The 144,179-nt window shown below is 42.1% G+C and overlaps 2 protein-coding genes and 1 long non-coding RNA gene across 4 annotated transcripts; 1 reads left to right on the top strand and 2 right to left on the bottom strand.

Moving 5' to 3' along the window:
• Positions 1-19,658: 19,658 nt before the first annotated feature.
• On the bottom strand, positions 19,659-89,412 carry LOC309961553. 2 transcript variants are annotated; one of them, XR_014326193.1, is made up of 4 exons: positions 88,540-89,412; positions 88,155-88,210; positions 53,932-54,020; positions 19,659-19,771 (listed from the first exon to the last, which is right to left on the bottom strand). It is a non-coding gene; the product is annotated as an uncharacterized lncRNA (long non-coding RNA). The 2 variants fall into 2 exon arrangements; XR_014326194.1 differs by having other exon boundaries at positions 88,529-89,412.
• Positions 89,413-89,828: 416 nt separating this feature from the next.
• On the bottom strand, positions 89,829-107,319 carry QDPR (quinoid dihydropteridine reductase). Its single transcript, XM_082838229.1, has 7 exons — positions 107,122-107,319; positions 104,787-104,879; positions 100,981-101,077; positions 98,672-98,812; positions 94,541-94,649; positions 93,435-93,518; positions 89,829-90,929 (listed from the first exon to the last, which is right to left on the bottom strand). The coding sequence occupies exons 1-7, from the start codon at positions 107,218-107,220 to the stop codon at positions 90,824-90,826; spliced, it is 729 nt and encodes a 242-aa protein (XP_082694355.1). The 5' UTR covers positions 107,221-107,319; the 3' UTR covers positions 89,829-90,823.
• Positions 107,320-109,313: 1,994 nt separating this feature from the next.
• CLRN2 (clarin 2) lies at positions 109,314-120,719 on the top strand (the record flags this gene model as incomplete). Its single annotated transcript, XM_082837888.1, has 3 exons — positions 109,314-109,566; positions 117,766-117,945; positions 120,454-120,719. The coding sequence occupies 3 exons, from the start codon at positions 109,314-109,316 to the stop codon at positions 120,717-120,719; spliced, it is 699 nt and encodes a 232-aa protein (XP_082694014.1).
• Between the last annotated feature and the right edge of the window lie 23,460 nt (positions 120,720-144,179).

A 144,179-nucleotide genomic window follows, 5' to 3' on the forward strand; every position in this document is an offset into this window, starting at 1 on the left:
GATGAACTGTGAAGATGTACACGACGTGAAACATCAGTCACACACACAAAAAATCCTGTATGATTCTGTTTTTATGAATTATCTAGATTAGTCAAATTCATGGAAACAGAAAGTAGAATAGTGGTTGACAGAGCTGGGGGTGAGGGAAAATGGGGAGTTGCTGTTTTACGGGTATCTACTTTTCAGTTTTGCAAGATGAAAACATTCTGGAGATCGGCTGCACAACAATGTGAATATACTTAACACTACTGAACTTAAAAATGGTTACGATGGTAAATTGTATATTGTGGGTACTTTACTACAAATAACAAACATTTTTAACTAATTACCAAAAAAACCCCACATTTATTATCTGACAGCTTTCATGGGTCAGGGGTCCAAGCTCAGCTTAGCTGTCTTCTGCTCAGGGTCTCACGGGGCTGCAACCAAGGCATCAGGGCTGCATTTTCATCTGGAGTTTCAACTGGGGAAGAATCCACTTCCAAGTTCATCCAAGTTGTTGACAGTTCCCACTTCCTTGAAGCTATATGACCGAGAGCCCTGTTTTCTCACTATCTGTCAGCTGGGGGCTGCTCTCAGCTCCCAGAGGCTGCCTGTAGTTTTTTGCCACAGGGGCCCACTGTCTCAGTCTGTCTGGGCTGCTATAACAAACTACCATAGTCTGGGTGGCTTAAACAGTAAACACTTATTTCTCACAGTTCTGCAGGCTAGGAAGTCCAACTTTCAGGCACCAGCAGAATCGATGTCCGGTGAGAGCCCACTTCCTGGTAATAGATGACCATCTTCTCATGTTCTCACTAGGTCCTCACATGACAGAAAGAGAAGGGAGCTCTCTAGGGTCTCTTCTATACGGTCAGTAAACCCATTCATGGTCCACCCTCATGACCCAGCCACCTCCCAGTGGCCCCACCTCCAAATACCAACACTTTGGGGGTTAAGTTTCAACATATGAATTTAGGTGGTAGGGGGACACAAACATCCAGTCTACAGCACCATCTCCATAGGACCTCTGCTAACACGGCAGTTTACTTCTTCAAAGCTGGCGAGGGTAGCTTCTCTCTTCAGCCTGCGAAGACAGAGCCTTATATAACATAACCTGGGCAAGGAAATGTCATCTCGTTACCTTTGCCATCTTCTATTGGCCAGAAGCAATTTACAGGCTCCTCCTACATTCAAACAGAGGGAGAGACAAGGTTGTGACTCACTAGGAGTCACCTTATGTGTGTCTGCCACAACTGCTGACCCCGTTAGTTATACATGAGAAAACTGAAGCTTAGCAAGTTTATGTGACAAACCCAAGGTCACCCATTCAGCAACAGGCTGACCAGAGACCTCTAGCTGTGGACTTCTGGATGCAACTTCCAGGCTCCATGCAGTCCCCACATGTAGGAGCCAACAGGCACTCACTGGGAAGACGGAGGCAGCCCATCTCCTTTTACTGGTGGCAGCAAAGACATCCACACATTAAGAAATAGGTCTCAAGTCTCAGCAGGAAATCAGCTGGAGTGTGTGGCTTCTGTGTTTCTTTTCATTACTCCCAAGTTCAATGTCAACCATCAGGATTTTAGGAGCCTATTCTGAAGTCCAATCAATAATCTTGTTTGTAAAAATACTTTGAAAAATGTAAATCACATTTTGTCCCCAAAGAAAAAGATTATCACTTTAAAAATGACTGCACGTTTAGCCAATTCTTTAAAAGGAAACTGTACCCTGACTTGTTAAAAATCACATCTCTTAGAAGTGAGATTTATATCATATCAGAGAATCTTAGAACACAACTAGAATACATAGTGCTAACTACTGGCTCAGCTTCAAGGAAAAAAGCTTCCAGCAAAGTAAATGGAGGTGAGGTCATACACAAAATAAAATTAACAAGGGAAGATGAAAACAAATTAGTGAGGTCAGCTTAGAATTTAGTTTTTATTTACACCCAACACTCATTTTGTAACCTTATGTAAAGGTTTCTACCTTCTGAACCTGCCTGAGATCACCTCCCGGGATTCTCCTCTGCTGGACAAGATTTAGGTGCCTTTCCTTGTCATTGTGATAATACGCAGTGATAGGAAAAGGAAATCTATCCCTCAAACTTGTGAAACTAAGAAATTACTTATATTGCAATTTTTCATATTTATCCCACCTAGTAATGATTGTAGGTTATTGGAGAGTCATGATTACCAGCTAACTTAAAAGAGATTGGTATTCTTCCAAATGCATGCTTTCTGATAGAATGTCTAAAAAACAGGAATGAAGGAAGGAGTGGACTGATGGCCCCTTCCCTAGTAAAAATGAAGAGATCAAATAACATCATGGAGAAAAATGTCACCAAGGAAAACCATGTGCCTTTGTTTCTAAATTAATTACAAGATCCTTACCTTTCAAGTTCATTTCCTATTCATACTTATTGAAACATGCTACTGCGAATGAAAGTTCATTTTGAAATCAATATTAATATATGTTTTCATCTTTCTTGGAAAGTATCAAGGAATGTGATTGCTGGATTATATGGTAAGTATATATTTACCTTTTTAAGAAACTGCTAAAGGTGCTGTTTTCACCTTGTTTTCTAAAGGTGCTGTACCATTTCACATTTTACCAGCAATGGCTGAGACTTCCAGTCGTTCTGCATACTTACCAACACTTGGTATTGTCAGCCTTTTGAATTTTAGTCATTTTAGTCAGTGTGGTTTTAATTTGGACTTCCTGATTAGTAATGATTTGAGCATATTTTCATAGGCCATTTGTATATCTCTCTTTGTAAAGGGTCTGCTCAAATATTTTGCTTAGTTTTCTAAAGTGGGTTGTTTAGCTTTTATTATTGGTTTGTAATATTTCTTTATATATTCTTGATATGGAGTTTTTGTTTTAATACATGAAAAAGATAATTAATAAAGGCTTAGATGGTACAAGGGAAAAAAATCAAACTCAAGTAGCAAATAGCCCCAAGATACATATGATTTAAACCTTACAGTTTCTTCAGCTATAAAGACCAGTGGTGGGAGCAGGTCCTGGGCTGGTGTCCCTTCCTATGTGGGTATCTCCACCATCGATATTGGAAAGCAAGCTACTTTCTTTACTGTTTCCATTTAGACGCAACTTCAGCATGCCTTCATCTCCTGTTAGCCTTCATCTCCCGCCATGGTAAGAAGAGAGAATTCTAGCCCGCCCGCTCATCATCACCCCAACAAGCTACCGGAGGGGCACACCTGTGATGAGCACAGGAGCTGTCACTGATCATCAGAAGGAATTATGGACTGGTGTTAGGTGGGAGGATTTCAGGCAACTTACTTAACCACTCTGTTGCTCCGTTTTCCCATCTGAAAGATGGGATGATAGTAGTACTCGCCTTATGGTTTGCTGTGAATATTAAATAGCTCAATTTATTCAAAGCACTTGAAACAGTGTTTGGTGCTATGTAAGCATTTATTGTCACAATTCTTTCTTTTTGAACTACGTGAAAGAGGCTAAATGCATGTTGATTGACCAACTGACAATATAGGTGACAGAGTAAATCATCAAAGAACTAAGATCTTCATGATCTGATACCTATTTCCATTGTCCAACCTTACTTCCCATCTCCCCACCCCCTTCTCAAGCCTGTGCTCCATCCTTGCTAAGCCTCTTCAAGTTTCATAAACTCTCCATCTTCTCCGTACCTTTGACCTTTGCACCTGCTGTGCCCCTGCTTGGAACACTGACACCCACATTCCACCCCCCACCCCCCCACAGTATGGCTCTCCTCACTACTTCCAAGAAGCCTTCCTTGACCCAAGTCTCAAATAGATGACCCTCTCTGTGCTCCCATGCACCCCTGGACCACTACATGACATCACTTCACGTTCTGTACTGTGATGATATATTTGTTTGCCTCTCCCACTGTCGAGTGAGATCCTTGAAAAGGATCATGTTCACTGGGCCATGTTCACTGGCTTCCCTCTACTTGGCACAGGACTTGGCATACAGTAGGTGGGTGTTCAGTATACACAGGCTTTTGTTGAATGAATGAACAAATGAATAAATGAAATGCCTAACAACACATGCTATAAGATTCACTACTATGGGCTACATTGGAAAACCTAATAAAAAAAATCTTACAATCCAATTAGGAAGATGAATCCTAAGTAGATGAAAAGTTAAATAATTTTAAAAGATTCAGATACATAGGTAATTACAAATAAAAATTAAACCCTCTTGTACATGTCACTGACCATGATATCAGGGTGGCAAGCTAACTCCAAATAGCACTGGAAATGCTACAAAGTCTTCTATGCAGGTCCAGAAATCAAGACTCATATTTCATTGATGATAAGAGAACACATTTTCTCAAATTTTAACATCTCAAACTTATGATGCATCCTGTAAATAATGAGACATCATAGTTTAAGCAGAAACCTTTCTCTTTCTTAGTGGTACATAAAACAGTGGTGCATCTTACAATCCTTGGTGTTTGATGACATCCATGATGAAATAAGAGGAAAGGGTCAAGGAAATCTAATTATTGTATATGCATTTTTTCCTTAGAGGAAACATCAGAGAATTTAAGAGCTGGATGGTGTGAGGACTTTGCTAATCTCTCCTGTAGCAAGTAATTAAAAATAAATGGCTGCAGGGATCCTGGAAGGTCACTCCTGCCCCTCAATGCCCAAGGTGAATATCTGATGCAGTTTGAGTGTAGAGAGCGTATCTTGGCAGCCGATGAGGATAAAAACCTAAGAGATGAAGGGGTGTGGGCTGCATTAACTACAGCTAAACAGTCAGTATAATACTTCACTATCATTTTTATGATCTTCTAAATGCAGATATTCTTGCACCTCTTCCACCCTGTTTTATGAATTTTATGAAAGATAAAAAATAATTCAGCTATCTTGCAAAGCCCTTTATAACTAACTCCTTCCTCTGCCCAATGATCATTCCTATGTGCAGAATATTTTGAAAGATGAAACACGATTTATTTGTTCCATTAAAGACGCCTCCTTACTAAATGAGAGCGTTCCTTAAAATGACATGGTTCCAGCAAGAATCACACAATCACTTCTAGTGACCCAGAAGCTGAAGATGTGTAATACTCATCAGTATACTGCAACGTCCCACTTGGCAAGTATAATGTTTAATTTATTTGATTTCTTAACTGATTTCACACTTACTAGGATTTTCACAGGGTAGTCACACTAATTTTTTAAAATAATCTTCCTGTAATACCGTGGCAGATAGTGAAAAATAGATTTTTGCCAGAAACTGCTTTTTTAAAAATTGCAAAATAGGGATTTTGCAGTTAACTTATCCCATCTCTCTTCTCTGTCAGTCTCACACACACACACACACACACACACACACACACACACACACACACAGAGCAAAGCAATGCTCTCCTGTCAAGCTAAATCCATCTTATTTTGATATTTAAACATATCACGTGATTTGTATCTTTAATCAACACAGCCAATTTGGCTAATGCACATGGGGTGATTGGGTGTCTGTGTGCTAATAACAGTGGCTGGGTGCTAATGCTAGGAAAGGCTAAATGCCCGGAGAACAGACTTGGATTAACTGTGAGCATTTGCCTCTTGGCTTTCCTAGAACTGTTTGGTTTCACCTCCATTTAACCTTGACATTCATAAACAGAATCTAAAGGTTTGACAAATAGGGACCCAACTTAAACACAAAACAATGCCAAAAATCCTACACGTATTCCCCAAGAGGGGGGGAATGCAAAGCTGAATCAGACCATCTTCTTTTAACACCTTGCACTTTGACCTCATCCAGTAAAGATGGTTCAAGAGTCAAGTAGTCTGTTATTAAAAAGACTTTTGTGTGGGTAAAAGAAAAAAAATGTGTATTTGAGGAGTACTTAATTACCCATGAAAATATTCAAGGACCTCTGGCCTTGAAGAAATGATAGCGTCACTTTTACCAAGTGTCGTAAGGAACACTATCTAGTGTAATTCTGAGTGAATATAGAATTCTCTTTTCAAATAAGCTGGGAATTCTTGAATATAGTGCAGGCCCACCCTCCTCTGAGTTTCACTTTACGGATCTCCATCTTAAGGGCTCAAAAAACTCTTGCAGCAAAGACACCTATTTAAATTTGGTTAACCCATTGTTAACCTAAATGTATTTGACCACAGAACCTTTTCTTTGAGCAAGAACATTTTGGGAATGTTAGCTAAATGAAAAGAAATCCAGGAAAAAGATCAGGAGACCTAAAGCCCAAGGTTAGCTTTCCTTTTAGTTCACTGTACAGCTTGGAGCAAGTCCTTTTGTTTAATTCATGCTTTGAGAAAATAAAAGTGTTGGGCTCGATAAGTTCTGAAGTCTCTCCCAACTCATAAATGAAATGATCTGAGAAAAGCTGATGGAAATGAAGGTGAGAGGCTGAAGAAAATATTAGACATCACCTAAAGGACTGGGATAAATGAGGTGAGAACAATGACCAAGTAGGTAAAAGGGCATGAAGACCTGGGCAATTCATTCCCAAGAAAGTCTTACTAAGCAACCCAGGAGCAGATCTGGGTCCTTGTCAAGAGAAATTCAGTTCAGACCCAGGAAGACAAGATGCTGAAAACGCAAACAGACAAAACAAAGACAGAAACAAAAACTGCGTCAGGAGGGTGGATGGAGAGTCAGCCATATGTGAGATGAAAGGAGGTCCACGAAATAGCTCGAGGTGAGGGGTTCATGAGTGAAACTGAGAACAGAAACTTGGCAAAACTACCCTTTTATACGGTGGGCAACCTTCTGGGTTGCTGGACAGGAGTAGGCTGGACAGAAGAATCTGTGATAGACCAGTCAAAATTAAAATTATAGGCCACCTTTTCAGCAATATTTGGTTGGCTCATTGAACCTTTTAATAAATTTTGAATGAAATTTGTCTTACACTCAGCAAACAAAAAGGAAAAGAATGTGGTTGAATAAGATCAAAGTTTTCCAACCTAGAATCCCTGGGCTGCTAAGGCTTGCGAAGGTCGTAAAGGGTCGCCAAGTAGCCTTTCTGCTAAAAGAAGTAGGACTGCTGTCACTGCTTTTTCAGGATGCTGAGCAAGAGGCCACTGCCTGGGGTTGGAGTCCTCAGGGACACAGCTAGGGCAGGGGGCCAGCATGGGTTAGGGGAAAGCAAAAATGCAAATGCATGACCAGAAAAACACTGGGAGAATAAGAGCTCAACCTGAACAGCCAAGACTAAGCAACGGTCAGCAGAACGCTGACGCTCTTGGCTTATGCACCATCGTTAAAAAGAATTTTGAGGGGACTTCCCTGGAGGTCCAGTGGTTAAGACTTCGCCTTCCAATGCTGGGGGTTCAACCCCTGGTCAAGGAACTAAATTCCCACATGCCTCTTGGCCAAAAAAACAAAACAAAACAGAAACAATATTGTAACAAATTCAATAAAAACTAAAAAAATGGTCCACATAAAAAAAAAGAATCTTGAGCACAATGTATACCTGCACTGTATGCAAATTACATAGGTATAAAACTGTACTAATAAGTTATATGCATGACAAAATACACACAAAAAAGCAGAAAATTTAAACCAGTGAGAAAAAATAAAGAAGTATAAAGCTTCTAATACCGCATAACTCCTAGAGTGAAAGCACTCCACTTTGGGAGACCATTGACAAAGACAAGATGAGAGCAAAAGAAGATGAAAAACAAGCGAGAGGGGAACCAGACAAAGAGATGGCTGCAGACATGTTGGGAGCTCACTGCTTGCAGCTGTACAGCATGGAGGCATCAGGCTGCTTCAAAGAATTAGGAGGAAAGATAACAGGAACCTGAAAGCCCTTTTTGGAAATTCACGACTATAATGTAAATATGGCTGTACCTGTGATAAGGCCACCAGAACTGAAAAACCACAATAATTTTTTAAATTTCAGCTAGAATTATATCAGCTCAATGTAGTCATATCTACCTCCTAACAGATGGTATTGCATTTGTTTATGCCTTGACTTTACAAGTGGGGTAAGATATTATCTTTCATCTAATAAGAACCCTGCAAGACAGAACTTTTTTTTTTTTTTTTTTTTTTGCAGTACGCAGGCCTTTCACTGTCGTGGCCTCTCCCGTTGTGGAGCAAAGGCTCCGGACGCGCAGGCTCAGCGGCCATGTCTCACGAGCCCAGCCACTCCGCGGCATGTGGGATCTTCCCGGACCGGGGCACGAACCCGTGTCCCCTGCATCAGCAGGTGGACTCTCAACCACTGTGCCACCAGGGAAGCCCAAGACAGAACTTTTTTAATGGAAAAATATATATGGAAGTTCTCAGATGTAAAAATATTAAGAATTACAGGACTAGAGTATCTCTAACTCTGTGATGTGAGGTCATCAACGTGGCCACTTTCCTTCACCAAAACTATTCTTCAAACTGAAAAACCTTCTCGACCAGTGCCATCCAACAGAACTTTCTGCGATAAGGAAAAACCTGTATCTGTGCTGTCCGCTACGGTAGCCCCTAGCTCCATGTGACAATCGGGCATTTGAAATGTGACTAGAGAAACTGAATTTTACGTTTTATTTCATCTTAATAATTTAATTTTAAACAGTCACATGTGGCTAATGGCTACTGTATGGGATAGTGCAGCCCTAGAATAAAATCTCAAACAAATGTATAACAATCAGTTATTAGAAGGAATAAACACAGTTTATGAAGATTTGGGCAGACTTGCTAAAATCCCACAGTCTAATTTGTCAAGTAGATTGAATTCAACAAACCACAAAATCAAAGGATGTTGTTTAATAGGCTTTAAGTATAAGATATTAGACTGTAACCAAAACAAAGAAAACCCACAGATACAAGAGGGTCAATGACCTGAAAAAAAAAAAAAAAAGAGAATAAATCCCCACAGGGACCACAATGGGCTGCAAATGGAATGAGCCTGAAGCACGTCTAGAGTGAAGATGATCAGGGCTGAGCTGAGAGATAAGGATACAAAAGTGCCAGCGAGGAATCCCTCCTCTAGACTTGGCTTTTGCATTTTTGGCCTCCACCTCTGAAGAGGGATGAGAAAGAACTGGAGAAGGTCCAAGGAAGAACAAAATGATTCAACTGTTGGATCACAGATTCACAATGGGGAAATACTGGATGCACTGTGGCTTTTTAATCCAGAGAAATAGAATTTGAGGGTAACAATATCTGCCTTCAGGTACCAGAAAAGTCACAATAAGTGGCATCTGCCAGATGGTCCCCATGCACACAGAGGAGAAAATTACACTTAATATACAGCACGGATGATATTCCATTTAGCCAGAAGGAAGACTTATCTATTCATAGGTAATGGTTTAACAGGGAAGCAGTTTCATTTAATCCAAGAGATGTTGAGCAACAGAGCCTGCGGGGACTGAGCCTAAAATATAAATAAGACAGTCCCTGAGCTCAGGACCTTCACCTGGGAGAGCCGTAGGAGCCCTATGCACTGCCTCACACCCAACCACCCAACACTGGGACACATTTGTAAGCAAGAGGAAGAGGGCTGTTGACGATTCCACACTCACGCCTCCCTCCCCTCTCTACAAAGAGAGTTGTACAGGCACACCTTGCTTAATGCACTTGGCTTTATTGCACTTTGCAGATACATTTCTTTTACAGATTGACGGTTTGTGGCAACCCTGCATGGAGCAAGTCTATAGGCACCATTATTCCAACAGCATTTGCTCAATCCATGTCTCTGTGTCACATTTTGGTAATTCTCACAATATTTCAAAGTTTTTCAATTACTAACCTATTTGTTATGGTGATCTGCGATCAGTGATCTTTGTTGCTACTATTGCAATTGTTTTGGGGCACCATGAACCATGCCCATATAAGATGGTGAACTTAATTGAGAAATGTTTTATGTGTTCTGACTGCTCCACCAACTGGCTGTCCACCCCCCCTTGCCTCCCTCTCCTCAGGTCTCCCTATTCCCTGGGACACAACAATATTAAAATTAGGCCAATTAATAACCCTACAATGACCTCTAAGTGTTTAAGTGAAAGGAAGAGTCACACATCTCTCACTTTAAATAAAAAGCTAGAATGATTAAGCTGAGTGAGGAAGGTATGTAAAAAGCCAGGACAGGCCAAAAGCTAGACCTCTTGTGCCAAACAGTTAGCCAAGCTGTGAAAGCAAAGGAAAAGTTTTGGGTTTTTTTTTTAATTTGTGGCCATGCCCTGTGGCACGTGGGATCTTAGTTCCCAGACGAGGGATTAAACCCGTGCCCCCTGCAGTGGAAGTGCAGGGTCTTAACCACTGGACCTCCAGGGAAGTCCTGCAAAGGAAAAGTTCTTAAAGAAACTTAAAAGTGCTACTCCAGTGAACACACAAATGGTAAGGATGTGACGGCCTTATTGCTGATATGGAGAAAGTTTTAGCGGTCTGGATAGAAGATCAAACCAGCCACAACATTCCCTTTAGCCAAAGCCTAATCCAGATCAAGGCTTTAATTCTCTTCAGTTCTATGAGGGCTGAGAGAGGTGAGGGAGCTTCAGAAGAAAACTCTGAAGCTAGCAGAGGTTGGTTGATGAGGTTTAAGGAAAGAAGCCATCTTCATAACATAAAAGTGCAAGGTGAAGCAGCAAGTGCAGATGTAGAAGCTGCAGCAAGTTATCCAAAAGCTCTAGTAAGATAATCAATGAAGGTGGCTACAATTAACAACAGATTTTCGATGTAGACAAACAGCCTCATATTGGAAGATGCCATCGAGGACTTCCATAACTAGAGAGAAGAAGTCAGTGCCTGGCTTCAAAACTTCAAAGGACAAGCTGACTCTTTTGTTAGGGGCTCATGCAGCTGGTGACTTTACATTAAAGCCAATACTCATTTACCATTCCAAAAATCCTAGCGCCTTTAAGAATTATGCTAAATTTACCCTGCCTGTGCTCTATAAATGGAACAACAAAGCCTAGATGACAGCATATCTGTTTACAACGTGGTTTACTGAATATTTTAGCCCACCTTTGAGAACTACTGCCTAGAAAAAAAGATTCCTTTCAAAACATGACTGCTCATTGACAATGCACCTGGTCACCCAAGAGCTCTGATGGAGATGTATAATAAGATTCATGTTGTTTTCATGCCTGCCAACACAACATCCACTCTGCAACCCATGGATCAAGAAGTCATTTCCACTTTCAAGTCATTATTTAAGAAATACTTTTCGTAAGGTTATAGCTGCCTTAAATAGTGATTCCTCTGATGGATCTGGGCAAAGTCAATTTAAAACATTGTGGAAAGGATTCACCATTCTAGATGCCATTAGGAATATTCATGATTCATAGGAAGAGGTCAAAATATCAACATTAACAGGGATTTGGAAGAAGTTGATTCCAACCCTTATGGATGACTTTGACGGTTTCAAGACTTCCGCGGAGGAAGTAACAGCAGATGTGGTAGAAACAGCAAGAGAACTAGAATTAGAAGGGACTGAATTACTTGAATCTCATGATAAAACTTTAACAGAGGAGAAGTTGCTTCTCACGGATGAGCAAAGAAAGTGGTTTCTTGAGATGAAATCTACACTTGGTGAAGACACTGTGAAGATCATTGAAGTGACAACAACAGGTTTACAACAAATATCACATAAACAGCTGATAAAGCAATGGCAAGTTTTGAGAGAATTGACTGCAATTTTTAAAGAAGTTCTCCTGTGGTTAAATGCTATCAAAAACTATTGCACGCTACAGAGAAATCATTCATGAAGGAAGAGTCAGTCAATGCAGCAAACTTCACTGTTGTCTTATATGACGGAACTGCCACGGCCACCCCAGCCTTCAACCACCACCCTCATCAGTCAGCAGCCGTCAACACTGAGGCAAGACGCTCCACCAGCTAAATAATTACAACTTGCTCAAGGCCCAGATGATGCAAAACATTTTTAGCAATAGAGTACTTTTTAATTAAAATATGTTCATTATTTTTAGATGTAATGCTATTGCACACTTTATAGACTGCAGTATAGTATAAACACAACTTTTCTATGCTCTAGGAAAGCAAAGAATTCATGTGACTTGCTTTATTGCCATATTTGCTTTATTGTAGTGACCTGGATCTGAACCCATAACATCTCTGAGGTATGTCTGTACTCCACTGGGAGGAAACAAAGCATTAATAAAAGAGAAACTGGAAACGCCTAACACCATGTGCTCAGGTAAATGCTGGACTGGTATATATGGAAAGGCTCAAAGTTCAAAGAAGCCAGTGGGTCTCTTGTCCTGAATCTAGGATGGCAGGGTCTGTGGGGCTGAGCATCCCTAACTTATCCTCTCATGCGCAGAGAGCAAGGCAGAACCAAAAGAGGAAGCAAGCTCTGTCTAGGTGAGCTTGGTACCTGGAAATGGGATGTATGAGGGATCCTGCTGTTGATGAGTCCTGACCAGGGGTGCACACATGGTGGCTAATGTAATTAACCAGGGCTAACCCAGGAAAACTAGATATAGGGTCACCTCCCTTTAAGGTACTGTACTCTTATTAGTTAAACATTCACTTTGCCTAATCAAGGCTCAGGCTTTACCCAATCACATAGCATCTTCTCTCTTGAGGAGAATGAGTGAAGGTTCCTGCCGCAACTATTGCAATTACATCACAGATATATTTAAGCACTAATGAGAAATCAGAGAAGGGAGTATAATGAAGGGCAACTGCATATTATGCAACATTGAATTAATCTGAAACTATGTGATATAAAAATATTAATAAAGTCCCAATTTATGCACAAAATTATGCAATTATCAAACCATTGTTTAACTCATCAGGAATTGTTTATTTTCAATGTTATTAGGCCAAGGGACTTGTAGAGTGTTTACACTACTAGTACTTGAGCTGGTGAACAGAAATGCCCACCATCAGAAATACTTTGTCAGATCTGTGAGAAAATTAATCTTAAATTATGTTTCTTTGATTTATGTAAAAATTTATATAAGTTATTCAAAAATCTATCCCTCATGTACATCATCACTTCTGTGTATGAGAGCAGAGGAAAGACATTTCAGGAAGAGATAAAAATTATTTGCAAATACATAGAGGCAAGAAAAAATTAAAGGAAGGAAAGCAGAAAGGAAGGAAGAGGGTTTGGAATATCCAAGAAACATTGGGAAGTGGGGGAGGGGAAAATGAGGCTGAAAAAAATTAGTTGTAAACCAGTGATTCCCAAAAGCCAGTCCTTATTTAAGTATCAGGCCATGGTGGAGTTTTCATCGATTCACAGTAACATAAGAAAAACAAGGACAGTATTTTCTATAAAGCTAAATATATAAAGCGTTCAATATTTTCAAATTATCCTTTATTATGAGATTATATCTTCCTTAATTTGTTGGCATTAAAATATCTTGTTATGAAATGTTGGCAACAGGAGATGACTGATGACAGGTAGGGTTAGGTATTTTTTTTAATCTCCTTATTTAACAAAATAAAATTTGACAACCCTGTATAGGTCCACAATTTATTTTTCAGAAATATTACTGCTCCATAAAATGCAAGAGACACGGAACCACAGTCATACAGTAAGAAATTTAGATAGTTGAACAAGGTATCAGATTAAGCACATTGAGAATAATTCTAGATATTGATTTTTCAATATGTTTAAATGTACATCAATAATTAAGAGGAACTACTAGAAGAATATATAGAGCATGCAAGTGTTCCAAAAAAAAGAAAAAATATGACAAAAAAGTATTATAAATTCAACAAAAGGAAGAAAGAAAAAGGAAACTAAAAAAACAAAATAAGATTGCAAGCATAAGTCCAAATGTATCATTAATCACAACAAATATATCTGGGTTATATTCACCATATGGAAATTCCCAGACTGGTCATGAAAACCAAACCAAACCAAACAAACAAATAAAAACTGTCTGTATGCTTTCTGTAGGAATCACATTAAAATAAGACCTTGGAAATTTAAAAATAAAGTGATGGAGAAAGATAAATCAGGCAAATGCTAGCTACTATTCTTCAATCTGAACACCTCAAAAGAAAATAGTGCCACAATATTAATTTCAGGTGAAATAAAATTCAAAGGGGTGAACATTAAATGAGACAAAAAAATTTTATGTTGATAAAAAATTAAAATCTACCAAATAACTACAACAGCACTTAACAAAATGGTTTCAATATATATAAGGCAAAAATTGTTAAAAAAGCAAGCACAAACAGACTAAACCATAATAGTGGGATGGAATAGACATTCCTTAGAAAATGATTGTTTTCTATACAGAAGTAGAGATTAGGATTTCACAATTAACAAGTTTAATCAAATAGCTATGTAAAGAAGTTTTACACAACAGAGAAAAAATACAGTTTTAAGCACTCGTGAAACATTTAGAAATAAAGGTGGCACAAAATAGCTCAGTAAGTTCCAAAAATAGAGATTATTCCACAATTCTTTTTCTTTTTCTTTATCAGTTATCTATTTTATACATATCAGTGTATATATGTCAATCCCAATCTCCCAGTTCATCCCACCACCACCACCCACCCCCGGCTTTCCCCCTTGGTGTCCATACATTTGTTCTCTACATCTATGTCTCTATTTCTGCCTTGCAAACCGGTTCATCTGTACCATTTTTCTAGATTACACATATATGTGTTAATATACGATATTTGTTTTTCTCTTTCTGACTTACTTCACTCTGTATGACAGTCTCTAGGTCCTTCCACGTCTCTACAAATGACCCAATTTCATTCCTTTTCATGGCTGAGTAATATTCCATTGTATATATGTACCACATCTTCTTTATCCAGTCGTCTGTCGATGGGCATTTAGGTTGCTTGCATGACCTGGCTATTGTAAATAGTGCTGCAATGAACATTGGGGTGCATGTGTCTTTTTGAATTACCGTTTCCCAGTAGTGGGATTGCTGGGTCATAAGGTAATTCCATTTTTAGTTTTTTAAGGACACAATTCATTTTCATTAGAAATTTACAACAAAAGGTAATGAGCAGCATCCAATCCCCAAAATAACTACTTAGAAATTTTAAAGAGCTCTTTTAAATACTTCCAAGTAAAAGCAAAAATCAAAACCAAAATTATAGATTCTTTCAACATTAACACCAATGACATACAGCAAAATCATTGAGATGCAGTCTCAGTGGTATTTAGAAGTCTTTGATGTGTTTCTTGGGTTAAATTATATAAGTATTCAAGTCAAGAAATTAGAAAATGAAAAATAAATATAGAGAAAGGGGAAGAAAGGAATAATACATAAAATATAAATTAATCAAATGTAAAAGAAACTGTAAGTACAGAATGAATTTTAAAAATATTCTTGATCAATAAAACGAAAATTGGTCCTTTGGACGGAGAAATAGCAGCAACAATAATAAAACTCGCAATCCTTTGGCATGTTTCATTATGAAGAATAAAAGAAGGCAAAAACAAACTCTTAGGAAAGAGAAGACAGGCATAGCTACAGATACAGAAGGGATTAAAAAACATATAGTAGTTTCTGGAGCCAGAATACCTGGGTTTGAATCCCAGTTCCACCACTTGCTGGGCAAGTTAATAAATCTCTCTTCTGGGCCTCAATTTTCATACCTGTAAAATGGTTATAATAATAGTACCAACCTCGGGGAAGATTAAATGCCATATATAAAAATGCTTAACACTATTCCTGGCTCCAGAGTAGGCAATGTATAAAGGTTAGCTATTATTATAATAGTATAATTTCAACTTTCATCTAGATGAAATGTATGGTTCTCTAAAAATATATAAATGAGCAAATTTGACTCATGAACTTAGAAACTGAATAGGTTAATAATTAAGAAAGAAATGAGAAATACAAAAATTTAGGACTAATCAGGCATCAGGCCTGTTTTATAAGAAAAGTTCTAAACCTTATATCGACTGTTTCAGAGCATGGAAAAATATGAGAAGTTTTTCAATTTTTTTCTATTGGGCTACCATAATCCTAGTACTAAAACCAGATAAAAAAAGAAAATACAGCACAGACATCATACAAACACACACGTACCCCTCTGGCCAAAATTTAATTACAAACATAAACAGAAAGTTCCAAATACAGGCATACCTTGTTTTATTGCACTTCACTTTATTGCACTCCAAAGATATTGCATTTTTTTTTTACAAATTGAAAGTCTGTGGCAAGCCTGCACCGAGCAGGTCCAGCAGCGCCATTTTTCCAACAGCATCTGCTCACTTTATGTCTCTGTATCAATCACATTTTGGTAATCCTCAAAATATTTCAAACTTTTTCATTATTATCATATTTGTTATGGTGATCTCTGATCAGTGAGTGATCTTTGATGTTACTATTGCAAAAAGATTATGATTTGCTGAAGGCTCAGATGGTGGTTAGCATTCTTAGCAATAAAGTATTGCACACTTAATAGATTACAGTATAATGTAAACATAACTTTTATATGTACTGGGAAACCAAAAAAATCGGGTGACTCATTTTATTTCAATATATGCTTTTTGCGGTGGTCTGGAACTGAACCTACAATATCTCTGAGGTATGCCTGCAAAATGTGAGCAAACCGAATCTGGCACGTATTGTTTAGATATTAGGGGAAATGGTAGGAATGGGTCAACATTAGGAAAAACACGTTAATGAAATTTGCTGTCATAACAGATTAGGAAAAAATATATATATACATAATTAGGTATTATAAAAAGAAATATTGTATATAATTATATGTATATAATTACATATATAGTATACATACATATATTATATTTCTTTTTCATAATCTGTATGTATACAATCAGTAATCCTCCCTTATCCATAGGGGATATGTTCTAAAACCCCCAGTGGTTGCCTGAAACTACATATGGTACCAAACACTATGTATAATACTATGTTTTTTTCCCATACATACTTACCAATGATAAAGTCCAATTTATTAATTAGGCACAATAAGAGATTAATAATAATAACTAATAATAATAAAATAGAACAATTATAGCAATATACTACAATAAAAGTTATGTGAATGTGGTCTCTCTCTACCTCAAAATACCTTATTGTACAAATTTAATGACTTTTCTATCTTAACTAGGCACTTATAACACACTGGCTGTAACTTTTATAATTTGATGTGTGACAGAAGAATTAGCATGAAATTTTTTTCCTTCTTCACAATTTCATGGATAGAAGATTCGTTCTTACTCGATATCTCAACATAAAATATTTTTTCTTTTTTTCTTTTTTACTAAGTTGAGAACTTTCCCCTTTTCATTTAAGGGAAGCACTTTACAGCTTTTCTTTGGCATATCCAGATAGCCAGCATCACTACTCTTGAGATCAGGGGCCATTATTAAGGAAAATAAGAGTTACTCGAACACAAGCACTGTGATATCCAGTCAATCTGATAACCAGTACATCTACCAAGTGACTAACAGGCGGGATTGAGGAGGACAGTGTGAGATTTCATCACACTATTCAGAACGGCCTGCAATTCAAACTTTATGAATTGTTTATTTCTGGAATTTTCCACTTACTGTTATCAGACCGTGGCCGACCATTGATAACTGAACCTCAGGAAGGAAAACCATGGATAAGGAGGGACTACTGTATTTCCTAACACATTAGATGTATAAATTCTGAAAAAGTATTTTATAAAATTCAATACTCAGCTTAATTAAAGACAAATAGACAAACAAAATCTTGCTAATAAAGGGTATCTACCAACAGAAAATATCACACTTAATGGTGAAACACTAGAATAATGCCCACTCATCAGGAACAATGCAGGGAAATCAACTATCTTCACTATTATTCAATATTATGCTAAAGGAACTGGTAATCTCAATAATAGAAGACAAAAAGAGAGATAAATTTTTTTAGAAAGAAAGGGACAAAGCATTTCACTTTGTAGATAATATAACCTACCTAGAAACTCAAAGAAAATCCATTTTCCAAACTACTAGAATAAGAGGATTTGGTGACATGACCAGACAAAAGATCAACATGTAAAATTTGACAGCTGTCTAAACACCACTGCTAACTTACCAAGACTCACAAAGGATACCTTTTCACTTAGGGTCCAGTTGCAGATGATGAAAATTTCTCTAGCTGGTTCTTTAAAAGCAAGGAATTTATTTCCAGGTTTATAAAATTATTAGAAAGCCTGGAGAAACAGGCCTCACCTAGGCTGAACTTCCAGGAATCATAATCCTCTATTAGGACTGAGAAAACTGCCACAAAGGCAGGAAACCACCTGATCGGAAAGCTGCCGACGATGGATCAGTTGGCTTCTGTCACCATCAGAAAAGAGGTTTTCAGAGTCAGAAAGTTGCTGACACCAGAAACAGAGGGTAATGAATTAAAGGAAAAAATAACCAGCTGTAAAAGAATATATATAGTATAATTCTGTTTATCTTTTAAAGAATTAAATATCACATCTGAAGTGGCTGGATCATAGGGTAGAATACAATAAATGGTAGCTAGCTATTTTTGAACTTTGCAAAACTGTCTGGAATGGTATTTTGTAGATTTTGGAAGCTACTGAAGGTTTTTCCACCAGGAAAGTAGTCTGATTGGATTTATGTTTTAGAAAGATTGCTCCAGCATCCAAGGGGAAGTTGAGTGATAACAACAGCTAGCATTTATTGAGTGCTTACTGTATCCTAGGCATTGTTCCAAGGGCATGATACATCTTATTTCATTTAATGTTCACAACCATCCGATAAAGTTATTACTACTATTTTCCTCATTTAGCAGATGAGGCACTTCAGGCAAGGGAGGCTAAACAGTTTGCTCAGAGAGTCAGTGTCAGTTACTGGTGAAACAGGATTCGAATCCAAGCAGTCGGACCTCAGACCCCACAAATTGACACTGATGCCTTTGAATTGAAAGGGAATGGAGACAGGGACCCCTAACTCTATACCAGTTAGGGGACTATCAAATTAATATTAGTCTGTGACAGATGATGATACAGACATAGTACAATGAGGTCTGATAAATATTTTGGTACAAGATAAAAAACGGAGTTTTAGATAGAGGGAGGAGGAACGAAGATGTGAATAGGAAGTGAAAGATTCAAGAATGTTTGGGGTTTCTGGAATAGATAATTGAGGGGAAATTTGCATCATAAGCCTGGACGAGGGATGGATGATGAACATCAGGTTTGGGTTCAGACATGCTGACAAATTCTAGACGGAGATGCCTTTGTCAAGCAGTGGCTATAGTAGTTAGGAGGTGGGAGACGGATGCAGTGAATTTCAAGTACAGGCCCTTCTCTCTCTAGCTGTGTGACCTGGGGCACTTTAATCCCTGTGAGTCCTAGTTTCCTCATCTGTAGAATAAGGATACAAAAACCTTCCTGCCAGATTTTTGTGTGACTCTCAAGTGAAAGAATGAACAGAGAAATACATTGTTGGCTATTAAATGCGCACGCACACACACACACACAATGGGATTTAACAAGCCCTCACTGCTTTAGTAAAAGAATTCAGCCTTGTGTAGATAAAGCATGTCAATAATATCAATCCTTCCCGTACTTTGTTAACTTTTGGTCTTCTTTGATGAGAGTCAGCAGTTAGAACACAATAATGAGAAATCAAAATGACTTTATAGACTCAAGTTTTTAACGAAGTCTATACTTTCATAGTTTTTTTTTAAAAAATGGCTTGAATTGTCTTTCTGAAATCAATACGTTACATTTACAGAGACACTTTAGGAAAAAAGAACGGTGACTTTTTTAGGATCAATAGTAAATGACTTGATTCTTACCTAGACAATGAGAACATCCAAGTTAACTCTTGGGAGCTGGGAAAAGTTTTCCTCAAAAGCCAGGTTTGTCCAAGTCTTTCTTGTTCATCTTCAAGGTCCAGTGTCCTTGACACCTTCAAGATAGAGTAAGGTAGTCTTCAAGAGCATGTGCTTTTTTAAGGGTATCAGGCAGTAATGGGTTCAGACTCCAGTTTTATCACTTTTTAGCTCTGTGATCTGCAGCAAATTACTCAGCCTCTTTAAGCCTTAATTTCCTAATTTGTAAAATGGGTAGAATAAAATATCATAGCATCATAGGTTGTGGTTGGGATTTTTTGTTTTTAAGTACATGTGTCTTATGTCAGGTATCCCATCTAAGACTCTCAAATGGAAAGTGTGCACAGGAAGCTTTTTAGAGAGTGATACCCAAAGTCAACACCCATGAGGTAGTGAGGGATGCAGGATTGGACAGGGGGATGTGCTGCACCAGGATGCAGTCACGACAGAGGCCTCAGCTGATTCCCTGGGGAGCTCTGGAGCCGGGATAGCCCTCCAAAGTAGTCTGAAATTAAGGCAAAGTGTTGGTCCTTTGTACGCCGCATCCGCTAGTCACTGGACGCAGGCTGCCTTCAAGAGGGAGAATAACCCAAGGCAAGGCAGGACTCTAGCTGATGACAATTCCTGTGAACTACCAGCTGTCAACACTGGTTAAGAGCTGAAGGAACGATTCTAAAGGGGGATCTGAGTGGTGCAAGACAACATCCACTACAACATACAAAGGAAGTCAGCTCTCTAGATTGTAAATGCTGCAAAGGTAACCACCTTCTCTACTATTTGCTGCCCGTACCGATGCTAGTCCCAAGCATATATAGTATGTGCTTAATAAATGTTGAATGCAGAGAAGAAGCACAATGTGTTAGTTACAATTATGATTAATAAGCCTTCCCTGATACTTCCTAAAAGGAGGTATCTTGTACCCTCATTGCTTTGGTCCTGACTTTCCTATTCCCTTATTCTACCTTGCTACCCACCATTTTTATTCAATTATTAATATCTCATACCATTCCACAAAACATAATTTTATCTTGTCAGATATTATCTGTCACTCTTCAGCTGAAACATGGAAAGAATAAGAGTCTTCATGGTATTATGGGCAGGAAGAAACCAGATTTACAAGCCCATCCCCTAGGAATGTGGGAGCAGATAACAGTGTCCATATAAAAGAACCTGGGGGGGCTTCCTTGGTGGCGCAGTGGTTGAGAGTCCGCCTGCCGATGCAGGGGACACAGGTTCGTGCCCCGGTCCGGGAAGATCCCACATGCCATGGAGCGGCTGGGCCCGTGAGCCATGGCCGCTGAGCCTGCACGTCCGGAGCCTTTGCTCCGCAACGGGAGAGGCCGCAACAGTGCGAGGCCCGCATACCACACACACACACACAAAAAAAAAAGAACCTGGGGATGAAAACAGTGGCCAAGACTGGAAGTGTTTTCTCAGATAATGATCCCCTACCCTGCCCCTCACAAACACTCAAGAGGTTAAGTTCCCATTATACCTCCACAGCAGCCTGAACTAATCTTTCCAACACTCATCACCCTGAAAATCACTCTTCCATTGTTGGGTCTCCCACTGGACTACAAGTTGCATGAGACCTAGGACCATGCGACACCATATCTGGGGCCAAGACTTAAGCCAGGATGCACAAACATAGGTACACCAATCATTTACAACAGGCATCCCTTCTGAGTGGCCTGCTCAGTCCTGAATGCTCAGCATCCGTGTCACAGCGGTTGTCAAGAACTTTGAAAATCACTTTCTTTTGGCTTCAGGGCTTAGCACAGGTCCTGACAAATGGTAGGTGCTTGTTATGGGCTGAATTGTGTCCCCAAAATTCATACGTTGTAATCTTAACCCCCAGTACCTCAGAATGTGACTGTATTTGGAGACAGGGTCTTTAAAAAGATGATTAAGTAAAAATAAGGCTATTACCATGGGTCCTAATCCAATCTGGCTGGCGTCCTTAGAAGAAGAGGAAATTTGGACCCAAAAGGAGACGCCAGGAACTACTGTGTGAGGACACAGCGAGAAGGCAGCCATTTGCTAGCCAGAAAGAGAGGCTTCAGAAGAAACCAAACCTTGCAAAACTTTGATCTTGGACTTCTAGCCTCTGGAACTGTGAGAAATTAATTTCTGTTGTTTAAGTCATCCAATCTGTGATATTTTGTTATGGCAGTCTGAGCAAACTAATACAGTGCTTAATAAATTTTATTGGTTACTTAGGTCTCAGGAAGTAAAGGGAAAAATTGATTATTTTACACACAGTTTAGCAAATATTTACCAACTACTGCCATATGCCAGGCCCTGAGCTAGGTGCTGGATAACATAAAAATAAATAAATAAAATGTGGCCCCATGACCTTTGTGAACTAACAATTGCCTGAAAGTAGTAAATAAGAAATATAAAATTGCTGGGACCCAGGGGGAGAGGGAGCTGCCAGCCCAGGGGAAGATTTCAGTCATGTAAAGAATTCTGGGAGCCCAGCTGAATGATTCTGGCAGGGGCATAAAGATACACACAGCACGTTATCCCTAAGGCCAGGTGTGTAGACCCCAGACCATACATAAGGGACAAATAGAACTTGGCCTTGCTCATATCTGTCTTTTCGGATCCCTCTGTCCTTGGGCTCCCAGTAGCTGATCACCCTGGGGATAATGAGACGATTCATAGTGTTCTGGATCATTAAAGCTTCAAAAAGGTCATACAGTGTGGAACCAGCCCTCCACCAATGATCCAGCAAATTAAGCAGAGCATCCAGGGGACACTGAAAAAACACGGGCAATAAATAGAGTTTCCTTAGCAACCAGGCCCCTCCCCAGTCTGTGATACTATCATTTTTAAAGCCACAGGCAAATGAAGGAAACTGGACATAAGGGCAACATTTGGCTTAATTAGCTCCACCTTAGGAAAGGGTCTTGGAAGTAGACCTTGGAAGGGTAGACCTTGGAAGCAGACATGTGCAGGGGCAAAGGATAAGATCATGAAGAGATAAACTTGATTGTAAATAGCAAGAATTGTATCTACGTGTCAGAATTTCTTAGGTTCTGCAATGCATCTTCTATTGACAAGGGTGCAGTGAGTGTAAATAATTTAAATGTCTGCAAGCCCAGCACACATCATCGGATTTATTCTACCACAACCACTGCAAGAAAGAAAACTCTGGAGCCAGGAGAGCTCCTGCCCGCATCAGGTATTTGCAATTGGCTTGAGTTACCAGCTTGCTGCATTGATTAAACTCCCACTCCCTTGCACCCATCCAGAAGAACTGAGTCCACCAAAGGAATTCAAGGTGGATATAAGGAGAACCTAAGAGTTCTCTTAGCTTAGAAAACACATTTCCCAGATTTCTCTAGAACCTAGAGACCCTCACTATCTCATGTTTCAGTTCCAATTTTAAATAATTCTCTCTTCTCTCTTCTCTTAAACATGATTCTCATATTTAAGACTCGGTCCTTTGAGAGCAACATATTCCCTTGCAGTTTTTTTTAAAATAACTAAAACTAGAGCAAATGACAGTTTATGTGTTTCCCCAAACATTTTTTCTGGTAAAATCTCCTCTTCTCTTTTCAGCCTATAACCAAAATGACTTTTTGCTTATACTACCCTAATCCAATGTTTCTGTTATAAAGTAAATGAACGGGCACAGGCCAAGCTCCCAAACATTTCAAGAAACAATGATGGAGTTTAGCAGAAAATAGCTCATAGAAAAGTTTAATGAGCCACAAATGTTATATTTTATCCTACAATGTCACCGCCTCCCTCCATCACCACCCATCCTCCCCCAGACATCTCCACTTCCCAGACACTCTGTTGCTCATGAATCCAGGAGAAGAAGTGAATTTTTCAGATTTTTTTTTTTTTTTACATTCCTGGTCATTGTTTCTTATGAAGCCTTATGAACTGAAAAATCTCCCCAACCTCTCCCTTCCTTGAAATCAAGAAAACTAATAAAACAGTCAAGCATGGAATGAGCCGTTACAAAGAAGCAGCATATCATTCGAAGCGGCTTGTGGGTGGATCCACAAAGGGTCAAAGCCACACAAAACCAAACAGTAATGCCAAATTCCAAAACATTTGTATTCCACTGACAGCAGTGAAAGCTAGATGCGTCCTAATTAAATCACTAAACACCTAATACCTGTAATGAGCTTAGGGAATGGAGCTCATTGTTTCATCTCAGCATGCAGCTTTAAGAAAGTTTTTTGTTTAATTTGGCTTTACCAATCCCACTGATTTGGGGCATGACCAAGTCTCTACTTAGAAAAACGGTTAGCTAGACCTCTAAGAGGGGCAGCACGGAATGGTATTGAGGATATAGGCTTTAAAGTCAAACAGACTGATGTTCAAGTCTCACTTGGTGACTTAGTATAAGACACTTAATCACTCTGAGATACAGGTGCCTCATTGCCACGTGGGAGTAATCATATCCAATTTGCAGTGTTGTTTTAAGAGTTAAATAAGATTATATTGCTAAAGTGCCTAACACAGCACTGGACCGAGAAGACTCAATAAATTTTAGGAATGATGGTCATAATAATGACAAAGAGGACCACTATGATGATGATGTTGGTGATGGAGACGATGGAAAGGATGAGGATAAAGATGGTGATGTTGAAAAAAGAGGACCAAGATCAGCTATTATTCATCTGCACAGTCCCACTGAATAGGTTCCTCAACTCGCAGAGTTTGAAGAAGAGTAAGCAAGTGCCACACAACCACCAGTTCTGAGCCAGAGTCAGGACAGGACAGGAGATCAGAGACGGAGGTTTGATGTACATGCAGATGAGAACTTCACCTCCAATAAATCAGTCTTCTTGGGGCAATGCCCCCAGCATGATGCATTCATAAATCAAAGCATCTATTACGTGGTATATCCACAGACCTGTCTACATCACAAAGCAGGCAATCACATGCCTGGGCTCCCATCTTGTTTCAGCCCAGATGCTCACAGGGATCTGAAACTGTAAGCGATTTCTCAGCTACCTGAGACAAGGAAATTTACCGCAATACAATACCGCAAAAATGAATCTTTGACACTTGATGCATATTTGTACTAACAATTGGAAACAGGAATAGCAGTTCTTTTTAAATATGAGATTCACTGGAGGCTGGGGGAGATGGAAGACTAAGGGTGAGCTTTGCTATGAGGGGTGGTGGTAATAAATGTCACCAAGTGGGAAATATTCCAGCCCTATTCCCAGAAACTGGGAGGCAGTAGCTCAAGGCAGAAAAATGACAATAATTATATTGCTCAGAAGTTGACAGCACGCATAAATCTGGTGCATTAAGCCCTGCCCGTGGATTCGCTTTCCAAATCACATTTCGGCAGCATCCTTTCTGGGAGCTAGAATCCCCTTTCTCTGCCTAGAGGTTTCAGGTAAATTCTGCTCCTGCAAAAGGTAATTATTATCAGACTTTCGCTTGCTTTGCTTGGTTTTTTTTGTTTAGGCAATACAAGTTCCACAGTTTGGTGAATTACCAGCCACAAGGAAGGAGTAGGGCAGACAGTCTTTGGGTTGGTGTTTCTCTGTCTTAAGGTGGCCATTGTGTGTGTGATTTTTCCCTGCTCCCTCCCAGACAAGTCCCAATTGAACCTGGGTTTACGTGATAAATCTCAGAAAACCACTGCTCAGGCAATTTCCAAGTTACTAAGCCGGCCTCCTCAGTCAACCTGGCTTTAAGACTCCATTGGGAGATTGTGCTGGTGTCTATGTGTATCTAGGAAAATGCATTCAAAATTTGTCATGCTGAAGGAAGGGATTGGGCTGTGTCTGGGGAAAGTTCTGTTTCACAGTGCAAATTCTGGAGAGATAGGAAGGAATCTTAGAGTCACACAGTTTTGAAATACAAATTATAAACATTCCTTTTAGTGGCAGATTTTACACTTTGGAGTGAATTTTAAACTTCTGGGTTTGGAAGCAATCAAAGCATTAGAATAGAAGATTCTGTGTTTGAAGGGCCCTGGTACTCCCAAGTTTTAAGTCTTAGCAATAAAAGAAAAATAAGTATTCAGGGAGAACTTCTCTGCTCAGAGGAACACTCTGAACATTGCCATCCTCTGAACTTCTGTGTTGAGACTCAGGACCAAGCAGGGGCTGGTGGTGGGAAAGCACTGCAGGGGGGTCAGATAGAAGAAGCCTGGGGGTTAGGGGGCAGGCCCATCCCTCCCCAACTTACGATCTGCCCCTGTCCAAGTCCCAGTGCCCCTCGCCATCATCCCACAAGAGTATAATAACACTTGGAAACCTAAGAGAACATGAAATAGAATGAGTGAATCCAGGAGGGTAAATTGTGGAATATGCCATGATTGCATTTATTCTGAGGTCATGTCAATATCACAATTTGTTCAAGATCAAGACCAAAATTAAACATAAACCAAGAGCACCATCTCATAGAGAGATCTATCTCCACCAGAGTGGCTCTTCCCCCAGCTGCTCCAAGGTATTTTTTTAAAGGACACCTTTGCCAAGCACAACCCCACAGCTTAAGGGACATGCAAGGTGAATGCATTCATTGCCTACTCCTTAAGCCTCTGCAGAAGGGAGAGAATGTCCACTGTCTCCCACTGTAGTAGTCCTGGTTCTCCAGAGAAACAGAACCAATAAGATAAATATATATGTATCTAGGAAGAGATTTATTTAAGGTATTGGCTCAGGTAATCATGGAGGCCGAGAAATTCCCAGATCTGCTGTCTGCAAGCCAGAGACCCGGGCAAGCTGGTGGTTCAGTTCTAAGGCCTAGAGCTGGAGAGCCAATCGTATAGATTCCAGTCTGGGTCTGAAGGCCTGAGAATGGAGAAACTGGAGTGCCAAGGGCAGGAGAAGATCAATGTCCCAGCCCGAACGGTCAGGCAGAGAGCAAATGCAACCTTCCTTTGCCTTTTTGTTCTATTCAGGCTCTCAGCTGATGAGATGAGTCCCACCCACACAGGAGAGGGCCCTCTGCTTTACTCAGCCCACCAATTCTCACATGCTAATCTCTGCCAGAAGCACCCCACATTCACACTCGGAAATAATGTTTAAACAGATATCTGGGCATCCCATGGCTCTGTCAAGTTGACACATAAAATGAACCATGGCATCTGCCCAAAGTAGAAATTACAGGAGGAACACAGGGGAGGTTTCAGGCTTGCTCCACCCCTGAAGCAGAGGCCAGCTGTCGAGGAGCCACGGGAGGGCCACCAGTTCAAAGACTGCTGGCAAGTCCTATGTGGCCACACATCCAAGTCTCATCATCCAACTCAATTTTCTCTAGAAATAAAGCAGAAGTGCTTATCATCTTTCTTTCTTTTTTTTTCCTTTTTTTCATTGTTGTAAACATCCATAACATAAAATTTACAATTTTAAGTATACTGTTCAATAGAATTAAGTACCTTTACTCTGTTGTACAAAGATCACTACCATCCATCTCCAGGACATGTTCATCTTCCCAAACTGAAACTTTGTACCCATTGAACAGTAACTCCACATCACCCCCTCCCCCAGTCCCTATCCACATTACAGTGTGCATCAGAATTTCCTTATTTTTTAAGGCTGAAAACTATTCCTTTGTATGTATCCACCACATTTTCTTTAAGCATTCATCTGTGGTTGCACAATTAGCCTGCTTTGGCCTTTTGGCTACTGTGAATAACACTGCTTTGAATACAGGTGTACAAATATCTAGTCTCATCCCTGCTTTCAGTTCTTCCGGGTATATACCCAAAAGTAGAATTGATATCTCCATTTTTCTGACTCCTGCATCCATCTCTGAAATGGTCTTGATCTCAGGCCTAGAGAAGAGTATTATCTATGACTCAGCCAGACCCCAACAGATCAGGCTGCCACATCCATTTCTGTACGTTGGGCCCTACCCAAAAGACCTCTGGGCGGGTGGGGGAAGCTGAAACCCTACCTATGCATCCACCTGGAGAAGGGTCTTTTCCTAAATCTCCCAAAGGTACCCTGGTTGCAACTCTGCCCGTAGGACTCGTGTCCTTCCATGTTCCTAATTGGGTCTCATCTGGGTCCCAACTGTGTCTGCTCCCCAAGGCCCTTGCCCCTTGCTCCAGGGCATCTTTGGAAGAGCTCGGTTTCTTCCTGCCTCTCTCAGTCCTGGTTCCTTCCAAGGGTCTCCATGGTCATTAATGCAGAGATAAATGAAAACCTACCTTCTCAGATAAGACCTTCTCCTCCTGACTAGTATTATGCATCCAGTCTAGGCAATCTGTGTTTGAGAAAAATGCTGAACTCTTCCAAACCATGTGAAAATCCAGTGCTAAAATCCCAACGGTCTGGAGTACAACCATTCCACAGCAATTATTGTCACTTAATACTTTTTTTAAAATACCAAAAGTATCATTCTTTATAGATGCTAGCCCAGATGCCTGACATCAAAGGTAGCAAGAACTCTTACTGATCAACATTTTCCAGTAGCAAAAAGTCAGGGAGCTTCTGTTGCTCTGTTCAGCTTAGTGTCTTTGCCGGGATTATGAAGCACCTCAAAAGAATTAGGTTCAAAACATAAAGATCAAGAACAGGCAAAAATAGTTTCATCCTACAGGAATATGGCAGTGCATTCTTTTTTTTATTGTTGCTGTAGCAAGTTACCACAAACTTGATATCTTACTTAATAAAGACAATGTGGTTTTTTTGTTTGTTTGGTTTTTTTTGGCCATGCGCGTGGCTTGTGGGATCTTGGTTCCTCAGCCAGGGTTCAAACCCATGACCCCTGCAGTGGAAGCGTGGTGTCCTAACCACTGGACTGCCACGGAATTCCCATAAACACAAATTTTGTGTCTTATAGTTCTGGAGGTCAGGAGTCCAACATAAGCCTCACTGGGCTAAAACCAATGTGTGACAGGGCTGTGTCCCTCTTCTGAGGCTCTAAGAAAAAAAAATTTTTTCTTGCTTTTTCCGGCTTCTAGAGGCCACATACATGCTTTGGCTCATGGCCTCTTCCTGCATCTTCAAAATCAACAGAGTTGCATCTCTCCAACCATTCTTCCATAACTACATTTCCCTCTGACTTTCCTCTTCTACGTCCCTCTCCCAATTATAAGGACCCTTGGGATTACATGGGACTCACTCAGACAATCCAGGTAATCTCCCTATTTTAAGGCCAGATGAACAGCAACCTTAATTTCACCTACAACCTGGATTTCCCATTGCCATGTAACCTAACACATTCACAGGTTCTAGGGATTAGGACACAATAATGGTCCTCTTTGGAGGACCGTTATTCCATCTTCCATAGCAGGTAACGTAAAAGAGTAAAACAGGCCAGACACAAGCCCAAAAGGAGATGCTAATTTTTATGTGGAACCTTTTGGTTCTTAAACGTTAGCAGCCAAATCAAGTTAAACCCAAAACAAACACTGTCCAAATCAAACTCCTCTGGAGGCCACATGTGCCTGTGGGCTGTAGTCTGCAACTACTGCTTCATAGTACAGGGCAGTGATTCCTAACCTTTTTTTCACCACCAAAAGCCCCTTTTGATTTCTCCTACTTAGACCCGCAGGTTTTAACAGATCCAAATAAATATTATTTATTAAGTAATTATTCATTTTCCAAAGTTTTATTAATCAAAGAAGCAGATTAACATCTATCATCTGTAAGAACAGCCTGAGATAAGACTTATTAATAATAAAAGCCAATGTAAATTGAGCACTTACTGACTGCCAGGCGCTAATGCTAAGTGTTTTCTATGCATTAACTCCCTGAATACTCATAACAATTCTATGAGATCAGGACTATTATTTCTCCCATTTTTATCAATGTGAAAATCAAGGCTCAAAGAGCTGTGTCCTTAAAGTCACATAGTCAGTGAGCGGCCAAACCATAATTCAAACCCAGGTCTGACTGCGGGAGCCATAGTTTTAAGCATTATGTTATTCTGCCAGTTTACATCTAACAAAAGAAAAAATGTTATGGTTTCATGTGTCTGTGCTACCTAATGGTAGGCAAATGGATGTGAGTCTCTTTGGGGTGTTAAGAACACTATGCTTTTGTGTCACTGTTGCTTCCTTTGGCCACCACAGAGGACCATCCAGGAGTGGAGTTTGAAATCATTCAAGCAATAAAGCAGTGACATACGGATCCTATTCTATCAGATGAAGAAGTTGCCAAGGTAATCTTAAAATTGTCACTTCAAAGCAACAAAAAAATGCATAATAGACTGGGCATCATACACAGGAGACTCCAACCCTGCTAAAAAAGCCTTAAAAAGGAATCCTATTTCCTGAGAGACTTTCCCCACAGTTTGCATTTCAGAGTTGAACAACTGCTAAAGACATCTGACTTCCTGGTGGCACAGCTGCCCTGCCCCAGCCTGGAGCAGTTCTGGGTGTTTCCTGGAGGCCACTGCACCTGGAGCAGGTGAACCTCATCAATCTTAGAGTTATGGAATGCACAATATGATTGAAAATATGGTACAATACTGTATATTCAAACACAAGCACAGTCATTAATCACCCTCAGCCTCCCCGGACCAATGCAACCTGGTCCAGATGTTACTGAGTTTAGAGCTGTAAGAGCTAAAACAAAGGTCAGTCCCTCAGATGTCTCTGAGAGTCACATTCAAGAGTTATTTCTAAGACTGCTTATTTCTAGACTTATTTCTAAGTCTTGAGCCAATCCTGAAGACAAATGGGAGGGAGAGGGGACGCAAGAGGGAGAGAGAGGGAAGGGTGGAAAGAAGGAAGGGAGGAAGAGGAGGGAGGAAGAAAATAACCATGTATCTTAATTCAGGAAATACGGTGAAGTTCTAGTGTGCTTCATAGCCAGGTTCCTTATTCCAGGCACAGAAGGCTCACACTTCCTTACCTTCCTTGGAGGTGGGTGGGGTCCTGTAACAAGTCAGCTTTGAAATGTTTAATTGCTGGCACAGGCCCCTCTGTGTTCTCTTCCCCTGCTGGGATAATCATACAGGAATCAGAAGCCTTGTGATGGGATGGAGGAGCCACGCCATTGAAGCTTTGTCCTGGACAGTTGTCCAGACGCTCAGTGGACTTGAGTAAGCAAGAAATATACTTCGGTGTCTTAAGCCAATGAGATTTGGCTGGGGGCGGGGAGGGGGTTATTAATGCAGCATCCCTTATCTTAACCTGACTAATATAGGATATTAAAGGCAAAGCTTACCAGAGCCAACTTACAAGAGAATTTTTTAAATTTTATAAAACAAAGTTGTACACAGCCTAGGACCTAATCAGGGCTCAATAAATATTTGTTGAATATTGCATAATTGGTTTTTCTCAACTACTATTTAGTTAAGAAATAGTTTAGAAATCTCTTATGCAAAATGTTTCCCATTTCTCTCTACCTCATATCTTCCATCTTCCTTTGCTTTAATGACTGTCTCAAAGAGTTGTTGTGAGGATTAAGTGAGATGATGCATATAGAGTACTTTCCATGGTATGAGCACATATTGAGTACTCAATAAATGTTAGCTATTGGTGGTGGTGATGGTGTTAGTGCTTTATTATTCCTCCCAAACTCCATCCTTATGATTTTAATTAGATCTATTTCTTTTCCCTCACCCTGTCTCTGCTCTTCCCTACACTCAAATTCTGCCCAACCTTCAACAGCGGGCTCAAGTCTCATCTTCTCCAGGAAGATGACTCTCAAGTCTCATCTCTCCCATCTGTATAATTAATGCTCTGAGCTAGTACCTCCCAATTCAATCCATTGTTTTTTAAATTTTGTATGTGTAAAGTGGGCAGCAGTTCTTTTGTCTGCCAACATTGCTGTGATATGGGAAATATATCACTTTTCTTTTAGTGAACAGTTTCCTCTCATCACCTCCCCCACCAGTTCAACTCCTTGGATAAGTGGATCATAGCAGATTGACCCTCCTGGTCATGGAGGTGGGTGTTGGATCCATCTTGAACCAATCTTAGTATCTTAACCTGATTGAACACAGTGATTGGTCCAAGAACCAGGTCCCATGACTCATATCTGGCCAATCAGAATTCTTATCCAGATTTTCTTACATTGGAGTTAAGGGTCCTTTCTTCTTAGGCTACACTATGGAAATTTGCATCTGGAAGCTACTAATTGTTGCTCCTTCTCCTCCTAAGAAGGCTGGATGTAGTAAGAGCAATAAAGCTGATATTCAGAAAGAAGTCAAGCCCAAAGAAAAAGGTCCCTGGCTTCAGTTGCCCCAAGCCATACCGCTCCCTTTTAATCTACCCAAGAAAATAAATTTCCCTTTTACCTAAACTAGGATTTTTGTCACTTGCAATCAAGAATCCTGACTAATCCAAAAAACTACCCTTGAGAAAAGCTTAATTCACAAATTTGGCAAACTTGCCTGAGCGCCCATTATGTGAAGTTACAGCTCTAGTGTAATTTCAAACACAGGATAGATGTGGGAAGAGATGTGATAAATGTAAAAATTGTTCATACTATTTATCACCTAGAGGGGCTACTAAGAAACTCGTATTTGCATTTGGAAACAAGGTCTTGCAGCCAAAACCTGTGAGGCAAGAATGCAGAACCTAAACATAGACATGTAGCCTGCAGTCTTCCTATGACTCTAGCCTGTCAATTTCACTAACCCCCATCTCGCAGTCACACCCCACATACACACCCAGCACTCCAAACTGTCCAGATTTCAACATCTTTTGCAACAGAATCTCATATGTTCACCAGGAGGATAGATTTTTACACTAGCACACTTGGGAAGTAGGATAAACTGGGGGTGATATTCTAAATATTTAACAACCAGACCTGCATGGGCATGGAGCAATCAGAACAGAAGCTGGCTAGCAACAATTCTATGCTCAAATGGAAGTCTCAAGGCAGAGTGGGTAAAAAACTAAAACTCTGGATTCCAGAAAAAGCTCAGGATTGAGGACTGAGAGAACCCCAGTGGGTTGACAGTGAGGAGGCCAGCGAAGAGACTTCTGGCTGCGCCTCAGCCCATCCATCACTCATTCAGCCATCAGCTGTCAGCAGGCACAGATGGTTACAAGCCTCTCCACCACTATATTTTTATAGGCTTCTGATCATCGCTACTTCAAGTTAACCCATTGCTTCATGAGATGTGCTAATTCCTTAAATCTGAGTATAGTCAAGTATAGCCAAGGTCCTCTGCCCAAGATCCCTTCCTATCTCCACCATATCACTATGCATAAGTATTCCAAACACAGTCAAGGCCATGCATGTTGCAATTTCTGCATTTCAAAGAATCAGAGTCCAGCAATCAAAAAAAAGGTCTTCTAAACCAATTCAAATCTTTACTCAGACACTTGAGGAAACGACAAAGGTGGCCAGTGCGTTCTCCATACACAGCAAAATATTTTAAATATCCTTTGAGTAGAGCTCTTTTGGTCAGTCTCTCTCCTCATGCTGTCTCTCTCCTTCATCCAGCAGTTGACTCTACTCTACTCCAGGAACATTCTCTCTCTGACAGTGACTGCTAAAAGCTCTTCTCCAGCTCTCATCATCCTCCAAATCTCCCTATAAAATTTAGCCCACAGGGCTCTACTTCCCTTTGCCTAAAGTTTCTCAATCATCACAGAGGCTCAGAAACCTTTCCCTCTCACCTCTCCCTCCCATCGCACAGCCTTCTTCTCCCACCACATCCCAACAACAACATTCAAAAGAGTGGAAGTCCTTGCTGGAGGCTTACTTCTTCCAGCTGGGAGAACAAGGGCTCCTTACCACCCAACTCACTCTCACACCCCACAAAAGGGAGGTTGTGAATCCCCCTGCTTTTTGCAAAAGGAATTCTAGTGGAGACTCTCTAGTGAAAGGAATGTTCCATCTGTTTGTACATATCTCCAGTTCAGACCAGTTTGCACTGTTTTCCTAGGGTATCTCTTTCCCAGTCCTTGGAGATGCCTTATTTTTGACCCCGAGGCACCCTCAGACAACCCCTGCTAGGAGGCCTTCTCACCAGGGCCGGCTATGTGGCCTTAGCTAAGTCATACTCCCTGCTGACTTGGGAGGATATCCTCAAGGTGCCAGATTAATCTGCTGCTTCTTTCTCCTTCTCTTTTCATCTGAACTCTAGAAGAACAAAAGACCTCAGAAGAGCATGCCACATCTTGCCTGGTTTAAGGAGCCCTGACCTAAGAATTGGGAATCATGGGCTCTGGTCCCAAGCCACCCTACCAATCACAAGCTGGGTGACTCTGAACCCATCAGCTCCTTTCTCTGAGCCTCAGTTTGAGGGTGTTGGACTAGATGGGCTTTTCAGCAGAAGGGGGAGAGAAGTTTGAGCAGATGGCATTTTTTCATTTTTATTCATTTACTGGGATTGATCATATGATTGATTGCACTTGGGGAAAAATATCCAGTGGCTAAAAACTTTGAAAAACACTACCCTAGATGATATCTCCAAGGTCCTTTCATCTCTATTTGTCCAATAGTCTATGATTTTCTCCACTGACCTCCATTTATAGAGGAAGTCTGCAATAAGCAATAGTTTTTCATTTTTCAAATCAATCAGAGAATGGCAAGCAGTTACAACTGAACTTCCTTAAGCACTCTAATTGGGAGATGTCTTAGGAAAATATCATTACCCTAGATCGTGGGTTAAATAATGGATGCCATTTCCTCTCTGGCCGTGCTGTTCGCCCTGCTCAACATCTCTAGGGATGGCTATTTTTAAGTGGCCTTGGCCCTCTGGGCTCCAACGAAACCACTGGTACCACCCTGAGGACCAATGACTTTCACTATGGCCACAAAATAATCATGAGGGAATAAAATCATTCTCATGGGAGAATAAAATTCTGTAGGCCACCTGTAAATCAGGGGCAGGCAGTAACTAAAGGAGGGAGCTGGGGGATGGGAGGGGACATGGTTCCTACCAATTGATGCTGAAAGAGATTTAGAGGCATGCAGCCAACCCACAATACCTCCTCCCTCCACGCCTCTAGCCTCCATTGACCTTCCTGTTCTCTGCTCCTTCTGCTGCCTTCAACTGAGACACACTGTCTCCCACCTGCCGCTCAGACATCAGGGAGTACCAAAATTTAGGAAATGCTCGAGGTTTTATGTGATAAAATTATAAAAGCAAAAATAAATAAGGATTCTGAAGGTCCAAAAAAAGCAATTTTTAAGATAACTCTGGTTCCTATTTTAAATTATGTTTATAAGGCATTTAAAATAATATAGGATACCTTACATTTTATACAAACATTGACTCAAAAAATGGGTCAAAGATCTAAATGTAAGAGATAAAACTATAAAACTCTTAGAAGAAAACATAGGTCAAGATATTCATGACATTGGCTTTGGCAATGATTTCTCGGATATGACACCAAAAGCATAGGCAACAAAAGTAAAATAGGACTTTGGCAAAATTTAAAACTTCTGTGTACCAAATGTCACTATCAACAGAGTGAACAGGCAATCCATGGAATGGGAGAAAATATTTGCAAATTATAAAGCTGATAAGGGTAGGCATAGAGGGAACTTTCCTCAACATAATGAAGGCCATATATGACAAATCCACAGCCAACATCGTCCTCAATGGTGAAAAACTGAAACTTTTTCCACTAAGATCAGGAACAAGACAAGAATGCCCACTCTCACCACTCTTATTCAACATAGTTTTGGAAGTTTTAGCCACAGCAATCAGAGAAGAAAAAGAAATAAAAGGAATCCAAGTCAGAAAAAAAGAAGTAAAGCTGTCACTGTTTGCAGATGACATGATACTATACATAAAGAATCCTAAAGATGATACCAGAAAACTACTAGAGCTAATCAACAAATTTGGTAGAGGAGCAGGATACAAAATTAATGCACAGAAATCTCTTGCATTCTTATACACTAATGACGAAAAATCTGAAAGTAAAATCAAGAAAACACTCCCATTTACCATTGCAACAAAAAGAATAAAATATCTAGGAATAAACCTACCTAAGGAAACAAAAGACCTGTATGCAGAAAATTGTAAGACACTGATGAAAGAAATTAAAGATGATACAAACAGATGGAGAGATATACCATGTTCTTGGATTGGAAGAATCAACATTGTGAAAATGACTCTACTACCCAAAGCAATCTACAGATTCAATGCAATCTCTATCAAACTACCACTGGCATTTTTCACAGAATTAGAAAAAAAAACTTCACAATTTGTATGGAAACACAAAAGACCCCAAATAGCCAAAGCAATCTTGAGAAAGAAAAACGGAGCTGAAGGAATCAGACTCCCTGACTTCGACTATACTACAAAGCTACAGTAATCAAGATAGTATGGTACTGGCACAAAAACAGAAATATAGATCAATGGAACAGGATAGAAAGGCCAGAGATAAACCCACACAGATATAGTCACCTTATCTTTGATAAAGGAGGCAAGAATATACAGTGAAAAAAAGACAGCCTCTTCAATAAGTGGTGCTGGGAAAACTGGATAGCTACATGTAAAAGAATGAAATTAGAAAACTCCCTAACACCATACACAAAAAAAAACTCAAAATGGATTAAAGACCTAAATGTAAGGCCAGACACTATAAAACTCTAAAACATAGGCAGAATACTCTATGACATAAATCCTTTTTGTCAAGATCCTTTTTGACCCACCTCCTAGAGAAATGGAAATAAAAACAAAAGTAAACAAAATGGGACCTAATGAAACTTAAAAGCTTTTGCACAGCAAAGGAAACCATAAACAAGATGAAAAGACAACCCTCAGAATGGGAGAAAATATTTGCAAATGAAGCAACAGACAAAGGGTTAATCTCCAAAACTTACAAGCAGCTCATGCAGCTCAATATCAAAAAGCAAACAACCTAATCCAAAAATGGGCAGAAGACCTAAATAGACATTTCTCCAAAGAAGATATACAGATTGCCAACAAACACATGAAAGAATGCTCAACATCATTAATCGTTAGAGAAATGCAAATCAAAACTACAATGAGATATCACCTCACATGGGTCAGAATGGCCATCATCAAAATATCTATAAACAGGGCTTCCCTGGTGGCGCAGTGGTTGAGAGTCCGCCTGCCAATGCAGGGGACACAGGTTCGTGCCCCGGTCCGGGAAGATCCCACATGCCGCGGAGCGGCAGGGCCCGTGAGCCATGGCCGCTGAGCCTGCGTGTCCGGAGCCTGTGCTCCGCAATGGGAGAGGCCACAACAGTGAGAGGCCCGCGTACCGCAAAAAAAAAAAAAAAAAAAAAAAATCTATAAACAATAAATGCTGGAGAGGGTGTGGAGAAAAGGGAACCCTCTTGCACTGTTGGTGGGAATGTTAATTGATACAGCCACTATGGAGAAAAGTATGGAGGTTCCTTAAAAACTAAAAATAGAATTACCATACAACCCAGCAATCGCACTACTGGGCATATACCTTGAGAAAACCATAATTCAAAAAAGAGTCATGGGGCTTCCCTGGTGGCGCAGTGGTTGAGAGTCCGCCTGCCGATGCAGGGGACATGGGTTAGTGCCCTGGTCCAGGAGGATCTCACATGCCGCGGAGCAGCTGGGCCCGTGAGCCATGGCCACTGAGCCTGCACATCCGGAGCCTGTGCTCCGCAGCAGGAGAGGCCACAACGGTGGGGGCCTGCGTACCGCAAAAAAAAAAAAAAAAAAGTCATGTACCACAATGTTCATTGCAGCTCTATTTACAATTGCCAGGACTTGGAAGCAACCTAAGTGTCCATCAACAGATGAATGTGTAAAGTAGATGTGGTGCATATATACAATGGAATATTACTCAGCCATGAAAAGAAATGAAATTGAGTTATTTGTAGTGAGGTGGATGGACCTAGAGTCTGTCATACAGAGTGAAGTAAGTCAGAAAGAGGAAAACAAAATACCGTATGCTAACACATATATATGGAATCTAAAAAAAAAAAGGTCATGAAGAACCTAGAGGCAAGATGGGAATAAAGACGCAGACCTACTAGAGAACGGACTTGAGGATATGGGGAGGGGGAAGCGTAAGCTGGGACAAAGTGAGAGAGTGGCATGGACATATATACACTACCAACTGTAAAATAGATAGCTAGTGGGAAGCAGCCACATAGCACAGGGAGATCAGCTTGGTACTTTGTGACCACCTAGACGGGTGGGATAGGGAGGGTGGGAGGGAGGGAGACACAAGAGGGAAGAGATATGGGGACATACGTATATGTATAACTGATTCACTTTTTTATAAAGTAGAAACTAACACACCATTGTAAAGCAATTATACTCCAATAAAGATGTTAAAAAAAAAAAAAAGAAAAAATGGAGAAGAAAATGGGTGAGGGAAGATCAAATGGCAAAGGTTGAAATAACATAATTGATTTTTTTAAATTATTGGGCACATTTTATAATTTACTTCCACTTTATATTATTCCTTTGATTCTTATGGATGTGTCTCAGGTTTCTGTAATATCCAGTACCATTTCTTTTATATTAGCATTAATCAATAAATAATTATTGAATGGAAGGGAGGGAAAAGAAAATAAATAATAAATAAACCTGCTAAGGGATTAATATCCAGAATACATAGGGAGCTCCTACAATTCAGCAAGAACAACAAAAAACCCATTAAGGAAATGGGCAAAGAACTTGAGTAGACATTTTTCCAAAAGACGAAACACAAATGTCCAATAATCATGTGAAAAGATGCTCAACACCACTAATCATTGGGGAAATGCAAATTAAAACAAAAATTAGATATCACTTTACCCATTACAATGACTATTATCAAAAGATAGATAAATAATCTCACAGAAAATAACAAGTATTGGCTAGGATGTGGAGAAACTGGAATTCTTGTGCATTGCTGGTGGGAATTTAAAACAGTGCATCCACAGCATCCTCAAAAAATTTAAAATAGAAATACGATATCATCCAGCAATTTCACCTCTTGGTATAAACCCAAGAGAACTGAAACTAAGGACTCAAAAAGATATGTACACCAATGATCACAGCAGCATTATTCACAATAGCCACAAAAGGAAGCAATCCAAACATCCATCAATAGATGAATGGATAAACAAAATTATATACATATATGTGTAATATATATAGAGAGAGAGATACTTATATATGTGTATATGTATAGAGACAGATGTATATGTATATATACACATATATATATTAGAGTACTATTCCTTAAAAGTTAATAAAGTCTGATACATGTTACAACATGGATGAACCTTGCAAATATGCTAAATGAAATGATCCAGACACAAAAGGAGAAATATTGTCTGATTCCACTTATATGAGGTATCTAGAATAGTCAAACGGATAGAGACAGAAAGTAGAATGGTGGTTGCCGGGGACTGGGGAGTTATTGCTTAATGGGTACAGAGTTTCAGTTTGGGATGATGGATAGCTCCAGTCCTGGAGCTGGATCGTTGTAATGTCTGCACTTCAATGCAAATGTACTTAATGCCACTGAATTATATACTTTAAAATGGTTAAAATGCTAAGTTTTAAGTTACGTATATTTTATCATAATGAAAAAAGTTACAGTAATAAAAATAATCATAATCTGGGAAAGAGACAGTCCATAGGCGAGGGCAGCACATCACAGGGTGTCTGAACCCAGGCTGGGCGAGGAGGACTTCCACGTGGGGCTGGAGAGAGTAGAGGCAGCAGCCTAGGCAGGAGTGTGAGCTCTTGTGGGGCAAGGAAGGCATCTGCACAGGGAAGGGGCAGCTACTGCAATGGAGATTGGTTACGTACTGGGTAACTGATTGAATAAGTAAATATATTAGGGATAATATGTTATTATCCCAACAATACAAAGTTCATTCTTGTTTTCTCCCTTTTAATATGTGTAAGTTCCTTCTGTGGCAGTAAGGGAGAAAATAAGAATGAACTTTGTATAGTTGGTTTGGAAGTGAAGGCATTGGTGTGAACGCATGGTTTCCAACAGATAGATACATAGATAGATAGACAGATATAGATGTAAATGTGAATATATGAGAGAGTACGTGTATGTATGTATACATATGTCACCTTGCTTTGTCCACTGAGAATGCCCAGAAACAGCAATATCCTAAAAACAATGAGAACACTTAGTGTCCAGATCTAGGTTTCTAAATGTCATTTTTTTTAGTAAGAGGCATCAGAGGTGCTTGAAGAAGTGGTTGATTCCAGGACTGGAGGAAGAAAAGTACAATATGAATCAGGAAATGCTCCAACAATGATGTGAACATGTCGAAGGACACAGGAGCCAGTTTGAAGAGATGCCACTGGTTAAATCTGTGAAATTTTAGCATTAAAAAAAAAGATAGTTGTAGATTATACCCACTAAATAAAACAAGAAACAATGAGTCCCTCTGATATAAGTAGATAAGGAGAATTAGAGACTGAGAGAGGAAAGTTTGGTGAGGAATGGGATATTTACATAGTTTGAAAATACCTCCCCATCAAATGCTTATTAATTACAAAAGGAAAAGGAGTAACGTTACCATGAAGAAGCCTGACCAACAGCACATTAATCAAGTGGTCAAGGTGAGTATCATCAATTCTGGAGCAAACTGAAATTCTATGCCACTTGCTAGGGTGCAATGACAACATAGCATCACTTTTGTGATATTCCTGCTAAAAAATTATAACCTGAATCTAGCCATAAGGAAATAGCAAAAAGCCAAACTGAGGGGCATCATGTAAAATAAGTGACCTTTAATCTTTAAAAGTGTGGAGGTCATCAAGTCCAGAAAAGACGGAAGAACTGTTCCAGACCGACAACTAAATGCAGTGTGTGATTCTGAACTAGCTGGATCCATTTGTATCCACAAAACTCAAGTGGGGTCTGAGGATTAAGTGCAATACATTAATATTAATTGTCTACCTTTCATCACTGTAGTGTAGTTATATGAGAAGATGTCCTTATTTGTAGGAAATAAACGCTAAGGTACTTGGAGGTGATAGAGCATCAGTGGCAACTGTCTCTCAAGGGCTCGGGGGACGGGAGGCTCTTTTTCCTGTACTTGCGACAACATTTCTGTAGGCTTGAGACTTCTGGATGTTAAAAATTGTTTTAAAAAATAATATTGGGTAATTCGTGATAGGTTAAATGAAAAAGCAGGACATAAAATCATATGTACTTGAAGAGTTAAACTTTCTTAAAAAGAGATATTCACAGGGAAAAAAAAGTCTTGAAAGAAGTACACCCAAAATACAGTAGTTGACTGTAACTGAATTACGCAGGATGCTTTTCTTTACTTTATATTTCAAATTTTCTATAAGCATGCATTTTTAATAAATTTCTCTTTCTTTTACAAAATTTAATATTTTTCTTTCTCTTTCGTGTTCTGGTTTTCTAAGATACGGCTATAAATTAATTTGCTTCATTTATATTTTTTAAAACTCTAAGGATTCCATTAAGACCTTACAGATTTCTCTGAAACTGAAAAATTCTCCATCATTTTGCCATGAGGAGGGACCTCTTCTCCGGTATCTCCAGTCTAATTTTCTGACACTCTTATTAAATATATTTTTAATCATTTTGATCTATCTTCCTTTTCTAATAATTTCTCTTTCATATCTGTGCTTCATTTTGCTCATTTACTTAGCTCTATCTTCCACTTCATTACTTATCCCTTCGAATATTTTCGTCTACCTTTTAATGAGTCCTTTTTGTCATTTCAATGACTGCATATTTGTTTCTTTAATCTCTATTTGGTTCTTCCTCAGGTTCACCTGTTCTTTTGCCATGAGGCCCTGTTCTTTCCTACCAGTTTCTATCCCTTCCTTTACCTCTTTGAAGTTTATAAATGTACTCATTTGAAAGCATTTCTTAGATTGTTCTATTATCTATAGTTTCTAGAGTATAAATTTTACCATCTCTTGCATTTTCTGACTGACTCAGCAGTTCACTTGTAATTTCACTCATTTTAAGCAGGAGTTAGCTTCCATCAGAGGGTCCTAACCTTCCTTCCCCTAACACTATCTTCTCCCCTGGCCATATCCACCTGGCCATGGGGATCACACATTGCCTGAACCCCCACCCTCACTCCTAGAGGCACATCCCCCCCACCATCATGACTCTGAAACTGAACACTACATCGACCACATCAAGGGATACCATGGCCTCTGGTCAACACCTCTGAAGCTCCAGCTGTCCTGGAGATGCTGCAGCTGAGCACAGTCTCCCGGTCAACTCTTGGCTCCATCTCTCTCCCTGCCACCAAAGAGCACTTGAACTTTTTCCTTGACCTCTTAGGTGCTGCGTTTCACCAACATGCCTGACTGGACTTTCTTTCTTGCCTAAAATTGCTCCTCGTAAGGCAGAAGAGCCTTAGCCAGGTGTGGCCCCTCCCACTCTGCCCATGCCTCTTCAGCAAGCCCCTCCACCAACTCCTGCATCAGGAACAGTGCTCATGGCTGCAGGCATCTGGCCACAGTCATCCACCTTCGCAAGGCTCTCCATCCTGTGCACTGGGTCCCAGAACACCCTCACTTTCCTCTTTTGGTGCCAACTCACTTGAAGGCAAAGACTTAGTGTTGCAAACATAAAGTTAAGCATTTTATATGCCTCATCTCATTCAATGCTCACTGTTCTAGAAGGAAGATATTATTATATCCATTCTACAGATAAGGTAGCTAAGACTCAAGAGAGGTACAGTCACCCAGAGAGGTCACATAACCTGAGGATGTCAAAGTCAGGACTCCAACCCCCGACAGTGTCTTTGGTCCACTGTTCTCTTGGTCCTCATGGCCTTTTCCTTCTGAACATGAGCCAGACACACCTCCCTCTCTAAAACTTGGAATATGCATATTTAGCTTTCTTTTAAGCTACTCCAGTGAGCCCTTCAGGAACTGACATCTCAGATTTCTGAGTATCAGCCACTGGGCGTATGCAATCTTTATTAAATTAACAAATGGCCAACCAAATAAAAGCTATTTTAAAGTGATTCATAATGGGCCTTCTGCTTTCCCTAATGAAGTTTCGTGTGTCCCTTCCTGAAGAAAGAGGTGACCAGAGTCACTTGTGTCTTTCCCAGGAAGAAACACTTAATACAATAAAATCTCAGACCTGTCAGAGAGTTTGTCTGAGTGCTGCTTCCTGGAAGAATTTTTTAAAGTTCTATTTACATTAACATAAACATTAAACTAACCTCCACTCCATCGCTCAAGGCCACTTTCTATTGCAACTGAACAGGAGATACGTTCCAACAGGAAGAAATCAGAATGAACTTGAGTGATGCTAAGTCTTCCATCTTTCTACTTTCCCTTGGGGGAGAAAAAATGAAGCTGCCTTTTAATTCCACCATTCCCAGGTTTGAATAGGTACCTTGTCTTTTCAGCCTCATGCATGTTAACTAAGAATCCTGGAAGAGACATCTCAGATCTTCTATTCCTACCACCCTCCTGACATAAAATTAGACCCATTACATTGGGTAGTATTCATTGGAGGCTAGAACCATCTCACACATTTAAAGACATGAAATCTCCATAATCACGAACACTTCTCACTCCTCCTCTTCATCCATTTTCCTAATTTCACTGCAGTTCCTACTCCTTAGACTTGAATAAAGGCACATATAATTTTTTCAACTCTACCTCCATCTTTGGACCTTCCATAGTTCAGGACTGGCCCATGTGAGGCAAGAAGTCACTTGTCAGTTATGCCCCTCGTGGGAGGCACCTGCAGGTTTTTACCATGCGTTAGGCTTGACTTCAGTCCTTACCACTGCCACTCCATCTGCCTAAAGGAGGACATCCTACCTCCTACCTCCCAATTTTAATCAGCCAATGCCTGCTCAGCCTACAAATTTCAACTCAGAGCTCGCCTGCTCCTGACTATGTAACTTGTGTCCACACAACACCAGTGCATCCCTCCCCAGTGGGACCATAGCAACACAGTAGGCACACAGCACCTAGAATGGCTGCTCTGGGTTCAACAAATATAAATACCTCTCTGTCATAGTCTCTGGTTGGAAAAGTAACCTTGGGTAACTAAAACCTTGCTCTTCAAGAGAGTTAGAAGTGGGGTTAATAAGACATAGGAAGCTTCTGCACAGCAAAGAAAACCATCAACAAAATGAAAAGGCAACCTACTGAATGGGAGAAAAGATTTGCAAATCACATATCCGATAAGGGATTAATATCCCAAATATATTTTTTTTAAAAAACTCACACAATTCAACAGCAAAAAAAAGAAACAATTCTTTTTAAAACTGGGCAGAGGATCTGAATAGTTATTTGTTCAAAGAAGATATCCAAATTGCCAGCAGGTACATGAAAAGGTGCTCAACATCACTTATCACCAGGGAAATGCAAATCAAAACCACAATGAAGTATCACCTCACACCTGCTAGAATGGGCATTAGCAAAAAGAAATATGAGCGTTGGTAAAGATATGGAGAAAAGGAAACCCTTTTGCCCTGTTGGTGGAAGTGTAAATTGGTGCATCCACTATGAAAAACAGTATGGAGGTTTCTCCAAAAATTAAAAATAGAACTACCATATGATTACAGCAATTCCACTTCTGGATATTTATGTGAAGGAAATGAAAACACTAACTGGAAAAGATATATGCACGCCCATGTTCACTGCAGAATTATATACAATACCCAAGACATGGAAGCAACCTAAGTGTCCATCAGTGGATCAATGGATAAAGAAAATGTGGTAGATAGATAGATAGTGGAATATTAGGAAAAAAGGAAATCTTGCCATTTGCAACAACATAGGTAGACCTTGAAGGCATTATGCTAAGTGAGGTAAGTCAGACAGAGAAAGACAAATACCATATGATCCCACTTATATGTGGAAGCTAAAAAAATTAAAACCAGCAAACTCATACAGATACAGAGAAGATATTGGTGGTTGCCAGAGCTTGCGGATAGGGGGTAGGCAAAATGGGTGAAGGGGGTTAAAGATACAAACTTCCAGTTATAAAATAACTAAGTCATGCATATATACACTACCAAATATAAAATAGCTAGTGGGCAGCAGCCGCATAGCACAGGGAGATCAGCTCCATGCTTTGTGACCGTCTAGAGGGCTGGGATAGGGAGGGTGGGAGGGAGGGAGACGCAAGAGGGAAGAGATATGGAGATATGTGTATATGTATAACTGATTCACTTTGTTATAAAGCAGAAACTAACACACCATTGTAAAGCAATTATACTCCAATAAAGATGTTAAAAAAAAAAACAAAACAAAAAAACTACCGTATTGCACATTTGAAAGTTGAGAGTAAATCTTAAAAGTTCTCAGCACAAGAAAAATAACTGTAACTACATATGATGACAAATGTTAACTAGATTTATCGTGGTGATCATTTCTCAATATACACAAATACTGAATCATTATGTTGTACACCTGAAACTAATGTTAAATGTCAATTATCTCTCAATTTCTTTTAAAGGCACAGGAAAGAGGTGAATCCTTTATCAGAATCTAAAACTACAGTTATAGAGCATTTGCAAGGCTTATGCTAATGCTTAATACATTATCTTATTAAATCTTCAAACAACACTGGGAGGTAGGTGTACTTATACCCTTTTCACATGAGGAAACAGGGTCAGCAAGGTTAACAATGTGCCCCAAGCAGTGATAGAGCTGGGCTCAAGTCCAGGTCTAACTCCAAAACTCACAGACATTCCTTGCATCTGACTGCCTCTGAGTATCCATTAGTCCAAAAGGCTCCTACTTTCCAGTCCCCACAAAGATTCTTGCACCCACTCCCCTACACATTTGTAATGTGTTTGCTGTATTATTTAAGATATTCAATTCTGCTACGTAAAATCAGAAACACAAACAAGGGAAATAAACGAAACTAAGCACAGAAGCAAATATTGGGCTGGCCAAAAAGTTCGTGCGTGTTCTTCCGTAACCTGTTACGGGAAAACATCCGAACGAACTTCTTGGCCAAGCTAATAGTTTGTGAGGCACAAGCAGAATTCATTAGATGCGTTAAGTATATATAAATAAGTTACATAGGGAGATATTAGCATAGATAAAGTAAGGAGAACATGTGTGTGCTGAACATAGAAAGGGATGAAAGACCAAGAGGCATCAAATATTTGTGACTCACTAAATATACATGAGGCACCTGAGGTTTCAAATACTCATAATATATTCAATATACACGAGGCACTCAACATTTATGGTGTCTGAAATCAGCCACCCATTGGTGACTCCCATTCGGGCCCCAAGAATCGTCTGCCAAATGAAAGCCATAGCTGCTTATCAGGGTAACTGGTGAGCTGCAACTTTGAACCAGGCGTAATTGCTCCTGCATCCCTCCGATAGAACAAATACACTGTGTTGGTCCCAGGCCCCTTTCATTTGTCAAGCTTCCTCTTCAGCCTCAACTTTGCTCCTTGTAACCATTCCATCAGCAGGGAAGGCTGAGGAAGCAGGCAGAGATGGGACATGGGGGCTCTGCTGGGCAATGTGGTCCTTCTCCCCTACTTCCTACCTGTCCTAAACGCATCAAATACCCACCCTGTTCCTCTTGCTTTGCACTGTGTGTTTTAAATTCCTACACTAAACCATGTGATTCAAGCATCTTAACTTGGTTCCTGAGCCTTTCTATTATAAGAGCTTTGCGACAGCCTCCCTTAGATTTAGCAGTGTAGCGAGATGATTTCCCATGGGACACTTTTGGGCAATTCTTCTGTCTCCTCAAAGGATGCCCTTGACACCGTGGTATCAGAAAGCAAGCAATGGATTTGCAGTTAGGCTCCTGGATTTCAACGTTGCCTCAGCCAGTGTCCACCCCTTTAAGCTTTTGTTCTCTCCACATCTGTCAAATGAGAATGATAATCCTTCTCTTGCAGGGTTGCTGTTAAGATTAAATGATGGCATTTGTTAAAATGCTTTGCAGCACTTCCCTGGTGGTGCAGTGGTTGAGAGTCCGCCTGCCAATGCAGGGGACACAGGTTCGTGCCCCAGTCCAGGAAAATCCCACATGCCGCGGAGTGGCTAGGCCCGTAAGCCATGGCCGCTGAGCCTGTGCGTCCGGAGCCTGTGCTCCACAATGGGAGAGGCCGCAGCAGTGAGAGGCCCGTGTACCTCAAAAAAAAAAAAAAAAGCTTTGCAAAACCATGTAACCTGTATGATTTTCTCTGGGGCACTCAGATAAAATATGTTTCTTATTTTATATCTCAGCATTGATGGGAATCCTAATCCCAGCCTTTGGGTGGCAGGCTTACCCTCACTTGGACAAATGAGGGTCCTAGGGCTTTAGCAGGAAACCCCGGGGAGGTGCCTCAGGTCCTCAGCTCCTCGTGGAGGCCCCTGAGATGCTCAATATTCAGGCCAGCGTGGTGTGACGGGAGGTGACAGCTCTACGGCCCATAGTACTTAGTCTCTCAGCACTAGACTCAAGTCTGGGACCTTTGCTCTGACTGGGTCCAGGCTGCTTGCAGATGTCCGGTACCCTGGCATCCATGCAGTCCCTCTGCTGGAGGTCCTGCCAACTGTGTGCTGTTTGGGGGATAGAGCACATAATCCTCACCTCTCCATCACCCAGATCAACTCTCCCGGGGGTGGAGTTCTCGTCTCCACCCTGAACATCACCCTCTCCCCAGCCAGCCCCAGCTTTACTACCTGGTGTTGGAGGACACGGTATTGCTAATTGTCCCCTGGGACAGTAAGTCAACGAGGCACACAATCCTGGGTTAGCAGGGTCACAGGAAGCATAACGGTCAACAGCAGGGGAGGGTCCCTGCCCTGGCTCTGTCACTGTATGACCTTAGGCAAGATTATTATTTAACCTCTCTGTGACTTGATATCAGTAAAATGGGTTTAATAATAAACTCACCACACAGAACTGTTTTGAGGATTAGACAGATTTTTAAATGCTTGGAATTGGAAGAGGGGGAATGAATAGGCAGAGAACAGAAGTTCTTAGGGCAGTAAAAAAAAAAACAAAAAAAACCCAAAAAGCGGATACCATAATGATGGGTACATGTCATTATACATTTGCCCAAACCCATAGAATGTACAACACCAAGAATGAACCCCACTGTAAACTATGGACTTTGGATGATTATGATGTGTCACTGTAGGTTTATCAATTGTAACAAAAGTACCACCTTGGTGGGGGATGTTGATAATGGGGGAGCATTGGAGGGGAGGGGAGCAGGGAGTATATGTGAAATCTCTATACCTTCACTTCAATTTTGCTGTGAACCTAAAACTGCTCTTATAAAATAAAGTCTTAATAATTTTTAAACTAACAAACTCTTGGAACAATGCCCAGCATAAAGTATGCATTCAGAGCTAGCCATTATTTATTATTATTATTATTTACCTTTCTATACTGGAAGAAAACAAGACAGGTTATAAAACACAGTTCATTTCTTTCTTTTTAAAGGTATAATTCACATACAATAAAATGCACAAACTTTAGCTGTACTAGGAGGCCATCAGGATCAAAGCAGACATTTCAATCTCCCCAGAAAATTCCCCATGTCCTTTTCCCAGCCAACACCCCACCCACCCAGATACATTATCAGCATAGATTAGTTTTGCCTTTTCTTGAATTTAATGCATCATTTCTAAACCAGGTTATCCTGTCGTGCAATAAGAGGCTTCTCGGTAGCTAGATTTCCTGCGATCACATGTGTTTCCACTGGATATACTCAGAGAAGCAACATAGGAGAATGGGGTAGAGGGTTCTGAGCCTGACTTGAAGGGCTTCTGCCCTCCCCTCTACACCCCCTGCTCTTGGCTCTACCCAGCAGGGCAAGAACAGGGGCAGAAGCCACAGCAGAGCTGAGCTGCTGTGGCTGAGCAAGAGATGGCTGCTTGAACCCCGGGTGTGATCAATAATTGATTCAGAGAATGATTCCAAGGGCGATGGAGATGCAGCATGTGGATGTGAATCCCAGTGCCCTGCATCGGGCCAGGCGGCCTCAGGCAATGGACCCCGTGCAAGCCTGTTAATAATTTTAACTCTTTTCACGTGCATGGTTTGTCTCACCTCCCAAATAAAATTAATTATGGAGACTTTAAAGGATTTTCAGAGGGAATCTTATTACTAACTGCACATTTGGCCTGACCAATCAATAGTCCCTTCATTTTTACATAGCAAGTGGGAGAGTAAAAGGGGTTTAAAAAAAGAAAAACTTCTTCCATTTTTCATTTCATCATCTCCAGCCTTGACATTTAATGAGTTCTCTGAAATATGTTCAAACTCTCAATCCCCACTGTGTGACCTTGAGCAAATTAGTTAACCTCTCTGAGCCTCACCTTTAGACTATCTTTGCTTTTCCCTCCACCTTCAATGCCCATCACCCTGGCTGTCCAGATGAGACACTCCTACTCATTCTACGAAACCCTACTGCATTCATAATGGGCAAGAGTTTGGCACGGTGATGAGAAGGCCAAACTTTAAAGTCAGACCATCCTGGATTGATACGCTGCTCCAGCACTTACTAGCTAGGGTGACTGTGGGCAAAGGACTTAAGCCTCAGTCTCCTCACCTGTAAAATGGTATCAGTATACATAACTCACAAATGGTTATGCAGAACAGGTGATAAAATGCATGTAAAGCCACTTACCTTGACAAGGCTGGACACATAATGTGTGCTCAATACCTGTTGGCTATTATTGTCATGCACTTATTTTTTCCACAACTATCTATGGAAAGTCTACTATGCGACAAACACTGTGTTTAGACAGAAGTCTTCCATGAGCCACTGCCCCTATCTAAACAACATCTCTCAACTTCCCTGCTTCATGTTCCTTCCACTACCTTGTGTGTCACATTATATGTTATATTTTGTGGCTCAGTGGACTCTTTAGAAGGCAGGGACTGGTCTTATTTGGCTTTGCACCCACAGAGCTTAGCATAGTCTGAAACGCTGGTGCCAGGAGTCACAGCACCCAGGAGGGCCCCTGGCAGCAGGTAATCCATGAACCCCTCGACTAGTGAAGGCTGAGGGCTGGAGAAGGCAGAAGCCAGATCTTAGAGGACCTTGCTCCATGCTAAGGAGCAATGAGGTTATTTTGTGGGGAAAGAGGTTCTTCTAGAATGTTCCAAGGAGAAGAGAGACACACTCAGACTTATATTCTAAAACAGATGCCTTGGGAAGCCAATAGAAGATGACCTGTAGGAGACTGTCGAGGCTGGAGGAAGCCTGTAAGAATTGGGAGGTGGCCCATGTCTGATTCTGTTCATCACTGCATCCCCCAATATCTCACACATAGGAGATGCCCAATAAATAGTTACTGAATGAACTAGGAAGGCATACTAAGAACCTGGACATCACTTAGGAGATGGCAGTATGAGTGAGAAACTATAAAAACCTAGACTAGTGCTGTCCGAGGGAACTTTCTGTGATAATGGAAATGCCTTGTAATGTGATGACCGGTAGACACATGGGGCTACTGAGCTCTTGAGATGTAACTATTTCCATTGAGGAACTGAATTTAATTTTAATTAATTTTAATTTAAATAACCACATGAGCTTATCATAGCCCAGACCCATACTAAGATTGGGACAGCATAAATGGAGAGGAAGTATCCCCCAGTGGATTTCTTATTTTGAAATATCTCAATTTCCAAGCTTTATGTAAGTAATATTTCTTTTTATACATTTTTATTCATCACTACACCAATTAGGGTTTCTTAACATGCTGTAATTCCAAATAAAAATTGGATACTCCAGGCCCTGAATGATAATAACAGTTATCATTTCTTAAGTAATTGCTATATGACTAGAGTGGCAGTAGAGGGTGGTGTTTGAGAACACAGGCTCTGGAGCGAGATGGCCTGGGTTTGAAAGTTGGCTCTGATTATACAAACTCCCTGTTTCCTTCTCTGTAAAATGATAGTATCTACGTCATGACATTGTTATAGGATTAAATTGTTTGATACCTATAAAAAGCCTAACACATAACTGCTTAATTCATATGAGCTATTTTTTGTGTTTTACATACATTATTATCTCATTAATCCCCTCAATAACTCTCCAAAGGAGGTGTTATCATTCCCATTTTGCAGGTGAGGAAACATGGTCAATGAGGATAATTATAAATAATCCACTGTTATACTGATAATAAGCACTATGACCAGGGATCAAGCCCAGGCTTATCTAACTCCAAAGCCCTGAACTAAAACAAACGGACAACAGATATGAAATTACAGTTTTCTTGGACATCAGGCAGCACAGAACAGTAATCCATGGAAAAGGATAAACAAGCCCTTTAAGTGCCCCAGCTTACCCCTTGGAGAGAATTTCTGGGCTGCAGTGTAGGAAGGGGAAAGATAGGAGAAGCCCGGCAGTATCTCTGATTTGAGTTGATAAATCTGGCAGTCCAGGGAGGCCAAGAAAGCCAGATCTTGCAGGACAGAGTACCAGAAAGTAGAGAACTTCACATACACAAAGAGAGAGAGAGGGAGGAGAGAGAGAGGAAGAAGAGAGAGAGACAGAAAGACAGACAGAGGCAAAGAGAGATAGAGACAGAGAAAGAGAGCTCTGAAGATCTATGCAAGCTCTTCATGAAATCTTCAACTGATTATTGATACTTTTGAGGAAACCTGAAGCTGGGAGGATAAATGCTCTAAAGGAGCACAGGGATCATTACCAGGACTCAGAAAGAGCCAAGAACAGTTTGTTTCCACAGTCTTGCCCATCATGGAGCATCAGCTAGAGTGGTTAGAAAGATACTGCCTCAGTAGTAAGACCTAATGTCTCCTCTAGTCCTACCTAACAAGGTTTACATATAATCTTTGAAAAGATCAAACTGTTTCCACATAACTGCATCTCGTAACAAAGCTCAAGAACGTTTACAGGACTACAGATATTACTATTAGCATCTAAAAAGGTAAAATTAACAATGTCTGGCATGCAATCAAAAATTACCAGGCATGAATGGATCACAGATCTAAATGCAACCTAGATGACCTTGGGTATGATGATACCTTTTGAGATACATCAAAGATACAATCCATGAAAGAAATAATTGATAGCTAGACTTTATTAAAATTAAAAACTTCTGCTCTGTGAAAGACATTACCAAGAAAATTAGAAGAAAAGCCACAGAGTGGGAGAAAATATTTGCAAAAGACACATCTGATAAAGGACTGTTATCCAAAATATACAAAGAACTCTTAACAATAAAAAAAAACAACTATAAAATGGGCCAAAGATTTCAACAGCCACCTCATCAAAGAAGACACACAGATGTCAAATAAGCATATGAGACGACGCTCCATATCATGTCATCAAGGAAATGTAAATTAAAGCAACAATGAGATACCACTACAAACCTATTAGGATGGCCAAAATCTGAAACACTGACAACACCAAATGATGGGGAGGATGTGGAGCAGCAGGAACTCATTCACTGCTGCTGAGAATGCAGCGTGGTACAGCCACTTTGGAAGACAGTTTGGTAGTCTTTCACACAACTAAACATACTCTCATGGTATGATCAAGGAATCACCCTCTGTGGTATTTACCCAAAGGAGTTAACTTATGTCTACACAAAACCCTGCACATGGATGTTTATGGCAGCTTTAATCATAATCACCAAGCCTTGGAAGCAACCAAGATGTCCTTCAATAGGTGAATGAATAAATGAACTGTGGTACATCCAGACAATGCAATGCAATACTATTAAGCATTAAAAAGTAATGAGCTATCAAGCCATTAAGGAATCTTAAATGCATATTATTAAGTGAAAAAAGCCAATCTTATAGGGCTACACACTGTATGGTTCCAACTATGTCACATTCTGGATAAGGCAAAACAGTAAAAGATCAGTGGTTGCTGGGGGTGGGAGGTAGGGAAGGGAGAGAGATGAACAGGCAGAGCACGGAGGATTTTCAGAGCAGTGAAAATACTCTGTGTGATATTATAATGGTAGATACATGCCATTATATATTTGTCCAATGCTATAGAATGAACACCAAGAGTGAACCCTTAGGTAAACTATGGACTTTGGGTGATGATAATTTTCAATGTAGGTTTATCCTTGGTGAAAAAATGCACCGTTCTATTGAGTGATGTTGATTATGGGGAGGCTATGCACTTGTGGGAGGCAAGGTTATATGAGAAATCTCTGTTCCTTTCTCCCAATTTTATTGTAAACCTAAGCTGCTCTAAAAAAATAAATATTTATTTTAAAAAATTACTAGGCATGCAAAGAAGCAGAAATGTATAACCCACAATGAGGAAGAAAATTAATCGACAGAGACAGACCCAGAAATGACACAGATGGTAGACTTAATAGATGAGGACTTTAAAATCTTAAAAGCAGCCAAAGGGGAAAAGAGACATATTACATACAAAAGAACAAAGACAATAACTAGAGCATACTTCTCACTGGAAACAATGCAAGTGAGAAGACATTGGGGCAACATCTCTAAAGTAGTAAAAGAAAAAAGTATCGATCTAGAATTCTATACTTAGCAAAAATATTGTTCAAAATTTAAAGTGAAATGAAGTCTTTCGAGTGCGGCCTCATTGCCTCCAAGTTAGTAAATGTCCAATAGCTTTTGTTTCATCACTCAATTGATATTTATTATATTATTTATATTATATTATAATATATATTATATTATATTTATATAATATAATATATATATTTATTATATCAATATTTATTATACCTGTGATATAACAGACACTAAGTGAGGCACTGAATTACAGCAAAAAATAAATTATAGAATGTCCCCGGAGTCAAGAAACGCCAGTCTCTTTTAACTCCCAAAACAACCCAGCAAAGTTGACATAGATATACTCATTTTACTAGTAAGCAAACCAGTGGTGGAGCTTGGATAGCAAACTAGGTCTTTCTTACTCCTAAATCTACATGCATTCCATTAAAAAAATTAAAATAACATGAGCCGCATAGCAGAGGGAGATCAGCTCGGTGCTTTGTGACCGCCTAGAGGGGTGGGATAGGGAGGGTGGGAGGGAAGGAGACACAAGAGGGAAGAGATATAGGAACATATGTATATGTATAACTGATTCACTTTGTTATAAAGCAGAAACTAACACACCACTGTAAAGCAATTATACTCCAATAAAGATGTAAAAAAAAAACATGATCCAGAACTGACTGACCTACACAGACAGCCATTTCTGCATAAAGGTATTCACCAATTCTTTGAAAAAGGAATTGAAAATAAGTATTTCTCAAAAGTCCACTGCATCATAGTCATTACATAAAATTATCCTTACACTGGCTGTATTCAGTTCTTGTTCCAGACCGTGGGGATGGAAATTCTCAACAAACCGTTTTAAAGTCATCAAAGAACATCTTGGATATTATTGCAGATAGAAAATATAACCTGCATAGCTATGGTATAGAGTAGCCATTAAGAGCAGAGACTCTAAAACTAGGATTCCTAGGTCAAAATCTTGGCTGTACTACTTACCAGATATGTGACCCTGGGCAGGTTATCTTCATAGCTCAGTTTCCTCCTCTGAAAAGCGGAGGTATTGACAATCGTATTTCCCTCATAAGCTGTATTAAAGGTTAAATAAGTTAATATGTATAAAGCATTCAGAACATTACATGTAGTCAGCATAACATAAGCATTAGCCAAAATATTATATCCAGATTGGTATATGTCTATACCTAGATTGGTGTATTATACCCAGATTGGCATAATGTTATACCTCAATTGCTGTCTCACCAAGATCCTGGTGCTCAGAAAGAGTGACTGAATAAATCAGTAAGTGAATGAACAGAAGTTGCTTTCACAAGGAGAGTTTCTGGGTAAGGGGCAATGCGTTACCCTTGCACTGGCAGAGATATACTATGTCCACCCCCAGGCATGCACATAAGCAGGTAAGTTGTTGAACCGTGAGATCTGAAGGGATCTCGGAAATCAACTGTCACTCACATAAAATCCAATTTAGATTTTTAAATATCTTGCTTATAGAAGCTCAACTCTGAGTTCACTTAACCGTGAATGAATATTTTAAACATTATTTTCTAGAGTGCCTCAGATTTCTTTTAAGTGGCATCAGAGGAGTAACTTTCAATTAATACTGAATATGTAGAATGGAACTGCTTAAGATCAATATCCACTTTTTTCCTTACTTTATAATTAATGGAGTGACTGCTCTGCTTTGGCAGCTACAACTTACTATGCAAGTGGGGAACCCCTACAGGGTGAGAATGGGAGAAGCAGGTGACATATACTACTTAAACAATACAGTAAGTACTTTAGAGTCTTCTCATTTTCCTGAGGCTTTGTTTGAAAGCTGCTGCCGCTGCTCCATTTTTACTCACGTTGCTAAGAACAGTGATTTAAGCATTATGAATTTGTTTTGCAATGAACTGAGACATGACTGTTGCAGTTTTTAGAAATGTTTAAAGAGGAAACCTCTTGGCTGCTGTCAGGGCACTAAAGGAAGCTGTGCTCTTTGGAGCTACCCTAAGGAGCTGGCAAAAAAAGGGCCAAGGGGAATGTATGTTATAACCTGAAAGAGTAGAGGAGAATGGAAAATGCAACTTGCTTCTGGAGCATCAAAGGTGTAGTCAGAAAACCTAAGTCCTAATCTGGAACGTGGGTATTCACAGTTGGTTTTGCCTACCCAGCAGCCATCTTTAATCTCCCTTAGAGTCCCTCATCTCTTGTTCTCAGCTTGTGGATTTCCAGTGGGACTGATCATGCCCATCCCAAGAATGACCACATAATTTATCCTTCAAACTGGAGTATTTTTGGTTTGTTTTTTATAGTGGTATTTTTTTAATATCTTTATTGGAGTATAACTGCTTTACAATGGTGTGTTAGTTACTGCTTTATAACAAAGTGAATCAGCTATACATATACATGTATCCCCATATCCCCTCCCTCTTGCGTCTCCCTCCCACCCTCCCTATCCCACCCCTCTAGGTGGTCACAAAGCACCAAGCTGATCTCCCTGTGCTACGCGGCTGCTTCCCACTAGCTATCTATTTTACATTTGGTAGTGTATATATGTCCATGCTACTCTCTCACTTCGTCCCAGCTTACCCTTCCCCCTCTGCATGTCCTCAAGTCCACTCTCTACGTCTGCATCTTTATTCCGGTCCTGCCCCTAGGTTTCATTAATTTTGTATCCTGCTACCAAATTCATTGATTAGCTGTAGTAGTTTTCTGGTAGCATCTTTAGGATTCTCTATATATAGTATCATGTCATTTGCAAACAGTGACAGCTTTACTTCTTCTTTTCCAACTTGGATTGCTTTTATTTCTTTTTCTTCTTTGATTGCTGTAGCTAAAACTTCCAAAACTATGTTGAATAACGGTGGTGAGAGTGGGCAAACTTGTCTTGTTCCTGATCTTAGTGGAAATGGTTTCAGTTTTTCACCATTGAGAACAATATTGGCTGTGCGTTTGTCATATATGGCCTTTATTAGGTTGAGGTAAATTCCCTCTATGCCTACTTTCTGGAGGGTTTTTATCATAAACGGGTGTTGAATTTTATCAAAAGCTTTTTCTGCATCTATTGAGATGATCATATGGTTTTTCTCCTTCAATTTGTTAATATAGTGTATCATAATGATTGATTTGTGTATATTGAAGAATCGTTGCATTCCTGGAATAAACCCCACATGATGATGTTGTATGATCCTTTTAATGTGTTGTTGGATTCTGTTTGCTAGTAATTTGTGGAGGATTTTTGCATCTATGTTCATCAGTGCTATTGGCCTGTAGTTTTCTTTCTTTGTGACATCTTTGTCTGGTTTTGGTATCAGGGTAATGGTGGCCTCATAGAATGAGTTTGTGAGTGTTCCTCCCTCTGCTATATTTTGGAAGAGTTTGAGAAGGATAGGTATTAGCTCTTCTCTAAATGTTTGACAGAATTTGCCTGTGAAGCCATCTGGTCCTGGACTTTTGTTTGTTGGAAGATTTTTAATCACAGTCTCAATTCAGTGCTTATGATTGGTCTGTTTATATTTTCTATTTCTTCCTGGTTCAGTCTCGGAAGGTTGTGCTTTTCTAAGAATTTGTCTGTTTCTTCCAGGTTGTCCATTTTATTGGCATATAGTTGCTTGTAGTAATTTCTCATGATCCTTTGTATTTCTGCAGTGTCACAAACTGGGGCATTTTGGAGACTACATTTTTTAAGATGACAATTACATAATTTTTGAAATATTTATTTACTGACCAACAAACTGCTTTTCTTCAATTGGTGGACCTCTAAAATTGTCCTATTCAAAAACTGTTTTCAAAAGTAAATACTTTATTTTTTAAATTTTTATTGAAGTATAGTTGATTTACCATGTTGTGTTAGTTTCTGGTGTACAACAGAGTGAATCAGTTTATACATACACATATATCCACTCTTTTTTAGATTCTTTTCCCATATAGGTCATTACAGACTATTGAGTAGAGTTCCCTGTGCTACACAATAGGCCCTTATTAGTTATCTATTTTATATATGGTGGTGTGTATATGTCAATCCCAATCTCCCAGTTTATCCCTCCCCCTAGAGTCACAGATATAGAAATATTTTCTAAAAAGAAAATTTGTGACCATTAGAGTAAAATGGGAGAAATTTTCTTTATGTTGATTTTCTGAACATTCAAAGTAACAGGCAGCATAATTATTCTTTACACATTGAATACTTCAGTTTCTTAACCATATCTGTCTCTAGCAAAATGTCAAAGTTGTTTTCTAAATAATTAACGGTTTTATCATTTTTAATGTTTTCATAAAATTGCCTGTCCTATTTTTCCAAATTGCATTATATGGTTAATCAGTTTGAAATTGTTGAACACTTCAGTTGACACTTGTCTGTAGATACTGATTATTAGTGGGCAGCTAAGAAAAAAGGTATGTCCTGATATTCTGAGGGTTTTTTAAATCTAACACTAACTTAATTATAAAAAATTGGGTTGTTCAGTTACTCAAACAGTGTATGTACAAAAAAATTGTATAAAATTTCACAAGTAAAGCTCTATTTTCATTAGTAGAATATCACAGCTTATTTGGATGCGATTTTGAATCATGTATACAATCAAACAATTCTGAGTAAAAAATTTGCTCCATGGTTTCATAAGTTAGTAAAAATATTGTTTTACCTTGACATTGTGTGGCACCAAAAATTGTATTTGTCTTACTATGTTAAGACAAATCATTTTATTTTTAATGTTGAACTTTTGAACTTAATTTACAACAAGAGTCACCATAATATCATATGATTCACCTTCATTAAAATAAATTTCCAAATTTATTTAGTTTCCAATAATTTGGGTAAAAAATTCAAACCATTACAGAAATTAACTAATTTTCTATTTGAAGCATCTCAGGACTTGGATATAAAGTTAGCACCACTTAACTCTTTGCAAAGTTCTTTTATTGGAGTCAACCCATTAACAGCTATCGTATTACTTTTTCTATTGCACGGGAAAACCTGGAAAAAAAGATGAGCCAGTTTCGTTTAGAAGAGAAGTCACTTGATCTAAATGAAGAGCCATGCTTCACAGAGTATATGCAAAAGCACCTATGGCCACAGCACACATAAATTCATCATTATTAGTCACAATATTATTAAAACAACTACTAACATTTGAAGTAGATTCTGATACTCCAGCAGATTTGTACCTCTGGTCATCATGTAGTCAGGGAAATATTATGGCCCCCATTGTGAATGATAAATGTCAACAAATATCTGGTACAAGTTAACCTTCATCATCAACTTTCTTGAGAAATGGAAATTCATTTTCTAACTTTTCGTTAAACATTCCCTTTAAGTTCATTGTTGTTAAAAGAATGTAAATATCATCGTAAAACAGAAAAGCATTACCTGACAATGAAATAAATAGTTGCAGATTCCACCACACAATAACTGAAAAAACCACAGTAGCAAGATCATGCAGATTACTCTCTGTGCTATACACACGCTTCCTCCACATTACTTCACTTAAACCTCACTTATAATTTCATTGATCCTGCCAGCTGGAGGCCTGGCACAAGCCACAGCACTTCTGTCTGGTACCTATAAACCACCTGACCAGCAGGGACAGCAGCATGGAATACTTACCCCACTACCACCCAAGACCAAAAAAGTTAGCAAGCCCTGGCAGCTCTTCTCCAAGCATCCTGCTTGCAGTCCTTGAGGGGGTGTTAGTTATTTTATGTTAGAAAAGGCTCAGGACTAGAGAATCATCATGACTGGGTGCCTTTTAAATTTAGCCATGGGCTAAAGTCAAAAGTCTGTTCACTATATATGCTTCTCTCATACAACTAGAGGAGTCCATGGTAAAAAGTAGAAGTGCAAAGTGGAGATCCACCAAACCCATTTTTTTGGTCACTGTTAATAATATTTTATTAAAAATAAAGAAACAAGGATAAATGCTAAACCGCTTAGGAAAGCCAACAGGTATAAATCTGGGGGCCATCTCATGCAAACCAGAACACATATAGGTGGGCACAGCTTCCAGCCTATCAGAACACTGCAACCTCTGGGTCACAGTGATTGGTTCAAAGTTGAACACATGACTCTTGTTGAACCAGTGAGAATGAGCTCCAGATGTTCTGCTGGAAGTCTTAGAAAAGAGCTGCTTCCTCTCCACTAGGGTTGCTGGGCTGGATCTGTCATTTTGTCACCAGTAGAAATAACCTGCCTGAGAATAAAGCCAACACAGAGAGGCAGAGCCACCTGATTCCTGATGATGTCAGTTGAGCAGCGGGTCCAGCTCTGCCCAGAAATAGATGAGACTTAGTCCTAGCTTTCATGAAGCTAATTATATTCTTAGGAAAACAAGTCAAACCAGGAGTCCATTCACAATTTAAGTTGATCATTTTGCGCTAAAGGTCATTAGCTTTTTATGATAAAATAACCACCCAGGCGAGGTATTTAGCAGCATCAGAGATCACCATGGGCTGCATTGGTGGGAAAAGGCTGCACGGAGAAGGTAAAACCTGAACCAGACTTTGAAGAGAGAGGAGCAAGAAGGGAGGACAGAGAATAGCCTGAGCAAAGTTCAAGGCAGGAATGAAAATGGCATTTGTGAAGCCATCTTGCTATTCACACAGTGCCTTTCATAATGCAGCTATAACTCAAGGCCCACTTTAAAGGCTTGAACAGTTGAAAGGGCCAAAGAGATGGTCAACAAGTATCAAATATCTACCTAGCGCCTATTAAGCCCAAGCAACTCTACTGGTGCCATGTAGAAAAGAAAAGAAGGATGGAACAAGATCCTTAGTTTTCAAGGAACTTAAAGAATTATTGATATAATCTATAAATGTTAAAAAAATTAATTCAGAATCATGTAATACTTCGCACATCCAAACATGAATAGGTGCAATGCTGTAAAGAAGTGCAGCTTATCCATTCTGCCCATTCAGAATCTTGAATATAAATGATAGGCAGGTCACTCTAATTCCTATCCTTTCCTTTAAACATCCTGGCATGGCTCTTTTTCAATATTTACATTCTGAAGAACAATGAAGACAGTAGCTGAGTAAAAGTAAACTCATCAATGAAATGATGATTACACACAGTTTTCTACACAGTTTTCTTGAGCTTATTTATATACAACTAAATGACCAAAACAGAAATATTTAACTATGGTGCAATTCTGGCTTTAACTACAATTCTCCTTATTAGGGAACAATTTCCTTAGGGAAAAAAACGTCCCTGTCCTGATCCAATTGTTTGTGTTCCTTGTTCAACATTTTTCAAGGACCTTCCTTTTATTCCCATGTTTACTCATATGTCAGGCTACACTGGAAGGATGGCTACATTGCACGGCATTTCACCAGCTCATTGAGAGAAATTCTGTTTCTCTCTCGGCCATTGCTCACAGGCTTCAGCATCCATATTTCTAAGCTGCAGCTATTATTACCACTGATTTGATACCACGTAGATCCATGTAATGGTGGAAATAAAGGAGGTTCATATTTGTCCAACTATACTCTGCAACATTTCCTGCTGCAGTGGCCACTTTCTCCACGTTGTGACATCAAATATCGGGCCAATAATGGGTTTTCGTTATATATATATATAAATTCTAATATATATGTATATATATACACATATATATATGTTCTAAACTGTTCTCAAGATCTCAAAAGGCTTCCACTATTTTGGAGGGAAAGGAAAATCAAACTACTGTTATTTACTGGGTTATTCTAGCAAATACTCCCTACCATCTACAAGTATCAGAGTTTTACTGTCTACCAATTTACTGTTCAGTTATTAGGGCAATATTGGCACTCGTTAGGGTGATATTGGACTTCCAATAATAAGTACCATGTCAATGGTGCAAACAAGAAATGCCACAGATGTCTACAAAAAGAGAAATCTTACTTCAGGGGTAGCTGTCCGTTCATTTACTCATCTATCGATTCAGGGAATATTTATCGATAACCTGCCACACGCCAGGCACAGAGCTAGGCACGGTGACGAGCCAGAGACATGACTTCTGTCATCATGGAGCTTGTAGTTTAGGTAGAGACATGTACAGGAAACAGTCACACAAATAGAGAGATCATTCAAAGTGTTATAAGTGCTGTGCAAAGTGCTATGAGAAAGGGCAACCAGTATGGGGAAGGGTTTAATTTAGATTTGGAGAGAAGTTAGGACTTGATTGAGCTATAGGCAATAATCAAGATTTATCATGATCAAAGGAGTATGAATAAAAACTAGGTTATCTAAATATTGGGGCCCTGTAAGAGGGTGTCAGACAACCAAAGACAATTATGACGACTTCTAGGTCCCAACAGGTGGTGACCCCTAGCAGGTCACAGGACTAAGGTGTCACAGATGAAGCCCTTCCAGAAGCTGGTGGCTCATCCCCTCTCTGACATAGGTTTGCTATTCAACTTCTCAGATTCACTCCCACCTGTGAAGTCCCCCAAACTATGATGGTGGCAAATCTCATTAGTTGTTTTAATAACAGTATTTGGGATACAAGTAGTCCCATCCAGGGGTCTTGCTGACTAGCACAGCAGTGGGTAAGAACTAGGGAAGTCTTGGAGTGAGCCTCGGTTGGTCAGTCACTTAGCCCTACTGGTCAGTCACTGAGTAATGACCCCAGTGTTCTTGCATCTGTTGCTGAGCCTGGGGGAGAGAACTAGTCAAGGTTGGCATTTTCTCAGCTCAGGAACAGCAAAGAGTAAAAGAGTAAAGGGGAAATGAGCATCCAGGGCATAATTCTAAACTATCCCCTCAGCACCCCTCCTCTCAATTAAACCAAAGGCAGAGTTTCTTTACTGCAGGATTTCTCCATGTCTTTCTTAAAATGCCTTCGTTTACTGTGAATCTCCAGGGAAGAAGTATATTATGCAATATTTTCTAATCTCTTACGACTAATGTGATAGACTGCAAAATTATTTGCCATGTTTCCATTTTCCCTCCCTGAAGGAAGAATATACATCTCTACACTGATGAGCTCAAGTATGACCATATGGCTTGGTTTGGCCAGTGCAATGTGGATGGAAGTGACATGTTATCACTGCCTGTAGCCATGTCTGTGCAGAAGTCTTAAAAGCCAGCTCATAGTTCCTCTTGTGTCTTCTCTCTACCAGGACAGTCATCAATATTCCAGAAACAGTCTGCTCTAATTCCTGGGTCTTGAAGTGAAGATGACACAGAGCAAACCTTTAACCATTCCATATGGACATGTAGTATGAGCAAGAAATAATGAGCCTGGGAATTCCCTAGTGGCACAGTGGTTAAGAATCCACCTGCCAATGCAGGGGGCACAGGTTTGATCCCTGGTCCAGGAAGATCCCACATGCCATGGAGCAACTAAGCCCATGCGCCACAACTACTGAGCCCACGTGCCTAGGGCCCGTGCTCCACAACAAGAGAAGCCACTGCAATGAGAAGCCCGCGCACCGCTACGAAGAGTAGCCCCTGCTCGCCTCAACTAGAGAAAGCCCATGCGCAGCAACAAAGACCCAACGCAGCCAAAAATAAATAAATAAAATAAATAAATTTATTTTTTTAAAAAAAGAGCCTTTGCAGTGTAAGCCCCTGAGGTTCTGTAATCATTTGTAATCAAGGCATAACACACTCGAAGTGTGATCCTCAACTCCTGTGAGCCCTCAGACGCTTTCAGTGTATCCAAGAAGTCAAAACTATTTTCATAATAATACTAAGGCATTGTTTGCCTTTTCCACCATGTTGACACTTACATTAATGATGGAAAAGTAATGGTGGGTAAAACAGCTGGTCCTTATCACAAATCAGAGCAGTAACACCAAACTGTACTAGTATTCATGGTATCCTTCACCCCCATGCACACATAGTTTTAAAAAATACAAGTTTCACTTTATCACTTAATGGAACAGAAAAAAGGACTACTTTTATTAAATCTCACCCTTGAGTACACATCTTCTTAATATTCTTTGTGATGAAATGGAAAGTGGGCATAAAGCTCTTTTGCTGCATACCAAAGTACTACGCTGTGTTGAGGAAGGGCACTTGTAATTGTTTTGAGTTGCAAGCTGAATTAGCCACTCTTTCATTTAAAAAATTCTTTTTATTTGAAAGGATGACTGACAAGCTATGGTTATTCAGACTTAGTCAATTGTCAGAGATTTTTCTTGCCAATAATACACTTCAGTGAATATTAGAATTCAATTAATATTAGAACATTAATGTTAGAATATTAGTATTCAAGTGAGTATTTGAATTTTCTTAAGCTTGTATCTGTCACTGTGATCTTGACACTTTTCTAATAAAGATTTTTTTCTGATGAGATCGGTGGTAATATTAATGAATGTGGTTTTCTGATATTGTATAATGAAATATGTCGCCACTTGGAAGATCGGTATAACTCAGTGAGCCAGTATTTTCCAAATGACCAATTTTGAAATTGGAAATGCATGGGTAAAAGACACTCAAAGTACAAGAGAGATCAATGAATTTTAATTTCAGATTTCACATTGCAACTAACCTCTTGAAAACTACCACTTGTTGAATTTTTATGTTGCATCAGAGGAGAATATCCACAATTATCTTAAATACTCCCGCCTTTCCAACTATATATCTGTGAGAAACCAGATTTTCTTCATAAATTTCAAACTAAACAACATATCATAGGAGACTGTAGAAGCAGATATGAGAATCCAGCTGTCTTCATTAAGCCAGCTATGAAAGATATTTGCAGAAATATAAATCAATTCTACTCTTCTCATTAACACTTTTGGTTTGAAAACTATAAATATTTTTCAACATGATTTAACATGTAATGAATGAATGGGCTTACCGTTTTAAAGGAATTAATAAATACATGTGTTTAAGTTTTGTTTTACTTTTATACGGTAAGTACCAATAGATATAACATACTTGAACAAAAGCTCTTTGGGGTCTTCAATAATTTTAGGAGTATAAAGGGGTCCTGAGAATCAACGTTTAAGAACTATTGCTGTGTGGTCAAGGTCAAGAGCCATGAAGGAGACAGAAGCCACAGGGAAACTTGAACAGGGAAAGCTTAACATAAAAGTTACTAACCATAAAGGATTTTTCAACATAATAATGAAGTAACTATAAAAATGAACCAAGAACTCTAAATAATGCCCTAGACCAAGGAAGAGTAACAAAGGAAGGACAAAATCTTGCAAGACAGGGCCTGTCCCCACAGCTGGGATTCAGAGGAAAAGCTGTGGCTGAAGCACACTGGATGGCCAAGAAGGCCTTGGGCTAGAGCTGGCCCACAGTCTCAAGGTGAGCAGGAAACACCCCTCCAGAGAGCAGAGGGGCAGGCTGCAAGGTTGTCCGGGCAGCAGGTAGCACAAACCCTGAGTGCAGAGTGTCCACATCAGGACGACTATGTGAGGCGATCACCAGGCTCCTCAGGGGCTGTGAGCTTGCAGGGGAACCGCATGCTCTGGGCTTGCAGCTGGGGAATGAGTGCTGCTGACAAGGGTGCATCAGAAGCAAGAAGAAACAAACGCAAGAGCATCTCCTTCCTCCTGCAGTGACTCTCCTGCGCTCTCTACTGACAAAGCTGAATATCACAGCCGCTACAAAGGAGAATTACTGAAAGCTCCATGACAGAGCTAGTAGTAGGGTGAATTCGGAACTGAGAGTGCTGACTTAAAACACACCACATAAACCCTTTTTATTTCATCTATTCATAGTTCCAAAAATAATGTTCTGGGGACCACAGTTTAAGAAAAATTGATCTTTGTATATTGTAGACTTGTTCTGAGCCTCGTATCCCCCTTGTACGTATTCGTTATTGTGGAATTCCAAAATTCGCTTGTCAACAACCACATCTGGAAAGCACACTGCTTAGGAAGGCTGCCAAGGGCCAACAACTGGGTGTGTATGCGTGCGGGTTAAATTCTACAGCAAGATTTTTTTTAGTGCAGAAAGCAAAAAAGATCTGATGAATCATTAATAAGGGCAATTTAGCAAAATATATCAACAAGTTCTTGCATTCAGTGACAATGATTTTCCCATTAGCCCAGATCTCTGGTTACACTGGCTTTGAAAATGGCCAGCTTGCACAACCCCTGCACTAGTGTTTCCACAGCATAGAAATAAAAATCCAAAAAGCTAGAGATACAACACTGGCTGTTCTTCATTTCTCACAGAAAGCTGTCAAGGTCTATTTCTCATCCTTCAAGCACTAGCTCAAACATATAGTCTTCCCACCATGCCCTCCGGCCCCCTCACCCCATCAATGAATCTCTCTCTCCTCTAGACCCTGGCTTTCTGTTGTTTATGCCTCCATTGAAGCACTTACCCAGGCTAACCTGTTTTGCAGCTAGTTATGTCTGCATCTTTCTCTCCCACTGCACTGTGAGTTCCTCCAGGGGAGGGCACATGCCTCATTCATCTTTGCATCCCAGAGCCAGACATCTGACTTGATGTGGTAAGCCCCCAACCCATACATGTTGAGCCAAATTTGTTCACTTCAAGTGAATGAAGGACGGGAGCTTGAAGTCTCCCGATTATCACTCCCAGCTTGAAAAGGAGCCTGGCCACAGACAGGCACTCAGCTGCTTTCTGCTCTGAGCAATCTTCAAGGCATTTTGAAAACAGTGGTCTTCAGGGGGATTCTTCTGAGTTGGGCAAAGAGTAGAGAATTTATTTGAGAATTCCAGAAAGCAGAAAGTTTATATGGTAATTCAAAACCCAGAAGAAATAATCAGGCACTATTTAATGCTGTAATTCTCTTGCAGCTTATCTTGATTCATTGCTTCCCTTCTCACCTCCCACCTCAAGCCTTGATCCCCCGTAACATAAGACAGGACTATTTGTCTGGATATAAGATATTTTGCTGATAGCATAGAATGCTCCCCACCCTATTTAAAACCCTCCTAAAGAGTCTCTGCTGGTGAAGATCAACTGGATTATGAGGCAGTAACAAATATCAATAAATTTCTGGGCCTTAACACCTTAATAGTTTATTTCTCATTTTGCAAAGTCCACTATGGGTCCAGGCAATTCTCCAGGGCAGCTGTGACTAATGCATTAACTCAATGATGCAGGTGACTCACCCGGTGCCTCTGAGACAAGGTGAAGAAGAGAGAGCATGGATATTTCATGTCTGCACGTCCTTTGCTTTGACTCAGAAGTGACACATGCTGTTTCAGCCACAGCCCCTCGGCCAAAACTAGACAGGTAACCCCACTAATAGGCATGAAGGCTGGGAAGCGCTGTCCTCTGTGGACCCAGGAAGGAGAAGAAACCAGATATTAGTGAGCTCTGGTGCAATCTACTTCCAAGGCTTCACAAGGACTTTATATGTTAAAAATGTGCAAGTGCCCTTCCTATCAAGCCTGTTCCCCTTGTGAACCTCTACACATAACTGGCAGAGGGAAGGCAGAGGGAAGAGGCAGCTTGCTTCTCTCACCTTTGCCTTCTGTCCTAAAACACACCTAAGAAGCCAGGAAAGTTGTCCTCAGCATCTCCTGAATCAGACACCGCAACTGCACAGAGCGGAAGGAAGAAGTGTATCCCCCTCCTTTTCTCATCTATGATCTTATTTACCTGGAGTCATGTTCCTGTGACAGAGGGGTTCTAACCAGCTAGGTAGTTAGAAACAAAGCAAGTAGTCGAATAATTGCCCCTTCCAGGACATATGGCCTTGAAGAGTTCCATGACCAGGAAAGGAAGAAAGAATTAAGTTTGAAAGGTTTCAGCTTTCTTTCCAACTTCAATAACTAATTTTATTTTAACGTTATACCCTATTTTGATTATTAATATCATAACTCAAAACCTCCAATAAATATTCATAAATACTTACAATATACCTGACTGCATAAAAAGGAGAACCACGCATTTTTTGAACAATTATGATGTTCCAAGTTTCACAGTGTATGCCCTTTACAAATAATAAATTATTTTATCCTTTGCACCACACTTTGAGGTTGTCATGTTTGCTCCCATTGTAGAGCCAAATAAACTGTGGTTCAAAGAATTATGTCGTTTGTCCCAGATGATGGCTGGTAATAGTGGGAAAGGGGGATCTCAACCCACATCTATCTGGCTCATAATAAGGGAATCCCACATATTCACTTCAAATTAATTAGAACTTATAAGTTGTTGGCTTACAGCCTGATTTTTAGACTTTATATACTTGAAAAGTATAATCAAGAGATTATTCATTCACTGGAATCACTAGAGTTCTATTTGAAATTTGAAAGAATGTTAATCATCTTGTTTGTGTACTATTCATTATGCCATGATGATCTTTTCAACTACATCAAATTTCCTTTCTCTCAAATAACTCACTGAACAGAATGCAGTTCTATTATATGGTCCAGAGATGCCATGTAACTCCAACCCCAGGATTAAATGAAATCATGCTCACTTAACAAAGTGTCCATAACAAAGTAAGCAGTTTATAAAAAAGATCAACTATTATGTTATTTGGCAAGGTTGTAGAACATTGGATACTTATCTCATATAATGAGTACAAATCTGAAAATAATAAAATCCTAATACTCTGGTAGAAGTATAAATATCATAAACCTGATAGAACTGAGATGTAGATGGAGATCATTATACATGTGTCCAAAGCAGCAAGTCTTTAGCTTCAGACTCATGAGCTTAACATAAGCAATGGTGGGTTCAATTATGGAAGAGCAAAAACAAATTTAGAAACATCCTGAAATGTTGGAAATGTATTGGCAAAATTCCGACTAAAGGACAAGATGTAAATAATATTGTTGGACTTTTTGAGAACAAACCCTCCCTTATACTAGATAAGCCTGATGTTTAGACTTTCTTACATTTGATTTTATACCCATTTTCAGTAGCCACTATACACACTCTTCGGATAATGCCAGTGTGTAGTTTTGTACTGTGTCCCAGCATCCAAAGCAGTACCTGGCACATAGTAGGCTCTCAGCAGATATTTGATGAATAAATAAATGACCAGATCTACATAGGAGAAGAGATGTGGCAGTGAGAGAAAAGTATTTCAAAAGGTGGAGCTGAGCTCTTCTTGGGGAGAGAACTGCCTGTTTTTTGGATGATACAGTGATGGGACTTTTATTTCTGGCAGGATGGCAGACGAGGTACTTTGACCTACATTTCCAATGAAGAATCACTAAAATGTGAAATGAAATCTTTAAAAAGTATCTTTTAAATGCAACACTAGGTCGGGCTTCCCTCATGGCGCAGTGGTTAAGAATCCGCCTGCCAATGCAGGGGACACGGGTTCGAGCCCTGATCCGGGAAGATCCCACAGGCCACGGAGCAACTAAGCCCGTGCGCCACAACTGCTGAGCCTGCACTCTAGAGCCTGTGAGCCACAACTACTGGGCCTGTGTGCCACAACTACTGAAGCCCGCGTGCCTATAGCCCGTGCTCCACAAAGAGAAGCCACCGCAATGAGAAGCCTGCACACTGCAACGAAGAGTAGCCCTCACTCGCCACAACTAGAGAAAGCCCGCGCATGGCAATGAAGACCCAATGATGCCAAAAATAAATAAATAAAATGTATTTTAAAATAAATAAATAAATAAATGCATCATTAGGTAAGCTGCGACAGATGCAAGGAGTGTACAGAAACAAAAACAAATGAGACAAAAACAGGAGGTAATTGAGCTCTAAAACTTTCACTGAAGTTTTCTGCTGCACCCCACAGACCCTGAACTTTCCTGGGTGATGGGCTGGGAAGAAGGGGTGGGAGGCAAAACCAAGTCTGCTCAAGGTGGCCAATTATTATTTTTACCCCTTTCTAACGCTGGCTGCATATAAAGCTACATATAAAGCTGGTACTACAAAGGGCTATAACTCACTTGTAGAGAAGAACTAGAAATTAATTTGTTGTTCAGAAGGGGACTATCTGAAAGGGGGGAAGGTGAGTGGAAGGTCTTAGAGTGAAACCCAGACTCTGTGACCCCTCTTCCCATTGGGTGATGAAGCCTACTTGCTTTCAGATGTTTTATCCAGGATACCTCCAAGCTCCAAGTTCACGTGAGGTTTCTTCCCAACTCAGTGTTTTAGTTCAAGGATTAAAAAGTAGAGCAGTGCACTCATTTTAAGGAAACGGCTCATCTTTCTTTACTGTATCAACATTTGTTTTCCTTCGCTTAACCACGAATATGGAAAATGGTCACCTGCTCAAGATTCTCTCTACTTTATAGAAATCCGCTGCCCTTGATTTTGGTGTGATTTGGTGAGAATAGCACATTGCTTGGAGAAGCCACTGGTGACTGGCTATGATGGTCATTAAGACATCACACAGGGGTTTGCTGTCACGTTCAGGGTGTGTTGAAAACTCAGCCCTGGGTTTGACAGACACTTTTAGAGTATTGGAGAAATTACATCTCTTCATATTCAAACCTCAGTATTCTATTGATGCCTCCCAGGAACAAGGGGTGCGATTAAAGTTTCTGCCAAAATAATCAACTTGCTATAAACAATAGAAGAGGACATTGATATGCCAGTGAGTGAGAGGGAAAACAAAGGAGAGGAAATAGATTTTCAAAAGGCACCAAGAAAAAACAGAGCATTCAATTCAGTTAGACTCTACAGAAATCTACTGAACATCTATGTGTAGGTCACAGGACAGGACGAGGCCTGGGCGTAAAAAAAAAAAAAAAAAAAAGACCAGATAACATCTGGATGCACACACTCCATTCTAGTGCCATAGTCAGTGCTTCTAACAATCCATCCCACATTTTTGTAAATGTCCTTATTGAAATATAGCTGACTTACAGAAAAGCCCATGAGTGTACAGCTCTATCAATCTACACAAGGTAACCCCTACTTGGATCAAGAAACAGGATATTACCAAAATTTATTTGCTGCCTTGGTTGTCCTCTGATGCCTTCAAACAGCTGTTTTTGTAATGTTTCCAGCTTGGCTATTTTTGCTATTGGCAGGGTTAGTCTCTTATCAGCTAGCTGCACCCTCATCCTTCAGCAGAATTTCATTATGTACTACTGAATTCTCGCAAAACCCTGTGAGGTGGCATCATTATCCTAATTTTCAATTTTAGCATACTGAGTTTCAGAGACACGCACTTTACTCAAGAACACCAGCTGGTAAGTATCAGAGCCAAGGTTTAAACTCCAGGATTGACTCAGAGCACATGCACTTAACCACAATAGTATAGTGCTTTTCAAATAAGACACAGCCTGTGCATTAGAAGCTCACAGTCTTGAAGATATATTATAATATTACATGTAAATTTGGGTACCAACTTCTTTGTCTATCATATGCACATATATATTCTATACAGATGAATTACACAACATATATTGTCTCATTTAACCATACAGTGTATTGTCTCATTTAAGCACTGTAACAACCCTATGAGGTAGAAATTATTCTTCATGTATTATGGTTGTTAAGCGACTTTCCTAAGCATGTCACCAATAAGTAGCCTGACTCCAGAGCACTGGCCCCTCCCAGCTCTCTGTCAATCACCCGTCCCTCACCCACACCACCCATGTAGTCTATGGATGTCTGTGGAATAAAAGAATGAAAGATGTCAACACTCACTGGTGACTTAAGTTGACAATAAAACAGGACAATACCGTTGTTCTGAGATCATTCACAAAAATGGAATGGGATGTGCTTAAATGTCAGCCCCGGTGAGAAGAGACAAAATCCCTTGATCGAGTTGCCTTCTCATTCTTTATCAGCAACTAGGAACTGGCGTGACCTATTTGTCTTGATGCAACCCTCTTCTTACAGGTCCAATCGATGTCATTCTTTAATCTAAGAAGGGAGGCATTCAGAGAACGGAAACTAGCAGGTTCCTGAAGGCCAGCTATGTGTGTGCAGGAAACTATCAATACAGTTCATCATTTCATCCCCACAAAGAACCTGTGAGGTAGGTGTCAGTGCTCCCATTTTACAGATGAGAAATCTGAGAATCACAGGGGTGCAGTCATGTGTCCAAATTCACACAGATAGAAGCGGAAAGACTTGGGAATTGGATTCTGCCATCCACTTCAGTCACATTCCACTGTAGGTCTTCCCCACTGTTTTGGAACCTTAAGGTCTTCAAAGGCAGTAACTGTCTTGAATCACCAGGAAACCACGCAGTGCTGGCACACAGGAAGACTGACCAGTTACCACTAATAGATCTCTGAGGCCCAGTGCTGGCATCATGCCAACTCCCTGCCAGCTTTGTAGACTTGAAACTCTGCCTCGTATTCACTTCCCATCCTAAAACGACTCTCGATTAGTTTGTCCTCTTGATAAGTACCTGTTCTCTTAAAACTCAAATTCTCTTTCATATTTTATCCTTCTGCCCCTGGGGAAAGGTTTCTCATTTCCCTGCTCAGACAGCCGGTTTAGGGAAGTTGTACCCAGGAAGGAGATCTGCTTGTCCACTGCACTGCCAACCACGAACACGAGCTACATTTGGAATTCACAGCACAGGAAAACATCCAGCCCGCTAACAAAGCATCTGCAGAGGCTCATAGAAAACCAGATACAACATAATCCTTTTCTTGTGCTAATTACACTCTCATTTACATCCTCACCAAATTAATTCTCTTTGTTTCAACCTTAACTAAAGTCAAGGAAGCCTTCTTGGGCAACATTATTCACATCTATTTGACAACCCTAAAATGACAAAATGCTCTAATTCCATCCGCTGATAAAAGCCAATCTGACACCAACACTAACCTGTTATTTTTCAAATAACAATGGTAACATTTAATTAGAATTTAACTTGGCTGCTTGCTTTCACTTAACAACGTACATACACTGGTGGTTCCCTGACCAAAGGAAATATTGACATTCAGTGTAAATGCTGCATTTTTAAAAGAGCTGCACACTAGTCCTGTCTAATTATGCATAACATTCTGCTATTAAGTGCTAGTATTTCAAGTGGCTTGAAGGGTCACCTGGTCTTTAGTCCTTCCTATTATGATTGCAGGTTATGTTAAGTCTTTGTGGGGCTACCACTATTGCCTTGTAAAGCTTACTTCTACTGGCAGACCCTACAGAAGTCCTCCCAAATGACTGATTATATCTCTTGATCCCATTTTAACTAAAAAAGATAATATAAGAAAGCATCTAGCATCTGGCACACAGTAGGTGCTTAGTAAATGGTAGCTGTTGGCATAGTAAATGTTTCATAAATACTTTGGGATTCAATCATTACCATAGTCTTGAGTATTGATCAGAGAAGTTCTCTTTCCCCTCCTGGAACTCCTTACATCATCTGTAACATTCACCCATTGGTTTATTCATGCCACACACATTCACAGAGCACCTGCTCTGTGTCAGGCACTCATTCTCTCTAGATATTGATCCCCAAGGAAATGCTGTATGCTATATCTCCCTCTTAGAGATTCCCATTGCATATATTAGAGGTTCTAAGAAGTTCTATAAGAAATACATAGACAGATAAATGAGAGATAGGCAAAAAATGGATGGATGGATGGATAGATAAATTGATTCTCAGTATTTTCCTTACTTGTGGAAACTTTAAAAATATCTTTACCATCTCTTTTTTATTGAAGTATAGTTGATGTACAGTATTATATAAGTTACAGGTGTACAATATATTGATTCACAATTTTTAAAGGTTATATTTCATTCATAGTTATTGTAAAATATTGGCTATATTCCCTATGTTATACAATATGTTCCTGTGGCTTATTTTATACATAATAGCTTATACCTCCTAATCCCCTACCCCTTTTTTGCCCCTCCCTCCCTTCCCTCTCCTAGCCAGTAACCACTAGTTTGTTATCTATTATCCGTGAATCTGTTTCTTTTTTGTTACATTCAGGAGTCTGTTGTATTTTTTAGATTCTACCTATAAGTAATCATACAGTATTTGTCTTTCTCTGACTGACATTTCACTTAGCATAATGCCCTCCAGATCCATCCATGTTGCTGCAAACCGCAAAATTTCATTCTTTTTTATGGCTGAGTAGGAACGCTTTTTGTCATGAAGACCTATTACCACCCTGAGACAATGGTGTTCTTAGGAACACACTTTGGGAAAGAGTGCAGGTGCATATCCATTACAATGCCCCATACCCCACCTACAGGCATACTTATCCATACATTATAAATTTTCAGAGCATACTCATTAAATTTGATACTGGACAATATAACTGATGCAACAATGAGTTTCAGGTGAGGCCTGAGCTCTAGCATCAAGACCACCCTATCTCTAAAATGCTATAACCAGGCATGTTTGCCCATGACAACCAATTTGAGAACTGGCCTTCAAGCCAACACAGACATGACTAAAGACCCAGCTGGTCCATTAAGTCCACTGCATAACGTCTCTGGGTCTCAGAGTGTCTAGTGGGGATTAACTGAGATAATCCACAAGGAAGACCAAAACTTCCCCTGAGATATTTGCAAAGGCTTTACTCTCTCGGGTCCCTCTACTTGGTCCAACCTATAACACTGTCCTGACACCTGTTCTGTTCACAATCTGTCCCTCAAGACCTGGACGTGTAAGTCAGTCTTTCCCTTATTTAGGAAGAGGAGGGGCCAGGGATAAAATGTTGGCCAGTGGGAGCCAATAACGTTTTTCAAGCTCAGGTTCACAAACGTATAAAGCATTTTTATCCCACCCCAAGCATGAGACCAGATGAAGGAGTGACAAGGCAAGAATGAAAACAACTCTAGATTAGATATCAACATCCTGTTCTTTAAATGTACCTCAGCCTCACACCACCTGTATGAGGCTGTGCATCACCCTTCCCAGTAATTCTTCTCATGCTTTTACATAGAACAAGTCAGTGTTTTCCAGCACCCACTTCCAAATTAAACTCCACGTCTACCTGCTCTCAGAAGGGTTTTCCCATGGCACGACCTGCCCTCATTAACAGGCAATTATACATAAACAACAAGGTCCTACTGTATAGCACAGGGAACTACATTCAATATCCTGTGATAAGCCATAATGGAAAGAATATGAAAAAGAATATATATATATATATATATGTATAACTGAATCACTTCGCTATACAGAAAAAATTAACACAACATTGTAAATCAACTATACTTCAGTAAAATAATTTTTAAAAAAAAAAAACAGGCAATTATGCCCTCAGATAGCAAAGCTTTCCTCTACCTGACCCTTCAAATACACAAATCCCTAAGGAAGCTGGTGTCATGGCTGTAAATGTTCTCTAAGGAAGCAGCTGGGATGTGAGACAGTATTTCCCAAACTTCAGTCATTCGTGATTTCACCATATATTTATACCATCTCTACTCTATGACAGAATAATGGTCCCCAAAAGGTATTTATGTCCTAATCTCAGAACCTATGAATATGTTCCCTTACATGGAAAAAGGGATTTTGCAGATGTAATTAAATTAAGGATCCTGAAATGAAGAAATTATCCTATATTATTTGGGTGGGCCCGATGTAATTACAAGGCGCCTTATAAGAGGGAGACGAGAAGGTCAAAGTCAGAAAAAGGAGACGTGACAACAGAAGCAGAGGTTGGAGTGATGCAAGGAAGGGATCTCAAGCCAAGAAAGGCACCATTAGAATCTAGAAAAGGCAAGGAAACAAATTACACCCTTCACAAAAATTAGCTCAAAATGGATCACAGACCTCAATGCAAAATGCAACTTTAAAACTCCTAGCATAGGAGAAAACCTAGATGACAGGTATGGTGATGCCTTTTTAGATAAAACATCAAAGATACAGTTCATGAAAGGAATAACTGATAATCTGAATTTCTAGGGGATGCTGTGTGCCCAATAGCCTCTAGAAGGAATGCAGCCCTGCTGATCCCTTAATTTTAGGACTTCTGACCTCCAGAGCTATAAAATAATAAATATGGGTTGTTTTCAATCACTAAGTTTGTGGTAATTTGGTACAGCAGCAATAGGAAACCTATTTTAGGTAATGTATTTTTTCAAGACTACCTTTTCAAGAGCAGGGTTAGGTTTACCTAAAAATTGAAAGGATGGTACAGAGATTTGTCATAAACTCCCAGCCCACACACATGCATAGCCTCCCCGTTAGCAACATCACTCCCCAGATTAGTACCTTTTTTTACAGAGGATAAGCTTACATTGATACATCATAATCACTCAAAATCCATAGTTTATCTAAGGGTGCTATGGGTTTGGACAAATGTGTAATGACATGTACCCATCAGTATGATATCATACAGAGTATTTTCACTCCCCTCAAAATCCTCTATGCTCTGCCCATTCATCTCTTCTCCTACCCACCCCCGCCACCAACACTGATCTTTTTATTACCTTCACAGTTTTGCCTTATCCCAAATGTGATATAGTTGGAATCATACAGTCTGTAGCTCTCTCAGATTGACTTCTTTCATTTAATAATATGCATTTAAGTTTCCTTCATGTCTTGTCATGGCTTGACAGTGCACTTCTTTTTAGCACTGAGTACTATTCCATTGTCTGGATGGACCACAGTTCCTTTATTCATTCACCTACTGAACGACATCTTGGTTGCTTCCACGGTTTGGCGAGTATGATTAAAATTGCTCTAAACTTTCATGTGCAGGGTTTTGTGTAGACGTAAGTTTTCAACTCCTTTGGGTAAAGACCAAGGAGGGTGATTCCTGGATCGTACCTGAGAGTATGTTTAGTTGTGTGAGAGACTGCCGAACTGTCTTATAAAGTGGCTGTACCACACTGCATTCTCACCAGCATATGGTGTCGTTGTTTCAGATTTTGGCCATTCTAATAGGTGTGTGGTGATATCTCATTGTTTTAACTTGCATTTCCCTAATGACATATGATATGGAACACCTTTTCATATGCTTATTTGCCAGCTGTATATCCTCTTTGATGAGGCATCTGTTGAAGTCTTTGGTCCATTTTTTAATTGGGCTGTTTGTTATCTTATTGTTGTTTTTTAAGGGTTCTTGGTATATTGGCTAACAGTCCTTTAACAAATGTGTTTTTTGTAAATATTTTCTCCCAGTCTGTGGCTTTTCTTCTAATTCACTTGATATTTTTGTTATCAAACACAAGTCCATGTGCCTGAAGCACAGTGAGACCAAACAATACCAAAATGTCAGAGCTGGGAACAGAGAAAGGGTTATTGTAGGCCCATGAAAGGAGACGGGTGCTCATGCCTTAAAAACCCTGCACTCCTCGAAAGCTTCCAGCAAAGCCCTTTTATAGGAAAGGTGAGGGAGGGGCATGGTTAGTTGCTGCAAACCTCTTGGTGTCAGAGCCTTTTTTTAAGGTCAGGTCACGGTCAGGTCACACAGTTCCCATAAATCTCCTCCAAAACAAAGGTTATTCTCTGTTCTGACAAGGGGCAAGGTCCCAAGGCTCAACTTTTCCCCTCTGAGGTCCAGGCCCTGGCTAAGAGGAGAGGGTCGCTGCACGGGCCGGGTACCCGGCCCAGGAGCATTCGTCCAGCACCCAGTCTGGATCCTCCTGCACGGGCCCAGGCCTGACTAAAGAGGCAGATCTCAGCTGTCGGCGCCCTCAGGGCCAGGTCCCCAGACCCTGCCCAGCCGTCATCACTGAGGGAGCCAGGCACCCAGGATCTACCGGTCCTTAGGCTTTTCATTTAAGCTGGAGAGAATCACCTGTATAGGCTCAAATGGAGCAAATACCCAGCAGGTGAATTCCCAGCTCCCAGAGGCCCTTCTCTGAGAAAAGCCCTAACCACAGGGGTGGACCTCAAGGAATGCTGTGCAGTGTCCTTACACCTTAACCCTGACCTCTGGCCACCTCCTGGGAGCAGACAACTCATCTCAGCTGTACCAAGTTTTGAAAATTGAACGGAGAGACGGAAGCTGGTTGAAAATGTTACCTTAATGGCCGTGTCCATATACTCCAGTTGCTGAGGCCTCCGTGGATTGTGACCCATGGTGACTGCCACCACCATCAGGTCGACGAGGTGGGGATGGGGGGAGAAGGGTCACCGCTGCTTCAAGGCCTAGGCCCGGCCAGGCGGCGGCCGTGGTGAGGGCTCTGCAGCTCTATAGGACACAGCCCTCAGGCTCTCCCCGGGACCCTCAGCTCACCCGCCGGCCTCAAGGCCAGAGGGCCCGGAGGGTCCCGGGGAGAAGGCTGCAATCCGCCTCTTCCCGCATTCTCTGCCGCGAGGCCCACACTGACTGCCTGCACAGCCGTACCTCCGCCCGCGAGACTCAGAGTCTCGCGATAACAGCTGCATGCCCGCTCCGCCTCTATTACATTTCCTTTCACAGAGCAGAACTTCTTAATTTTAATGAACTCCAGCTTATCAATTATTTCTTTCATGGATCATGTGTTTGCTGGTGTATCTAAAAATGCATCACCATAACCAAGGTCATTTAGGTTTTCTCCTATGGTATCTTCCAGGAGTTTATAGTTTTGCATTTTACATTTAAGCCTGTGAAATGGGGAAATGATCCTATATTTTGAGTGAATTTCCTGAAGGATGTAAGGACTGTGTCTAGATTAATTTTTTTAGTCCAGCACCATTCTTTTTTTTTTTTTTTTAATTTATTTATTTTGGGCTGTGTTGGGTCTTCGTTTCTGTGCGAGGGCTTTCTCTAGTTGTGGCAAGCGGGGGCCACTCTTCATTGCGGTGCGCGGGCCTCTCACTATCGCGGCCTCTCTTGTTGCGGAGCACAGGCTCCAGACGCGCAGGCTCAGTAATTGTGGCTCACGGGCCCAGTTGCTCCGTGGCATGTGGGATCTTCCCAGACCAGGGCTCGAACCCGTGTCCCCTGCATTGGCAGGCAGAGTCTCAATCACTGCGCCACCAGGGAAGCCCTCAGCACCATTCTTGAAGAGACTATCTTTGCCCTGTTGTGTTTCCTGTGCTCCTTTATCAAAGATCAGTTGACTGTATTTATCGGGGTCTATTTCTGGGCTCCTTATTCTGTCCCATTGATCTGTTTGTCTATTCTTTCACCAGTACATCACTGTCTTGATTACTGTAGCTTTACAGTAAGCCTTGAGGTCAAGTAGCATCAGTCTTCCAACTTTGTTCTTCTCCTTAAATACTGTGTTGGCTATTCTGGTGTATTCTTTATGTAACATTTAAATCGATCCACTTTTTACTTGCTATCTAATTTAGTCGCATCCTGGCCATAATATCCATGGAATTGAAAGCTTGCTATATATTTTTTATATAAAATAGATGATTATTAAATAGAAAGCATTCTCCTGTGTCCCACCCCACATCTCCCTGTACACATGCCCTGATGGAATGGCTCATACTTTGAAAAATTGGTGTAAGGACACACTCAAAGCCCCCAGAGTTCCACACTTCACTCGACCATTCATTGACCTTAAATAGCCAGACCCCTGATCCTTTGTTTTCCCATCTGTACAAGGGGCTCGGTAGAACAAATATTTATTGGACCCTAGCCCTATGCTGGCCACCAGGACTATCCAGGACAGTCCCTGGCTGAGCAAAGGGTCACAGACCACCAAGTTGTCCAAAGTTTTCACTCTCTGCTCCCTTAAGTCTGCTCCCCTGACTGAGCCCTCCAGCCTCTGACTGACTTGGAGTGAAAAAGAACAATGACAGCCCCTGTCCCCTCATACCTCTTCTTTCCCTCTGGAGCATCTATGCACTGAGCTTAGTTGACATCAGAAGAAAAAGCTGCCTCTCTCTTCCCCACACTGGTCACCCTGAATCATTCTCACATTGGGAGATGGGGCTAAATCAAGCAATCCAGTGTGGTTTAATGGCAGGAACACTAGAGTAAGAAGTCCACACTTTGCCTTACATTACATTTCTGTGACCTGCCAGCGGCATGATCTCTCTGAGATTCAATTGCCTTATGTGTAAATAGGGAAAGGCCTACTGAGCTCAAAGTACTGGTGTGATGATTCGGTGAAATAACATAGTCTCGATCTCCCAGCACCTAACCTGACACACAGTAGGCATTCAGTAAACGTCAGTGAGACCTGAATTGGAATCAATAACCATCTCCTAGCGTGTACAGGTGATGGGAACTTTACAGGGACTCCTGACATACTGACAGGGAACAGGTCCTTTTCCCAGTGGCTTGTGTACATTCCAGCAGTCTGAACTGTTGTTGTTTCTCGTGTGTGTGTCGTCATCTGTTTGCATGGAGATTGGGCTTTTAAGACGTTGCAAGCTTGGTCATGTTTAGGAAGTATCTACTACTTTTTTAAACCTGACTTTCCACTTCAGTGAAGAAAGTACACAAGAGGATGCAGGGGAGAAAGGGTGAGAGGAAAGGAGGAAGGCAGGGAGAGAGAAAAAAGTCAGGATGCACAGCAGCTAGTCTCCAGTGCTTGAGGTTACGTGTCCATCATAGATCTACTCAGAGAGCTGAGCAGAGGCCCCACAAGGAAATGAAAATTGAACCAGTTTCACACGCTGGTTTTCCATACCAATGTTCCCATCTATTGCCAACGCCTGCCCCCTTGTGGACGTTCTTCACACTGCTTGGAGTTTCTAAAATGCAAGGAAGCAGAAAGCCTCACAGTGGAAAAAAATGTTTTAAGCTTTCAGAGGTTCCCCAATGCCTGCAAGACAAAATTCACTGAACAGAGATCCTTCATGATCCAGCCCCTGCCAACCAAGACAGCCAGAATGGACTAAGACAGGGATGGATACTAAGCGTGGACATATCATGTTCAAGTTACCTCTGGGACACCCAAGTGGGAAAGGTGAAGCAGCTCCTAGGAAGCTTTAGCGCTGGAGTATGGAGAGATGGAACCGGATGTTGAAAGGGACCTGGTGTGTCAGTTTTTCTGTTGATGCCCACAGGTGAGAACGTGATAGGTACTAGGTCCCCACATGCCCAGACACAGCATTAGATCATTTATGCAGGGCCCATCGAGAGCCTGGGAAGTCATTACCAGAGTCCTGGACGCCCACCTCCAGTCTGTGACAGAGGAGAGATTGCAGAGGGGGAGACAATGTCCTGGGTGAGAACTACTGGAGAGCTATGGCGCTTCCCTTCCCTTCTCTGTAAGTGACAGGAGGCAAAGGCTCATGTTTTCCCACAGGCCAGATGTGGGCCATGTGAGAAGGAGCCAAGCTCGAGGCATCTTGTAAAGGACACCGCCCAGCAGAATGGCCTGGAAAGACAAAGTGGCCCAGCGCAGAAGGGAACCATGGCAGGTTAGCAGCCGAGGGTTACACCTGCTCAAGGAACAAACTATATTCAGGGTTGCTGGTCAGAGGACTCCAGCAGGGATGCACCCAACAAAAGAACCAGCATTTAAAACTCTGCCATTCCCAGACAGCACGTGTAGCTGAATATATCTGAACTAGTCCAGCACATCCTTCCTGTCCTGTACCGTTCCTGGAACCAACTTCCCAGCACCTTCGGAAGTGGACACTCCAGCCCTAATCAAGCCTCCAGATGACTGTAGCCCCAGATGACATCTGACAGCAACTTCATGGGAGACCCTGAGCTAGAATCCCCAAATTAGCCCCTTCCAAATTCCAGACCCACAGAAACTGTGGGAGACAATAAGTACTGTTCTTTTAAGCCACTATTCGTTATGCAGTAGCAGACAACCAATACATGACTCTACCCTACAACTATGATTCAGATCTGGGGAGGGTCCCAGGAATCCATTTGTAATAAGCTCCCTAGATGGTCCTTTTGACAACTAACTAAAGTTAGAGGAAGAAGCGGACTGAGGCAGTATCTGGGAGCCCTGACATTCAGTGCCCCCATGAAGCTTACAGTCCTGTGGGTGCAACAGGCAATAATCACACCAAATACTGGATTAGGGTTTGGGATTTTGTTTTTATCGAAATATAACTGACATATAACATTGTGTAAGTTAAAGGTGTACACCATGTTGGTTGATACACTTATATACTGTAATATGATAACCACCATAGCTTTCAATAATATCTCTATCGCATCACAGAATTATCATTTCTCTTCTGTGGTAAAAGCATTTAAGATCTACTCATTTAGAACTCTGAAGTATATAATATAGCAATATCGACTATAATCCTTATGCTGTGCATCAGATCCCCAGAACTTACGCATCTTCTCGTTGCAAGTTGTTTAGTTATCATTGTAGAATCTGGGTTTGAAGGAGCTAGGAGTTGGCTGGGGCATCCATTTCCAAGAGTCATTGAAATAGCACTGAAAATTACTTGCAGGTAAGCAAGCCAATCACACTTCCACCTAAGCTGACAGCTCCACCAAGTGGACATTTCAAAAACTCCTCTCATCTGAGTGTTTCCCTTTTCTACACTCGAAGTCACAAGCAGCTAAAAGGCCAGCGTCACCACGGGCTGAAATGCTGATTCAGAACTTGTTTGCCTCTCTGCTGCTAACCAGCTATTGGCCTCCTAAACTGCATGCCCCTCCATCTGCCTCCCAAGAAGTCTGCTTTAGAAGATCAGACAGGAAAACTGTGAATTCGGAACAAACACTACAAAAAAGTGATGTTGCAGAAGTAGCTTCAAAATATTGGGTCTGCTTCTGCCCATGGAAATAAATATGCTTAAAAAAAAAAAGCATTCCGCATGAAGTCTTTATTAACCAAAAATCTATTTCTCCACAACAGATAATTTTCACATTCCTTGAGGATTGTCTCATATCAATAAGAATTGTTTGAAAATGTGGTCTTTGATAATGGTATTATATTTGTTATTGGCATAACTAAATTGTGCTAATCATATGGCTTATTTGCAGGCTGCTGTAGTGTAGTGGCTGAGAACACAAACACTGAGTCGAAATGCCTGTTCAAATCCTGGCTCTCATTACCTCCTGTGTAAACTTGGGTGAGTAACTTCTCTCTACGCCTCATTCTTCTCAACTGTAAAATAGACTTAAAAATAGGAGTTTCTTCAATAGAATTGTGAGGATTTGTTAATCCTTGCAAAGCCGTACCTACAGCATAGAAAGTGCTCAATAAATGTTAGCTACAGTGATTACTTAACAATACTTTATTGTTGGTCCTTTGAGTTGTTTCAAAGATTGCAGTAATTAATGATGCAGGAATTAACATATTTGTTATATTTCTTGTCCTTGTTTCTTTTTTTATTTTACTGAAGTATAGGTGACTTACGATGTTGTGTTCATTTCTGCTGTACAGCAAAGCGATTCATATATATCAATATATACATTCTTTTTCATATTCTTTTCCATAATGGTTTATTACAGGATATTGAATATAGTTCCCTGTGTTATACAGTAGCACCTTGCTGTTTATCCATTCTGTCTTGTTTCTGATCATTTCATAGAATCTAAGATATGGGATTACTAGATCAAATGGTGAAAAGTGTTAAGAGTATTGACAGAGTATCAAGGTACTCTCCTAAACAGTTCTATGTGGCCCTCCCACCAACAGGGTTCAAAAACACATGTCAGCACGTGCTTTAAAACTAGTTGCTAGCTTGTGTCGGGGGGTGGGGGGGAAGAAAGTTTCCTCTACCCTTCTAGGTTCTTCTGGCTGGTCTAAGAATTAAATTGACATGAGACACATTAAAAGGAGAAAATCAAATAAAAGTTTAATAACATGTATGCATGGGAGAGACCCAGGAAAATAGTAGTAACTCACTGAAATGGCCGAAGCCCTCACCTTAAATACCATCTTTAGCTAAAGACAAAAGAGGACATTGAGGGTAGTGGTTGGGGACTTCAAAGGGGAGAAAGAAAATTCACATGAAGATGAAAAAGAAAATGTGTGATAAACAAATGTTTGCTAGGCCCTGCAGAGACAAGGGACACAGAGTGGACTCTGATCTCTCCCCCACCACACCCCCCTTATTCCTTGCAGATATCTCTGGTGGTAGCTCTATTCTGGGAACAGTCCCTTTATCTAAATTCTTTAGGCAGCTAAGGGAGAGGTCAAAAGAAGGAATTCCTGAATCTTCTTCTTCTTAAAGATAATGAGCCTAAAACAATCCTCATGCCAAAGGTATACATGTTTCCCTGGCAAATTTGCTCCCCTGCATTTACCTAGTACGACTGCCACCTCATTGTTTCAGTTTGCATTTCTTAAATAACCAGTCAAGTGGGACATTTAATTTTTCTCTCAGTCAGACTTCTAGTCCAAATTACTTTATCCAGAGATAACGTAATTGGCAAAAATTTTAGTAAGAAATTCTCCCTGAAAATGGAGCAAATGTATCTCTTGGAAACTGAGGCAGAGGCCAGAAAGGGACTTGCTTAACTTGGGAGTATTCCTCAGGGCACAGTCTCTCAATGCTAAAAACATTCTAGAAACACAGCAGCTTTCTACCCATAATCCCCTGCACACAGGCTGGTCTGGACCCCAAGAAAACAGAAGCCACTGGCTGAGTAGGATTCTCTAGCTAATGTGCTTCCCTTAGCCTCCGTGGAGCTTCTTCCCCCTAGAGTGTCCCAAATGGTACGTATTCTAATCTAAGTGATAGAGTGTCACAATAGAATTCATCTATGGGGAAAAAATTGGACTCAACTCCGATTTTTTTCCACCAACAGAGACCCAGAAGCAGAACCTTCCCAGCCCTCTTTCCAAGCCCCCAGAGAGGCTCTCGGCTGCACTTTGGATGAAGTGTTTGCCTTTGCATTTTCCTTAGACACAGTACTTCAGCCTTTCCATTTTCTAGGGTTGTAAGCAGCTGTGACTTGAACAGGCTTAGAGTAGCAGCACTGCTCTCCCCAGGTCCCCGGCTGAGCTGACCTGCCACAGAAGGAACATGGGCACACTGGGAGGGTCTCTCTCCAGTTCCAGGTTATTCAGTTACACTGATCCAGCCCCTCAGGAGTGTCCGGAAGGGTGAGTGGTGATACTGCCACAACCTCCCTTAAGTGAGAAGTGAACATGAGGACCAATGACTTTGAGGCAAATTAAAAATGCAGAAGTCAAAACATACTCTTTCCTAAAATAGGCCCAGTATTTCCCCCTGAAGTATGATAATAAGAATAAATAATCATGTACTATTTCACTGAATCCCCACAGCTACTCCATAAGGCAGGTACGATCATTCCCATTTCACAGACGAGGACCAGCCAGCAAACAGAAACTACTCAAACAGGGGGGGATTAAATAAAGGAAATAAGCCATATGGGAGGTGGAGAAATCCAGAATCCAAACGTGGGATGGTGAGGGGACCCACAGGGGAGGGGCTGGCTAGTGGGAGCTGGGGCTGTGGAAGTGATACCGCCATGGCCAAAGATGCCACTGCCCCCAGAGATGCCACCAGAGGCAGGAGGGGACATGGAGACACTGTGGCTTCTCCCCTCTGCTCCCCTTCAGTCTTCCACAAGGGACCCCACTGCCAAAACCTATAGGAAGACAGTTGGCAAGGGAGCCTGGGAAAGGCAGGTCCCTGCAATACAGAGCAGGACAGAGAAGGGCAAGGAACGGGGCTGAGAAAAGAGACCAGTTCTGGCCCATGGCTCATGGTCCTGCCACTACCATGTGGCAGAGCCAGGTATGCAAACAAGGTGCACTTGAGTCCACCAGCCTGGGAGGGGCAACAGGGGAGATGAGAGGTGGACAAAATAGCAGATGGAAGAAATAAGATGGTTTAAAAACTAGCTGTGGGAAGGGAAATGACAGTCTTATGTCTCTAGCCAGGGTATCATACAAGCAACAAGGGGTGGGGACCTGTGGACACCTGGCTCCATCACTTACTTGCATCACGTACCAGGAGCACACTGATTAGTTAACTTCTCCAAGCCTGCCTTTCATCCACTCATTCAACATTTACTCAACACTGAGGATGGGGCGATGCAAAATAGAAAATAATGCTTTAGGAGTTCAGGGGAATCTAACCTTCATCCCTCTTCTCCTCTAAGTTCCTAACCTTTGGGAACAGGCAAAAGGAGACAAAAAGGGGAGAGAGAGGGCAGGGGAGTGGGAGACCTACACTGCCACAGTCCATGTGGTGGTCTGGCCCCTGGTCCATATGGCCAGCCAGTCACTCTTTATGCCCAGTCTCTCCAGTCGGATAAATCCCTCAGCCTCCTGTGGCAAGGACCTCAAGAGAAGAAAAGATGTGTCCCTGCGAAAACTGCCCCTGGATGTGGACCCCTTAAGAATCCATGAGGAAGACGAACCAGGAATGCAGAGGCTGACCTCCGAGCTGGTGAGAGCCCATCTGCGGAGGGAGCAGAGGCCGACCTCTGGAGTGTGGCAGGAAATGGGCACCTGGGACAAGGGCACTTCAGGTGAGCTCAGGTGAAGGCAATCAGAAGATGCCATAAACCAGGCTGCAAACTACATGCCTCAGATAAGCTCCCCGAGAAAGGGCTTCAGCAATAAAGTAAATCTATGAGAACAAAGCAGACCCAAAAGCCTCGTAGACTTTTTTAGATTCTGTTCCAGGATAAAGTTTAGAAGACTCTAACAAAGTTCACTCCTTTAACTGAGTTAAAGGCGTCCGTACACCCATTCCTCTTCTCCCCTGCTCTCTTAAGCTCACGCTAATCTTTGACCCCCACTGATCTACTGAAAGTGCTTGTCAGCACGACCCGTGAACTGCCCACGGCTAAGTCCAATGGTCAGTTTCTAGCCTTCATCTTCCTTCACTTCCCAGCAGCACGTGGCATTGCTGTTCATTCCTTCTTTCTCGATACACTTTCTTCACTTTACTCCCAGGACTGCACATTCTGCCTTATTGGTTGCTCCTTCCAGTGTCCTTGGCTGATTTTTCCTCTTCTTACCCATCTTCGAGAGCTCAGTCCATGGTCATCTTCTCTGCACACATTTAATGTTTTGCTAGTGGCTTAGTTCAGGCTGCTCTAACAAACTACCATGGATTGGGTAGCTTATAAAAAAACAGAAATGTATGTCTCACAGTTCTGGAAGCTGGAAGCCTGAGATCAGAGGGTCAGCATGTCTGGATCAGGGGTCCTGGTTAGGACCCACTTCTCAGCTGCAGCATGCTGACTTCTCACTGTGTCCTCCCGTGGCAAAGAGCAGAGTAGAGGGAAGCCGGCTGTCCCGTGACTCTCACAAGGGCACTGATCCCATTCATGAGGGTTTCACCCAATGATCTCATCTCATCCTAATTATCTCCCAAAGGCCCCACCTCCTAACATCATCACATTGGGAGGGTAGACTTTCAACATACGAGTTTTGGAAGGACACAAACATTCAGTCCATAACAGCCAGTGTTTTGCCGCACTGCTCCAACGTCACCTTCATGGGCTGCTCTGCAGTAATGGAGGTAGACCCTGTGAGCCTTCCTGTGCAGTTGACATCACGCAAAGTTTTGCCAACAGAGAGTGTTGGAAACCCTGCAAGAAGAAGGGGCTTCTCCTCCTGGTTCTGGCGTGTTTCCTTTCTGCTCCTGCCACATGGATACCACGTGCGTGTGGGAGACATGAGGCAGCACTCCCAGGGACAGCTTTGCCTTGAGTTTCGGCAGCACCCCATGGGCAAGATCCCCAGGGAGTCTCAAAGGCACCCCAGTGGGAGTGCTTCTAGCCTCGGTCTCCCTGCACCTTGACAGGGTGTTTCCTGCTTCCCCAGTGACTGTAGAGCAGCACTGGCCCAGGAAACCCAGCGAAGCCACAACCATGTGGCATGTGGCATGTGGCATCCACGGAGCCACAACCATCCTGGCTCCAATGAGGTTCAGATCCCAGCCTTGGGGAGAGGTCTGTCTTCCAAATGCGTCTTTCCTTGAGTACTCTCCCCCAGCCAAAAGGTATTCTTTGGGGTTCTCTTTAGTCCTTTAGAGTTAATCTCTTGTTATTCAATAATTCTTCATGTTAAACTTGCCCTGCTTTCATCACTGTGTGGTTTCCACCTCCTAGATGCCATTGACACGCTCCCTTAGTGATCTCAGCTAGTCTCCTAGCTTTAAAGCTGTGACAAAGCGAGAGAGAGGCATGGACAAATATACACTACTAAACGTAAGGTAGATAGCTAGTGGGAAGCAGCCGCATAGCACAGAGAGATCAGCTCAGTGCTTTGTGACCACCTAGAGGGGTGGGATAGGGAGGGTGGGAGGGAGGGAGACGCAAGAGGGAAGAGTTATGGGAACATATGTATATGTATAACTGATTCACTTTGTTATAAAGCAGAAACTAACACACCATTGTAAAGCAATTATACTCCAATAAAAAAAAAATAATAATAAATAAATAAATGTCAACTGTATGCTCATGACCCCAAGTTTTCATCTCCATCCCAGTTCTCTCTCTTGAACTCCAGACTCAAAATACAATTCGACATCACCACCGGGATAGGAAAGAGCAAACCTGTAAGTCCAAAACTACATTCCTGATATTCCCAGCAAAACTTGCTCTATCCACAGCCTTCTCCATCACATTTGGCAAAAAACTCAATCCTTCCTTCTGCTCATGTCAAAAACCTTGGGAGTCATCTCTGACTCTTCTCTCTCACCCTCACATTCAGTCCACCAGGAAATCCTGTTGACTCTACCTTCAGAATACACTTTCCTCTCACCACCTCCACCGCTACCACCCTAGCCACCATCATTTCTTGCCTGGATCATCACAACAGTCTCAGGATTATCTTCAACATAACAGCCAGAGCAATCTTTTAAAATATATCATGTCACGCCTTTGCTCAAAATCCCCACAACGGCTGCCAAAAGTCCAAGCCAAAGTCCTTAAAATGCACAGCACCTCACATTTTCAATTTTCAAACTGTGCACCAGGCACCCCCGGGAATTCGCAGGGTCACCACAGGATAGTTTCCATCTCCTAGGTTAACACAGCGATATCTGTCCCACTGTGACTATTAGATTGTTAGGATCTAACTATTTATAAAGCCACTGTTAGGTATTTCCTTTGATGTAGGGGCACCATGAAAAATTGCTAAGACACTAATGGCACCACGGACCATAGAAGCTTGGGAACCTCTGCGCCACACGATCACATCTCTGGTCTCATCTACAACAGCTCCTTTACTGACTCTCCTCACTCCACTCCAGTCCCCAAGTTCTCCTTAAGCTCCTCAGCCATACCTGGCACACTCAAGCGGTGGGACTTTTGTCTAAAACACTCATACTTCAGATATCCAAGGGGCTAACTTCTGCACCTCCTTTAAGATTTGCTCAAATGTCATCTCTTCAAATGAGGTCCTCCCTCACTGTCTTAGTCAGCTCTGGCTGCCATAACAAAATACCACAGACTGGGCAGCCCAAAGGACTGAACTTAATTTTCTAGAGGTCAGAAGTCCAAGACCAAGGTGCCAGGTGATTTGTTCTTATAAGGACTCTCCTGGCTTGCAGATGGCCACCTTCTCACGTGTATCTTCACGTGGCCTTTCCTTGGTGTGTGCACTGAGACAGACAGAGAGAAAGCACTCTCTGGTGTCTCTTCTTATAAGGACACTAATTGTATGAGATCTGGGCCCCACCCTTGTCACCTCAATCAACCTTACTTACTTCTTTAGAGGCTCCATCTTCAGCCACATTGGGGCTTAGGGTTTCAACATAGGGATCTGCAGGGGGGACACAAACATTCAGTCCATAACTCTACACTGTCTGAAATTGCAACCTCACCTCCTCAACATTCCTTAACCCCCTTACCTTGCTCTTCTTTCCTCACAGTTCACACCTTTTTCACCTACTCTAATTTATAATCAGGCTATATTTCATTGTTTATCGTGTCTGCCCTCAGTGAAACTCTATTGAGGGCAGACAGAGGGCTCTGCCTACTCCATTCACTAGATGTCATACATTAGCGCCTACTACATAGCTGGCACTCAAAACTTACTTGTTGAATGACTGGCTAAAGCATAAGAGAAAAAACATCCCACCTTCCTCATACCTGATCCCATTGCATTCTCTTGGCATGTCACCAGATTGTAAGGCCTAAGGAAAGGAAAAGAAACACATCTAAATAATCAATGATAAGGTCTGGTTTCTAAATGGAATGAAAACATCTCCTGAAATTAATTGTATCCTCAGCAAGTCACTTAACTTATGGGACTGTTTCTTCATCTGAAAACGGCAACCATCTATCTCAGGTATTTTGGGGAGGATGAGATGGAAGAGTGGGCATGTGAGGTGCTGTGACTTCCAGCTGTACTGCTCTCTGGCTGGGGGTCTTGGGCCACTCAGGATGCTATAACGAAATACCAAAGACTGGATGGCTGATAAAAAAAGAAGTTGATTTCTCACAGTTCTGGAACATGTAAGTCTGAGATCAAGGTGCCAGCAGGGTTGGGTGAGAGCCCTCTTCCAGGTCACAGACTTCTTATTTTGTCCTCACTTGGCTACAGGGCTAGGGATCTTGCTGGACCTGCTTTTAAAAGGGCACTAATCCTGTACATAAGGGCTCACCTCCCAATGGCCCCACCTCCTAACACCATCACATTGGGCATTAGGATTTCAAGATATGAATGTACGAATTTTGGAGGGGACACAAAACATTCAGACCACAGCATTGGGTGACTTTGAAGAAATGAATCCTATCAATCAGAGCTCACATCTTCTTTCCTATAAAAGTTGGATAATATCTCCTTGAAATGCAGTGTCAAGAATCAAAAAAGACTCCTCAAATAGTTACACACAGAATTACCAGATGACTGAGCAACCCCACACCTGGGTATATATCCAAAAGAACTGAAAAGAGGTACTCAAATACCCGTACAGGAATATGCATGGCAATACTATTCACGGCAGCCAAAAGGCAGAAACAACCCAAACGTCTATCAACAGATGAATGGATGAATGGAGTGTAGTATATACAAACAATGGAATATTATTCAGCCACAAAAAGGAATGAAGTGCTAATAGCTGCTCCAAAGTAGATGAACCTTGAAAACATGCTAAGTGAAAGAAGCCAGACGCAAAAGGCCAGAGAGTGCATGATAGTATTTACATGAAATATCCAGAAGAGGTAAATTCACAGACAGAGAACAGATTGGTGGCTGCCAGGGGCTGGAGACAGGGGGAATGAGGAGTGACTACTTAGTGGGTATGGGGCTGGATTTTGGGGTGATGAACATGTTTACAGAACACTGTGAGTAGACTAAACGCCACCGATTTTTTCATTTTAAAATGGTTAATTTTATGTTATATGAATTTTACCTCAATAAAAAATTTTTTTTTTTAAGAATTGAAAAAGAAAACGCATGGTAAAAGCCTTTATGAATAGCAGCCATCTAGTGACTGGGTTCTGGGCTTAGTTCTGCCACTTACTGGCCATAAGGATGGAAAGTCATTGCTCTGGGTCTCAGTTTCCTCATCTGTAAAATGATGGGGTGCACTAGACCACTAATTCTCAATCAGAATGGCCGGTATCATTCACGTGGGACACTGCTTCTAAATGCACAGGGCCACCCCCCCAGCTTTCAGATTCTGATACGCACAAGAAGGAAATGTGCCTCTGTCACTGTGCTGAGAACACTTACTTCAGGATTTGAATCCACCCCCCTTTTCGAGAACATCAGGCTAAAGACCACTAGCAGCCTATGATTCTAGTACCTTCATCTATGACGGTTTATAAGATGCGTTTTGATTAAAGAAGACAACACAGTAAATGAAGTCCATTTATTAAGAAGATAAACTCCAAACAATCACAAGTAGTTCTCTTGCGTACTTGGCAAATGCACAGGACAAAGGTACCTTAACAGAGTCCACAGGATTTTGCTTACACTACAGAAGTTTTATGGCAGTTTAATTCAAGGCTACAAAAACTACGGCTGTGACATACACGTAACGTTCAAAAATAACTCAGGGTCCAAATGTCCCTGACCCAACAAATCTCTGAACTAGTCAGGTCGACACAGCCACTGGCAGGGACACAGAAACAGAGCCTCAAAATCAATTCAACATGACGCTGAAGCGGAGGGGGCCGTCCTGAGACCTCCTAAATTCCGTGGTTAACACAGACTGACAGTGCTATCTATCTGTGGGCTCCACGTGTCTTTATTTCACATAAACCTGTTACCCTGTCCTAGGAGAACAAATGCACATTAGATGAGAGAAAGATAGGACTCACTGTCTCGTACCACGAACAGGATTACAGAAAATGCAAGGCCGGATGTGGCCATGCTAATAGATTAATGACTTTTCTGACAGGCACCTCACAGGCAATGAAACGTAGCTTAAAAATACGCTGGGGTAAGCTCCGTCCTTCCCTTTGTGGTTACCACCTGGATTAGGCTTCCTGAGCTTGGTCGGTTTTTCTCTGTGATCCAGTCATGGAAGGTTCTAGAACAAAGAAGAGAAGCTTTACATTTTAAAAGGAAAAATGTGGACACATGCTTAGAGTCACATTACCGGTTGGGCAGGTGGGGGGTGAGGGCACAGCAGCAGCTGTAAAAATGCCTGTAAGGTCTCATGGACACAAACCCAGGTCCCTGATGATTTCAGAACTTTACTCCTAATTCCTGAGTGGCTAGATTTGGCAAGGTTTTCCTTTTGCTATTTTTCTGCATTGTTGGAATCCTTTATAACACGGTGGTACGATTTTATGTGATTAAAAATAGATTTTAATTAGTTCATTCTAAGAGACAGACATGGGCACAATACTTGACACTTAGCTTATATCACTTCCCAGAATTTAAGAAGAAAGAGAAAAAATTTATTATTTCTTTAACAAAGATTTATGGAGCGCCCACAGCTGTGCCAAGCAATGGGAAAAGATGAAAGAACAGACTATTACAATAAAACGCGTTCGGTGTTGGAATGGGGCATTTAATAACCAACTCTGTGTGGGGAGGGGCAACCAACCGTGCCTGGGGAAGACGGGAGACCTCGTCTAAGAAGAGAGGAATGAAAAAGGGCACAAGGAATTCACAAGGTTTAACAAGTAGCTGATCACTTTTAAAATATTTACTCTCGGTGCTGAGTATACCATCCCCTCCAACAAACCCCAGGTGGGACCTTGGCCCTTCCTTCGCCAGAGAACTCGCAGGAGCTCCCGGGATCTTTAATGCCGATAAGCAACCTGTTGGACCACAGCTGATGTTCAGCTGTCCAGTCACTCGAGCTCCCACTCTGGGGGTTGAACACATGAAGGGAAGTCACGCAGGCTCAAAATCCCAAGCGCTGCTCCAACTCCCTAAAGTACTGTCATGTGTCCTGAGTCATCTCTGGGGGCAGGGCTCAGGGGACAGTTCTGAAGGAGACCAGTCATAGCTGGATGTGCAGAGGCGTATGTGTTACTTAGGCAGGTTAATAGATGGTCTCACTTCTCCCTCCTCCTTGTCAGCCATCTGGAGTGGGTGGGAGAGAACGCCATTCTAACCATGGACAGCCAAGAAGGTAACATGCTCACAGACGTTGCAAAGCCAGCTTTATGTCAACTTGTCACGTGAGTTTTCAAATACCACAAATGGGTGAGCATGATTTCTGGGGCAAGGCATGGCTGTCCCAGCCCACCCTCTGTCAGTTGTGGCCCAGCACTGGATTATACACATGGCCCCAGATGTTCCATCCAGGGTCCTGGGTCAATGTCTCTGTCAAGAGACATTGCTGGCAGTAGTGGCCTTTAAAAAGAAACTCAAATGCAAACACCATTCAAGAGTTGTTCCTTCCACAACTTCAAATTTTTTTTTCTTTTGCAGATCCAGCATTAAGCATGATACCCGGTAAAGACAGGAGTAACTGTCAGGACAGTGGTTAAGACCGAGGGCTCTGCAGCCACACTGCCCAGGTCAGATCCTGGCTCTGCTGTGCGACCTTGGGCAAGTTCCTTAGGCCCACACTCCCCATGCCTCCGAGCCCCCAAACCTTAAATAAAAGACGACGGCACCTCCCTCACAGACCTGCTATGAGCATTTAATAAGATCATGGTTATGAAGTGCTTAAACAGTGCCTGGCATGTAAGTGCTATGTAAGTGCTTGTTCCAAACATAGAAGTCCCAAATAGCTCCCAATTCCATTTAAATAAGATGTAACCTCAGGCCAGAAGCAAGCTTCTTCTCAGCCCAAGCTTTAGAAATATCCTGTGCAAATAGCCGTCAAAGCGGCTCAGACACCGGCTCTGCTGGGCGAGTCCGTCCCCACTCCACGAAGGCAGGGCCTGCATCTTATTCCTCATCGTCCCTGGGCCCAGCAGAGTCCCTGGCCCGAATGGGTGCTCAGTGAACACATGCTTAACACCCCCTTAAATAGAGGAGAGCGGGAAACTGAGAGCTAGGCAAATACAAAAGAGCTCACTCTCTCTGTGACCTTGTAGTGCCACCCATACTCACAAAGGGCTGAATATGATTTCGGGGACAAAGGATGCTTCCTGTGGGTTTGTGGCTTGGCACTAATTCAGGCATGTGGGCCCAGATGTTCCATCTAGATCAGCGGCAGATTCCATGCAGCTACTCCTCTTTAACAGACAGAACACGGTTTACAGGCTCCAGGCTTACCCGGCCCTGCTATGGGTCACACACAGTGCTGAGACCTTGGCACACACTTCCACGTCTTACCCTCCCAACAATGATCACCGACCCCCATTATATAGACGGAGAAACTGAGGCCTAGAGCACTTAAACAACATGCTCAGATTGGCCAGCTGGTGGGTAGAGGAGCCAGGATTCAGGTCGGCACCATCAACCCCTCCACCCCGTGATACTGACAATGAGGTGCAAGGTGCCCTCGGAGGTCAGGTCCTCAGGAACCACCCAAGATGATAAGCCAAGATAACACGGGCCTGTCCTTTCTCCCACAAGAGGCAGAGAATGGAGGCTGCTGAGTCACTGAAATGACTGTGATACTCACTCGACCAGGAATTCCAAGGGTGTCCAGGAGCTGAAGTCGGCCTCAGGCATTGATTTCCTGTTCATCGGTGTGTCCAGGGTAACCCTGCGAGCACAGAGATAAGCGTGTCACATGTGCCTCCCCCTCAGAACAACAGCTGCCCGGCCCTCCTTGGCTGGGACAGTATGTGGAGAGATCACACGAAGATAATCAGAGAGAGGCCAGGAAGCCGTCCACAGTTACAGAGATCACATCCCAGTCTGACTCAACCAAGCGCTTCAGAACTCACCCTTCGGGCAGACAGGAACAAAATGAAAGGGCCATGTTTTGCCTTTTTTCTAAAACACCGTCTTTACTAAAGTAAACTGTCCTGCTGTTTATGTCTCCATTCACTCCCTAAAATGTGGCAGACTCATTTCTCAGGTTTTTTTTATGTGTAATCATAATATTCCTTTAACTATGGGGAAAAGACAGCCTCATCCTTCATTTTGTGGCTGTTTTCCACGAAATCTTCCAACTTTCAGCAAGGGAATACAGAATTCAGATATGTATGACTTTCCCAAGAAACTTCAGGCCTCGGAAATCATTCAAAATAGCCGTGAGACCAAGTCACAGAAGCCCACAAATGAATATGTGGACAGCCGAGTCCCCTAGCAGACAGACATCCTCTTCATAGGAGCACAGCTAAGAGACAAGCCATTTGGTCCTGGAATCCCTCCAGAAACGTCTCCCCATAGTTTCCCATATTCTTCCCCAGGCTCCCCCTCTCCCATCCCACAAACCTAATACAGTTTCTCTTCTACACCGACCTTATAATGACTTGAAAGACAGAACTACAAATAATAAAATTAAATGTGTAAACTATTTTTTAACAAGGAGGGAGGGAGGGACAGACAGAGGGAAGGAAAAAAAACAAGAAAGAGGCAAGAGAGACCCATCCCATCAGCCAAGCAACCATTCTGGAAAGCCCAGGACAATCCAAAACCTGAACAGGTACCTTCAGGGCCTCTGGTGAATTTCAGAAGCCAAGGTGACGGCACACACGCACCCCGGGTGCAGAGTGACTCTAGGACACATGTGAACTCTCAGCCGTGGGGCAGAGGTGGGGGAGACTCCCCAGCACTTACGGGAGCACGGCGATGGCAGCAGACCCGGACGGCATGCCGCTGTCCTTCCCGGCCAGGCTCTGGCAAAGCTGGTGAACCGCACCCTTGGCCATGCCGTAGCCAATCATCCCTGGGAAATAAGGAGAAAGCATTTCAGTGACCACTGGCCGCCACTGGTATGTCCAAAGAACACCACGCCAGGGTCCAGAAGAGGACGGGAAAAGAGAACCAGGGACGTCCATGGAGAGAAAGTGGAAGGGACATAACCTTCTATTTGCCTGGTACTTAATATTTATCACAGAAGCCATGAGGTTAATCCTATTTTTATTGCTAAGGAAACAGAGGCTCGGACAGGGTGAGTGATATGCCCAGGCTCACACACAGACTCGCACCGAGGCCAATGGAGAGGTTAAAAGCCAAGCAAGAGTTCTGAACCCCTGTATCGACAACTGCTTGTGAGTAGCCTGCACACATCCACCCTGGGTGCCCAATGGGTCAGCAAAACCGAGCAGTCATTTGAAGCGCAGGCTTTAGAGTCAGGCTGAGCAGGTTCAAAGCCCACCTCTTCCACTTACCACTAAAGAAATCCAGGCGGGTTCTCAAAACCTTTCTAATCCTCAGTTATCCCATCTGTAAAATGGGGATAAAGTACTTAATTCTAGGCTCAGGACAGGGCAGGACTTCCATAAGTGTTTCCCATCAGATTAATAGAAGTGCTATGGCCTGGAGTCCAACTCCTTGTTTAAAGTATACCATCTGGGGAAATTCCTTAGTGGTCCAGGGTTAGGACTCCACGCTACCACTGCATGGGGCACAAGTTCGATCCCTGGTCCAGGAACTAAGATCCCACAAGCCACACAGCACAGCCAAAAAATAAAAGAATAAAGTATACCATTTGAGCAATTGTGACATATGGGCATACAAGCTACCTATTAGCCTTCCTTTCCTCCCATGAGTCAGCAAATGCTTGCTAACAGAAGTAAGGCATGCCTTCTTTTATTGAAGTACAGTTGATTTACAACGTTGTGTTAATTTCTGCTGTGCAGCAAAGTAATTCAGTTATACATCTATATACATTCTTTTTTTAATATTCTCTTCCATTATGGTTTATTACAGGAGGTTGAATATGGTTCTCTGTGCTTCACAGTAGGACCTCGCTGTTTATCCAGTCTATATATTGAATACAATAGCTTATTAGGACAGGTTTCCGTCTGAACCCCCAGACACATGGCAAGCGAGGTCTCTCTCCTCTCCAAAGTTCCCCACAGCACCCAGCTGTAGGTGCACTAAATGCAGTTATCACAGTAACAAAGAATGGTTAATTGCTGTCAACACCCCTCCACCTTCGGGAAACCACTACTTCCAAAGGTCAGCAGTGCCCTTAAAAACCCCAGCAGGCATGCTGTTTAAAGAATAACAACTGAGGAGGCATCAGAGATCCAGGGGGAGGTGGGGCTCATAGCCCAGCCAAGAAACCAATCACTGAACCGCTTCCACAGTAACCTCAAATTGCAAAAGAGGGTCAAGGTTTCAAGAAGTTATTTAGAAGTACAAGAAGAATATTTCACCAAACCTGGCTTCTCTGTTTAATTAGGGGCAGGAGGCCAACAATGGCAGGAAGATCTAATAGTAATTAAAATAAACCAGTGCATGAATCTCATTCGTTCAGCCCCTGTCCCCAGCAAACTCCTAGGACTCTCTCTTCATTCCACTCGAACAGCATGAAAGCAGGGAATCGGATGAAGAAAGAAACAAGCAGCCAGCAGCCCTAATGGTTTAATTCCACAGAATTCTACACAATGCGGGTAAGGGCATCACTGGCAAGATATGGAAAAAAATGCATATCATTAAGAAGATAAAAACTGTCTTTCCAATTACAAAATGATCAGTGTAGTCCCTAAGGACTGATTTCCAAACATAAAACACATCCTTAAATGGTAAACAAAAGTGATCACCATCACTTCCATACAGTTCATGCTCCAGTGGACAGTCTACAAATACAACCTTCGACATAGGAGGGTGAGGGTTTTCTCAGTATCTTTCCAAGTGAAAAACTTTCTATTTTTGAACAACTCTTCTTGGGTTTGAAGGACTCTTAAGCCTGCTCATCACCTGCTTTCACAGATTTCCCCCATATTTTTCTGGGGTCCGAATCAGTTAAAAGATTTCATGACTCAAATAAGTTTAACAACATCTAACTAACGAGCTGAAAGATGAACAAATTTATTAACATCTGAAGCAAGAGTAACTGAGCAAAAGTAAGCCTGGAGCAAATAATAATAATAGTTCACATTTACTACTGACCTAATACCTTTTCTAAACCATTTACATCCATTAAGATGTTTACAAGTCACAACTAACCATATAAAGGAGGTATTACTATTTACCTTCATTTTACAGATGACAAAACTGAGGTTCAGAGAGGTTAAGTAACTTGCCAAATATCACACAGCAACTAAATGGCAAAACCACAATGCAAAACCAACCCAGGTAGTTCCAGATCCCATAGTCTTAATCAGTATCTGAAACTATAAGCAAAGAATGATATTTACAAACCAAAGGCAAGTAGAAGACTCTTTTGTCCTTCAGAAAAATTTTTTCAGTCCTAGGGTTTTTTTTCAATGTCAAGCTATTACTCATTTCTCTATTTACTTTCTAGTACCTCTGCTCTATGTCACCTCTAATAAAAATCAGATCTTAACCCAACTAGCATCTAGCATATGCACAGCTTTAATCATTGCAATAGCCACGGACTTGTAAGATCACATGCTCTGAGAAACATGGTAAGAAAATGAGTGGCAAGAAATTATTAATTTGTAACAGGCTCACAGTTAAGTTAGTTACATTAAAATCGAAAAAGGTGCTCAAGGTTTCCACCACTTACTAAAGAGATCCCAAAAAAGCTCCCCCCTGCTTTTTTTAAGAAGAGTTCAATGTAGGTAGTCGAGATAAGACAGTTTCTGCCTCCCTGTGCTAACTCCCTGACCCCCTGCTTAAATTCTCTTAGCCCGATCTCAAAGGGAGAGTGACGGGTTGAACTGTGCCCCCCAGCCAAACTCAGATATTGAAGTCCTAACCCCCATACCTCAGAATGTGACTGTATTTGGAGATGGGAGGTAATTAAGTTAAAATGAGGTCATTAGGGTGGGTCCTAATCCAATATGACTGGTATACTTCTAAGAAGAGGCAATTTGGACACAGACAAACACAGAGGGAGGACAATGCAAAGACACAGGGAGAAGACAGCCATCCACAAGCCAAGGAGAGAGGCCTCAGAAGAAAGCAACCCTGCTGACACCTTGATCTTGAACTTCTAGCCTCCAGAACTGTGAGAAAATACTTATGCCACCCAGTCTGTGGTACTTTGTTATGGCAACCCTAGCAAGCTAACACAGGGAGTACAAAATGCAAAGGGAAATTGGATCTGCATGATGTAATGAAAAAGCACAGAATTTAAAAATGATCAGGGTTTCAATTCAATGTACATTTGCAACTTATTTTTTGCATAACCCAGACAAATTACTTACCCTCTCTAAGTTTTAGTTTCCTTATCTGTAAAATGAAAAAGATAATAATGACCTCTACCCCAGGATTAAATGACTATTTATAATAAGACTTACCATGTGCCGGGCACTTTGTACATATTAATACCTCTAACACCTTATAACTACCTTCAAAGTAGATATTACTGTCACTACATTACAATTAAGGAAACTACAGCAGAAATATCGTCAAAGAGAACAAATGATTTTTCTAGGCCACACAGCTAGGGTGAAGAATCTACCTCAGCATCTCTCGCTCTACAGCTCACACTATCCTTGGGACACGTGAACACAATGTGACTATTACCTAGCTGATAGCTACTGAAACACCATTCATTCCCTGGGTGCATCACAGATAAATAAACAAGATGAGGGGCTGCCAGATTACAGCGGTCCTTCACCACCGCGAACATGAGGACAATGCAAATGAAAAGATCAGGAGTTTTTCCCCTAAAAATATTTGGGCCTAAACGGAAGCAAAATCCATCAAACTGTAAAGCACCTGAGAGGGTAAAGGGCTTTAATTGTCCTCATCTCACGGAAGTGTCCAGCAACCCCGGCAAACAAGTATTAGCATCCTCATTTCACAGACAGGGAAATGGAGGCTCACCCGGAGTCCCATCCAGGGCGGCCTTGGCCCCTGCCAAGGTGAGGAGGCCTCCTTCTTTGAGGTGCTTGGTGGCCAGGTGGCTGGAGATGGTCGACGTCCAAATGCTCTGCTTCCACATCAGGTCACAGTTTTTAAAGAGAGCTGAGCAAAGAAACACACGAGGTGAGCGTTCACAGGGAAGAAAATGACAGGTGAGCTCGACTCATGGCGCCCGACACTCCAGGAAGCCCTCACAGCCACTCTGTGTCTACAAGGAGATCTAATACAAACAGCCCAGGGCTTGCGGTCAGAGACACGGGTTCGAATCCAGGCCACGTGATCACCTGAGTCCCAACTTCCTCACCTGTAAACTGGTAAACGTCAGCCAATAAATGAGGACTGTTGACAAATATGCAGGACTGGCTTTAATTCAAACATTGTCCTACTTCATAAAGGGCATTAGATCTATAATTAGAACCTATATATCTAAGTCAGGTTTTATCTGTGATGAAAATCTCAGGGACTATTACCATCTGGACATAAAGAGGGCTTTGATGGAGCTACATTTTTTTATGGCTGAAAGTTTAATGCCAGCTTTAAAGACTCTTTAAAAGAAAGCTGAAATAACAACCATTTTGCAGTTGTTTTAACCCTCTGGCCTTCCAGAGACGTGAAGAGGAATAAGTGGTAAGGAGTGTCACATCACCAGCTGAACAGTTGTCCCCTTCCTCCCTCACAGGACACACAGAACCCAGTGAACCTGCACCCATGACCCAGAAAGAGAGACCTCCTGATACAGGAGGAGGGGTCTTCAGTAGGTGACAACCAAGGTACTGCATCTCCCTGCTGAAAAGAACTACAAAAAAAAAAAAAAAGGATGGACCCACACATATCACTTCTTGTTACCAAAATACACAAAAGGCCATCAGGGTGTTTTGCCAACCTGATCACCACACAAAATAGCAATTTCCCATTTAAGTGTGGTTCACAGAAAATTAACTCCTTTTTAAATGGCTTTGGCTGATAAATGTAGAAGGAATGATAGAATTAGAAAACTACCATTTTCCAATCCCCAATGGGATGACTGACTCAGGTAGAGATTACCAATGGATGCTTATAACCATTAGGTTTTGGGAATCTGGGGTTCTCAAGGTGTTTGGGAACAGGATATTCATACACGATGCCAAAGTACCATCCCATAGGTCACTTATAATTGCAAACAGAAAAATGAACCTTTATGATGGAAATCTATCAGCTTGCCACCTTTAACCAAGCATGAAATTTGGCATCCCTCTGGATGGAGAAGGCCATGTGATGCAGTGTGAAGTTCACACCACTCAGCAAGCATTCTCACCTCAAAATATTTAACCTGAATCTAAGCAAGCCTCTAGACCTAACTTCCAGTTCACAGGAAATACCAGGGACAGAGGAACAAGGTAAATGATACCTTAAAGAAACAGTTTGACAAATTCAGTGTGGGTGACAGTCTATATGAAAACTGCCCTGGACCTGCCAAGTCTGTCACAGGAAAAAAAAAACCATTCTAGATTAAGAGACTAAAAACAACAATAAAATGTAGTACATAAGCCCTGACTGGAACAAGTTTAGAGAAAACAACTATGAAAGATATGGAATAAACTGAGGTAATCAGAACATGAGCTGATACTATTAATCTTATAGAATCACTGTTAATTTTCTTAGGTATGAGAATGGTATTATGATAATGTGGGAGAACAGCTTCGTCTTTGGAGGCGCATGTTGAAATATAGTGAAGTGTCAAATTACTTTCAAATGATCATCAACAATAACAAAATACACACACAGAGGACACACATGTAGGAAAGCAAGAGAATGCAAGTATAGCAAATGTTAACAAGGATTGAATCTAGACGGAGGACATAAGGGTATGCGTTGAACTGTTCTTTCAACTTTTCTGTATATCTGAAAATGTTCATAATAAAAAATGGAAAATATACTCAGCTTTAACAAAAGCTCAGTTTTGAGTCCTTTTGACCTTCAGAATGATCTCTCCATTCCATTCACATCCCCCAACTCCCAGTAATAAGCCCTGAAAGACTGGGGTAGAAACAATGCTGATTTCATTTCGTCTCCTTTTTAAATGTCAATCTCACGGTCCCTCTGCCCTAACCCCCTTCTATGGGAAGTTTTTTCTTTATCTGTAAAACAGGGTGTTGATCCCTACCTCACAGCTACAGTAAAGCTTCTGGGAGACATACAGGAAAACATCTGACCTGACACGTAGTATAGACCCAACCCCACGCACCTGGACAAAGAGAAGAGCAAAATGACTAACTCAGAAAAGGACTCACACTTGGACTTGGCATTGCCCCCAGCCCATCCTCCAGCCACACAAAGGATCGCGTCCACCTTCTCTGCACCCAAGAGCTTTCCAACCTCAGCCGTCACCTGAAATAAAAGGGTTGGGAAGATGCACAAACAGTCAGGTAAACCGCAGCAGGCTGACATCTTTACAGTCACCTCTATTTATTTTTCACTTCTTCTTAAGTCAGTTCACAGTACCTGGCAATTAATACTTTGAAAATAAGATGCAGGACCAATTTATAATGGACATTTGGATAGTGAAGCTCGACTACATTTCAGTGTGATTTTTATAAAGCAACCCAGTCTTCTTCTGAACATCTAAAGGGTGGAGACATATGCATCCCTGGAATAAAACAATAAATAAAGTAGGAAAAGTTTTTAAAAAAATCACCTAGGGCTTCACTGCCTACAGCTAGCCTTCTGGTATACTTCTTTGCCGACTTTCTTTGCAAATCACAGAATCATAATCCGAAATAATCAATTCCACTCTCCTTGGAATACAAGTATCCCATTAACTGCAACTCCAAGAAAAAAGAAAGCCAAAGAGAAATTATTTTTTTTTAAAAAGCAATAAAAAAAGTCAACAGCAAAATGCTGGTAAATAATGAGTACATGGGGGTTCATTTGAATTCTCTATTTCTGTCTGATTAAAATGTTTAAAGTGTTGAAAACATATACATGTCCTTTTGTTACAATTTATTAAAACAAAAGTCTGACAAGACAGACAATCCTGGTCATTACCCATGACCCTTTTCCATGTTTTTCTGGAAGGCATCTATGCTCACCACTATACCATATTTTTTCTGGAATGGCTGAAAGGACCACAGCCTCTCAATAGCTTTGTTAAGACCAATCTTCTTAAGACTTAACACAATGGTGTTAAGTGTAAATGGTGTAATTCTCCCAGCAGTAACATTTCAGTCTCTGACTGCTTTCCCTAACTATTTCCGAGCCTTAAATTACTTTTTCAAGGGACTTCCCTGGTGGTCCAGTGGTTAGGACTCCGCACTTTCACTACGCAGGGCACAGGTTCAATCCCTGGAACTAAGATCCTGCAAACCATGAGGCCCAGCCAAAAACAAAAATTACTCTTCCAAAGAGACTGCATTAGCAATGGAAATCAATCTTTCCTCTCCATACATTCTATACCTAAAGCTTTCATTTTAAGAAGATTTCTGAATATCCCTTGGCAAGTATCTCACCTAATCCTGATTTAGCTTTTGTTGACCTTTTGCCTGTTACCCTGGTTCCCCGGCTGCCCCTCCCTTGATTTCTAAGCCACACCCTGCTGCCAAGAGCCCAGATCCCAGCTGCAGGAAATTGGATCATTTCCCCTGACCTCTGTACAGGCACACAACCTGTGCTCTCTACTTTTTAGGGAAGCATGGAGCCCGTACCAACAATGCACCTGCTTGATTTGTTTTTTTACAACCTCTGTCTTTTATTTTTATAATAAAATTAAAACGAGACATTTTAAAACTCCTTCCCCTTAAATTCTGCTTTCTGCCCAATAGTCTTCTAAAGATTTAGTACTTCTCTCACTTCTTCATCTTATCACTGTCATCGTGAATTTCCAATCCAGGGGGCCAATTTTACGTGTATTAGGATTGAACTTCCTCTTCTGGAGCTTTAGAAACAAAAACTGGATGTCATGTTTTTGTCCAGAAATTCTTAATTGAGTGACTGGGGGATGAGAGAGTCTCCTACAGGAATGGTTAAAGATTTTAAAAGCTAAGCTTATAATAATGAAGGCATTTCCCAATCTTCATCGTAAAGATGCACTGTATGGTCAAGACTCAGATGCGGACAACTTCACATTCAAAAAGGGATACAGACATCAGAAACCTGCAATTAAAGGAGCAGGAGAGATGCTGATTACAGAGAACCAGGTCTGGAGGAGCTGCTGCTATCCAAGCCCAGATGCCTTCCTAGCATTTGGTTTTAGTTTTCATTACTTTATTCACATGAAGCTATTTTGCTGAGAATCAACTTAAGGTACAGTTAAGAGCACAGACATCAACCCCCCACTGCCCAGGTTCAAATCCTAGCTCTGCCACCTACTAGCTTTGACCTTGAGCAAACATCAGGGACTTCTATGCCTCGGACTCCTCATTTCTAAAAGGAAGTTAAAATGAGAAACTGTTTTACAGAGATTGAGTTAATGCAAATGCAAATACGGCACTTAGTATGGTATCTAACACACAACGAAGCCACGTCAAGTTTTACTATTAGGTCCATTAAAGACAATAATATCCTTAAATATAGGAAACATTGAGAGCATATTATAAAAAGTAAGGACAACAAAAATCTACATTTTGGAATAAGTCAGCTGGGTTCCTGTATTCTAAACTATGTCAAACTGATGCTTTAGGAAGAGCAAATGAGCAGTTACAGTATAGTCATAATTTATTTGGGATTTTTTGGGGGGGGTTTGCCACACTGTACAGCATACAGGATCTTAGTTCCCCAACCAGGGATCGAACCCAGGCCCCCTGCAGTGGAAGCGCAGAGTCTTAACCACTGGACTGCCAGGGAAGTCCCAGGGTTTTTAAAACATTTTTAGATTTATACATGTATATGTTTGGAGAAATGGACTGTCAGAAAATATAACAAAATATTAACTGCATCGTGAGAACAGAAATGATTTCCTTCTCCTTTTTGCTTTACTGTATTTTCTATATCATATGTGCACTACTTTTAAAATTTTAAAAATTTGTTTTAAGAAATAGCTGAGGGTTGGCATGAGAACCATATAAAGCACATCCTCATGCAGCTGGTGGGAACAGCTCTTTCAGAAAGGCAGAACCGCTTAAGAGCATCTCAGATATTTATACCAAGATATCCATCAAATTGTTAACAGTACTTCCTTCTGGGCAGGGAGAGGTGACACTATCACAGAGAGAAAGAGGGGTATTTCACAATTTACCTATATATTTGTATAGTTTTGTTTGACTTCTTATTTTACAGTAAGCCTATAATTTTTTTTTTTTTTTTGCGGTACGCGGGCCTCTCACTACCGTGGCCTCTCCCATTGCGGAGCACAGTCTCCGGACGCGCAGGCTCAGCGGCCATGGATCACGGGCCCAGCCGCTCCGCGGCATGTAGGATCCTCCCGGTCCGGGGCACGAACCAGAGTCCCCTGCATCAGCAGGCGGACTCTCAACCACTGTGCCACCAGGGAAGCCCAAAAGTCTATGATTTTATAATTAGAAACAATCTGCTTTGTTAGTATTCTTGCTTTGAACGGGGGGAGCCCACTTTTTAGAATGTATGCTAAATAAATAATCAGAGATAGAGACGAAGAAGTTCACCACAGTATTCTTGATAATGGTAAAAAAAAAAACCTTACAAAAAACTTAAATGTATAATTAAGTGCAAACTACACAAACTGTGGCCAATCCACACAAAGAAAAATTACATGTCAACACAGGTTTTATTAAGTGATCTGAATAAGTATCTAAGTTAAAGGTTAAGTTTTTAAAAAAAAGCTGACCATGACATACAAAATACAAATTTATTTCAACTTGTAAAACTAGTAACATATAGTATGCATAGTTTGTAAGACAAGAAAATGGGCCAAAATATGAACTAACTAGTGAGCTAACTAGACATGAATTATGGGCTATTTATCTTTGTGGTTTTTTTCATTTCTTCCAAATTTCCCTCCATGAGCACAAATGGCTTTCATAATTAGAGAAATAATACCTGAAAAAAAGGAAGAGCACACAGCCGGTGGAACCCTATCCCCAGCGTTCCCCTACCACATATGCGATAGGCCCTTCTCTAGACTTACCTGGTCAGCCTGCTCCGTAAACGAGTCTGTCATTTTAACCAGGACGCTGGCACTGGCCTCTTCATTCTCCACGACGTCGATGCTGGCGACCCACTGGATCAAGGAGAAAACAGCTTCGGTCAAGAGACAGTCAGTTGTTAAAGATCCATGCCCAGGAACTCGGGGAGTGGAGGCACATAAGAGGCTTTACATGAAAACCCCCTAGAGAAAGGATCTAGCAACCGACCTCTTGCACTCTTTGCAGGGCATCTGGCTTCAGCCAGTGTACCCCTTACTGAGCCCCAAGCTAGCCCATTCTGCCCCCAAACGCCTCTTCCTCCTCCACTCTCACCTCTGAAAGCCAAACCCTGATCGTGCAGAGACCCCCTAGACCAGGGGTCTGCAAACCTTTTCTGTAAAGAGCCAGAGAGTAAATATTTTAGGCTTTGCTGGCCATACAACCTCTGTTGCAACTACTCAACTCTGCTATTACAGCTGGAGAGCAGCCACAGACAACAGTAAATGAATCAATGAATGAGCGTGGCTTCTGTGCCAATTAAACTTCAGACAATGAATTATGAATTTCATATAATGTTCACATGTCACAAAATATTACTCTTCTTTTGATTTCTTTTCAACCATTTAAAAATGGGGAACTATTTCTAGCTCTTGGGCTCTATGAAAAAAGGTGTCAGGCAGGATTCAATCCACGAAGAACTGGAGTTTTCTGACCACTGTCCCAGAGCATAAAGGGATGACTGTGGGTTCAGAAATCAGATCAGGCTTTGAATCCTGGTTCTGCCCTATAGCGGCTTTCTCGTTCACCCACTCTGCAGAGGTTCCTCACCTGTAAAATGGGGGGTTGTCTACAATGAACGGTGTTAGTGTGAGAGGTAAATGAAATGTAAGATTCTACAGCTGCTGGCACAGGTGACACATGGTTCTTACTCAGAAAGCTCCAAGGTCCGGGAGTCTGAAGGTCCCAGAGATAAGCATGTCCACCACAAGCTTTGAAGAACACAGCATCCTTTCAAAACACTCACTACTTCTGTGTCACAGCCATGGGGGATACTGAGACAAAGAAAAGGTTCTATCCCCGCCCTCCCAGAGCCCCAGGAAGAAAGGCAGAGAAAGACTGGAGAGTCACAGGTAAATCAGCTCCGCAGATTCACCAAGTCAAAGGGCCAAAGTGCCCGCACCGGGAGGAAGCACAGCCATTGTATCTATAATGTAGGTGGATACAGAAGCCCTGTATTAAAGTTACAGGAAAGAGTAAAGGAAACTGAGAGTATGTAGGAGCACAGTGCTTGGCCTTTGGCTGGCAGTCCTTAAATGTTCCCATTGTCACCACCATCCACAGCTGCAGACCTGGGAAGATACCCTAAGACAGGTAAGTGGTGGGAAGGTGATGTATTTAGAATCCTTCAAAGCATAGTCCTATACCAGACTGTGAGTAAGAAGAAAACCCTGGCACCCTTTCTCTCTGGTCCCAGCGCACCCTTGCTCAGGCTGCTGCTAAGTAAACACCCACGAAAGCTCCCCAGAGTGGGGTCCCTGAGTAAGAAACAGCTGCAGCAAGAACTGTGGGCTTGCGCGCGGAGCCCTGTGGTTGCTGGGGTCAGGGTCCCTGACCCCGCCACAAGCTCGGTCGTCTCTTCCTTGCTGCTTTCTGGGGAGCGGCTACTGATTATGCAAAGTAGTAGAAGTAATCTTTGCAAAACAAAAGGCATTTGCAGGGCTTCAAAGTATCACATATAACGGAAGCAAATGGAACAGAGGTATATATCAATAATATATATGTATATATATCAATAATAGCTAACATTTAAATAGCTTTTACCACGAGTCAAGCAATTTACAATTTATGCACAACGACGCCATTCATCTCATTTAATCTTCGTAACTCCCCTAAGGGATAAATACTATGATTATCCCCATTTTACGGATGGGGAAACTCAAGTTCGCTGACGTTAAGCAAACCGTTCATGGTCATAGGGCTAGTAACCCCAGGCAAGCAGTGTGATTCCAGATCCTTCCCTCTCATTACCTCTTCCTCCGTCTCTGTTCTCTCGAGTCATGCCAGACTTTCCGGGCCTGGAAGAGGCCGACGGAGCAGCCGCCGCATGCCCCCGAACCCTTCTCCTTGGAGAGCAAAGGCCCTGCACCTCGGGCCCCGGGGTACGCACGCACTCCGAGACAGAACAGACGTGTAGACGTGTGCATACATGTGCAATCACCCATGTCTGGGGGTGCTCGGGGGCCCCCAGCTTCCTTCCAGACCGCGCTCCGGCGCTGCACCGGCACGCCCCTCTGGGCCCCAGTCACCACGGTGCCCGCCCGCAGCCCGCCGAATTACCCAGTTGCGGGCGCGGAACGCCTGCACGCATCGGGAGCCCAGCGCGCCCCGGCCGCCGTACACCAGCACCCGGCGCGTCTCCCCTGCTACCGCCGCCATCCCGCTCCTCCGGCTCGGCTTCCGCTGCTCTGAAAGGCCCTGAGCACGAACGTGGCGCTCCGCCCCGGCCGCCTACCCCGCCAAGAGGGACCGCGCGTCTGCCGCGCCCGCAGCCGAGCCCGCTGCCGCCGCCTAGCGCGCAGCCACACTCGGCGAGCAGGGCCGCGCCCCCTCATCCCCCGCCCGCTGCCCCGCCCCAGCCCCAAATAAACACCCACGCACGGCGAGAAGTGATCTCGAAGTGCCGTTTCATTTTAGTGTGCACAACAAGCCTATGACAAGTTAGGAAACTGAAACAGGAGAGTCTCAGCCACTTGCCCAGAAGAGTAGGAATTCGAACCCAAGTCTTTAACAGGGTTCTGCCTAACCACACCTCCATTCAGCCTGGAGGAGCATGGGCTTGTTGAAGATCCGTGGATTCCCACAGAATTTTTCGAAAGATAACTGCTTAACCCCTAAAACACCAAAAATTGACATAGGTCCATCATTTGGGGCAGAGATAGGATGCAAAGGTATTACACATGGCCTGCCTTCTCAAAGCGTGCTTCATGTTACAATAAGGATAACGAATGCTTTGGTCACTTACTAAGGTGCCAAGCACTCTCGTAAGCCTTTTATAAGTATTTTGTTGTTCATTACCAGAAAAACATTTGCTATGTCAAGGTTATTGTGATGAAGACAGCTGTTGCATTTCAAAGACCTGATCTCCAGCCCCAACCCTGACATCCAGTTTTCTCAGGAGAGAAATGTCTGGAATAGCACATCCCCTGCCTACCACAAAGGGTTGCCGCACCATCAGGGGTGAGCGAGCATACGGTAAGAGCCTTTGTACACCGCACAAGCTGTGGAGACACTCTTTATTTTCATTGCGGAGAGACCACAGAAGTGAACCCCCATTAGAGGGAAGAAAACTATTTCCATCACCATGTCTCTCTGCCCCTCTGTGCTCTCCAAGTGAGATTCCCAGAAGTCCTGTTGGTTAACAGGGCAACCTCCTGAACTCCCTCCAGAGCTCTGTGACCAAATAAGGGATTTCACTGCCACTTCTGCCCCACTTTGCCCCCAAAGCTACTGACAATGACTGTTACCAGTCTCACATGATGTGAAGTTGACATTCAGCAATAGACTAAAAGTTAAATTTTTAAAGCCACAGTATAAGATAGAAATCGTGGAATATTTCATTCCTTGTGCCAGTAAATCAAAAGAAAAGGACAGATCTTCACTCTTAGGAGAGACAAAGACCCCAGCAGGGTGATGGGAGATTATTATTATTTGCTAACACATTAGAAAAACACTTTCCTTTCCTGTTTCAGGTGACACAACAGGTGGGGGCAGGGGGGAAGGGTGGAGATAAAGGGGGGCTGTACGTGTTGGGGTCCAGGTTTCCCCAACAGTCACAAATTAACTCTGACTCGGGCCGCAATTTTACCCGTAGCAAATTCACCCAGTGATAAATTTAAGAATCATAAAGCCTTGTTTACACATTTCAATTAAAAGGCTTGAGAACAGAGGTCATTTTGTGGTATTAATAACACTTCTAGGGATCCTGACAGCAGTGACATTTTAGAGAAAGAAATGCCAGGGCATGCATCAAAGAGATCAACATTTGATACGGTGCATTGTTGGCAATGCTCAAGTGCTAATCATTCCATTTTTGTTTTCCTTCTACCGTATGCATTTTTTGAGACTGGTTAGCATCTCTTTATAGTCAGATCTACCTGGTTACGCCTGCTAATAACTTCCTTGCCATTAAGAGGTCCACACCAGGGTTATTCAAATACTTGAAACGAGGAACAATTAAGCCCTCTGCTGAAACCTTAGTCTAGTGGGGGATATAGGGTTACTTCCTTCGGTAACACACTCCTCTACACTCCAGTCAGGTGAAGACGTCTCTGTAGAGACTTCCAGTGCAGTTGTAGTAAACATGGGCTGTGGAGGCAGGCGCTGAGGGAGGGCCAGGAGATGGACCTGAAATCTTGAAACAGTGTGTTTGGAAGAGCTGACCCTAGAGCAGGGGATTGCCGAGTGTCTGGAAGATGTCAAGGACCCCCGCTGTTGCTCAGACACCTGGGGCATGACCTGCACCCACCAGGATGCCTGGATGGTTCAAAAAGACGTGGTATGGGCTGGCATCTTTACTCAGCCTCTCCTCCTTTATCCTGATCATCGTTGCCCTGGCGTTGCCCCACTGGCTGAGTGGGAAAATCCTTTGTCAGACTGGAGTTGATCTTGTCAATGCCACAGATCCAGAGCTGGTCCAATTCATTGGGGACATTTACTACGGACTCTTCCGCGGTTGTAAGGTGCGGCAATGCGGGCTTGGGGGCCGCCAGTCCCAATTCACGAGTGAGTATACTGGGGGGCACGAAACCTGCTTTAGAACACTTATTTTTAAATATTCGTAAGGATGCTTGTGTCTGAATGCGAAATTCAAGTGCCACTACAGTCTAAGGCATAATGACTTAATCCACAGTAAGCCATGGACTTACTCTTGTTCAGCACCCAGAAGAGACCTTTTATTTCTGTGGAGGCTTATGGAAACATTAGAAATAGGGATTTGTATATCTTTGTAGTTTACCTCTATGAATAATCACTAAAAATATTGAGTGCTTACGTGTTCAGACATTCTACTAAGTGCTTTACATGGTTTGTCTCTTTTAAGCCTTATAACAAATTTATAAAGAAGGAATTATTAACATTCCCAGTTTGCAGAGGACTCCACTGAGGCTTGGAGAGGTTAAAAACTTGCCTGAGGTCACCCAGCGGAAAACTTTAGAACCAGGTCACACGACTTGGGTATGCTCAGCCAGTGTGGCCTGAGGGTGTAGACGACCTGCTGAAATGAACCTTCCTCTTCTATTTATATAAACACTTCAGAGTCTGCAAAAAAGCAAAAGGGCTGTGCGCCTGGGCTCTGCAATCAGAATATCTGGGTTCAAAGCTCAACCCGGATATTTCCTGGCAAGGAGACCTCGGGCAAGGTTGCTGTCCATGAACGTGAGCAGGTACTGACGTAGGCGGGCGGCCATCCAGTGTCACAGCAGAGCTGCTCAGCAGGTAGATAGAACAGGAATCCAAGACCAGCTTATGAAGGATCTTCTGGGAAGGAAAAACTGAAACAAAAAAGGCAATATTCTGCACATCTTTAGACTCATACAATTAGATTGCTGGTGAGAACAGTATCCTACAAAATCATAATTAATCAACATAATGCAAATGCAAGGGGATAAGGGATTTATTCATTATATGATTTCTATATTTCATAACTGTAGTTTTTAGAATCCTGACCAGGGTATCTTATTAAACGTATAAAGACAGAGAGCTGGAACCATTGACAAATATAACGATACAAATTGGCATCATTTATACACATGAAGGATATATATATTTGTTCTGTATAGCAAGAAAAAATATCGCTGGGAATATTTATATTTACCCAGAAATTAAATTGGACCAGGGATATTGAAAAGCTCTGTTAAAAACATAACATAAAAAGCTGAAAACACACTTAACATAAAGAAATAAATAAAACAAAGAAATAGGACATGTTAAAAGGGGATGATGACAGCTGTATGCAGTATTTGGTTCTGAGGTGCGTCAGTTTACTATAAAGGATGTCACTGGGACAATTGGTGGAACTTGAACAGGGTGTCAGGATTAAACAGCAGTCATATGCCAGTGTTAACCTACTGATTTTGATAGTTGTATCGTGGTTGTGAAAGACAAGGTCCTTTTTGAGGAAATTGACCCTGAAGTGCCAGGGTTGGAGGGGCAATTTACCCTCAAATAGTTCAGAAGGAAAAAAAAATTTCTTTGTACCATTCTTGCAATTTTTCTGAAGTTTGAGGTTGTTTCAAAACCACAAATACATTGGGCTTCCCTGGTGGTGCAGTGGTTGAGAATCTGCCTGCCAGTGCAGGGGACACAGGTTCGAGCCCTGGTCTGGGAGGATCCCACATGCTGCAGAGCAACTAGGCCCGTGAGCCACAACTACTGAGCATGCGCGTCTGGAGCCTGTGCTCCGCAACAAGAGAGGCCGCGACAGTGAGAGGCCCGCGCACCGCAATGAGGAGTGGCCCCCACTCGCCGCAACTAGAGAAAGCCCTCGCACAGAAACGAAGACCCAACACAGCCAAATACAAATAAATTTTTTTTAAAAACCCGCAAATACACACACAAAAAGGAGGAAATGGCACAATTTTTAAAATAATTGTAGATAATAGGGTTTTTTTTAATTTTTATTTTATATTGGAGTATGGTTGATTTCCAATGTTGTGTTAGTTTCAGGTATACAGCAAAGTGATTCAGTTATACATATACAAATATCCATTCTTTTTCAGATTCTTTTCCCATATAGGTTATTACAGAGTATTGAGTAAAGTTCCCTGTGCTATACAGTAGGTCCTTGTTCATTACTTTATATATAGTACTGTGTAAGTTTTAGGGAATTGAAATTAACAAACCTCACGAAGGAAGTTCCAAAGCTTGAACAAGGGAGCAATAGATTCAATAGCAACAATACTCCAGAGACTTTAATAAGCAAGCCAGTGCTCAGGGAACATAATAAAAATAGCCCATATAATTATGTAATTATATAGCATGATACACCATGTTACCATCATAACTACCTTCTTACACACTAGATCATTTATTTATCTGTTATGTTTATTATTTATTATGTCTCCACCCCTTTGGTATATAGCACCATTAGGGCAAGGATCTTGTCCATTGATGATCCCAAGCCCCTAGAACAGTGCCTGGCACACATTCAAAAACATTGGTTGAATGAATATCGATAAAGTACTTTTAAACTCATTTATACTGAATGTTCACGTACAAGATGCCAGACATGTGACCTATGCTATACTAATCTTCCACAAACCTGCCAGATAGAAGAATGAGGCTCAGAGAGGTTAAGCAACTTGATCAAGGTCACAGAGCCTTGAGTGTCAGAGCCAGTCTCCAACCCTGGTCGGTCTTACCCTAAAGTTCCCACCCTCCATTGTGTGTTGTTCCCTCAGGAATCTGTGACTGGCAACTTTCCCAAGGCGGCGTGTTACCCTAGTAGTCTTTACTGTTCTCCCAGAATTCAGCAAATTCTGGATGTTGGGGAGGTGGTGGATGGATGTGAATTCTCCAGGATGGGAGGATGCAGGTGGATGGCTCCTGTCAGAAACGACTGAGGGGTCATTTGGGAGGGTGTGTTAGTCCCCTAGGGCTGCCATAACAAAGTACCACAAACGGGGTGGCTTAAATAACAGAAATTTATTCTCTCACAGTTCTAGAGGGTAGAAATCCAAAATCAGGTTCTTGACAGGGCCGTTCTCCCTCTGAAACCTCTAGGAGGAGTCTTCCTTGCCTCTTCCAGTTTCTGGTAGCCCCAGACATTCCTTGGCTTGTGGCAACATTACTCCACTCTACACATGGCATTCTCCCTAAGTCTCTTCACATGGTCTTCCCTCTGTGCATGACTGTCTCTGTGTCCAAATTTCCCCTTTTTTATAAGGACACTAGTCTTACTGGAATAGGGCTCACCCTAATGACCTCATTTCCACTTGATTACTTCTGTAAAGACCCTATTTCCCAATAAGGTCGTATCCTGAGATGATGGCGGTTAGGACTTCAACACATTTTTTGAGGCTGGGTACAGAATGCAACCCATGACAGAGGGTGTGGAGTGGTAGATGGTGGGCCTAGGATAATTAAGGAGGTCACCAAGCACAAGCACTGTTTCTGGAGAAGCAGCTGACAGTCTTTGCAGAAGGAGGAGTTCAAAGGAGGGCAAGACAAGACTGGGCCCTTCCACTGTGATGCTAATTAAACCCCTGCCATCCCAGCTCACAGAAATGCAAACTACCTCTAGCCCTGGAAGCCATAAGCTAAGCAAATGAGCACTTACTGCTTGCCCACTGGAGGCACTCAGTACATGTTCCTTTCCCTCCGCCCTCTTCCTTCTCAGAGGGGTGACTATGGGAAAAAGCCCCCTGGGTTCATCTAATGTGGTCTGCTCTCTGAAACATCAGAACTGTGTAAGAATCATAAAGGACTTTTTAATATTAGTTCTGAGCAGGATAATACTCAGGAAAGTTTTATTTCTGGCTGCCCTGGGTGGGGTCCCAGAGGAGGGTGTATAACCATGATGTGATTCTTTTTGAAAACTTGCACCGGGAGCTGGGGCCAGGTTCCTCCTGACTTTGGCTGGTTTTACACCAATGCCACCCAGGGATACCACGTCTGTCACCACATTCTCTAGCCTCAGAGGTGAGTCTCTCTATCTTTAGATGTACAGCTCCTAGAGCCAGTACCACCTCCTTGTGTGAGGCAGCTATGGGGTGTATCAGAGCCCCCAAACCCCAAGTTGGAATCAGGATTTTCCTGCTACTGTCACTGTTGTTCCGAAGAAAGAAAAAAAAAAATCCCTGCTCCCAGGGCCCATGTGCAGATCAGCGGAGAAGCGGGGTGTGAAAGTGCTTTGTAAACTGGAGTAGCAAAGTTCGATTGGGTCTCGTGGACAAACAGCCTCAATTCGCACCTTCATAGGGGTCTCCCCTAGAATCACCCAAGAGAGTCAATTTCCAAACCAATCATGGAGAAGAGCAGGGAACTATACAGCATAATCCTAATTAAGACCCTTTTTTATACCCAGACTTTCTGAAATAAAAACAAATCAATCTAGCAGTTTGAGTGGCTGGGGAAAGAAAGGGACAAACGCTAATTTAGCAGTGTTCACCTATTCAGCTGTACTGTATTTATGGGCCTGGCGCTTTTAGGAAAACAGGGGTAAACTAGACAGAGGAGTGTCTGCCCTCCAGAAGCTTTCCATCTGGGAAAGAGAAAGGCAGTAAATGAGCACTGGGCAGTAACACATTAATGTCTCAAGCTGTCACCTCTTTGTTCATTTCCTTCAACCCACTCTGCACTAGAGGAGTGATTTTATTTATGCCCATTTTACTGATGAGGAAATTGGGGGTCCGAGAAATCAATAAATGAAATAATTTCTGTAAAAGCACCTGATGTGGTGCTTGATACGTAGTATGTGCTTGATAATTTTTAATTCACTGGTTCCCCCCTCATCTCCCACCCCCAAGCATTCCGTCAACAGCCAGACCTGGATCTGACTTCAAATCTTTTCTTACCATTGTCCATTTTAGATAACAGTCCTTTCTCAGATGTGTCTTTTGCAACTCTTTTCTCCCATTGCAGTGGCTGTGTTGTCAATTTTTTGACATTGTCTTTCACAGGGCAGAATTTTTTCATTTTAGTGAAATCCAATTTATCAATTATTTCTTTTTTAAAATTAATTTTTGCCTTGCTGGGGCAAAAGGGACTGCTGGACTTCTCTGGAGTAGGGAGCAAACAAATTACTTAATAATTAGATAGTTATCTAATTTGAGTTGCTGACAGGATGATTAATCACTTCTGGGATTCAAGTGGGTTAGCTTTAATATGTACACCATAAGAATATATATTCAAATTCAAAATAAGACCTCTAGACCTCCAGCTGTACTAGGATTAAACTTTTAAATCTTTGCTTATCCAAGTTATCTGCGGCAAAATCCTGAAGCCAGCACTTCCTGGCTGGGTGACCTGACTAAGCTATTTAACTTCTCATTTCTAAGACTCTAACTTACGCATCTGTAGGCGTGAGAGAAGGTTGCCGTGAGCAGTGAAAGAGAGAAAGTGTATATGTGCTGGCACACAGTCTGCGCTCAATATGTGTAGCTATTGACACTTGTCACCATGGATCATATGCTCTTATGGTCACGGATTTCAAGCTGGAAACTTAAATGTAATCCTTAAGTCAGACATGTCTCAAGCTTTTGGAAACTGGGTACAAATATGAAAGGCAAGCAGGCAACAGGTCTCCTGGGATGGCACTTGTGTGACAAGAGCAACAGTAGAGTCACCCCTTAAAGAAATTATTAATAGAAGGAACTGATGCATGAAAACTCGTGAGGGAAGATTTGAATTTCTAAATAATGACATATGTAAAAAATAATAAGATCTCAATTAACTGGGAGATCTAGAGCCTTGGAGTGTGGCCCATGATTGTGGAGGCTGAATGAGATTCAGTCCTTTGCCAGTAAAGATTTGTTTTTTTTTTAATATAGTCAATACATTTCCTACTGCGGAAGCTAAGGATTGGGTATTCTTTCACCATCCCTCTCCGTATCACTCCATATGCCCCAAATCCCCTCGCCCCATCATCATAATATGGTTATTTCTCAATTTTTTAATTAAATCACACCTGGAGATGGGTTCATGTCATTATATGGATATGATTAATTCTTTTTATAAGTTGCTTTGTGTGACCGTGCTTTAATTTATTCAATCTCCTATTGACTCGTGATTCGGTTTTTTCTCCAATCTTTTGCTACTGTAATGAATATCCGATATATACAGCTTTGAGCACACATGGGAGTGCTTTTCCTAGAAATGAAATTGCTGGGATAGATGTTGCCAAATTGCTCTCTAAGGACATTGTATGAACTAATATCCCTACAAGTTTTGACAACTGCCTCCTTCCCTACACCTTCATTAACATGGTGTATTAGCAAACCTTTTGATCTTTGCCAATCACACAGGTGACGATTTTCTATTTTAAGTGTTTGGTGAGGATTATTATGCTGGTTATGTGTCCTAAGGGCTGCATGGCAAGAAACAGGATTATGAAACAATTAGGCAATCAGACATAAGCTACCATGTTTGGAATGAAAAAGTACTGCGAGTTTGCAATGAAAAAAAAAAATCTAAAGCACACTGAAATGTAAGGACAAGAAATGGAAGAGAGAAGTCCTACAGAAAAAAATCCCACGGGAAGGAGTTCATTTTCTGGGGTAAAGTTTCTGATGCTGATGAGATAACCACATAGAGATAAATATACATGGAAATACAGAACTGGAAAGAAAGCTAGATCAGAACTGAAGACATAACTGTGGAGTGTCTGGACACTTCTGAGTGGAAAGGACACTTCAAAGGAAGAAGGACAAAAATTCCTGTTCTCAGGCTTGGGAGACACCAGCCTTCTATGAATAAAAATGGGCAGGTGAGCCAGCAAAGGAGCCAGAGCGGGACGGGGTCAGGGAGTGAGTGGAACCCGGAAAGCTTTGAGTCCTGGCTCCCAACTGGGGCCAAAGACGGGCTGGTCAGTTGTATCAAGTAATTAAGCAGGGAGGTTGGAATTCACAAGATGGACCCAGATTTGACCAGGAGGTATTCAGTAGAAACTTTGGAGTAGTTGCAGAGGAAGGGGTTTTCCCCAGGAGTTTTTTAGCTTTCATCATTTTAAATCATTCATTTACAATAACTGAAATCAGTGACTCTAAACTCTATATACCTTGTGATATATAGGACTTTGGTCCTGGATAGAGTTCAGGATCACCTTGCCCAAAGACAAGGAACTTGGTGTCTCCAAGCCTGTGGCTAAGGGCGTTTAATAAAATCTACTTCATATCCTTGTCACAAGGATTGGATGAGCTAACAGACGGAAAGGGCTTGGCCCCTGACTGTGCTCGGTAAATGTTGATTACACTCAACTCCTATGCAACTATTACTATCCACATTATACTGATGAAGAAACTGAGGCTTGAGAAGTCACATGACTCTTCCCAAGTCAGAGGGTAAAATAACAACCACAGTTGCCATTTTTGAGAATGGACTCTTTCCTAGACAATATTTAAACACTCTACTATGATATAGCATTTAATCTTCACATAGAGAGAAGTATAGAGAAGACAAATCCAAATTAATATTTCACTAAATTATCCTGCCACATTAATACGGCAAATTAATATTCTAATAAAGTGCAACATGAGAATTACATGCCCATCATACACAGGGAATTAATGTCTATCTTACTGAATCATTATGGGGAATCCAAAATGATGCTCCTAGCTTTGCATTGGTGCCCACAAAGTGGGCACTATGATTATTCCTATGCCCTTCACTTGACCCCCTCAATATTGTAAGATGGGTAGGAGAAGTAGGGTTTAGATGATCCTAAATATTTTATAATTGTGGCAAATCAGCAAAGCTGGGATTTGAACCTGGAACTTTGGATGCCAGATCTAGGCTTCACTTTGCTACACCCCTCTATACTCTTCATGATATACCTGAGACCGCTTCTACCTTTCTGATTTAATGAAGGCTACTCTCTGACCCAGATGAAAGCTTTGTGATCGATCAACCTTCTTTGACTGACTCTCTTGCCAGCCTCCTTTGCTAAAGCAACACCATCTGGAGCTTGTACGGATTAGCTCACACCAGATCCCAGAGCTGCGAGGCCGATGCAACTTAAATGCCCAGCTGGGGCACATTCTGATTTTGCAGCCACCCCAAGGAAGCGAAGATTGTTGGTCAACTGATAAGTGGTAAATCTGGGGGCCCTGAATTCATCTCAGGAAGTCTCCTGCTTTTTGAAAACCCAGCACTTTCTGCCTTGCCCTCACTCCCCTCTGCTAAAGCCTTCATGGTAAGCAAGCCTGGGACGTACGAACTGGAGCCAAGCTCTGAGGCTGACATCTTGGCTGTGTCTTCTCTCCCCAGTCTTCCCACACCTGGTGAAGGAGCTCAATGCAGGCCTCCACGTGACAATTCTGTTTCTCCTCTTCCTGGCCTTGGCGCTGGCTCTGGTCAGCATGGGCTTTGCCATTCTCAACATGATCCAGGTTCCGTACCGGGCAGTCAACGGCCCCGGGGGCATCTGTCTATGGAACGTTCTCGCAGGTAAGGAAGGCCCCTGGGGAGACAGATTCCTGTCCATGCCATCAGGAGGCTGAGTTCCAAGTAGGTGGGCAGAAGGCATGAAGGAATTAAAATGCCCCACCTCAGCCTTCACTTCCCTGGGTCTGTTGCTTCCTTGATGGGCATGAATATCCTTTTTACTAAAAGTTGAAGAATCTCTGTCATCATAAAGAACTGAAGTATTAGCGTGCATGAGTGGCTGAGGACTTAGAGCAGCGAAGAGAGGTCGGGATGAGAGAAGAGAGAAGACAGAGAGCTGTGGGTGAAGAAGAGGGGACCATGGGATGAGTGAGGATGTGGGACTGCTACTGTGATTCTGAAGGAACCTCACAAAGGACAGAAGAGAAGGGACCTGGGGGAGCTTACATGCCTTATTTTGTGTAAACCTCACACCCTCTCTATGAGGCGGTATTATTAGACCCATATTTACAGGTGAAGAACCTGAAGCTCAGAGAAGTTAAAAGATGCGCCCAGGGCTTCCCTGGTGGTGCAGTGGTGGAGAGTCCGCCTGTCGATGCAGGGGACACAGGTTCGTGCCCCGGTCCGGGAAGATCCCACATGCCGCGGAGCGGCTGGGCCCGTGAGCCATGGCCGCTGGGCCTGCACGTCCAGAGCCTGTGCTCCACAACGGGAGAGGCCACAACAGTGAGAGGCCCGCGTACCGCCAAAAAAAAAAAAAAAAAAAAAGATACACCCAAAGTCACACAACGATGAGTAACAGAGGCAGGATTCCAACCCAGGTATAACTGAGTCCAAGCCTTTTGTCCTTTCTTAAACGTCTATGACCACCGTGACCTATTTTCCAAGACAAAAACCAAGACAAAAGTTGTGTGTGAGTGTATGTGTGTGTGTGTGTGTGTGTGTGTGTGTGTGTGTGTTGATTTGGGAGAGTATCTGATATACAGAAATTAATTCACATTTAGTTCAGCACTGAAAAAATCACCTGTAATGAAAGTAACAAAATCCCAAGAATGATTTCAGAAAACCCAGGTCAAATGGTCAAGGTATCCCGATGGCAGTAACCCCTCACTACCTTTTACTTTATACAGGATGACCATGAAGTATAGAAACAAGTAATGTTGTTTTATCATGCGTTAGAATGTAATGTCAGTAAATCAATTATTACGTATTGGCCTATGTTTGCAGACTGTGGCCATCCTGTAGAATTTCTTATAAACGTGGCTCACTCCCATGTAGACTTGTTTATCTCTGCCTGAATGCTCACAGTGGTTGGCATGTAGAAAGTGCTCAATGCTGCTTTTGAAATAAATGCTTATCTCTGTCAATTCCCTTCCTCAGAGAGACAGTACTCTCAAGCTCTATTGACAAGAGTATTTTAAAAAACGCAATTTGACAAAACTTTACTCTCAAAAGGCATAAAAATACGAGTATCCTTTGATTAAACAATTCCAAACATTAATTTATGCTAAGGAAATAACAGGAAAAGAGCACAAAAAATGTACATTAAAAGGAGTTTCCTGCAGCACTTTATAATATCAAAAAATTGGAAGCAATCTAGATATCCAGAAATTAGGTCACACTTAATTAAACTTAAAATAATTAGGTGTGTCGCTAGTATAAAACATCATACACAGTTTAAAGTGGTGTTTTAACAGAATATTTAACAACATGGAAAAATATTCAAGTAAGGGAAGTAAATCAAGTGTAAAGCAGTAAAAGTACCATAATACTAATTTTGTTAAAGAGATGGAAATGTAAAAAATATACTAAAATGTTCAAAGTGTTTATATTTGGCTTTTAGGAAAAGAGCATATTTGTCTTTTCATCTTTGTGATTTTCTCTGGCATCCAAATTTTCTTCAATAAGAAGTAATAATTTAAACAAAGGGCAAAATAAATGTGTTTTTTAAATATTAATTAAAATCAGGGCAGGAGAGAAGTAGAGAGAAAGAGAGAGAGAAAGATGGAGAGAGAAAGAGAAACAGAGGGAACCCGGAAGGCCAAAGTCTGAAGCAATAGGTAGGGAAGGACATGAAGTTTGGAATCTTCCAGTTTTCTCCTTTCTCCTTTCCTTTCCTCCTTCTCTTATCTCCTCTTATCATTAAGCTTGGAAAGAGGATAACTGAGGAGGAGAGAACAGTCTAGCCCTCCGTTCTGATCCCCCAATCTGCCCAGTACGATGCTCTTGTCTCTTCCCTCAGAAGCCTCAAGGTCTACATACACAGGCTGAAATTCTTAGAGACTGAGCTTATCCACATGTGCACACACACACCCTGCCCCGCCGTGGGTAAGGGGAAAAGTGGCAGAGTCGAGGCTCAAAGTAGACCTGATAGGAAGCTTATTCCCACACCTCTTGCCCCTCACACAGTGGATTATCTGCTGCTTTTAAAAGCATTTTAAAATTTGTGTTGCCCTAAGCGTGTTTTACACCGCAAGTTTGTTGCCTGTGCCACAGAAAAGCCACCTCACATCTAGTGGTTGAATTGCAAGGAAAAGAGCTGAGCATGAGGGTGTCCTTTCTGGGTTTCAGGAGGAGTCGTGGCCTTGGCCATCGCCAGCTTCATGGCCGCGGTAAAATTTCACGACCTGACAGAACGAATCGCCAACTTCCAGGAGAAACTCTTCCGCTTTGTGGTGGTGGAGGAGGAGTATGAAGAGTCGTTCTGGATCTGCGTGGCCAGCGCCTCAGCCCACGCCACTAACCTGGTTGTGGTGGCCATCAGTCAGATTCCCCTCCCGGAGATTAAGACCAAGATAGAAGAGGCCACGGTCACGGCCGAGGATATCTTGTATTAATAACCTTCTCCTGAAATCAGTTCTTAGGAGAATGGAAACCTCCTTTTTCTTTTTTCCAGCTTGTACAGTCTTGAATGTCTACGTTTTGGCAGTAAGAAGAAGGAAGTGGAAGGGGGAAGGGTAGTCACCTGGGCCAGAAAAGAAAACTTTCCGAATTTCTGGCATCCCTGCACTTCTTTCTCACTGACCTTGGAGTTAGAGACTCTGCCACTTGCCAGCCGTGTGTGACACTGGACAATTCATTTAATATCTACTTCTCAGTTTCTTCATCTGTAAAATGGGGGTATTAACGACCTCGCAAGGTTGTAATGAGGTTTAAATGGGCGATAACGTTGCCAGCCTTTGTATATTGTAGAGCACCCTACACGTATAAGGTACTGTACACTCCAAGAAATGTCTATGGACCCTTGGTATATCCCGCACAATATTAGGAGGAATGCAAAAAGGAATATGATAATGTCCCTGGCCTCCAGAAACACCTAGTCTTTCCACACGACACAGGAATCAGAGAGCAACAATAACAGTAAGAATGAAAATAACTACCATTCTTTGGAGTGGTTACTACATGCAGTTCTAAAAGTTTTACATATAGTAAGTCATTAGGTCCTCACTACAACTCTGTTGGTATAGTACTACTTTAGTCCCATTTCATAGATGAAGAAACTAAGGCATAAAGCAGTTGGATAACTTGCTGAGGTCAGGAATTAAATGGACGGAAGTCTGGAGCCAGAGTTTACATTTTTAACCCCTTTACTGATCTGACGTTTGGTGTACGAGCAATTGCAAGGCAATGTGATCAGTGTTATAACAGCACATGGAGAAAGGACCTGAGAAGGAATTAATGCTTCAGGATAGGATGTGGTATTAAAGTATCTCAGAGTTGACAGTTGATCTGAACTTTGAAAGATGAGGAGACTTTTTCCAGTGGTAAAGGAAGCAAGGCTGGAGAAGGGCATTCCAGGATAAGTCAGTAATGAGGAGGAAACACAAGGTATGAATTTACAAAGGGGGCTTGGAAGTATGTGAATACCCAGTGGGGTTAGAATATTGCTCTAATGCAGCTGTTGGATAAACCCAGATGTTTTGTGTTAGGTTTTCCTGAGTGGTACTGTGACAGTTAATTTTATGTGTCAACTTGGTTAGGCCATGGTACCCAGATATTGGTCAAACACTATTCTAGATGTTTTTGTGAAGGTATTTTTTTTGGACAGGGTTTATCAGTTGATTTTCAGTAAAGCAGATTGCCGTCCATAGTATGAGAGGGTCTCATCCAATCAGTTGAAGGCCTTAAGAAAAAGACTGACCTCCCCCAAAGGAGAGGGAATTCTGCCAGCAAACTTCCACTGGACTCAAACTTCAACTCTTCCCTGGATCTCCAGACTGCCCGCCTACCCTGCAGATTTTGGACTTGCCAGTCTCCACAATCATGTGAGCCAGTTTCTTATAATAAATCTCTCTCTCTCTCTCATACACACAGACACACACACACAGACACAAGCACATTCCTATTGGTTCTATTTCTTTGGAGAACCCTCACTCATGCAGGTCCACAACTCAATTCATTTTCCTACCATGTCAGCTGGGGTGAATCCTTTCCCAGCTCTCCTGTCTTCATGCCGAGTAAAAGTTATCTAGGGCTTCCCTGGTGGCGCAGTGGTTGAGAATCCGCCTGCTGATGCAGGGTACACGGGTTCGTGCCCCGGTCTGGGAAGATCTCACATGCCGCGGAGCGGCTGGGCCCGTGAGCCATGGCTGCTGAGCCTGCGTGTCTGGAGCCTGTGCTCCGCAAGGGGAGAGGCCACAACAGTGAGAGGCCCGTGTACCGCAAAAAAAAAATAGTTATCTAATCCCCCCAGATTAGCTTCATCTAAAATGACACTTGATTCGGATTCACTCTACTTTGCTTAACACTGAGCTTCAGAAAGTTTCCATGGAATCTCTTCTGTTCTAACTGCTTCTGCTTCGCTGCTGTGTTCTTCTGCCCCTTCCAGCCCTCTATCCCCACCCCAGACACAGCTGCAGTCTTACTTAGCAGACTGATGTCACTCATCAAATATGCAGATGGCACATGGCTGGAAGGGAGAGTTAACATGATAGGAGATGGGTCCAAAAGGTAACGACACACTGCAGTGCTGTCTTGAAAACAAGTGGAAAGGTCAATGTTCTATCAAGTTTAACATAAGGTCCTGCTGACAGTTTTTCTTTAAAATCAATAACATAAACACAAGACTCTGGCAACAGTTTATATGATAAACATCTGAGGGTCTTAGTACATTTATTCATTCATTCAACAAGTATTGAAACTTCTGGAAGTAGAGCAGTGAATGAACAGACAAAAATTCCTGCGCTGCAGAGATTTCATTCTCCAAGCAGCTGGGGGGAAAGGGGGATTCATACTGAGACAGCAAGTGAGCTACTAAAAATGTTATCCGAGCCCAGCCGTAGCCTGCACCCTGATCACTGCCTCAGATCTGTGCAGGCCATCAGGTGGCGTGACGGCAGAGTGAACCGGTTTTGCTTCTAATAATGGAATTACCTTATCAAGGTGGTAACCTTGATCAAGCTGCATACGTTCCATGGTGTCAAAGTGCAAGCTTTTGTATGAGTGTGCATTTTTCCAGTGACAGAGTCTATAGCTTTACAAAATGTTTCAGAAGCGTCTGTAACACCTTAAAAATTTCAAACCCTGATCCATCAGGTAGCAACCTTCACGTTGCTGGAGATAATCAGGTTCGGTCATCTCCCAGGGATACTGTAGAAGAGATTCCTACATGGAATTTACCGAGTTCTGTTAGGCGTGAAGGGATGAAGGAGGGAGGGAGAATACATATCTGGGTCACAATACACTTGCGTGATACTCAAAGATATGGAGAAATTGTAGCTCATTTATTTTGACTATAGTTAATCTGGTCATTTTACGAATAAAGAAAAACTAATAATAAATGCCTGACTCAGTTTACATTTAACCCGATCTGATTGTTTATACTTAGGGGTAATGCTGAGCCTCTCTGGGATAAAATGGCTGGCTCCTCAGATAAGCTCTCCGCCCCTGCCTCTCTCCTGAAGGTCCTGGGGTTATGGGAGAGGAAGGTAGGCACACATATACTCCCGATCTCTGGGAAGCATCCCCTGGTATCCTGATGCTTCTTGGGGGGAGGGTGCACTGGCTGGGCTCATTGGGCTTCTGTCCCCCTGGGTACTGCTTGCCCTGCCAGCCTTCCCAGGGCAGCCTGAGGGTGGAATAATGTATGAAATGTTCTTTCAACTGGTCAGAGCCCGATCACTGCCTGGAATACTTGTCCTCATCTTGGATCCTACCAGCTGCAGACCCCCGAGTGACCACCAGGTCCTCCCTCCGGCTCACCTGTCCTCTGGCCCACACCCAGCCTTCACTGAAGAGCTGCCCACCTGCTTTGGCAGCCTAGGAGCCTCACCTGGTGTCAACATAGCATCCTGCCCCGGGGGTCCTGGAGACACCTCTCCATTCCCTCCCACGAAGTAACTAACGTGATTTATAGGCTCTTATTTCCCCCAAAATTGCAGACTTGAGAGGTTCCCTGCTGCTAATATGGCCTAGTCTAAATATGAAATAAGCTTTACTCAAAAATTTAAGTCTCTGCAAAATATTAACAATTGTTAAACTCAGATGACGGATATTCATTATATTATTCTATTTTTCTTCATGTTTGAAAATTTTAATAAGAAGTAAAATAAAGAAATAAAAAAGAATAAACACACACACAAAAATTAAGTCTTTGTTTTTTAGAATCACCAGAAAGAGCTGTAAGTATATAATTGGTATAAAGTAAAACCTCAGACTCACAGCCCATTGAGATGGTTATATTTTTCCCACACTTAGAAAAAAAATGCACCAAACTCACTTCCTGCCTCACCAAACTCACTTAATGCTTCAAGGAGGCTCAACAGTGGCTATAGGTCAAACACGGAAAACCTCTTAATATGCCTTAGGTGAGCCTGGCCTTTTCGAGGCTTCTATTTCCTCATTTTTTAAATGAGAAACTTATACTGCATGATAATGACCACCATCTAGTGTGAGTCAGGCATTTGACGTACTTTGTCCCTAATTTTGAGCACAATTATTCAAGATACATATTACTGTCTGTATCGTACAGATGGGCCGTTTTAGGTTCAGAGAACATAAGTCACTTGCTCAGGCCACCTTACTAATAAGCAATGGAGAAAGGAGTCAGCTCCCATCTATGTAATGTCAAGGTCACCATTTTCCCACTACAGGATTGTGCTTCTTGCGGGACTTCTAAGGCGCCTTCCCAGGGCTCCGGCAGATGGCTGTGCAGGTTGCACCTCATCCACGGGATGGATAACAGCTCAAATCTAGCACATCCTCCCCTGGCTGCTCATGGCCTGAACCCTCCAGATGCTTCCACCCAGAGAGGGTGCCTTTTCCTCATGCTCACCAAGGTGTCAGGTGGGATCACAGTGCCTCATCCCAGTCCATGTAAAATCAAACTCTTAACCATAATATTATTTTATGACATTGTTTATCAGCTTGTGATAATGATGATTAATTTCCATATGTCCCTTAAAGGTAACTATCATATGCATACATTGTCAGATGATTACTAACACTAACTGTAGGGACCAAAGCCAAGGAAACTTAAACTGTAATTCAGGGAAGTAATTAGTTATCCATGAGATGAAGTCCTACTCTATGTTCACTCTGTGAAATCTGGGTAATATGTGATGTCTCAGCCCATTCAGGCAGCTCTAACAAATCACCATAGACTGAGTGGCTTAAACAACAGGAATTTATTTCTCACAGTTCTGGATGCTAGAAATCTGTAATCAATGTGCCAGCAGATCCCATGTCTGGTGAGGACCCTCTTCCTGGCTTGTAGACAGCCACCTTCTCATGGTATCCTCACAAGGCAGAGAGCAGAGAGCTAGAGCAAGCTCTCATGTCTCTTTTGTAAGGGCACTAATCCCATTCATGAGGATGCCACCCTCATGACCTAACCTCTTATAGGCCTCACCCCTTAATACCATCACATTAGGGGTTAAGTTTTGGGGGGATACAAACAGTCCACTTCACATTGGGATATAGTTGTTTTACAATGTTGTGTTAGTTTCTACTGTACAGAGAAGTGGAGTTCCCTGTGCTATACAGCAGGTTGTTTTTAGGTATCTATTTTATACATATTAGTGCATATATGTCAATCCCAATCTCCCAATTCACATCACATTTTCATTAATAAAAATATACCAATAAAATCTACAATTAATATTGGGATATTAATTCTTGGGATGACAAGAACCCTTCCATATCAAATCAGAGTAGACATATTACAATATGCTTCTTTCTCTTTTGAGAAAAATATGAAACACTATGAAAATTTAATTAAACAATTTTTCATACTTCCAAAAGCATGTAATAAAAAATACTAGCTCTTCCATTCTAAACAAAATTCATTTTCTAAATCATAAGGGCACTTTGCAGTAGGTGATAAATGAACAGGGCTAATGGTTGCTTTAACAAAAGTCTACAACATAATCCTAATGACAATTGGATACGTTTCCTCTTCTGACTGTAGCAAATTACACAAACTTGATAGTTAAAAACAACAAGAATTTATTATCTTAAGAGTTTTGGAGGTCAGAAGTCCAAAATGTGCCACTAGGGTAAATAAATCTGTGGGCAAGTCTTTGTTCCTTCTGGAGGCTCTAAGGGAGAATTTGTTTCCTTGCTTTTCCAGCTTCTAGAGGCTGCCTGCATTCCTTGGCTCCTGGCCCTTTCCCAGCAATCTCATCTCTCCACCCTCTGCTTCGGTCATACAGTGATGATTCTGATAACTGGGACCCTCCTGTCTCCCTCTCTAAAGGATTCTTGTGATTCCATTGGGCCCACCCAGATAATCCAGGACATCTTTTGGGGGGCATTTTTCTACCTACCAGAACAGTGTTTCTCAAATTCAGTGTTTCTTGTTCTAACAGTATTCCTGAAAATATAATGTTTGATATAAAATAAAAGAACAAAATATTGTATTATTAATCATTACTAATATATAGGCACCACAATTTAGAAAATTCTTGCTGGGAGTGGAGTGTTTACCTATATTACCTACATGAATTTCAAAAAGTTATATATTATGCCAGGTATATATTTGGAAATCATAAGTAGGTAGAAGGAGGCTAGGCAAGACACAGGGAATCGCAAAAGTGAAAAGCAATTTGGGGATACAATGCTGGAGAGGGACACAGCCACAAAGAGAGGTCCCTGTGCCTGTTTTAGACAAATTTCCAACACTGTCTATAAACACAGTATGATTCCAAATCAATCGAAATTGCGAGACTGACCTATTCCTCTAGCAGACCAACTCTCTTAATTATCACCAATACCTAAAATAATAAATATGCACAGATTTTAAACCCCAAAATATCAATATCTCGATTTTGCTTCTTTTGAATATTTCTGTGCTTAAGTCTAAATCTTGTCAGAGCAAAAGATGCTTACTCACCAAGTAAATAATTTACCACCTGTCACAATTTTAGGGATTGCCTTCCTGTAAATTTTGGGAATTGACTTCTCAGAAGACTTGAGGACACATTATGACCTTAAGTCTCACCTCCAATATCATCTCCTAAATGACCACCCAGTGTAGTACTGAAACCTGTCTTGCATCTTCCCGGCATTTCTGATTCTCCCTACTCAGCTCTACATTTTCTTTTTACTTTCATTTAACATGCTGCATAGTTTATATATGTATTATGTTTATTGCTTATTGCCTGTCTTCTCCCATGAGAATGTCATCTTTTTTTTTTTTTTTTTTTTGCGGTACGCGGGCCTCTCACTGTTGTGGCCTCTCCCGTTGCAGAGCACAGGCTCCGGACGCGCAGGCTCAGCATCCATGGCTCACGGGCCCAGCCGCTCCGCGGCATGTGGGATCTTCCCGGACCGGGGCACGAACCCGTGTCCCCTGCATTGGCAGGCGGACTCTCAACCACTGTGCCACCAGGGAAGCCCAAGAATGTCGTCTTAATGAGGACAAGGATCCTTCTAAGTTTTTTGTTCATGATGTATCTCAGGCACCAAGAACTGTTTCTAAATTATTTACAAAATTATTTTTCAATTACCACAAAAAGTTTAAAATACACAAAAAAGTTTTTGAAAGTTTTTCCTTTCCCCCCTCAATCCTACTCCCAAAAGGTAACCATTTCTAAAGTTTCTTTGCACATTTTCCTATATTCTTTTCTAAATATACATCTACTTTATTTTTCTTACACAATGGATTATCTGTATACATATTGTTCTGTAATTTGCATTTTATATATTTCTAGTCAAGCAACTCCTCTCTGGAAAAGAATAGGTTGGACAATATAACTTTTTCTTTTTACAAAGAGGAAATCACATATGACAGGAAGTGAGCTGGTGCTTTTTTGATCTATAATTTGTCTATAGGAATTCAGGAAAAGGAGAGAAGGGTACAGAAAGTAGCCATAGTTTCTTCAAAAAGAATTTCTTAGGGCTCAGCTAAAGTTGTTTCATGCTAACCAGGAAGACTACAGGGTACATGCCAGGCAAAGTCAGAAACCCAAGAAAGCAGGGCAGGAAAGATGACAGGGTGTATTCTGCAGACAGTAGGCAGATGGACTGGAAAGTTTGGAAGGTTGTATATAGGAAGATACATTTATAATACTAGCTATTGTGCAGCAAGTATTTCCTATGTGCCAGGTACTATGCTAAGTACAATATTTTAACTGCTTTACTTGTACTGTCACATTTAATTCTCATGGAAATTTTTAAACTTTTTATTTTGACATAATTCTAGAAATTTGCAAAAGTCATGCAAAGTATCCCTATATATCTTTTATCTAGATACCCCAAACATTAGCATTTCACTACATTTGCTTTATCATATTCTCTCCCTCCTCTCCCCACCTCTCTTCCTCTTTCTATGTGAGTATGGAGGTTGGCTGGGCACCCCAGTGATGGGGCCCAGGTACCGCCCTGGCCAGGCGCCCCTGAAGTGGGACGCAGGCTCCCACCTGTTATACTCAGTTGTGTATATGCATTGTGTAAACAAAGTTCCTTTGTGGACACATAGTATGTCCACAGCTGTGTATATGCCTTGTGTACTCAAAGTTCTTTTGGAGAAACATAGAATCTCCACAGTTGTGTATATGCACTGTGTACCAAAAATTCCTTTGAAGAAACATAGTATGTACACTGTTGTGTATATGCAATGTGTACCCAAAGTTTTTTTGTGGACACATTGTATGTACACGGTTGTGTATATGCAGCGTGTACCCACAGTTTGTGGACACTAGTATGTAAACTGTCGTGTATACGACAAAGTTCCTTTGTGTACACATATTCTATACACAGTTGCAAACATAGGTAGGTGCTGTCCCGCTGGGGGTGATGGGTGCTTGGGCTGATTCAATCAGCCCCTTGGAGAACATGACTCCTATTGTTAAATCAGTCCCCATAAATCAGGTGACTCCCATTGATTCAATCAGCCCCATTAAATATCCCTACCCCCATTAAAGATTTCTTCTTAAATCTCCTGACACCCATTTTACTAATTAAACCTCTTAAGTTTCCTAACCCACACCAGCAATCAATCTGCCTTCTTAACTCTCCAGACCTGCATTGTCATTCTGTCTTCTTAATTCTCCTGATCCCCATTAAATTAATCACCCTTCTTAATCTCCTGACCACCCTTAAAACAAAGGGCCCCCTTAACTCATGTGTTTGCCTTTGATTCAGTCAGTCCCCTCAAATTATGGGCTGTAAATGATTCAATCAGCCTCCTAAATCACATGACTCCCATTGATTATATCAGCTCCCTTAAACATTGTTAACCCATTTAAATCAATTGGCCTTCTTAAATCTCCTGACTTTCATTAAAACAACCAACACCCTTAGGTTTCCTGACCCCATTAATACAATCTGGTTTCTTAAGTCTCCTGACACCCATTAAATAGGATGATTGATTAGATTAGAGTCACCATATTTAAGAAAGCCGATTGAATCAACGGGTGTGATGTCCCCCATGGTGGGTGGCCATACATGGAATACACGTATATGTGTATTCCATATACATGTCTGAAATCATTATCATGTACACTTGTAACTAAGATGACGTTATATGTTAATTATATCTCAATAAAAAAGAGAGAGCTACAGCACAAAAATGGTTCCCCCAAATAGTCACAGTATTCTAAATTATCTTTGTTTAAATTTTGCCATTTAGAAGAATACATAAAATAGAATTATGGTGAGAATGTATGTAAGAGGCAGGGCTCACGGGAGGCAAAGTCTTAATTTTGACTGAGAGGAAACCATGCAATGGATAAAGTTGTTCATATGCATTGCATGTGTACCTCAAATCTTGGACCCCATCTAACGCCCAGCCACCTCTGCTTGGATATATTACAATCTGCAACTCTTGGTTCACAGATGTTTTGCAGAGGAGATCTCTATCTGACTCTCATGAGTACAACAAGATAAGAGCAAAGAAAGTTCTCTTTAGGTTTTGACAGGTGAGCCCAGGCAAAATTAGTCCTATGAGTGGCCAGAGTGATGAGACCTTCAGAATTTATCGGCTCACAGGCTGGCTAAAGAGATAAATTCATAAGGTCTATATCACCTTTCTTCTGAATTTTGTTATGAGCTAATCACAAAAACTGATGAGGATGGACAGCATGATAAACAGCTTACCTTCCCTATCACAGGTGGACAGACCCCTGAGACAGAGCTGAAGCAGCCCCAGAGAAACTGCCCGACTCCAAGTCAAGGGCTTTGGTCAGAGGGTAGAGAAGGTCATGGCTGGATCTCAGGGAGGCCTGCAGGGGTGCTCAGAGCCATCTCCACAAAGAAGCACTGGAATAATATATTGATCAGGCAAGCCTAGATTTATAAATCCTATAGGACCCCACTTTGACAGTCTTCATAATGTATCAGAAGTAGAAGCTTACACAATGGTATTTATAAAATTTTGTAATCTGGACCCAAGTTATTTTAGGGAGATGTTTCTATTTTCCTTTTGCCAATATCACATTCTATTTTGAACTGTTGAGAAAGTAAATATTTCATTGTTTTGTGTCTTTACTGTCTACAGATATTTTCAGTTATGCCTCAACCACAGATAAAGTTATATAAATTTATATATTTTGACTTAATGTGTCATACCAATTGGCCTATTGACCTAATGTATAGAATTTTATTGGTTTTATTTATGTTTTACTAATATACGCATCTATATAAAAATGTAATAACAAAAACAGCAAAAAAACTAAAACAGTATAAAAAAAATGGCAGTCAAGAGCAAAGAAAGTTAGTCTGGGAAGCTTATCTGATGGGGTCTGAACACAAATTCCACTTTCTTAGCTGCACTCCTAAGTAGCTGTGTGGCCTCAGGAAGATTCCTTAACCTCTCTGGATCTCGGTTCCCTCATGTACAAATGTGATACCATAGTGCCTGCCCTGGGCCAAGTGGGGCACATTAAGTGGGTGAGACAAATATATCCCATAGAACAGTGCCTGGTGCACAATAGGTGCACCATAAAGTTTAGCTATGACAACAATGACTGCTTGGTGTTGGGCAGCATCGCCTGGGAATGCCTTTCCCACTTGACGTCAAATTGAGCCTGTGAAGCAGGTCCTGTCATCAACCCATTTTACAGATGAGGACACTGAGGCTCAGAGGGTCCTAAGTCTCAGAGCAGATGAGTAGGGAGCCAGGATTCAGGCTGAGGTTTCTGTTCCCAGCATGCAAAGGGAAAACGAGGAGAGAGCTTGGTAGAACCTGGCGGCCCGCTTGGGTGAGGAACTGCATTTCAGGTGGGAGAGGCTGGGGATGATCCAGGGTTGGGGAAGGAGTTGGTAGAGTGGGTGAGGAGACTTGGGGGGTGCAGGGAAGGACTGAGCCACGTCTGGGATGGCTGCCTGGCCCACTGCCTGGATGGAGACTGGCCTGCTTAGAGGTGGACACAAGTCCAGGGTGGTCCTAGGTACAGGGGCCGGACCCATCTCAGCAGTCCCTGGGCAGAGTTGAGGAACCAGGGCTTGGGACCCCCGACTTACCCAAGGCCAGAAGACGTACGATGCCTGGAATCAGGTGGCCCATCACTTCACATTGTAAACCAGGATGTCAGCATAGCATTCGATGTTACCCTGAGTGATGGATACCTCCATTTTGGGGTACATCCCAACCCTGGGTGGATCTGTGAAGACAGGTTCTCCATCCTAGTAAAACCTTTCACTGAGAGAGAAAGGAGTGTTAGGGGGCCACCCTGCCGGGAGAGCAGGCAAGGCCCTGCGAGGCCACAGTGTATCTGAGACTGCAGACCCTGCTCGGGAACTCCGCCTCCCATCAGTTGGACGGACAGGTCAGTGGTGGGCAGATGAGAGCTTTGTGGACAGAAGGCGCCACGTTTCAGCCCTCTGGGACCTCGGGCACATCACCCTGCCAGGCGTCCAGAGCCTGGTAATAAGTCCCCACCTGGCCTCTTCTCCCAGCTGCCCCTTCATCCTGCCTGTCAACCTGCCTTGTTCAAAGAGGGGCTCACCCCCTGCCTGCGGCCTCACAGGTACAAAGGGGCAGAAGGGGATGGAACCCCGGGTCGTCCAACCAGACAGCCCGCAGGAGGGCTGTTCCCGAGACTCGAAGGCCTTGGAGCTGCCGCCTGAGCCCAGCTTTGCTGCCCCAGGTACCACGGGAACTTGGCTGGGTTTCTAGGCCTCAGCTGCTCTTTCTGTAAGATCGGTGCTCAGTGAGTCAACCTCAGGGGTGGCCTTGAGCGCTGTGGCTGAGGTAATACAAAGAGAGTGCTTGGAACAGGGCCTGGCCCAAGGCAAGTGCTCACGAGCAATAGCTGTACCGGTCCAGGACGTGTGTAAAGATTTCCTGCTGTGCCAGCTGGGACCTGGACCATTGCCACACGAACTGCAGCGCCTGCAAACCTGGAGGGAACAGAGTGAGGGCCCAGAGGCAACACAGCTGCCCTGGCTCCCCTCCCTAGTCCCCACCTGAGTGTCGTGGCTGCCCGCACTCTGCTCTCTCTCACTGGTTCCTGGATAAGATCTCCTCCTGTGGGATCCTCCTCAAGATTCCTCCTGACCTCCCAAGCCACAGGGGGTTGAGGAACTTGCCTTCCAGAAGGCACCTGCCTGCACTCTCATCCCACCCCTCCTCAAGGCAGGACTCGGTCTGCCAGGACCTGCCAGCCATTCTCTCTCAAACTCTGCTTGAATGCCCCCAGACACAGGGAGCTCATCACCTCACACTAAGGGTACAGTCCATTTTTCAAGTTCTGATGGTTAAAAAGTGCTCAGGGTTACAAAGCAGGGATAAAACCCTGTTTCTATGGGCACTAGCTCATGCTCCATACACAGTTCATCTACTCCTCTGTGATTTGGTCTCTGCACATGAATCTCCAGAAGCCACACCCAGCTCACAGAATTATCTGCAGGAGAAACAAGCTGCCATAGGAAGTGTGAGCAATGTTCAGTGTGGTACTCAGAAGGGGCTCATTAAAAAGCTACTTTTCTTGTCTACCTAGAGCCCAGATCCTCTTTGATAACTCCGGCTGGCCATCCTGCCACTGTTGTCCAGAAGTTTATTACCTGAGTGAGTGGTCGTGCACAGAATCCCTAGGTTTGTGGCCTTCTTTTCCCCATGTGTAAAATGAGATATTTATAGCACTACTTATCTGTTATGGGTTGAATGGTGTCCCCCAAAATATATATTTAATTCCTATTCTTAGTACCTCGTATGACGCTATGTGGAAATAAGGTCTTAACAGATGTAACGCCCTCAGAAGGTGCCATGGCCCTGTCCAGGATTGATCTTGGACTTCTGGCCTCCACACCTGTGAAGAGCACATTTCTATTGTTGGAAGCTCCCAGGTTCTGGTACCTTCTTACGTCTGCCCCAGGAAACGAATTCACCAGGTCATAGGGTTGTTGTGAGGATTAAAGGAAACCAAGAGGGCAGTGGCTCCCACCAGGCCTGCACTTCGTAGGCGGGACAGGCAGCGTCTGCTGTGGCTTTTTAGCGTTACATTCATTCCTTCCTAGCTGCCCACACGTGGGAAGAGTTATTATGTCCCAGGTACTCTGAATCCCTGGCCACCTCCTCTCTGAATCGAGCATGGTTTACTGAGTGCAGGTCTGCTCTAGCCCCTTTGGAGTCTCCAAGAACAAAGCAGCCCCAGCCCAGCCCAGCTGAAGCGGGGGAAGGGGACTCTTAGCAGCAGGCATCCGAGCTGGGCCTGCAGCTCAACCAGGAGCTAGACATGCAGGAAGCGAGGGCCACTCGTGCTGAGGGCTCAGCAGAGCAGAGAATGGGCCTGGGACATCCAATGGCCTAGGTAGCCACCCAGCATCCTTAATGCTCTGGAGAACGGCAGGGGCTGCTTTCTTCTTTGAGTCTCCAAAGGGGCTAGAGCAGACCTGCACTCAGTAAACCATGCTCGATTCAGAGAGGAGGTGACCGGGGATTCAGGGTACCTGGGACATAACAACTCTTCCCACGTGTGGGCAGCTAGGAAGGAATGAATGTAACACTAAAAAGCCACAGCAGACGCTGCCTGTCCCTCCCACGAAGTACCAGGCCTGGTGGGAGCCACTGCCCTCTTGGTTTCCTTTAATCCTCACAACAACCCTGTAACATGGTAAATGGGCTGTCCCCCATGGGGGGTGGCCGGGTGCCCCAGAGGGGAACAGCTGGGGAGGGGTGCTGTCCCCCGTGGGGACATGTGTGTGCATTGTCTGTGTTCATAAATTTTTGCTGAACCATTTGAGAGTAAGTTGCAGACAACTTAGCGCTTTACCTCTTTAATGTGTATTTCCTTTAAAAAAAATGTTAAGGCATTCTCTTACATAACTACAATGCAAAGATCAAATCAAGAAATTGACACTGTTCTGTTATCTAATCTACAGATCTTATTCCAATTTTGTCAATCATTCCCCTTATGTCCTTTATAGTTCTTTTCTGTTTTAACCTTGATATAGCGTCCAGGTTGCATTTAGTCATCATGTTTCTCTAGTGTCCTTTAAACTGGAACAGTCCTCTTTGGCTTTCCTGACCTTGATTTTTTCTGAACACAGGACATTTCCTTTACAGAATGTCCCTCCATTTAAGTTTGCCTGATGTCTCCTCAAGATTCGATGCAGCTGTGCATTCCTCGCAGGAATACCTCCAAAGTGCTGTTGGGACCGTCCCAGAGAATCCTGTAGGAGTCACTTGCTATCTTTATGTCCTATTACTGGTGGTATTAACTTTGACCACTTGGAGAGTGGTATTGACAGGTTTCTCCACTGTAGTTACTACTTTGCATGTTCTAATTAGTCTGTATCTGGATGAGAGATACCTTGAGACTATGTAAATATCTTATCTCCCATCAAATTCTCACCCACTAGTTTTAACATCCATTGATGGTTCCTGCCTGAAACAATTGTTGCCATGGTGGTTACAAAATGTTTTTTTTTTCTAATTCCATTATTCCCTCTACGCTTATTAGTTGGCATTCCAATGTTAAGGAAGAATTTATTTGTGTTTATTCGTATATTTATATCAGTATAGAGTCATGGATTCCTATTTTACTCCAGGGTTTATTAATCATTACTATTTCATTGTTTATTTTGATGCTCAATTGTCCCAAACGTGGCCAGTGAGAGGGCCTCCTGACTAGCTCCTCCTCCTTTAACATGTCCACACTGTTCTCTGAGCCCTTCTTTACGGCACAGGAAGATCTCATCTTGTAGTACTTTCCCCAACCCTGGGATCAGCACGGCTCTGTTTTGAGGGAGCTACTACCATTGTACCTATTTTATAGTTGAGACACAGAAGCTCAAGAAGCTGGATAGGCAGTTACAGGTATCAGGAGAACGAAGGCAATTCGGCAACATTTTGCCACCAGACGAAACCTCAAGGGAACAGCTAGTACAATAGTGACTGGGCTGCCGTGGTGATTTGGAGAAACAGACTCAACTCCCATTTGGGATGAGGGACGGATCATCCACCCTGGAGGACCGCCTAGCATGAGAACTCTACTTGCCAACCTCTTCCTTGACAAAGCAACAGAGGAAAGAGAAGGTGGCTTCAGCAGACCACACAGCATCTGCTAGAAAACCAAACACGAGAGCTGTGAGAGATGGGTCTGCACCCGGCTGCTCCAAGCTTCTCTGCCATTTGAAGCTGGTGCTGGGAGTCAGCTGTGACCAGAGGAATAGCTCCAGCCATCCAGGTAAGTTGGATGGCAGCTGTGCCCACATCACTTGCTCCTGCATGGGTTATCACAGGGTCTCCAGGCTGAACAATTCCTGTGACAGAAAGTACAGGAACCATTTTCTTTACTTTGCAACTGCTACACATTCTCCACATAGGCTTGTTCTCCCATGATCACCTGGCCCTGGGACCACCAAATGTCAAATCTCTTGCTGTTTTAAGAGAACATATTGACTTTTTGTCTTATTGCCTCTGGTCAAAGTAGGAAACAACTTTTGGAAACAGAGTTATTAGCAGCCACATCTATAATCTCTGTTTTACCTATGAAATAATACCAAAACGTATCTCTGACCTATACCTGAATGAGTAAGAAGAACCACCATTCCCGCTGTCGCCACCTGAAGCCAGTCCCTCTTCAGTCTGAAACTGGCCTCCATCTAGTCTCACAAATCCAGACACCACACCCAGACGCCAGGCTCCTCCTGAAATGGAGATTTCAATATGTCCCTTCCTCCTCAAAATGTCCACTGGTTCTTGATTGGCTTTTGTGTCCGGTCCACATAGCCTGCCACTCAAGGCTACCACAATCTAGTCCCAGTCTCATCTTTCACAAATTATAATTGATATCCTTCACTTCTGAGTGAAGCAGCCGATCTCTGACCCTCTTAGGCCACCTTGGTATGCCACCTGTCCATCACAGCTCTACCACCCTTCAAGTCCTTCTATTCCAGAAAGCCTTCTCTGACCACCTTTGCCCACACCAACTTTTCCCATCTTGAGCTTCTGTTGTAGTTAGAGACAGGGCCGCCCTTCCAAACACTATGGTTGTCTTGTCAGTTAGGCTGAGCTCCCCAAAGCCAGGGACCCTCATGTAAGCTCTTGGCTGGCCTCAGTGGGATTGGGGAGGAATTAAAGAGTTGATCGAATGGCTCCTTCTGCTGCGCTAGGGCTCCCAGAGAGAAGCTTAGCATGACTGAGAAGCTGGGACTACTGCTGGGCTTACGGCGTGACGACGCTCACAGGTCTTCTATCCAGCGCTTTCCAGGTTTTCTATCTGCTAACCGTGATTTTCAGCCTCAGTATTGCTACATAGTATGAGGACCTGATACTACTGGTGGTACAGTAGGCTGAGGTGCTGGGGTTGGGTGTGGTTCAGTGGCCAGATCAAAGCTGCCCTGCAGGACTGCTGGGTTTTCAGGTGGCTGAGTCATGAAGAAATTGAACCATGCTGTATGGAGTGAGCATAGGGTGGGGTCAGGTGGCCCTCACCCAAGAGATGTAACAGCTGGAAGGCGGTGAGCCAGGCCTCTGGGGTGGTGGCAGCCTGGGGTATGGTCAGTCCTGCCGCGATGGGCATGGGGAGCCCTTCAGGGACAGGGACATACTGAGCTTGGCCGCCACTAGGCGGCAGAAACATGGCTGGGTCCCCGATCTACAGTGTCCCGGGCAGCCAGGCCCCAGCGCTGCCACGTGTCCGGATGCCTCGAGTCCCCAAATGTTGCTGGCTCCGGGGGGAGGGGCATACTGGCCTTGTCTCTGCAGGGAAAGAGTGCACTAAGTAGTAAGCACGATCAGAAGTCTGTGTGTCACCATCCCTGGCCCTCTTCCCATAGCCCCTTTTTTTTCAAGACAAAGTTCAGGGTAAATTTAGGTTTTTTAATTCAAGAAAAAAGAGAGGAGAGGTAATTTGCTTCACGCAAATAAGAGACTGTTGGTCCCATAATCAGTGGATGTCTAACTGGTAGAGTCCTTAGCTGTTTCTCTCATCTAAACCTCTTGTTTTACAAATGAAGAAACTGAGACTTGGTCAGGGAAATGCCTTGTCCAAAGAAAATTAATAGCAAGACTGGGAATTAAACCGTGGACTCCTTTTGTTGTTTTACTGAATTTTGTTTTGTTTATGTTTTTTTATACAGCAGGTCCTTGTTGGTTGTCTATTTTATACATACTGGTGTGTGTGTGTTGGTCCCGGTCTCCCATTTCATCACACCACCACCCGCCCACCACCCCTCCCCCGCTTTCCCTCCTTGGGGTCCATGCCTTTGTTCTCTACATCTGTGTCTCTATTTCTGCCCTGCAAACCAAACAGTGGACTTCTTAATGATAGTTCTCATATATCAAGTGCCAGGCTCTGTACTCACTCATCACCATCCTCAGAAGCCTCCAAACAGAGGCTTGAGACCCAGGGGACTGAACCAGGAGTGTGCATCTGAACCACTGAGGAGCTTTTGCAAAGTACACGTGCCTAGGTCCTGGTCCTATTTATTTTGAATAAGTGGCCCCTGTGATTCTGGTGTACATTTCTTAATTACTCCAAAAAATGCAGCTGGCCCCGTTTAGTGCTTCAAAAAAAAGTCAGAAGAAAATTCTTAGAGTACTGTCCCCTGCCAGCTATGGAACCCTCAACGTGTAAAGAATACAGACTTTGGAGCATTAAGACAGAGACCTCAGTTTGAATCACAGCTCCCCTGGTTACTAGAGTGTGGCATTGGGGGGCTTCCGTGGTGGCGCATTGGTTAAGAACCCGCCTGCCAACGCGGGGGACACAGGTTCGAGCCCTGGTCCGGGAAGATCCCACGTGCCGCGGAGCAACTAAGCCAGTGCGCCGCAACTACTGAGCCTGCGCTCTAAAGCCCGCAAGCCACAACTACTGAGCCCACGTGCCTAGAGCCTGTGCTCCGCAACAAGAGAAGCCACGACAATGAGAAGCCCGCACACCGCAACAAAGAGCAGCCCCGCTGGCCGCAATTAGAGAAAGCCCGCGTGCAGCAACAAAGACCCAAGGCAGCCAAAAATGAATGAATTAATTAATTAAAAATAAAATCTTTCTTTAAAATAATAAAATGTATGACTCAATGGTTTTTAGTGAATTTACAGAATTGTACGAACATCACTACAATTTTAGAACATTTTCATTACCCCCAAAAGAAACCTCTTACCCGTTAGCAGTCAGTCGCCCATTGTCTTCCCAGCCTAACCCTAGGCAACCACTAATCTACTTTCTGTCTCATGGATTTACCTATTCTGGACATTTTATATAAATGGAACTATACTATATGTGGGTTTCGTGACTGGTTTCTTTCACTCATCCTAATGTTTTCAAGGTTCATCCATGTTGTAACATAATGTCCCAACCTTGTAATTTTTGTATGTCATCATGTACTTATTTTCATCCCCCTTTCTTCACACAGAAATGTCAAATCTCTTCTTTTATTTCTATGCCACTTTCTTCTTTGTGACTTCTAATGAATATATCAGTGTCAAGTCTCACGGCATCCCCCTGCAATGAAAGATTCCAGTCCTGACATTTCAGACAATCCCACCAGTTCCTGTAATCTTCCATTCACGCCATCATTAAAAATGAAGCTGCTGGGCTTCCCTGGTGGCGCAGTGGTTGAGAGTCCGCCTGCTGATGGAGGGGACACGGGTTCGTGCCCCGGTCTGGGAAGATCCCACATGCCGCGGAGCGGCTGGGCCCGTAAGCCATGGCCGCTGAGCCTGTGCGTCCGGAGCCTGTGCTCCGCAACGGGAGAGGGCACAACAGTGAGAGGCCGGCGTACCGTAAAAATTAAAAAATAAAAAAATAAATGAAGCTGCTTACAAAATCTGAGCCAATGACAGCGATCACTGTATTACTCAACTGTTCCCTTCTACAGCTAAATGAAGGTTTTATTCTCAGGAATTAGCAACACCACCTCAAGGGCTGACTAGCCACACAAGCGACATCCTGATCTGGCTTCTCCCCGGAAGAGATGGAAGTCACTGCCCTGTTCCTCAACTAAGGACCATTATGACAAATCCCAAAAAGAAAAAGAAAAACGCTTTCTTTCTCATGCTTATTTATGAACAAACAGGTCTTTCTTGGGTGTTTTTTTTTTCTGGTTTTTTTTTTAGGGAAAATTTCAAATATATTCAAAAGCAGAGAGACTACTATAATGCAGTCCCATTACCCAGCGTCAATGACGATCAATTCCTAGCTAACCTTGTTCGATGTGTACCTTCACCTCCACTCCCCACCTCCTTTACCAAAACCTTCTCACTAAAACTCCTTGGAAATATTTACTTGGACACCCCTGTTCTCCCATAGTTCTGGTTATGTTAACTTTATTTGCAGTAGATATTTGGGGAACATTTCTCTGTGTCCAGCGCTGGGTCCTGAGGACACAAAGATGAATAGGACATTGTCTGGGCAGTTTACACACCAGGAACACAAAACACAAATATTCCATTTAATTACAGCACGAGGCTGGGGGATGGACAAAGTTGGTTCCTGACACAGCTTCACGCGGGTGGTAGTGGGGTTTGTAAATAAAATCATTAATAGTAATCACATGCCGGAGAGGGGGTAACATTTCCGATAAAGTTGCTGGTGTGGAAGTGTTTACATGATATTGTTTTAAAGGTTATATGGGGTTAAAGGAGCTACTACAATGAGGTAGGAGTTGGTTAAAATGTGAAGGCAGAGCCATTTCTCTGACTGAATGCTTGGGCATGATTCACAGCCTGGAAAACCCCCGGACTGGAAATCCACCTGATAACCTTCCTGTGTTCCATGTTGTCACGATCCACCCCTGAAGCCAGGAGATCTGGGGCCTGCGATCGGCTGGAAAGGACAAAGAGAAAGGGTTGGGGAAAAGGAAATATAAATTAATATCTCCACAAATGAGTACCAACCTCACAGGTATGAGTCTAAGTTAAAATGTATATAAAATAGAAATACATATGTAGCCAGCCATAAATGGGAAGAAACTGAGGCGTCTATGTGAAACCATGAAGAAGCCTCACTTGCCCAGAGGTTCATACAAGCCACCTGATCCAGGGCAGCTGTCACCTCCAGAAGTGAGGGGGACAGCTCTTTGGGACGGTGAGTTCCCAGTGTCAGACCTGGATCATCATTTCCTTAACAAACTGTTCCAACAATCAGTGATATTGATCTTCCCCTATTCAGTCCCTCATAATGCACCGAGGGGCACTCATGCCCACAGGTTGTTCCGGGGGCCAGAGCTTTAATCGGCCTGAAGGAACCAGAAGAGGCTTCCATTTTCTGTCCATTTTGAAGAATGAGGAAGAGGCAGGCAGAAGGTCTTAGGGTGAGGGCATAAATATAAGCCAAGGCGTTGAGGCATGAAGCAGCATGGCCTGGTCACGAAGCATTTTAGCATCAGTGGAGGTCAAGTGTGAGACAAGAGGTGCGGAGAGAAAAGAGGCAGGTGAGAAAGGCAGGGCCAGGTCCAAGAGGTCTTCTCTTGTCCTGTGAAAGAATGGGGCTCGGTTGAAGGATTGGAAGCAGGGGAACTTGCACGATCAGACCTGTATATTGGATTGATCCCTGTGGACAGTGAATTGGGGCAGAGGATCCAGGTGGGAATAGGTTGCATTATGCAGGGATGAGGGAGGCATCCCTCAGTCAGTCCAGAGCTGTAACAGGGTCGTTAGGGGCTGAGTTGCACCCCTCCCCCAATTTCTTATGGTGAAGTCCTGACCCTCAGGATGTGACCACACGTAGACATGGGTCTGTAAGGAGGTAATTAAGTTAAAATGAGGTCATTAGGGTGGCCCCTAATCCAATATGCCTGATGTCCTTTTAAGAAGAGGAGATTAGGGCTTCCCTGGTGGCGCAGTGGTTGAGAGTCCACCTGCCGATGCAGGAGACACGGGTTCGTGCCCCGGTCTGGGAAAATCCCACATGCCGCGGAGCGGCTGGGCCCGTGATCCATGGCCGCTGAGCCTGCGCGTCCGGAGCCTGTGCTCCGCAACGGGAGAGGCCACAGCAGTGAGAGGCCCGCGTACCGCAAAAAAAAAAAAAAGAAGAGGAGATTACGACACAAACACCTATGGAGGGAAGACCACGTGGAGAAACAGTGAGAAGATGGCCGTCCACAAGCCAAGGAGAAGAAACCAGCCCTGCTGACACCTCAGTCTCAGACTTCCAGCCTCTAGAACTGCGAGAAATAGATTTCTGGTGTCTAAGCCACCCAGTCTGTGGAGCTTTGCTATGGCAGCTCTAGGACAGTAACATGAAGTTGAAACAGGATGTAGACGAGGGTCACGAAACTCAGCAAGACTTGTTGATTACAAGCGGGGACGGAAGAGGAAGAAGGCCAGGAGGCCTGCCAGACTTCTCGTTTGATGAGATTAGTGGAGGCAAGGCCACTCAGTGTGACAGAGATCCTGGAGAAGGAGCTGCTCAGGCTGAGTTACATCTGAGAGCATGTGAGTGGACGTCCAAATAAAAATGCACAGCCGAACACTGAATGTTGAGTCTGAAGCACCTCACAAAGAGCGGGACAACCATGGTTCTTATTCTTGTCCCATTTCTGAGACTGTTTTGTTGTGTGCTCTCTGAGCCTCAGTTTCCTCACCATAAAAAAAATAAGGATAATAGGATAGGATAGGATAGGATAATAATACCTTCCCTTCTACCTTGGAGAGTTGTCGAGAGTTCAGATGAAAAGGACATCACCGTATGCTAACACATATATATGGAATCTAAAAAAAAAAAAAAAATGGTTCTGAAGAACCTAGGGGCAGGACAGGAATAAAGACGCAGATGTAGAGAATGGACTTGAGGACACGGGGAGGGGGAAGGGTAAGCTGGGACAAAGTGAGAGAGTGGCATGGACATATATACACTACCAAATGTAAAATAGATAGCTAGTGGGAAGCAGCCACATAGCATAGAGAGATCAGCTCGGTGCTTTGTGACCACCTAGAGGGGTGGGATAGGAAGGGTGGGAGGGAGACGAAAGAGGGAGGGTGATGGGGATATATGTATATGTATAACTGATTCACTTTGTTATAAAGCAGAAACTAACACACACCACTGTAAAGCAATTATACTCCAATAAAGATGTTAAAAAAAAAAAGAAAAGGACATCAAAGGATGATCTAGAAAACTTACTGAGTTCATTGAGTTTCTTAAAAGCAATTTGTCTCAAAATGACAAAGTGTTTTCTAGGCATGAATTGTTGATCAAATCCTGGATCTGGTAGTAAACTGTCACAATCCTTCTTTGGTTTTGTTCTGTTTGTCACCAAAGGCTATAACCACATGATGGAAATTTGTGTTTCTAGAAACTTAATCATACTGACTTATAATGCTGTCTAGTGATAAGGGCTGACTGAGAACAATTACATGCATTTATGTAAGATTTCTTAATAGTAGGAGTATTATAAATCAGAGATAAGTTGTTTCATTTGAAACAATTAGTGAGTCAGAAAGAAATTAGAGAACAGGCTACGACTTCTTAGATGTTGTTGCTTTGGTTGTTAAAATCATGAGCTAATGGTTTTAGCATAGATATTATGTGATATTATCACAAAAGCATAGATTGCAATCATTGTCATCAAAGAAATCCATGGTGTAAAATAATTTACAAACTACGTGAGACTAAAAACTTTACACTAAAATTGAAGTGGTATGACCACCTTTCACCACTAGAGGGAAGCAATCCACTGAAATAAATAAATTGTGTCCTTGGGGTGTTACTACTGGTTGGGCAGGGAGCCTTAAATGGTTCTTCCAACACAGATTCCAATATGCTAGATTACAATTTCAAATTCCAAATGTTTTATATGACATTGCTGGCTGACGATAATATGCATCCTTCCAGGGGTGTTGCAGAACCCTGAAGAACAGAAAATGTTAGAACTTCAGAGGTCTTCTGCCTTACCAGGAATCTGTAAAGTAACAGGTGTGAACGTTTTCCTTTCTAGTCCTCTGGGGAACAGACAGTCCTAAAAATTAAAATACTTGGTTAATTGACAACTTACTAAGCATAAAATAGTATACAAGCAGGGCAACCCTGATAAGTAACTGGATCAATTTTTTAATCCATAAAAAATTAGTCTTTTTAAAAGTTATTATCGCTATAATAATACATGGTAAGAAAATTTGGAAAACATAAAACTATGAGAAAGTAGATAAAGATTAAACTATTATTGATCTTTTTATCTGTTTTCTTAAATGGTTACTTTCCTAAGTGACTATATTAATTAAGACAGTACCTTAAATCTTTTTTAGAATAAGGAAAGGAGGATAATGGATGGATAGATAGAGAGAGAGAGAGTTAGATACACAAGAAACCATCTCAATAGTTTCCAAAGCTAGCTGATAGTCAAAATTACCTAGTGAGCTTTTAAAAACTAAATCAGAATTTATTGAGGGAAAGGGAAAAGAATAGGACAGTGGATCCCTGAGTGTGTGTGTGTGTGTGTGTGTGTGTGTGTGTGTGTGTGTGTGCATGTTT

This window comes from Leucopleurus acutus, assembly GCF_964270905.1.
Source record: "Leucopleurus acutus genome assembly, chromosome: 4".
In the NCBI taxonomy this organism is placed as follows: Eukaryota; Metazoa; Chordata; class Mammalia; order Artiodactyla; family Delphinidae; genus Leucopleurus; species Leucopleurus acutus.

Excerpts from the sequence above, each read along its gene's own strand:
- QDPR (XM_082838229.1), bottom strand. The coding sequence starts at position 107,220 with ATGGCGGCGGTAGCAGGGGAGACGCGCCGGGTGCTGGTGTACGGCGGC. Across the intron at positions 101,078-104,786 it reads TTACGGAGCAGGCTGACCAG|GTGACGGCTGAGGTTGGAAA; the intron begins GTAAGTCTAGAG and ends CTTTTATTTCAG. Across the intron at positions 94,650-98,671 it reads CGCCCTGGATGGGACTCCGG|GGATGATTGGCTACGGCATG; the intron begins GTGAGCCTCCAT and ends CTTATTTCCCAG.